This window comes from Salvelinus namaycush, chromosome 3 (genome assembly GCF_016432855.1).
Source record: "Salvelinus namaycush isolate Seneca chromosome 3, SaNama_1.0, whole genome shotgun sequence".
NCBI lineage: Eukaryota > Metazoa > Chordata > Actinopteri > Salmoniformes > Salmonidae > Salvelinus > Salvelinus namaycush.
In genome coordinates this window covers 61,590,061-61,732,921 of record NC_052309.1, presented here as the reverse complement: position 1 = coordinate 61,732,921, position 142,861 = coordinate 61,590,061, and the positions used below count along the sequence as shown (strand labels likewise).

The window sequence follows — 142,861 nt, the reverse complement described above, 5'->3', positions numbered from 1 at the left end:
CTGTATTCGTTGACAGTCTCTCTGTGGTCATGGTTTTAAAAGTTATTAAATCTTACGTAGGCTGGTAGCTTATTAAACTTGGCTGTGGCCAGGGTCATGGAGGCTCTGTAGCCACGGTGATTTGAGCTATCCGATTGGGCAGCACAGTAGGTGCACTTGATTTAGTCACAGATTTGCCGGTCCGACGGGTAGGCAGTTTGTCTCATGAGAACACTTTGCCTACCCGGTGCGCAGGACTTTCTGAATCAAGTGCACCTACAGACAACAGCTCAACACGATTTTAAAAAAGGAGCGCAAGCCTTTATCGTTCGTTGGCTTTTCTACAGAAATATTTGGTGATCGACTAGGAATGCCTTGAAGATCGACCAGTTGATCGATTGGTTGGCGACCACTGTGGTAGGCTAAACAGTCAAACAAGTAGACCTACATGTTTGTTGCAGAGGTGGGACCAAGTCATTGTTTTACAAGTCACAAGTAAGTCTCAAGTCTTAGCACTCAAGTCCCAAGTCAAGACAGGCAAGTCCGAGTCAAGTCAAGACCGTCAAGTCTCAAGTCCTAAACAAGTCATAATGTGCTCTTCATCAAATGTAATACCATTTCATATTTTTAACAAGAGTAAAAGTATATTACATTTATGCAAATCATGAATGCTTTCAAAAATATCTATATGTATTACTTTCCAAATAAACGTTATATTTCCATTGAAATACAGTTGAAGTCAGAAGTTTACATACACCTTAGCCAAATACATTTAAACTCAGTTTTTCACAGTAAAAATTCCCTGTCTGAAGTCAGTTAGGATCACGACTTTTATTTTAAGAATGTGAAATGTCAGAATAATAGTAGAGAAAATTATTTCAGCTTTTATTTCTTTCATCACATTCCCAGTGGGTCAGAAGTTTACATACACTCAATTAGTATTTGGTAGCATTGCCTTTAAATTGTTTAACTTGTGTCAAACGTTTCGGGTGGCCTTCCACAAGCTTCCCACAATAAGTTGGGTGAATTTTGGCCCATTCCTCCAGACAGAGCTGGTGTAACGGAGTCAGGTTAGTAAGGCCTCCTTGCTCGCACACGCTTTTTCAGTTCTGCCCACAAATGTTCTATAGGATTGAGGTCAGGGCCTTGTGATAGCCACTCCAATACCTTGACTTTGTTGTCCTTAAGCCATTTTGCCACAACTTTGGAAGTATGCTTCGGGTCATTGTTCATTTGGAAGACCCATTTGCGACCAAGCTTTAACTTCCTGACTGATGTCTTGACATGTTGCTTCAATATATCCACATAATTCTCCTCCCTCATGATTCCATCTATTTTGTGAAGTGCACCAGTCCCTCCTGTAGCAAAGCACCCCCACATCATGCTGCTGCCACCCCCGTGCTTCACAGTTGGGATGGTGTTCTTCGGCTTGAAAGCGTCCCCCTTTTCCCTCCAAACATAACGATGGTCATTAAGGCCAAACAGTTCTATTTTTGTTTCATCAGACCAGAGGACATTTCTCCAAAATGTACGATCTTTGTCCCCATGTGCAGTTGCAAACCGTAGTCTGGCTTTTTTGGAACAGTGGCTTCTTCCTTGCTGAGCGGTCTTTCAGGTTATGTCGATATAGGACTCGTTTTACTGTGAATATAGATACTTTTATACCTGTTTCCTCCAGCATCTTCACAAGGTCCTTTGCTGTTGTTTTGGGATTGATTTGCACTTTTCGCACCAAAGTACGTTAATCTCTAGGAGACAGAACGCGTCTCCTTCCTGAGCGGTATGACGGCTGGGTGGTCCCATGGTGTTTATACTTGCGATTATTGTTTGTACAGATGAACGTGGTACCTTCAGGCATTTGGAAATTGCTCCCAAGGATGAACCAGACTTGTGGAGGTCTATAATTTTTTTTCTGCGGTCTTGGCTGATTTCTTTTGATTTTCCCATGATGTCAAGCAAAGAGGCACTGAGTTTGAAGGTAGGCCTTGAAATACATCCACAGGTACACCTCCAATTGACTCAAATTATGTCATTTAGCCTATCAGAATTTTCCCAAGCTGTTTAAAGGCAGTCAACTTAGTGTATGTAAACTTCTGACCCACTAGAGTTGTGATACAGTGAATTATAAGTGAAATAATCTGTCTGTAAACAATTGTTGGAAAAATGACTTGTGTCATGCACAAAGTAGATGTCCTCACCGACTTGCCAAAACTATAGTTTGTTAACAAGAAATTTGTGGAGTGGTTGAAAAACGAGTTTTAATGACTCCAACCTAAGTGTATTTAAACTTCCGACTTCAACTGTACATGGGTAACCATGAGAAAGACACACCCCCCCAATAGTGATGACTATCGAGGATCGCTATGGGGCGCAATCGGGCGACGTAGGCTTGTACACAATCGCCCAACCTTAACACACACACACACACACACACTCTCTCTGTGTGGTTACAGTAGGGTAACGTATGTCAATGGTTTTAAGAACAGCAGTAACATCAGGCAGGATTTAGGCTACCAACTGCCTAGCCAGTTGTAGCTCAATCTTGGGTGCAATGTTCACTTTCCCGCACTGACTGACTGTGTGGAGGCTCATTGATTTAACGTTACGTTAGCCTACATGATACACCAGTAAAGTAATAAAATATATATCTGTCGGCGATCTTAGCCACGACTTACTGTTCTTTGTGGAGCTTCAAATGTCGAACAAAGTTGGAAATTGTTGCAATCCGTTTTTTCTTGATACAGCGTCGTTTTTATATCCAAAAATAATCATTTGGGGTGTCATCTTTCCAAGGGCTCCATCTGAATTCACCCGCCGACGTTCCTCTGCACTGCCACGCACTACTTTTTCTCAGCTGGTACAATTTGATTGGCTGCTGTCCGATTCAAACTGTAATCCGTTAAATGAAGAGTTGATGCGCTGCACACTTTAATAGCATCATTTTTAATATTTGGGCTTGGGGACGGTATCAAGGCAGGTCGAGTCATAATTCTCAAGTCCAAGTCAAGTCACGAGTCATTGGTGTTAAAGTCAAAGTCGAGTTGCAAGTCATCATAATTGTGACTCGAGTCCAAGTCATGTGACTCGAGTCAACACCTCTGGTATGTTGTACATTGTTTTAGAAATTCATGAGTTTATTTTCGACAGAATCCCTGGACATAAATGCATGTAAGGCCTAACCAGAAGTAGAAGCCTGGAAGGTAAGGACTTCTAAGGCTCTTGCATGAGAAGTTAGATAAGCAACATTTACTGTGTGAAATGCAATGTTATCACCATCATTCTATTTCAATTATTATCACACACCCATTTTGACTGCTAGAACAAATGAAAGAAATTCATGAAAGGACTGTATACAAAGACCAGGGCATGGTGAATATTCCCTGTTGTCTCATAGTGAGATAACAGTACAGACTTGATGAAGGCTGTAACGGCTGTCGTAGTCGTTCTCCTCCTCAGACGAGGAGGAGCATGGATCGGACCAAGATGCGGATTGGTAAGTATTCATTATTTAATGGAAAAACAACAAACACTACAAAATACAAAAACCAACAAACGTGACTAACCCGAAACAGTCCTGTGTGGCCCAAACACTGACACAGGAACAAACACCCACAAAACACAAGTGAAACCCTGGCTGCCTTAGTATGATTCTCAATCAGGGACAACGATTGACAGCTGTCTCTGATTGAGAATCATACCAGGCCGAACACAAAATCCCAACATAGAAAATCAAACCTAGACCAACCCACCCAACTCACGCCCTGACCAACTAAAACAAATACATGACAAAGGAAAACAGGTCAGGAACGTGACAGAACCCCCCCCCTTAAGGTGCGAACTCCGGGCGCACCAGCACAAAGTCTAGGGGAGGGTCTGGGTGGGCGTCTGTCCACGGTGGCGGCTCTGGCGCTGGTCGTGGTCCCCACCCCACCATAGTCAACCCCCGCTTCTGTGGCCTCCTCCCAATATTCACCCTCCATGTCAATCCCACTATTCCAAAGGGCAGTAACAGACTGAGGGGTAGCACCTGACTGAGGGGTAGCACCTGACTGAGGGGTAGCACCTGACTGAGGGGTAGCACCTGACTGAGGGGTAGCACCTGACTGAGGGGTAGCACCTGACTGAGGGGTAGCACCTGACTGAGGGGTAGCACCTGACTGAGGGGCGGATCCTGGCTGGCTGGCTCTGGCGGATCCTGGCTGGCGGAAGGCTCTGGCGGATCCTGGCTGGCGGAAGGCTCTGGCGGATCCTGGCTGGCGGAAGGCTCTGGCGGATCCTGGCTGGCGGAAGGCTCTGGCGGATCCTGGCTGGCGGAAGGCTCTGGCGGATCCTGGCTGGCGGAAGGCTCTGGCGGATCCTGGCTGGCGGAAGGCTCTGACGGATCCTGGCTGGCGGAAGGCTCTGGCGGATCCTGGCTGGCGGAAGGCTCTGGCGGATCCTGGCTGGCGGAAGGCTCTGGCGGATCCTGGCTGGCGGAAGGCTCTGGCGGATCCTGGCTGGCGGAAGGCTCTGGCTGGTCCTGGCTGGACGGCTCTGGCTGGTCCTGGCTGGACGGCTCTGGCTGGTCCTGGCTGGACGGCTCTGAAGGCTCGGGACAGACGGGCAGCTCTGAACAGACGGGCAGCTCTGACGGCTCGGGACAGACGGGCAGCGCTGGGCAGGCAGACAGTTCAGACCACGCTGGGCAGGCAGACAGTTCAGGCAGCGCTGAGCAGGCAAGCAGCGCAGGCGGCGTTGGGCAGACGGCCGACTCTGACCTGCTGAGGCGCACAGTAGGCCTGGTGCGTGGTGCCGGAACTGGAGGCACTGGGCTGGAGACACGCACCACAGGGAGAGTGCGTGGAGGAGGAACAGGGCTCTGGAAACGCACTGGAAGCCTGGTGCGTGGTGTTGGCACTGATGGTACTGGGCTGGGGTGGGAAGGTGGCGCCGGATATACCGGACCGTGAAGGAGGACACGCGCTCTTGAGCACCGAGCCTCCCCAACCCTACCAGGTTGAATGGTCCCCGTAGCCCTGCCAGTGCGGCGAGGTGGAATAGCCCGCACTGGGCTATGCAGGCGAACCGGGGACACCACCTGTAAGGCTGGTGCCATGTACGCCGGCCCGAGGAGACGTACTGGAGGCCAGATATGTTGGGCCGGCTTCATGGCACCCGGCTCGATGCCCAACCTAGCCCTCCCAGTGCGGCAAGGTGGAATAGCCCGCACTGGGCTAAGCACGCGTACTGGGGACACCGTGCGCTCCACCGCATAACACTGTGTCTGACCAGTACGACGCCCTCTCACTCCACGGTAAGCCCGGGGAGTTGGCTCGGGTATCCAACCCGGCTTCGCCACACTCCCCTTTAGCCCCCCCCCAAGAAATTTTTGGGTGAGCCTCTCGGGCTTCCAGCCGCTCTGCCTTGCTTTCGCCTCATAAAACCTCCTCTCCGCTTTCGCTGCCTCCAGCTCCGCTTTGGGGCGGCGACACTCCTCTGGCTCTGCCCAGGGTCCTTTCCCGTCTAGGATTTCCTCCCAAGTCCATTCCTCTTTTCCCCATTGCTGTTGTTCTTGCCTTCCTTCTCCACTCCGCTTGGTCCTGTTTTGGTGGGTGTTTCCGTAACGGCTGTCGTAGTCGTTCTCCTCCTCAGACGAGGAGGAGCATGGATCGGACCAAGATGCGGATTGGTAAGTATTCATTATTTAATGGAAAAACAACAAACACTACAAAATACAAAAACCAACAAACGTGACTAACCCGAAACAGTCCTGTGTGGCCCAAACACTGACACAGGAACAAACACCCATAAAACACAAGTGAAACCCTGGCTGCCTTAGTATGATTCTCAATCAGGGACAACGATTGACAGCTGTCTCTGATTGAGAATCATACCAGGCCGAACACAAAATCCCAACATAGAAAATCAAACCTAGACCAACCCACCCAACTCACGCCCTGACCAACTAAAACAAATACATGACAAAGGAAAACAGGTCAGGAACGTGACAAAGGCTCTACTGGCAGTTGGATGCAGTTGGATGCTGAAGTTGGATGCTGAATGTACTCTTGAACTCTCTCTCAAATAGATCCTTCAATCTTTCGCCCATCCCACGCAACTCTGCATTATCCTTCATTAAAAAAAGACACACACATTTGTATAGAAAACATAATAAACTAGTAATGCATAAAACACAACTCATTTAGCCTAATTCATATTTGTTATTGATTAAACAAAGACACATTGTTAAAGTGTTATTCATGCATTAGCACAATTCCAAGATTTGTTTTCAAAAACGTTGCCCCGAGTCTTCACATTGGATACTACAGTAGTGCAGTCTCACCCTGTTAAATGTGGCACAGTTGGTGAAGATAAGCAACACATCAGACACAAAGTGTTGCATTGACTGGTAGAGATTCTGCTGCAGCTTCTCCACAACCCTGTCCAGCCATATAGGGGTCTTTATCACACTGGTGTAGTTTCTCACCTGGCAATGAAACATACAGACGGAGATAAACTCAGCAAAAAAAAGAAACGTCCCTTTTTCAGGACCCTGTCTTTCAAAGATCATTCGTAAAAATCCAAATAACTTCACAGATCTTCATTGTAAAGGGTTTAAAACACTGTTTACCATGCTTGTTCAATGAACCATAAACAATTAATGAACATGCACCTGTGGAACAGTCGTTAAGCCACTAACAGCTTACAGATGGAAGACAATTAAGGTCACAGTTATGGAAACTTAGGACACTAAAGAGGCCTTTCTACTGACTCTGAAAAACACCAAAAGAAAGATGACCATGGTCCCTGCTCATCTGCGTGAATGTGCCTTAGGCATGCTGCAAGGAGGCATGAGGACTGCAGATGTGGCCAGGGCAATAAATTGCAATGTCCAAACTGTGAGACGCCTAAGACAGCGCTACAGGGAGACAAGACGGACAGCTGATCGTCCTCGCAGTGGCAGACCACGTGTAACAACACCTGCACAGGATCGGTACATCCGAACATCACACCTGCGGGACAGGTACAGGATGGCAACTGATGGGTCAAATTGGGGTCATGATAGGGGCTGCACCAAATGTTTGATGTATTATAATAATTGATTATGCTTATGTTGTATTAATAGAAGGGAAGGGGCTATGGGACCCCTCTACATTTATAGGGTCCTAGACTACAGATTAACAATATATATATCCATTGTACGGTTTTAGAATTGTTCCACAGTATTTTCTAAGTCTCTGCCTCTTATTTTTTTTAAATGGTCTGTGAGAAAGCATTTCAAAGATAAACAAAGAGCCCTGCAGGGGAGTAGAAGAGATAAGAGGATAGTCAGACATACCTCTATAAATCAACTTGGGGGAGTGGACATTTACTGCTGAGGCCTAAGAAAACACTGGAGCTATTGTATCTCTTGCAAGTTTGTATAGCTGTGTATACATGGGCTTGGTCAAGCATGATAAAAGCAACTTGGACTTTTCCTATGGGGCAGAACTCATGAGAGACATCAGTTATATGTGTGATGTTTGATCTTTGACTTCTGTCTACAGCTATATTTTGATTCAAATTGTTATTATTTCTAAGTGCACATTTTGAGTGTTCCTTATTTGTTAAGTAAATAAAACGGAGCACAGAAAAACGGAAGCAACACAACAACTGCCCGAGTTACACCAGTAACGCACAATCCCTCCATCAGTGCTCAGACTGTCCTCAATAGGCTGAGAGAAGCTGGACTGAGGGCTGGTAGGCCTGTTGTAAGGCAGGTCCTCACCAGACATCACCGGCAACAACATCGCCTATGGGCACAAACCCACCGTCGCTGGACCAGACAGGACTGGCAAAAAGTGCTCTTCACTGACCAGTCGCGTTTTTGTCTCACCAGGGGTGATGGTTGGATTCGCGTTTATCTTCGAAGGAATGAACGTTACACTGAGGCCTGTACTCTGGAGCGGGATCCATTTGGTGGTGGATGGTCCGTCATGGTCTGTGGCGGTGTGTCACAGCATCACCGGACTGAGCTTGTTGTCATTGCAGGCAATCTCAATGCTGTGCGTTACAGGGAAGACATCCTCCTCCCTCATGTGGTACCCTTCCTGCAGGCTCATCCTGACATGATCCTCCAGCATGACAATGCCACCAGCCATACTGCTCGTTCTGTGCGTGATTTCCTGCAAGACAGGAATGTCAGTGTTCTGCCATGGCCAGCGATGAGCCCGGATCTCAATCCCATTGAGCACGTCTGGGACCTGTTGGATCGGAGGGTGAGGGCTAGGGCCATTCCCCCCAGAAATGCCCAGGAACTTGCAGGTGCCTTGGTGGAGTGGGGTAACATCTCACAGCAAGAACGGGCAAATATGGTGCAGTCCTTGAGGATGAGATGCACTGCAGTACTTAACGCAGCTGGTGGCCACACCAGATACTGACTGTTACTTTTGATTTTGCCCCCCCCCCCCCCCCCTTTGTTCAGGGACACATTATTCAATAACTGTGGAACTTGTTTAGTTTATGTCTCAGTTGTTGAATCTTGTTATGTTCATACAAATATTTACACATGTTAAGTTTGCTGAAAATAAATGCAGTTGACAGTGAGAGGACGTTTCTTTTTTTGCTGAGTTTATATGTGAACTTTGACACACACACACACACAAGAGAGAGAACCAAGCAAACTTACGTTGATGCAAGGATCTGCCGCAATGATGTGGTCCTTGTCCGCTTGGTATAGACACAGCAGGAGATACTGGCATTCCTGTCAGAGTAAACACACCTTTATGTGACTGGTCAAATATTGTTTACATTTAAGTCTGAATAATTATTTCATGTCAAGTATATATTGATGGTTATAATGGACAGACTGAAAGATAGATATATAGATAGATTGGTCCAATTGCCTGTCAATCAATGAAACAATGGTAGCAGTCATTTGTTCAGGCTCCTTACCAGTAGGTGGTCAGAGATTCGGCAGGTCAAGGCTTCCTGGTAAGTCTTTTGACTGGGGTAACGCCACGACTGACTGGTCCTCAGTACACAGAATGTACACACCCACGGAAGATTATCCCTGTGATTACACACACACACACACACACACAGCTGACAGCTAAGTTTACCTACACAGAACAAACAGACCTCTCTTGTATCAATCTCACTCTCTCATCAACTGTTCTCACCCCAGCATAGCATCATCCACATTAGGAAGATGACATCTCTGATGGAAGGAGCGAGGACACTCATCACAGCATATCAAGCTGCCCTGGCTTCTACAGATGAAGCAGTCGTCATCGTTATCGTGATCATGCTGCCAAGACAGAGAAGAGAGGAAGGTGAGAAGGAATTGGTTAACAATCAAGCACCAACTGTCTGTTTGTGTGTTAACGAATATCGACAGATTGATTTCCCACACCCTCGGGTGTAAAACAAGGAGTCTCCTTATCACCAATTCTGTTTGCTATGTTTATTAATGATTTGACAAAATACATTTAAAAGTTAAATACCAGAGAAAGATATATACTGATGAAATGCTGATTATATTATTTTGATGGCAGAAACTGAACAAGACCTGTGGAAAATGATATTAAGTACTGTCAATTGTTGTTAAAGATGGAGACACGTGATCAATAAAAACATTTAAAAAACTTTAAATGCATTTTAGAAAACCAAGTACTAAGAGAAGTGTTTTTCAGTTTTAGTTTTGGTGGAGAAATTCTTGAGTTTACTAGCAATGACAAATATTTGGGTATTTATTTTGGTGAACATATGACCTTTCTATATGGCACATCTGACCTGGCTGACTCAGCAAGTAGAGCTCTTGGGGGAGTCATAGGAAGAACAAAACCACTCAAAGATATTGGTTATGCCACTTATTCCAAACTGTATCAGACATGTGTATGTCTCCTGTTCTATTCAGGAGGAGTGTGGGTTGCTAAGAGGTACCTCAAAGCAGTACATGATTTTTTGCTTTCGTGATTTTTCCCCCCACAAGTTTGCGCAATAACTGGGGACATGGTGAGATGGAAGGCGTGCATGGTGAGACTTTGGAATAGACTGTGGGATATGCCATTTGCCAGAATACCCATCAAAGTTTTTCAATGGCATCTCTTCATATGGGGAGCATGGGCAACTGAAATGTCTGAACTTTGCCAACAGTCTGACATTGAACATTTGTTTGAAAACAAATTAAGGGAGACATAGATGCTCTTTTAATATATTTTTTTAGGGGGTAGATCAGCTTTAATATTGCAGATACATTGATAGAAGCCACAATCTAATTGTCTGCATCATTTCCAATCCCCCATATATTTTGGGGTAAATATACAGTATCAGTCAAAGGTTTGGACACACCTACTCATTCAAGGGTTTTTCTTTATTTTTTGTATTTTCTACATTGTAGAATAATAGTGAAGACATCAAAACTATGAAATAAGACATATGGAATCATGTTATAACGACACAGGGCGAGACCCAGATACAGACACCGGAGGCAGATGGTTCGAGTCTCTGATATTTATTGAAAAACAAGAGGCAGGCAAGAGACAGGTCGAGGACAGGCAGAAGTTCATAAACCAGGTCAGAGTCCAAAAGGTATGGTGCGGCAGGCAGGCTCGAGGTCAGGGCAGACTGAATGTTCAGGCAGGCGGGTTCAGTGTCAGAGCAGAGAAAGGGTCAGAAACGGGAGGACTAGAAAAACAGGAGCACGGAAAAACACGGTAGTTGACAAGACAAGATGAACTGGCAACAGACAGAAGACACCAGTATAAAGACACAGGGAATAACGGGAACAAATGGGAGACACCTGGTGCAGGGTGGAGACAAGCACAAGACAGATGAAGCAGACCAGTGTGTGACACATATAGTAACCAAGTGTTAAACAAATCAAAATGTATTTTAGATTCTTCAAAGTAGCCACCCTTTGCCTTGATGACAGCTTTGCACATTGTTGGCATTCTCTCAACCAGCTTTATGAGGAATGCTATTCAAACAGTCTTGAAGGAGTTCCCACATATGCTGAGCACTTATTGGCTACTTTTCCTTCACTCTGCGGTCCAACTCATCCCAAACTATCTCAATTGGGTTGAGGTCGGGTGATTGTGGAGGCCAGGTCATCTGATGCCGCACTCCATCCCTCTTACTTGTTCAAAGAGTTCTTACATAGCTTGAATGTGTGTTTTGGGTCATTGTCCTGTTGAAAAATAAATTATAGTCCCACTAAGCGCAAACCAGATGGGATGGTGTATCGCTGCAGTATGCTGTGGTAGCCATGCTGGTTAAGTGTGCCATGAATTCTAAATAAATCACTGAGTGTCACCAGCAAAGCACCCCCACATTATCAAACCTCCTCCTCCATGCTTCACGGTTGGAACCACACATGCAGAGATCATCCGTTCACCTACTCTGCATCTCACAAAGACACGGCAGTTGGAACCAAAAATCGCGAATTTTGACTCATCAGACCAAAGGACAGATTTCCAACGGTCTAATGTCCATTGCTCGTGTTTCTTGGTCCCAGCAAGTTTTTCTTCTGATTGAAGTACTTTAGTAGTGGTTTCTTTGTAGCAATTCGACCATGAAGGCCTGATTCACGCAGTCTCCTCTGAACATTTGATGTTGAGATGTGTCTGTTACTTGAAGCATTTATTTGGGCTGCCATTTCTGAGGCTGGTAACTCTAATGAACTTATCCTCTTTAGCAGAGGTAACTCTGGGTTTACCTTTCCTGTGCCGGTCCTCATGAGAGACAGTTTCATCATAATGCTTAATGGTTTTTGCAACTGCACTTGAAGAAACTTTCAAAGTTCTTGAAATTTTCCGGATTGACAGACCATGTCTTAAAGAAATGATAGACTGTCGTTTCTCTTTGCTTATTTCCGCTGATATTACCATAATATGGACTTGGTCTTTTACCAAATAGGGCTATATTCTGTATACCTCACCTACCATGTCACAACACAACTGATTGGCTCAAACGCATTAAGGAAAAAAATTCCACAAAATAACTTTTAACAAGGCACACCTGTTATTTGAAATGCATTCCAAGTGACTACCTCAAAGCTGGTTGAGAGAATGCCAAGAGTGTGCAAAGCTGTCATCAAGGCAAAGGGTGGCTACTTTGAAGAGTCTCAAATATAAAATATATTTGTTTAACACTTTTTTGGTTGCTACATGATTCCATGTGTTTTTTTATATAATTTTGACGTCTTCACAATTATTCTACAAGGTAGAAAATAGTACGAAAAAAGAAAAACCCTGAAATGAGTAGGTGTCCAAACTTTTGACTGGTACTGTATATTTGTCATATACTGTATTTTCCTTTATTATTTTCCCCTAACTCTATCATCCCGCCCCTAATTGGACAAAATGAATAGACAACAATACATTCGCTTCTAATTCCAGCTTATACATACTCTATACATTTTACAGACACAGTATATTTTACATTAGTTATCTTAATTTTTATCCCACCCTTTAGCGCCCCTCAACCCCTCCAATCTATCTCTGAACACCCTCCAGTTTTGTGGTGATATCTCACAAAAGTCCTGAACCCTTCTATTCTCGTAGTTTCTACAGATTGTAAATTGAAGATAACACAAAAATGTTAAGAGTATTATTATATTATTGATCGATTTGAGTAGGACTTTTCAAATCACCCAGCAGTGCTATTTGCAGAGGTAAATTAAATTCTTCAGCAATTCCTGAACCTGCAACCAAAAACAAACTACATATCGGCAGTACCAACAAAAAAAAGGTGATCTAATGATTCTGTCTCTTCGCAGCAAAATCTGCAGAACTGGCATGGTTGTATCCAACCTATAATAATTATATAACATTCTATTGGATGTAAGAATTGTATATAATAATTTAAATTGAAAAGGTTTTGAATCCGGTTGTCATTTTGTGAATTAGTTTGACAAACCATTGGTCCTTAAATGAAACTGGTATACTTTTTATTTATCACAATTTTCTTTCAACCAATTTTGACAGACAAGTTCCTTACCTTCTCCCCCTTCCATTTTTGCTGACTTAGACACTATTAAAAAAAACAAGTGACGACGCAATATGAAAATAAATGGGTGGAGGAGATTAATCATGAACCCAAATTGAGAACCTTCTGTTAGATTAGGGGTGAATTCGTGTGTGAGAGATATATTGTGTACAACCTACCTAAAAGCAAGAGATCCCTATGTGCACAGGTAAGATCAGGGATATGGCCTCTGCGTATTTAAACTATTGTGACCTCGAAGAGATAGAGAATAATATTTATTTGATCCTTTATTGCCCTTTCTACCACGATACGCTTGCCCTTACTCCAGAAAGTCCACCAAATATACCCTGGCATTACTGTATGTGGCTGAACGATGAGGAGAAACTGAAACAGTTTTTTGTCCATTGTGTACTTCCGTTTGCTGAATGTTTTTGATAAAGCCTAAAAGAAAAAGGGTGACCTATTATTAAATGTAAAAAATATTCAGCCCCAGACAACTAGCAAAGTGCATATATGTATATACAGTGCATTCGGAAAGTATTCAGACCCCTTCACTTTTTCACATATAGCCTTATTCTAAAATTGATTAAATTGTTTTTATCCCTCCTCAATCTACACACATTACCCCATAATGATGAAGCAAAATCAGGTTTTTAGAAATGTTTGCAAATGTATTCAAAATAGAAAACGGAAATATCACATTTATATAAGTATTCAGACCCTTTACTCAGTACTTTGTTTTAGCACCTTTGACAGCGATTACAGCCTCGTGCCTTCATGGGTTTGACACTACAAGCTTGGCACACCTGTATTTGTGGAGTTTCTCCCATTCTTCTCTGCAGATCCTCTCAAGCTCTGTCAGGTTGGATGGGGAGCGTCACTGAACAGCCATTTTCAGGTCTCTTCAGAGATGTTCGATCTGGTTCAAGTCCGGGCTCTGGCTGGGGTACTCAAGGACATTCAGAGACTTTTCCTGAAACCACTCCTTCGTTGTCTTGGCTGTATGCTTAGGGTTGTTGTCCTGTTGGACTGGGGCGAAGGTTCACCTTCCAAGGTCCTAAGCGCTCTGGAGCAGGTTTTCATCAAGGATCTCTCTGTATTTTGATCCGTTCTCTCGACCCTGACTAGTCTCCCAGTTCCTGATGCTGAAAAACATCCCCACAGCATGATGCTGCTACCACCATGCTTCACAGTAGGGATGGTATAGGCCAGGTGATGAGCGGTGCCTGGTTTCCTCCTGGCGTGACGCTTGACATTCAGGCCAAAGAGTTCAATCTTGGTTTCATCAGACCAAAGAATCTTGTTTTTCATGGTCTGAGTCCTTTAGGTGCCTTTTGGCAAACTAGTACACTGTCAACTGTGGGACCTTACCTGGACAGGTGTGTGCCTTTCCAAATCATGTCCAATCAATTGAATTTACCACAGGCGGACTCCAATCAATTTGTAGAAACATCAAGAATGATCAATGTAACCAGGATGCACCTGAGCTCAATTTCGAGTCTCATAGCAAAGGGTCTGAATACTTAGTCGGAAGTTAACATATACTTAGGTTGGAGTCATTAAAACTCGTTTTTCAACCACTCCAAAAATTTCTTGTGAACAAACAAAAGTTTTGGCAATTCGGTTAGGACATCTACTTTGTGCATGACACAAGTCATTTTTCCAACAATTGTTTACAGACAGATTATTTCACTGTATCACAACTCTAGTGGGTCAGAAGTTTACATACACTAAGTTGACTGTGCCTTTAAACAGCTTGGAAAATTCCAGAAAATGATGTCATGGTTTAGAAGCTTCTGATAGGCTAATTGACATAATTTGAGTCAATTGGAGGTGTACCTGTGGATGTATTTCAAGGCCTACCTTCAAACTTAGTGCCTCTTTGCTTGATATCATGGGAAAATCAAAATAAATCAGCTAAAACAATTGTAGACCTCCACAAGTCTTGTTCATCCTTAGGAGCAATTTCCAAACGCCTGAAGGTACCACGTTCATCTGTACAAACAATAGTATGCAAGTATAAACACCATGGGACCACGCAGCCGTCATACTGCTCAGGAGGAGACGCGTTCTGCCTCCTAAAGATGAACATACTTTGGTGCAAAAAGTGCAAATCAATCCCGGAACAGCAAAGGACCTTGTGAAGATGCTGGAGGAAACAGGTACAAAAGTATCTCTCTCCACAGTAAAACGAGTTCTATATCGACATAACCTGAAAGGCCTCTCAGCAAGGAAGAAGCCACTGCTCCAAAACCGCCATAAAAAAGCCAGACTACGGTTTGCAACTGCACATGGGGACAAAGATTGTACTTTTTGGAGAAATATCCTCTGGTCTGATGAAACAAAAATATAACTGTTTGGCCATAATGGCATTTGTTATGTTTGGAGGAAAAAGGGGGATGCTTGCACGCCGAATAACACCATCCCAACCGTGAAGCACGGGGGTGGCAGCATCATGTTGTGGGGGGTGCTTTGCTGCAGGAGGGACTGGTGCACTTCACAAAATAGATGGCATCATGAGGGAGGAGAATTATGTGGATATATTGAAGCAACATGTCAAGACATCAGTCAGGAAGTTAAAGCTTGGTCGCAAATGGGTCTTCCAAATGGGCAATGACCCCAAGCATACTTCCAAAGTTGTGGCAAAATGGCTTAAGGATAACAAAGTCAAGGTATTGGAGTGGCCATCACAAAGCCCTGACCTCAATCCTATAGAAAACTTGTGGGCAGAACTGAAAAAGTGTGTGCAAGCAAGGAGGCCTACAAACCTGACTCCAAAATTCACCCAAATTATTGTGGGAAGCTTGTGGAAGGCCACCCAAAACGTTAGACCCACGTTAAACAATTTAAAGGCAATGCTACCAAATACTAATTGAATGTATGTACACTTCTGACCCACTGGGAATGTGATGAAAGAAATAAAAGCTGAAATAAATCATTCTCTCTACTATTATTCTGACATTTCACATTCTTAAAATAAAGTGGTGATCCTAACTGACCTAAGACAAGGATTTTTTACTAGGATTAAATGTCAGGAATTGTGAAAAACGGAGTTTAAATGTATTTGGCTAAGGTGTATGTAACTTCCGACTTCAACTGTATTTAAATAAGGTATTTCTGTTTTTTTTATTTTTAATACATATACAAAAATTTCACTTCGTCATGATGGGTGGGGTATTGTGTGTAGATTGATGAGGATTTTTTTTATTCAATCCATTTTAGAATAAGGCTGTAAGGTAACAAAATGTGGAAAAAGTGAAGGGGTCTGAATACTTTCCAAATGCACTGTAGATTGTGTACAGGCCTGTCTCACACTTGAATCTTCTCTTTGTTCGAGACCAGGTTTAAACACCTTCTGTTCCATTTTTCTGTATTTATTTTTATAATTTTTACTGATCTAGGGTTATTATTATTATTGCTTGTATAACCTTATCTACTATTATGTACTGATTTATTTATTCTGCGCAGAACACGAGAAGAATTATCACTGAGTTATCACTGTCAAATCATTCTAATGTTTGTTTTCAGTCAATTAACACGAAAATGTACTTAATGAATTACTTAATTCATTCATCATCCCCTATTCAGTGATGTTGAGAAACATCTTGGAATTTCATTATTAAAACTGAAGCATTTATTTAAACTATGTGATTGGCTGATTGGTAAGTGGGTGCCACCGTGTTCGTGACGGTCGAGGGGGAAACTTACCCTGTCTTTGGCCGTAGGGCTGCACAGCTTGCACTTACACAGGAGTTTGTGAATGACCAAGATCTTACTCTGAAAATGAGAAACAAACAAAGACCTTTTTGAAGAAGGGAAATGTTTTCATCACAGGTCCTTAATGACCTTGCAGACTATCTTAAGCCATTCCTTGTACAGTAGGTTGGTAAGTGCCAAACACACATTATTTTCCCCTCATCGTTCTTCCTCTCTCTCGCTCTGTTATTTTTCCCTGTGTACCTCGATGAGGACGCTGAGTGGTTTCCCGTCCCACTGGATGTCGTTCCTCCAGGAGGGATCTTCCAGAGCTGACTCCCCCGTCACAAACTCCACCGGGGTCATCCAGCGCTGGTCCGTACGGATGCTCTTTCCACACAACCCTGGGCCACAGAGAAAATAGGGACAGAAGGACAAACTCAAATGAATCCAATATGGGTCACTACAGCTGACCAGAGTGACATAGGGCTATGGTAAAATAACCTGTAGTGTATTATCGATAATATTACGTTTATTTTTGTGGGTACATTTTCAGTACAAGTCCCGGTTTTAGCCAGTCAGCACATTTTTGACCATAGTCCCTGTACAGACAGACAATGAGCACATACAAAGCAGAGAGCAACATATGACAACTAACACTTAGTAGGCAGACAGAAAGAGCAACCAAACAAAAGACAAAAAATTAACAAACAATATCTACACACCTAACAAACTACAGACAGGTTGATTGTTGCACAGTTACGTGTGGCTGAAAGCAGTGAGTTCCAGACATGGGAAGCTCTCACAGTGAAAGCCGTCTGACTGAAGGTGCTTTTCCTGAAGGGAACTATAGTCACCTCTCATGGCAGACCTTCTGGATCTGCTGAAATGGGTTTTCTGCTTGATAAAAGCACTAAGTGGGGGCAGTATTTGAGGTACAGCCATAGAAAGAGGGTTGCCAACATGTAAAAATGTCTCCAGTACCTTCAATAGTTTCAAAGACATGGCGATAGCTATAGAATGTTGTTTACTAAACCTTGAGAGAATAAAATTTGTACCTGATGCAAACCGATCCTTATGTAGCATTCCATTGATGGCTCCACAGGTGACTTTGAAGACTTCCTCTTTTTCCTGCTCAGCTTCTTCCTCCTCATCATCATCGTCATCCTCCTTAGATTCTGAAGTAAAGATAAACAAAGAGGTTTAGGGAAAGATGGTTTATTATACACTGCTCAAAAAAATAAAGGCAACACTTAAACAACACAATGTAACTCCAAGTCAATCACACTTCTGTGAAATCAAACTGTCCACTTAGGAAGCAACACTGATTGACAATAAATTTCACATGCTGTTGTGCAAATGGAATAGACAAAAGGTGGAAATTATAGGCAATTAGCAAGACACCCCCAATAAAGGAGTGATTCTGCAGGTGGTGACCACAGACCACTTCTCAGTTCCTATGCTTCCTGGCTGATGTTTTGGTCACTTTTGAATGCTGGCAGTGCTCTCACTCTAGTGGTAGCATGAGACTGAGTCTACAACCCACACAAGTGGCTCAGGTAGTGCAGCTCATCCAGGATGGCACATCAATGCGAGCTGTGGCAAGAAGGTTTGCTGTGTCTGTCAGCGTAGTGTCCAGAGCATGGAGGCGCTACCAGGAGACAGGCCAGTACATCAGGAGAAGTGGAGGAGGCCGTAGGAGGGCAACAACCCAGCAGCAGGACCGCTACCTCCGCCTTTGTGCAAGGAGGAGCACTACCAGAGCCCTGCAAAATGACCTCCAGCAGGCCACAAATGTGCATGTGTCAGCATATGGTCTCACAAGGGCTCTGAGGATCTCATCTCGGTACCTAATGGCAGTCAGGCTACCTCTGGCGAGCACATGGAGGGCTGTGCGGCCCCACAAAGAAATGCCACCCCACACCATGACTGACCCACCGCCAAACCGGTCATGCTGGAGGATGGTGCAGGCAGCAGAACGTTCTCCACGGCGTCTCCAGACTCTGTCACGTCTGTCACATGTGCTCATGTGCTCAGTGTGAACCTGCTCTCATCTGTGAAGAGCACAGGGCGCCAAAGGCGAATTTGCCAATATTGGTGTTCTCTGGCAAATGCCAAACGTCCTGCACGGTGTTGGGCTGTAAGCACAACCCCCACCTGTGGACGTCGGGCCCTCATACCACCCTCATGGAGTCTGTTTCTGACCGTTTGAGCAGACACATGCACATTTGTGGCCTGCTGGAGGTCATTTTGCAGGGCTCTGGTAGTGCTCCTCCTTGCACAAAGGCGGAGGTAGCGGTCCTGCTGCTGGGTTGTTGCCCTCCTACGGCCTCCTCCACGTCTCCTGATGTACTGGCCTGTCTCCTGGTAGCGCCTCCATGCTCTGGACACTACGCTGACAGACACAGCAAACCTTCTTGCCACAGCTCGCATTGATGTGCCATCCTGGATGAGCTGCACTACCTGAGCCACTTGTGTGGGTTGTAGACTCCGTCTCATGCTACCACTAGAGTGAGAGCACCGCCAGCATTCAAAAGTGACCAAAACATCAGCCAGGAAGCATAGGAACTGAGAAGTGGTCTGTGGTCACCACCTGCAGAATCACTCCTTTATTGGGGGTGTCTTGCTAATTGCCTATAATTTCCACCTTTTGTCTATTCCATTTGCACAACAGCATGTGAAATTTATTGTCAATCAGTGTTGCTTCCTAAGTGGACAGTTTGATTTCACAGAAGTGTGATTGACTTGGAGTTACATTGTGTTGTTTAAGTGTTCCCTTTATTTTTTTGAGCAGTGTATAAGTGTGAAGGGTCAGGCCTGTGTTATTCACAAAACCCTATAACAACAAAAACAGAGTTAGAGAGACAACACCATCCCCTTTACCAGATAGTCATGTCTAAAGGATTCAGAAAGATTCCATTGAGTTGTGATTAGTGCACATACCTGTGATTGAGCCCGTTGATTGGTTGGAGGGAAACAGTGCTTTCTTGGCCTAGATAGGAGAAAAGGGACAGACCAGTTTTACATATATCAGTCACATACCAGACTCTTCTTTATCTAATATGGTAAGAACATGGACAAATACAAATATCAATGGTCAAAGTATGATCACGCACAAGAAATATAAATTCATGCCCGCATATATGTCACAATATCAACGGCTAAGGCTAAGCTATTGTCAAGTTAGATGTTGCAATAAAACAAATTTATGACTAACGTTCATAAACAACATGTACTCAGATGCTATGACGATGCAGCACTTAACCTATAGTCAAATTAAGTTTGGCTGTTAATCCAGAGGATATGGTATATCGAAAGATTGGTCTCCTACCTGTGCACTCTTTCTTCTTTTAAAGTCTGGTGAAGTTAAATGACCTTCCTGAGGTGGGTGGGATGGTGAAATGAAGGGGGAGAGAAGGGGGAACAGACATACCATTCAGTCACTCAACACTAAAAAGAAATATCAGTGAAATACCTGTACAGTTAGTTTCTTTACAGAAAAACAAAAAGGGTATAATGTGTAGCTATAGTTTGTTGCTCTGTCTGTCCCAATTTTCTGCTATATGTAATGATACACCGATATGCTGCCCCGGAGACCGGGGTTGGTTGTTTTACGGTTTGGTTGTCACAGTGCTAATTAATTCCCAATCTAAATGGCGCTGTGTAATATTTTTTAGGTTAAAATGTGTGAATTCTTTGAAAGAACTCATCCACCTGGTAAAAATTCATGTCAGCATGACAAAATATTGAGGTGTTTTACGTTTTTCATAATTTTTGTATTATTTAGTAAATGTTTGAATTATGGGAATATCAATCAACACGTACGTTTGTTGAAAAGGGGTGAAGCGAGAGAAATATTTTAAACCTATTTATCTCGCTCTGCTGTGTGCATCTCGATAGCTGTCACTCAAATGGCAAGGGGCTGAAGCTCATTGGATAGAACTCTAATTGCTAGGGGGTTGGCCCACATGGGGGTAAATGTAGGGAAAATTTCACCACACAGATCCCAGTAAACAATCACTTTTAAACTAGGGATTTCATGACTAATTAAGGTGAGAGTCATTTCGCTCATAGGTTATGCATGTGTGAACTACACATTGACACATCCAGCCCAAGGCGGGAGGTTGGAAAAAAATGCTTACTAGTCGCAAAAGTTCCGGAGCATGTCTTTAATTCGATCAAAGAAAGGCTTGGCTGGCCTCCCGAGTGGCGCAGCAGACTAAGGTACTGCATCGCAGTGATATAGGCGTCACTACAGACCCGGGTTTGATCCCGGGCTGTATCACAACCAGCCGTGACCGGGTGTTCCATAGGGCGGCGCACAATTGGCCCAACGTCGTCCGGGTTAGGGGAGGGTTTGGCTGGGGGGGCTTTACTTGGCTCATCGCGCTCTAGCGACTCCTTGTGGCGGGCCGGGCGCCTGCAGGCTGGTATACAGTGTTTCCTCTGACACATTGGTGCGGTTTGCTTCCGGGTTAAGCGGGCGGGTGTTAAGAAGTGCGATTAGGCGGGTCATGTTTCGGAGGGCGCATGACTCGAGCTTCGCCTCCCAAGCCGGTTGGGGAGTTGCAGCGATGAGACAAGATCGAAAAGGGAGAGAAAAAGGGGGTAAAAAAAAAAGAAAAAGAAAGAAAGGCTTGGCTATTTCTAAGAATGTGTTTGCTATATTGTTTCACTTCTTGTTTCAAAAGGAATAACTACTAGCAAACATTGTAACAACCAACCCCATACTGTGTGACATCCAACCCCACGATGGGGCTGGTTGTCACAAGTGGGAAGAGTGTGTTTGATGGCGTATAAAATCAAATCAAATTACATTTTATTTGTCACGCTTCTGAAACAACAGGTGTAGACTAACTAATGGATCCATTTCCAACAATGTAGAATTAAAGATAATTAGTTAATTGAGGTAGGGGTAAAGTGACTAGGCAACAGGATAAATAGACAGTAGCAGCAGCGTATGTGTGAAAGTGGCTGTGTGTATGTTAAGGATTAACATGGGAAACCGGGATCCGGAATACTGTTCACATTTCCCCCCAAAATAAAATGACATTTTCCCACAACATGAGCAGCATCAGATTAGCAAAAAATAAAATAGCACATTATCCTAACAGGTTGTTGCATGGAAAACTTTAGCCTAGCACATTTACTTCACACAAAGTTGGTACTAATTCAAAGCATACCATAATTGACACTGCCGGACTGCACATGCGACCCGAATGCAGTTAATAAAACCTACAGGGAGCCCCTACAGTATAGCCGATAAAACAGGGTTCCCCAACTGGCGGCCTGCGGGCTGAATTTGGCCCGCTGGTGGTTTCATTTCACCCACCAAGTTTCCGTTTTTTTTTGGTTGAATTTTAATTGTTGGACTTAAAAAATAACTCTAAAAACACCAGGAAATTAGCTCCAAGTGATTTTATTTCGTGAAATCTGTTCAAGTATTTCCACACACCTGTAATCATATCATATACAAATTCAAGCAAGGTTCGAATTATTATGTTTTAGTCAAATATTATATCTGTTTGGGCTTCTTGCGGTCAATTTGCAGTCTACAAATGATTTGTAATTATGTTCTGGCCCCCCGACCATCCGCTCAAGAAAAAAAACGTCTAACGGCTGAATCTAGTTGATGATCCCTGCTATAAAAGAACATGTGCCTCTTTGAGCTGTCATTGTGACTCTTCAGACAGTCACAAAGTTGATAGGTCTATGCACAATTCACTGCATTTGCATCTCTGTCACAGACATGAAGTCTGTTAACAATTCAGAGAGGCATGATGGAAAAGGCTACAGTTGAAGTCGGAAGTCGTTAACACTCGTTTCTCAACCACTCCACAAATATCTTGTTAACAAACAAAAGTTTTGGCAAGTCGGTTAGGACATCTACTTTGTGCATGACACAAGTAATTCTTCCAACAATTGTTTACAGACAGATTATTTCACTTATAATTCACTGTATCACAATTCCAGTGGGTCAGAAGTTTACATACACTAAGTTGACTGTGCCTTTAAACAACTTGGAAAATTCCAGAAAATGATTTCATGGCTTCAGAAGCTTCTGATAGGCTAATTGACATAATTTGAGTCAATTGGAGGTGTACCTGTGGATGTATTTCAAGGCCTACCTTCAAACTCAGTGCCTCTTTGCTTGACATCATGGGAAAATCTAAATAAATAGACCTCAGCAAAACAATTGTAGACCTCCACAAGTCTGGTTCATCCTTGGGAGCAATTTCCAAACGCCTGAAGGTACCACGTTCATCTGTACAAACAATAGTATGCAAGTATAAACACCATGGGACCACGCAGCCGTCATACCGCTCAGGAAGCAGACGCGTTCTGTCTCCTAGAGATGAACGTACTTTGGTGCGAAAAGTGCAAATCAATCCCAAAACAACAGCAAAGGACCTTGTGAAGATGCTGGAGGAAACAGGTACAAAAGTACCTATATCCACAGTAAAACGAGTTCTATATCGACATAACCTGAAAGGCCGCTCAGCAAGGAAGAAGCCACTGCTCCAAAACCGCCATAAAAAAAAGCCAGACTACAGTTTGCAACTGCACATGGGGACAAAAATTGTACTTTTTGGAGAAATATCCTCTGGTCTGGTGAAACAAAAATAGAACTGTTTGGCCATAATGACCCTCATTATGTTTGGAGGAAAAAGGGGGAGGCTTGCAAGCCGAAGAACACCATCCCAACCAAGAAGCACGGGGGTGGCGGCATCATGTTGTGTGGGTGCTTTGCTGCAGGAGGGACTGGTGAATTTCACAAAATAGATGGCATCATGAGGGAGAAAAATTATGTGGATATATTGAAGCAACATGTCAAGACATCAAGAAGGCATTCACCTAGCTAAACAACATTAACTGATATGGACTAGTTGATCTGATGAGGAAAACTGATGATGCACTACCCAATGTCTAAGTTTCACCTTTCAAAAGTAAGTTGACAGCGAGACTGAGTTCCAAAAAAATATGTATGTGAACACACTTTCCAGCTGGTTAGTGCATTTTCTGAGTATGCGTCCTGGTAAACTGTCCGGCCCTGCGACCTTGTGAATATTAACCTGTTTAAAGGTCTTACAGTGACTCCGTGTTGGAATAAGATGAGGCTAAAAAGAGCCCCCATTTCAACCCAAGACCTTGGTGTTTCTCCTAATATTGAAAAGTCTTGTAAAATATGCTGGTGCTGAGAAATACACACGAGTAAAAAGTATGACAACCAACCCCAGTCTCCCCTATATGATATTGTATATGATACAGACCTATATATATATCCCAGTGTAGTAGTGTATGGCAACATTGTCCAAATGACATAGGCCTGATTAGAGTATGAAAAGTGACCAAGCTGTTCAACTTTTCTGTGTTTTATTTTATGATTTTAAATCAATTGTATCCACGTCTGGTTGAATTGTGTTTTTAAATGGTCAAATAAATCCAATCAAAATATATGCTGTACCTGGATCAGTTTTCCCAGAGTGGTGTTTCTACAGCGGATACTGTACTTCCAGTTCTTACTGCTCTTCTTCCCCCCAAACTCCTCAAAGCCACTTGGGGTGAACCAGCGACCCTGGACCACAATGCACCTCTCCCCTGAAACAAACCAATGAGGAAGTCAGACATCATACATACCACCACAAATTAAAACAATGCAAAGTCAAATAGACCGTAGTACACATTTGCCTGACTGTGATTGAAACCTGGGTCTCCTGCACATCACAATACAGTGTTAACCCACTAAAGACTATACATTAGATCTGGGCCCGTATCCACAAATGGTCTCATAGTAGAACATTTATTGGGTAAACATAAAAGCTATGCATGATGCCTTTAGTCATAAAAGTCACACCTACTCGACAGATATTTAGGACACTTCATGAGCTGTCCTAACCAGTTAAGAATTATCAGCAGGTGTCTTGGTAATGGAAAAATGCAGTAAGTCAGTGGTTCCTGCACCACATGCAATTACTTTGGAGTTGTTAAAATAATGTTTAGATATTTCTATATGATCAATCCATTAATAATCTAGACCTACTGTACATGTAACAGTATGTCTTGAGCTTTTGACAACGATTTCAAGAGGCCTATTCTACAAGTATATATACTTATAAACACTAGGCTAATAAATACACCAGTTTTTCTGTTATTTCAAGTTATCCATTTGGAGAGCAACATCACTTTGTTACAAAAAATATGTCTAAATTGGGCATGCCTGTAAATTCGGCAATTGAAGGCATCTAGGGCTTATGTTGACTTGTGTTCGATGAACATGATAGACCTTTCAAACGTTGTATGCAACATTATCGGCAAGTGACTTGATGTCTCCTGTGGCAAAGCAATTCAGAGTTGTTAAATGGGAGTGACGAGTGTGTTGATATAAAGGTAATCTAGTGAAAATAATCCACTTTTAGAAACCATCAGAATAATAAAAAAGGTTATATTTGCCAACATATTAGAGTAGGAAAAGTGATTGTTCCAGGCTAAAATTATATCAAACTTTTTACTTTTGCAACATTTGGCTACAGTCAGATTCGCCGTGGTTGTCTGAAGCGCTTTACCTATAGAGTTCACAACTGGCAATGTCTCATCACGATTGGTTATTCTCCATCATTTGCAACATTGTCAATGAGCATCATCACTATCTTTCCTTTGCGGAAGCTCAAAATGTTGTGATTCCCCGCTGAGATAAACTTGATTTTAATCCTGACTCAGAATTTGTCTGGGAAGTATCTTACGATATCCTAAAACCTACTGTGAGTTGTCTTTTTGTTGTCTTAAAACTTGTTTTAACAGGATCCCTATGACCTTTTCTGAGATGCTTTGTGGATATGGGCTCTGGTCTCAGGGCTGGAGAAATATAACCACTCTCAAATTCATAAAATGGGCTATGGATGCAAAGACTGACCATCCATGCTATTAACATTCTAGTTTTAACCATGCTTTGAGGGTTTGTTTACATTTACTTTGTTAACAAACATTGGAGTTAAACAAGCTTATATTTTGTTCTGATGGGGTAAGTCAGTTAAACTAAGCTCACGAGATATTTATAAGTTATATTCTTCAAGAATCAATGGATACATATCATAAATGTCCAAAAACCAATGTAGCAACTGCAGATTGCCCCTTTAAGGTCTCAGGCACGGTTATTGGGACCGAACCACATCCACCGTTACACAGAAACACAGAGAATCACATCACATTAAGTCCATTGTTACGACCTACCTTTGGCCAGCTTGTTCCTGATGAGAATGCCTTCTTTGTCCCCACAGGTGACTGGGAGCTGGGTCTTGTAGATGGGCCTGGTCCAGATGTCATCTTTCTCCCCCTTCCTGGAAGGAAAACCTGCATGGGGACACGTTCCAGACAAACATTTAGATGTGACTTGAAATTAAAAAGAAACATATTTCACCCCCCAAAAAAGGTTACAGATGGACTTTAGACTTTCTGACTCAAGTCCTCCTCTTTCCCAGAAGGCAGCATGAATCCTGGGACTCACAGTTGGTCGGCCTCTGGACTTTCCTCTTCTGACTGGGGTTGGACTGGGTGGATGTGCTGGGCTGCTCCTCCTCAGCACTCTCACTTCTCTCTTTCTGTTTACTATTTTTCCTTCTTGTCTTCTCCTCTTCTTTCTCCTCCTCTTCCCCTTCCTCTGAAGCCTTCTTCTTATCCTCCTCTTCCTCCTCCTCCTCTTCTCCTTCTGCTGAAGCCTTCTTTTTATCATCCTCCTCCTCTTCCTTCTCCACCTTCTTTGGCAGTTTCTCATAGAATGTGAACGACCCTGCATGGGATTGGAGGCAAAATTTAGCAAACCATGCAACCTAAATAATTTACAACTAATTAAAACAATTAGAATATACATTTGACAGGGCATTGAACTTCAACTTCTAAGAATCCACCATTGTGACTACATTTATACTCTACTAGGAGTTAGAATTATATATAGATATTAACCTATCCATTCGAATGTCATAATAATAAGAGTGAAGACCTCAGAACTGACCGTCCAGCAGGCGGTTTCGTAACAGGCATAACGTGGGGTACTGCTGCAGGAGGTGGTCCCTGAACACACAGTTCCAGAACACCTTGATGCTGCCGGGCCTCTCTGCCTCCACCCAGTCCAACATCTGGTACACACCCTTCTCCCTCAGCTCCTTACTCCTCATCCGAATCAGCTTCTGCAGGAGGGGTCAAATACAAAACTATAGTCCAATTTGTGAGGGTTGTCAAATTAAGGCTGGAGTGGAGTGATAGACTTGATTCTCTAGCAACCACCATCTCAATAAGTTCCTGTGACAGACAGGGATTTATGGACACACATCAGGCCTTATGAATCAATGATCATCAACTCCAATTTCCACTCGTACAATAACATTCAGAGACCTGTTACCAGCTAGCAATAGGACAGTAACTGGTGTTAGTGTACACAGTACACTCAAGAGCATACAAAATAGGATAAATCATTTTACCAAATCAATTCTGTAGACTACAATTTGTTTTGTTACACGGTTTAATCAGGGTTTTTTCAGTAGAGTATAGTAGAGCACAGTACGATACAGTACAGTATAGTTTACTTCAGTAGAGTACAGTACAGTACAGTATAATACATTAGAGTACAGTACAGTTTAATTCAGTAGAGTAGAGTTTAGTTCAGTAGAGTAAAGTAGGGTACAATACAGTACTATATTCTGTGCTCTACTGTTTTGAACTATACTTTACTTTTATTTACTGTACTGTACTCTGCTGTGCTCTACATTACTGCACGGTGCTGTCCAAACCTGTGAAACATTGATGTCTATGATTGGTTCAGATTTCTCAACCAATCATAGACATCTGTCAATGTTTGGGCCAAATCCGGACTGACCAAATCTTGACCAAATATACACGTCTATGTTTAGGCCAAATAAAGGCCTGTCCCGACTAGATGTCTGTGGACGTTGAAATCAAGGCCAGTACAGACCGGACCAAATCTGAACCAAACATTGACGTCTGTGATTGGTTCCGATTTGGTCAAGTCCAATCCGTACCTCCCAATAAGAGTCAGGTCGGGACAAAAAAAATAACACATCTAAAAGACGTCGGCGTGGGTCCGTGGTTGGTAGGATGTAATTTAGCGCTGCTTGCTTAAACTTTGAGTGGGAGGGTGTGTGTATAGAAACTTGGTAGTCCAGTCTACTGCTCTCACCTTGTACATTTCTTCCGGAATGAGGTGGTGGTCTCGGAGCTGGTTAAGAAAGGTGTGTGGTTGCTCCATGCACGACATCTCTGTCCTACTACAGCGGAAAAACCGCAGTAACTCCTCATCTGTCAGAAAATCCAACTGGTCCATTGGCGCAGACGCAACTGCAAGTCTTCAATACACTTTTCTTTGTCGAAAAAAATCCAATATTTACCAGGTCACTGAATATTATTAATAGTTTAATAATGAACGATCCGGTTCATATTGGGTGGCATATATATACACTTATAAATTAAAGTTTGACGTGATGTAGACTATTTACATTTCAATACAGGCCCCGGGCGGATTGATTCATTCAGACGAGTGCACATACCGATAGACGCGCGTTTGGACGAAGGACGGAGAGGACGTAATGAAAACGTTTTCAACTGTAGGCCAACAAGTTGTTATTAAAGTTATTTTCGAAGATAAAATAGATATCCCGCAAGCACGGAAGTACACTTCAAGTGATGTTCGGAAAGTGAAAGTGTTCATGTGATTTCATATGAGCCACAAGGGGAGAGGCTATGGATTTTTTGGAAAGTGAGTATTCATGTGATTTCATGAGCTACAAGGGGAGAGGCTATAGATTTTTTTTAACTCATTGTTCTATATTTGAGGAGCTCCGTGGACCCTTCTTGTTCGGAAGTAATTTAGCCATTTTAGCCATTGGCGCAAGGGTTGACAGGTCTCGCTGAAATGTCTAGCCCAAATACCACTCAACATTGAACCACAAGGCATGGAAATGAGCCCATTTTCTTCTGCAGTAAGCGAGGAGTTGCCACCTTTCCCCATAACGTTATCGAGCGAATAAAGAAGGAATATCAACATAACTTGTAAAGACATAAGAAGCAAAATTCGGTTTTACATCAAAATAATCATTATTGAGAGCTAACTTGACTAACAAAGGAATTTAAGGAATTTAAACGATAATCCTTTCTCATTAAACTCCCTAGATCATTTTCCATCAATGGATGTCGATTTAACTGCTGTGATTGTAAATAGAATATGCACATGTGCATAATATAGATACATTTGACAGGAGTTTGTTTGAGGGATGAAAGTTGGACAGAGGATCTCGAAATCTGTGAAAGAAATACGTGGACGAAGTTTATGAATCGAATTGCACATTTCAGGCAATTGTGACTTTATTATGTGCCAGATTTTAAGACTACAAACCGTTATAAATGGCCAACTTTCGAGATTGACTTGTTATTTCAATAGGAATAGGCTCGGCCTACTGGCTAAAATCTGGGTTTATATTGTAATTAAACTTTGCCATAGTTTGGTTAGCTAGATGCAGGTAGCCTACAGCCCCTGATCGGCATACATCTAATTTCAGATAGCCAACAGTAACCTAGACAAGATGCAGGCAAGATGTAAAATGAACGATTTATCAGCTTGCTTGGTTCAAATTCACAGACTAATTTATTCAACATGAATAGCGAGGCGATTTCGAGGTATGAAGTCTATGTAGAAATTTCCGTGCCAACAGAATTGTATTTTACTTTTATAATTTGTGTTAGGATATTACATTTTAATTTTATAATTTGAGTTGGGATATTTAATTTGAATTCAATATTTTTGAATTCGTAATTCACAAATTTAATAATTAAATTCTTAAATTGAACTTGTATTTCATGATTTGAAACTGAATTGAACAAATATTTTTTTAAATTCAATTTAAATTTAATTCAATATTCAAATTCAATATTTTATATATTCAGTTTCAATATGGTAGATATTGCATAAATTTGATGTGTATCAAGTTTACAAACTATAATTTCAACTTGACCAAATGTAACAGTATAACTTTAGTACGTCCCCTCGCCTCGACCCGGGCGCGAACCAGGGACCCTCTGCACACATCAACAACTGACACCCACGAAGCATCATTACCCATCGCTCCACAAAGGCCACGGCCCTTGCAGAGCAAGGTGCAACCCTACTTCTAGGTTTCAGAGCAAGTGACGTAACTGATTGAAACGCTACTAGCGCGTACCCGCTAACTAGCTAGCCATTTCACATCCGTTACACTCACCCCCCTTTCAACCTCCTCCTTTTCCGCAGCAACCAGTGATCCGGGTCAACAGCATCAATGTAACAGTATAACTTTAGTACGTCCCCTCGCCCCGACCCGGGCGCGAACCAGGGACCCTCTGCACACATCAACAACTGACACCCACGAAGCATCGTTACCCATCGCTCCACAAAGGCCACGGCCCTTGCAGAGCAAGGTGCAACCCTACTTCTAGGTTTAGGAGCAAGTGACGTAACTGATTGAAACGCTACTAGCGCGTACCCGCTAACTAGCTAGCCATTTCACATCCGTTACACAAAGTTTCATTTACTCAATTTCTCAGATGGATTCAGTTTCCAAACTGCTCTCAACAACATCCTGGTACTTTGCCAGCCAGGAAAAGTAGAAGAACAATGATACATCTTACTCCCTTCTAGCCAATCACAAAGTAAAACCACAGATAAATTAGAAAACCTGAATTCATTAATGGCGGTTGCGTTGACTGTCTTTGCTGGTAGAAGAAGCAAGAGACAGGAGTGATCACTGAGCAGTCATATTAACTAACTATTCTAAGAAAGGAGTCGTCTTTGATATAACACCTTATCAAGCACAATGGCGCGATGCCACTGTACCACCACTGTCAACGGGAAGTTTGAACTGTCACTCGTGCAGCTAATTAGTGGAATGCAGGATAGGGGGTAACGTTAGCTAGGTAGAAAAGGTCAAAATATATATATTGCGATCGCGTTGCTAAATTAGCTGCTTGTCAACTGTAATGTAAACTCTTGGGATAACTAAAACTAAGAGAAACTGTAATACATTAGTTGATGTTGAATTCTATTAAATCAGAGCAATCAAAACGGCACAAATCAGGCTTCTTATGAAGGTAGCTAGCAATGCTAGCAACGGTTTACTCCATACCATGGCCTGGTTAGCCAGATCCAGATGTTGAGACGTGTTAACCTGCGGCCATGGTTTCCCCCCCAGTCTTATACAGTTATTTGTTTGCAACCAGGCTGTGCCCTGCCTCCTAGAGTTTGTTTAGCAGATGAAGAAAGAAGCCAGACACACTCCAACTCAGTTTAAAGTGGGCAAAAGTAGTGACATTTGACATCCTCCAACATCTACATAAGTTGGTCAGATGTAAAGACTAATAACCGTATCTTGCTGAAGCTTGTTAAATAATAGGCAGATTTATCTAACTAAGCCGATCCCATAAGTATGTTCATTTGGATGCTGATCCAGCCTCTCCAACTAATGTGTGTGTGGGTGTATATACATTTCTGTCTTGTCTGCATAAAAGTATTATAAATAAAAAATATATATCCTTCTTCGCAACAGCTTCAGCTATAAAGGACAAATTCTGCATCATATGATTCATCTACAGCAGGCAGGTCAAGATCAGGGGACCATGTTAAAGCTAGGACAATAGCCACACCTTCAATTCCTCTAGGAATTTATTGAGAAACATTGATTTAAATCATGTGAATAAACTACTGTTCATAGATGCCTTTGGACATTTTTTTCCCTCACACAAACATGATTTGTTTTGCTTTTCAGGAAGATGATAAAATACACAATGAGCCTAGAAGACCCCTCTGCAGTGCAAGCACCAGTCCAAGCCCCAGTGGACCAAGCACAAATTGAGAGACACCCAAGACCTCCAGAAGGAGAGTCCATCCCAGTGTGAATGATCAGACAAAGGAGGTCTACAACAAAATTATTTCTTGCCTACGAAAACCAGCACCCACAGCCACAAAGTCTGATCCTCTGTTTGGACCACCACCCAGGACAATGGATCGGATCCCAGTAGGCGACCCAAAACAACGGCGCCGCAGAAGGGGCAGACGGAGCAGTCTTCTGGTCAGGCTCCGTAGACGGGCACATCGCTTACCTCTCCTGAGTATACTACTCGCCAATGTCCAGTCTCTTGACAAGGTAGACGAAATTCGAGCAAGGGTTGCCTTCCAGAGAGACATCAGAGATTGTAACATTCTTTGTTTCACGGAAACATGGCTCACTCGGGATACGTTATCAGAGTCGGTACAGCCACCCGGTTTCTTCACGCGTCGCACCGACAGAAACAAACATCTCTCTGGTAAGAAGAAGGGCGGGGGTGTATGCCTTATGATTAACGAGTCGTGGTGTGATCATAACAACATACAGGAACTCAAGTCCTTTTGTTCACCTGACCTAGAATTCCTTACAATCAAATGCCGACACATTATCAACCAAGAGAGTTCTCTTCGATTATAATCACAGCCGTGTATACCCCCCCCCCCCCCCAAGCAGACACCTCGACGGCCCTGAAAGACTTTATATAAACTGGAAACCACATATCCTGAGGCTGCATTTATTGTAGCTGGGGATTTTAACAAGGCTAAATCTGAAAACAAGGCTCCCTAAATTGTATCAGCATATCGAATGCCAAAACTCTGTACCATTGCTACTCTAATTTCCGCGACACATACAAAGCCCTCCCTCGCCCTCCTTTCGGCAAATCTGACCACGACTCCATTTTGTTGCTCCCAGCCTATAGACAGAAACTAAAACAGGAAACGCCCGTGCTCAGGTCTGTTCAACACTGGTCCGACCAATCTGATTCCATGCTTCAAGATTGCTTCGATCACATGGACTGGGATATGTTCCGGATAGCATCGGACAACAACATTGATGTATACGCTGATTCGGTGAGCGAGTTTATTAGCAAGTGCATCGGTGATGTGGTACCCACGGTGACTGTTAAAACCTTCCCCAACCAGAAACCGTAATACACTACATGCTGTTTTACCATAGCCCCATGTCACTCTGGTCAGCTGTAATGCGCCATATGAAATGTATATTAAGGTTATAATAGGGTTTCATTTGAGTTTGTCCCTATCTTCTCTGTTGTAAGAAGAATGCTGTTCATCGATTACAGCTCAACATTTAACACCATAGTACCCTCCAAACGCGTCATTAAGCTCGAGGCCATCGCTCATCCATATATTTATATGTAAATATTCTTAATCTTTCCTTTACACTTGTGTGTATAAGGTAGTTATTGTGAAATTGTTAGATTACTTGTTATATATTACTGCACAGTCGGAACTAGAAGCACAAGCATTTCGCTACACTCGCATTAACATCTGCTAACCATGTGTATGTGACCAATAAAATTTGATTTGATTTGATCTGCTATTTTTGGTCTTCGACCAAGGGGATGTTACTAACACTTCGATAGATGGCCAAAAGAAATTGCTGCTAAAGTATCTTTTTCAAGATTTAAGTAATGAGTTAGAATTGAGAGAGCAGAGATATTGAAATGTTTAATGATATGTTTATTAGTGTTTATACGTATTTGTTGTGCATACGGTGTATTTGGAAAGTATTCAGACCCCTTGACTTTTTCCACATTTTGTTACGTTACAGCCTTATTCTAAAATGGATTAAATCGTTTTTCCCCCACATCAATCTACAAACAATACCCTATAATGACAAAGCAAAAACAGGTTTTTAGACATTTTTGCAAATTTATATACAGTGGGGAGAAGAAGTATTTGATACACTGACGATTTTGCAGGTTTTCCTACTTACAAAGCATGTAGAGGTCTGTAATTTTTATCATAGGTACACTTCAACTGTGAGAGACGGAATCTAAAACAAAAATCCAGAAAATCACATTGTATGATTTTTAAGTAATTCATTTGCATTTTATTGCATGACATAAGTATTTGATACATCAGAAAAGCAGAACTTAATATTTGGTACAGAAACCTTTGTTTGCAATTACAGAGATCATACGTTTCCTGTAGTTCTTGACCAGGTTTGCACACACTGCAGCAGGGATTTTGGCCCACTCCTCCATACAGACCTTCTCCAGATCCTTCAGGTTTCGGGGCTGTCGCTGGGCAATACGGACTTTCAGCTCCCTCCAAAGATTTTCTATTGGGTTCAGGTCTGGAGACTGGCTAGGCCACTCCAGGACCTTGAGATGCTTCTTACGGAGCCACTCCTTAGTTGCCCTGGCTGTGTGTTTCGGGTCGTTATCATGCTAAGACGGGATATACTGTGTTCAATACCGGAGGAAAACAAAGTGTAGCGAGCTTTCAGTTCACGCGCCTCTAACAAAGATTACACTTCCCTCTACCCTCGTTCTGAACAGTGCTACTTCTTCATTTCTCAAAGGAAAAACCTCAACCAATTTCTAAAGACTGTTGACATCCAGTGGAAGCGATAGGAACTGCAAGAAAGTCGCTTAGAAAACTGGATTCCCAATGAAATCCCATTGAAAAGAGAGTGACCTCAAAAAAAGAAAATTCTGAATGGTTTGTCCTCGGGGTTTCGCCTGCCAAATAAGTTCTGTTATACTCACAGACATGATTCAAACAGTTTTAGAAACGTCAGAGTGTTTTCTATCCAAATCTACTAATAATATGCATATCTTAGTTTCTGGGCCTGAGTAGCAGGCAGTTTACTTTGGACACGCTTTTCATCCGGATGTCAAAATACCGCCCCCTATCCCAAATTAGTTTTTAAAGAACAAGTTAACTACTGCCGTTCAGCATGCATATAGCAGCTCCTGTTTCATTTGCGACTTGTGGTAACTCTGTGGTTCTAAATCAATAGTTGTTTAGTAGTCCGAAAATGTCAGAAACATTTTGTTTGTTGCATGCAATATGTTTTGTGAACTTCACTGAACAGATTGTGCTCTCCGATTTTGTAATGAAACAAATGTGTGGTTGAGTTTATTCTGTCTTCTTATTGTCCTGGCCTTAGGCCTTTATATCACTGTGTCAAGGCACATGAACTAGTTTATATTTTACCCAAGCAATACTGGTATGCCTACTTTCAAAGATGGCGCCAACAGAGATGATAGCCTCGCTTCGAGTCCTTAGGAAACTATGCAGTATTTTGTTTTTTTATGTATTATTTCTTACGTTGTTACCCCAGGAAATCTTAAGTTTTTATTACATACAGCCAGGAAGAACTATTGGATATAAGAGCCACGTCAACTTACCAACATTATGACCAGGAATACGACTTTCCCGAAGCGTATCCTTTGTTTGGAGCACCACCCAGGACAATGGATCTAATCCCAGAAGCCGACCCAAAACAACGGTACCGCAGAAGGGGCAGACGGAGCGGCCTCCTGGTCAGGCTCCGTAGATGTGCACATCGCCCACCACTCCCAAGTATACAACTCGCCAATGTCCAGTCTCTTGACAACAAGGTAGACGAAATTCGAGCAAAGGTTGCCTTCCAGAGAGACATCAGAGATTGTAACATTCTCTGTTTCACGGAAACATTGCTCTCTCGGGATATGTTGTCGGAATCGGTTCAGCCACCGGGCTTCTCCATGCATCGCGCCGACAGAGATAAACACCTCTCTGGGAAGAGTAAGGGCTGGGGTGTATGCTTCATGATTAATGACTCATGGTGTAATCATGATCGTGGACTTCAGGAAACAGCAGAGGGAGCACCCCCCTATCCACATCGACGGGACGGTAGTGGAGAAGGTGGAAAGTTAAGTTCCACGGCGTACACATCACAGACAAACTGAAATGGTCCACCCACACAGACTGTGGACACACAGATCATCAGGCATTTGTAGTTCTTTATGATAGCCACAGGCAAATATATTGATAGAAGACACCCTGTCCTAGATTTAGGAGGTTATCAAAACGCCAGGGAAGCCTACGTGAAACACAGCCCTTATTTTAAATGTTTCTAAAATCCCATATGGGAAAAATGTATGGTGGAAAAACAATTTGGAGACATTTTCCTGTTTGAACGCTAGGTTTTATGTTTTATGGGTATTATGACTCATACTGTGGTAATCTATACCACTTGATTTCAGGTCCATTCACCATTTTTCATGCCTCTGACATATGGTAATGATAAATAACAGTGTAATAGCCTACAGTTTTCTTGACATTTTGTTTTCATTATTGTGATAGTCTCTTGTTTTACCGGTACAGCATACCCCTACTATTTATTTTTCAGCGATGCTGTACTGGACCATACCACCATACTTTCTCCTCTGGTCAAAACACCTCAATACAATACATGTATTAAGAACAAGATCAAACTAGCTGAAACGAGTGACTTACGATTCCCAACATAGCAGCTTCTTGTCATTGTTGGCAGTGTTGCCCACAGCGAGTATTCAGACCCCTCTAGCGACACATTTTCAAAAAAGCGACTAGCAACAAATCTAGCGGCTTTTCCTGTGTTATTGGAGACTTTTGGAGACTCTGACAGGAAAGCACGTATCGTTCTTACTCTTCTCAACGAGCAGCGGGTGCTGCCGTGGGCCCCACCCCCGTCCCAAAGCACTCACAGGCGGCCCAGTCCTCCCAGCTGCAGTCAGAGCAGGAGATGTTCACCCCTCCGCGTCCAGACTGCAAATGAATCGCGCATGCGGGAAGCCGCCGGTGGCTGATCCCGCCCTGGCTTACATTCAGGGCGGGATGTAAATGTAAAAAACTAAACAAAAAAACAAAAAAATGTAATTAAATAAAAAACTAAGTAACTCTGCCAGTTTGTCTCTTTTGGGTCACTTTTGCCGGTCCCAAGCCCGGATAAAGGAGGAGGGTTGGAATTGTGACATTAAAAAAAATCAAGAATCGACAGAAGAAAGTTCATTTGTAGTTCTAAACATATTTAGGGTGTTTTTAACTCACTTTTTGTCTCTCCCAAGACGTTATTCCTCTCTCCTACAACGTCCATCACAATTACATGCACATGGCCAATTATGCAAATCATGTGATGACGTCATTTAGCGACTTTTAGGACAGCCAATAGCTACTTTCCTTACTGAGGAGTTGGCAACACTAATAGCTATCTGGCCATCCAGAATCACAACAACTCATGGACTTCTGCCGCATTTGAAACGTGCGCATCGTTTTCAGCGAACCCATCTATAGCAATTCTACAGAGAGCCAAACATGGTTGCAATGTCCGGATTTTTTTTTTAGCTAAATTGTGTGTTGAGACTTTTCACGTTAGTGAGAAGAGCGAGCGCACGTTATGACAACTTTTTACCAGTTGTAGGTAGGCTATTTAGATTGTCATTATGGAGACCTATTTCCATAATACATTAACTCGCTACAACTGATGCTCATTAAGAAATAACGGTGACAAAGCACAGTAAAACAAATAGGCGCTCTAGAGTGCATTAGATCAATTCGCTAGGAGGTGGTATAAACTGCATTCGGATGTCGACTTTCCTTATGGAGAACCATAGCAAGCGAAGGGTTTTACGCATGCTCACTGGACATTTGAAATGGAAGTTATGGAACTCCCTCATGTGCATTAAATGTGGAGAATGATAGCCTACATTTGCATCTGTTGGGTATCAAGTAGCCTATATGTAACAGGGTTGGTTATGTTTCCACTTACCTCTAAAGAAATGTGTATTTAATTCCAATGACAATAAGGCGCGTTGTTATTGGCCCTGCTTGCAGATAGTGGGAAATCACGAACGTCAGGTCTCCCCAGTATGAAAATGTGATGCAAGGCGTAGGTCACGTTCTGAATACTATATTATATTTTTATATTTTACAATGTGTACAAGTTTGCTGTACATTGCTGATTTATACATATGTGGGTATATGGTACCTGTTAGGGATTGAGGGGCTTTTTGGGATGTGCTTTGGTATATGATTGATGTACATAAATGTGTTAGCTAGCATGCACTAATGTAATGGTCACATAAGCCCACTGCTAACACAGTTGTTTTCATGCTACAGCCTCTGTTTACATGTTGCTTATGATTGCATTTCACACTAATTTTGGATTATAATGACATTTTAAGGCTCGTATGAATGTTCTGCTTAATATGTTTGTGTCATCGTCGCAAATCAACTGAATTATACTTTTTAAAAAACACTACAACTTCAACCAGTAAAATGTCTCTTTGGCTAGCTTCTGCTACAGCCTATATCAATGAGCGTTAGCATTCTAGTTAACAACTGCTGCATCCAAAATAGTCGAGCACTTATGAATGGGACCCTGGACAAGCCGGATCTAATCCCCTTGCCTAAGAAAAAAGCCAGTGCCATATGTTGTCGTGGCCAATAAGGCATTCAGACTGAAATCCAACTCTGAAGCCCAACCAAGAACCTAGCTGGTAGACGAGAGCAGGATCTTCAATTACAAATAAGCACTATCCTTGGTTATTTTCCTATAATTGTCAAAAAAGACAACACCAAATAGCAAAGAACTGAAATAATCATGCCACGGTTTTCTTATTTTTTCCAGCAAGGCTTTCAAGAGCAAGGCGCTGTGTGGAAAATGCCTTTGGCATCAAGACCACCAGTGGCGAGTGTTCAGATCATTCCTGACCTCGTCCTAGCTGCAACAGCTCTTCACAACTTCACAAGGTCGCAGAAGAGCACACAACAGGTGTACTCAACCCCAGAATTGGACAGGGAGGAAGTGGGGAGTGGAGTGGTGGTGCCTGGCCAGTGGCGCTCCGAGGCTCCTACAGTCCATGCTGCATATCAGGGTAAATTCCATCAATAACTACGCCAGGGAAGGCAAGAATGTCAGAGACGAGAACAATGACTACTTCAACTCGCCGGAGGGTGGATTCAACTTGCAGTGGAACCATTTCCAATAATCAGTCACATTTTAACACCATCTTGCTGTAGCCCTAATTATTTCAGACACTAGTATGTCAACTTTGTTTCCTATATCGATTAAAATATTGAATTCCATCTCATGCATTATTATTATTATTTCTTTGTACTTATCATAAAAATAAAAAGTATAGAGTAATGAGTCAGCACTGTAGGTTAATTGATTTAATAATTAATGTATGCACAAACAACACAAACATCAAACATGGCTAGCTGGGGACATGCTGTCGGAGTCTGTACAGCCAACGTGATTTTCAGTGCATCACCCCGACAGGAATAAACATCTCTCCGGTAAGATGAAGGGCGGGGGTGTATGTTTCATTATTAACGACTCATGGTGTAATTGAAACAACATACAATAACTCAAGTCCTTTTGTTCACCTAACCTAGAATTCCTCACAATCAAATGCCGACCGTATTATCTCCCAAGAGAACTCTCCCTTCGGTTATCATCACAGCCGTGTATATCCCCCTGCAAGCGAATATCAAAACGGCCATCAGGAACTTCACTGGACTTTATGCAAACTGGAAACCATATATCCTGAGGCTGCATTTATTGTAGCAGGGGATTTTAACAGAGCTAATTTGAGAACAAGGCTACCTACATTCTATCAGCATATCGATTGCAGTACACGAGCGAGTAACATGCTCGACCATTGATACTCTAACTTCGGCGATGCATACAAGGTCCTCCCCCGCCGTCCTTTTGGCCAATCCGATCACGACTTCATCTTTTTGCTCCCCTCCTATAGGCAGAAACTAAAACAGGAAGCACCCGTGCTTAGGACTATCCAACGCTGGTCTGACCAATTAGATTACACGCTTCAAGATTGCGTCGATCACGTGGACTGGGATATGTTCCGGGTAGCCTCAGAGAATAACATTGAGATATACGCTGACTCGGTGAGCGAGTTTATAAGGAAGTGTATAGGATATGTTGTACCCACTGTGACTATTAAAACCTTCCCTAACCAGAAACCGTGGATTGATGGCAACATTCGCGCAAAACTGAAAGCACGTACCACCGCAAATAATCATGGCAAGGCGAATATGTTGTAAAACTTTGAGGCTTAAAAAATTGGGCTTGTCACCGAAAACCCTCACTAACTTTTACAGGTTCACAATTGAGAGCATCCTGTCAGGCTGTATCTCCGCCTGGTACGGCAACTGCACCGCCCACAACCACAGGGCTCTCCAGAGGGTGGTGCGGTCTGCACAACGCATCACCGGAGGCAAACTACCTGATTGTTAAACAGCCACCACTAGCACAGAGAGGTGGCTGCCTACCTACAGACTTGATATCATTGGCCACTTTAATAAATGGAACACTAGTCACTTTAATAATGCAACTTTAATGTTTACACATGTCGCATTACTCATCTCATATATATATATACTGTATACTGTATCCTTCACTATCTATTCTTTACTATCTATTGCTTCTTAGCTGCTCTGTCACTGCTCATCCATATATTTTATACTTATACATTCTTATCCCATTCCTTACTATATTGTGTGTATTAGGTTTTGTTGTGGAATTGTTTGAGTTTATTTTTATTTTTACAGGGACAGTGCACATTAATCAACGTTTCAGTAAAAGTGCCAGTTTTAGCCAGCCGTCTTATTTTCAACCGCAGTCCCGAAGCAGGTTATTAAAAACAATTACAATAACAATACAGACAATCATTGAGCAGTGAGCACATGCAGAGCAACATAGGACAAGCAAGACGTAGCATGCAGACAGACCAACATAGCACAAAATGCAACAAGACAAAATCCATAAAAGCAACTAAGTGTTTCCACACCTCACAAGCTACAGACAACATGGAAAGCGGCAATACACAACTAGGGATTATGTTCACAAATCTGATTGGCCTTTAGCCATGTCTTCATGTTTTTTGTGAAAGTGTGATCGGTGGTGCAGTTATGTGTGTCTGATGGCAGTGTATTCCAAACATGGGAAGCTCTCACAGAGAAAGCAGATTGACTAAAGGTGCTTTTCCTTAAGGGAACTACACAGTCACCTCTCATGGCAGACCTTGTGGATCTGCTGACATATGTTTGGGTTTTCTGTTTAACAAAAGTACTGAGTGGAGGGTATTACCTGTTAGATACTGCTGCAATGTCGGATCTAGAAACATAAGCATTTCTCTACACTCGCAATAACATCTGCATGTGATCAATGCAATTTGATTTGATTTGATCAGACAAACTCTAACCCAGGAGTAAAATCAACTCATAAGAGTTTATCTCAGCGGGTAATCACGACAGTTTGAGGTACCGCAAAAGAAAGATAGTGATGAGGCTCAATGGAATCAAATACATCAAACACATGGTTTCCATCTGATGCCATTCCATTCGCGCCGTTCAGCCATTATTATGAGCCGTCCACCCCTCAGCAGCCTCCACTGTTGCCTACTCTAATATGTTGGCATGCATATTTTTTATTGTTTAAAGCAGATTTTTTTACAAGATGACCTTTATATCAACACACTTGTCACTCCCATTTAACAACTCTGAATATCTTTGCCACAGGAGGCATCAAGTCACTTGCAGATAATGTTGCATACACTTTTACATACAACGTTTGAAAGGTCTATCATTTTCATTGAACACAAAGTCAACGTAAGCCCAAGATGCCGTCAATTGCCCAATTTATAGGCATGCCCCATTATAATTTTTTGGGGGTGACTTGAAATAACATGATGTAGGGAAATAAAGAATCAAAAGAATAACTTAGGCATATAGTTGTGAAATAGGCCTCTTGAAATCATTGCCAAATGCTCAAGAGATACTGTTACATGTACAGTAGGTCTAGATTATTTATGGATTGATCATATAGAAATATAAAAAAAATATTTTAACAACTCCAAAGTAGTTGCATGTGGCGCAGGAACCACTGACTCACTGCATTTTTCTATTACCAAGACACCTGCTGATAATTCTTAACTGGTTAGGACAGCTCATGAAGTGTCCTAAATATCTGTCGAGTAGGTGTGACTTTTATGACTAAAGGCATCATACATAGCTTTTTACCCATCAACCAGATAAATGTTCCTACTATGAGACCCTTTGTGGATACGGGCCCAGATCTAATGTATAGTCTTTAGTGGGTTAACACAGTATTGTGATGTGCAGGAAACAGAGGTTTCAATCACAGTCAGGCACATGTGTACTACTACAGTCTATTTGACTTTGCATGGTTTTAATTTGTGGTGGTATGTATGATGTCTGACTTCCTCATTGGTTTGTCTCAGGGGAGAGGAGAATTGTGGTCCATGGTTGCTGGTTGACGTCTGACTTCCTGATTGGTTTGTTTCAGGGGAGAGGTGCATTGTGGTCCAGGGTCGATAGTTCATCCCAAGTGGCTTTGAGGAGTTTGGGGGGAAGAAGAGCAGTAAGAACTGGAAGTACAGTATCCGCTGTAGAAACACCACGCTGGGAAAACTGATCCAGGTACAGCATATATTTTGATTTAATTTATTTGACCATTTAAAAACACAATTCAACCAGACGTGATAACACAGAAAAGTTGAACAGCTTGGTCACTTTTCATACTCATATCAGGCCTATGTCATTTGAACAATGTTACCATACACTACACTCTGGGATATATATATGTAACGACCTGGGAGTCGGGGGGGTGCGAAGTCAGACGCAGGAACAGCAGAGCTTCAATATGTTGAGTCTTTAATACCCAACTGGCAAACAAAATGTCCAACACGGACGTACTGGGTGTCATACACAACGGTCCAACGACACGAGAAACAAACCCAGTCCACAATAACCATATCCACTCCCGAAATCCAAAAGCTACAATGTAACAATCCCGCACAAAGAAGCGTCCGGGCTGGCTGACTAATAAAGCCACACTAATTAACGACTAACTGAACACAGGTGATACAAATAAACACATAAGGAGGGGGAGGAAAAAGAGTCAGTGGCAGCTAGTAGGCCGGTGACGACGACCGCCGAGCGCCACCCGAACGGGAAGGAGAGCCTGCCTCGGTTGAAGTCGTGACAGTACCCCCCCTCTGACGCGCGGCTCCCGCAGCGCGCCGACACCGGCCTCGAGGTCGACCCGGAGGACGAGGCGCGGGGCGATCCGGATGGAGGCGATGGAAATCCCTTAACATAGATGGATCCAACATGTCCTCCACCGGTACCCAGCACCTCTCCTCCGGACCGTACCCCTCCCAGTCCACGAGGTACTGCAGGCCCCTCACCCGGCGTCTCGAGTCCAGAATGGCCCGTATCGTGTACGCCGGGGACCCCTCGATGTCCAGAGGGGGGGGAGGGACCTCCGGCACCTCACCGTCCTGCAGGGGACCAGCTACCACCGGCCTGAGGAGAGACACATGAAACGAGGGGTTAATACGATAATAGGAAGGGAGTTTTAATCGATAACACACCTCGTTTATTCTCCTCAGGACTTTGAAGGGCCCTACACACTGCGTTGGCCCACTCCAGAGCACGACCCGTTAGGCAGGAGACGAGGACACTCACCCTCTCCGCTCCCGAGGGAGTGGGGCGAACAGTGGCCAGGTATAGCTCCAGCTGGAGTAAGAACCCCTGACACCCTGCCGCCGCTCCATCATAATCCCTCGGGAGCGTAAGACGGAGCGCGCTGGAGCCGGGGGATGGAGAGTCCTGAGGGAGGAGAGCCGAAGGTGGAGAGAGGAGCCCACTCCTCTCCCATCGCTCCATTCTCTCCATCATCTGGTCCATGGCTGATCCGATCCGATGGAGGACGGTGGTGTGGTGGAGAACCCGTTCCTCCATCGATGGGAGAGGGTTGGCTGCTGCTCCTGCTGACTCCATTTATTTGGTGCGGGATTCTGTACCGACCTGGGTGTCGGGGGGGTGCGAAGTCAGACGCAGGAACAGCAGAGCTTCAATATGTTGAGTCTTTAATACCCAACTGGCAAACAAAATGTCCAACACGGACGTACTGGGTGTCATACACAACGGTCCAACGACACGAGAAACAAACCCAGTCCACAATAACCATATCCACTCCCGAAATCCAAAAGCTACAATGTAACAATCCCGCACAAAGAAGCGTCCGGGCTGGCTGACTAATAAAGCCACACTAATTAACGACTAACTGAACACAGGTGATACAAATAAACACATAAGGAGGGGGAGGAAAAAGAGTCAGTGGCAGCTAGTAGGCCGGTGACGACGACCGCCGAGCGCCACCCGAACGGGAAGGAGAGCCTGCCTCGGTTGAAGTCGTGACAATATATAGTTCTGTATCATATAGTCTGTATAATATAGGGCAGACTGCGTTGGTTGTCACACTTTTTACTGTTGTGTACCTACTGGTGCTGAGAAATACACACAAGAGTAAAAAGTGTGACAACCAACGCAGTCTCCCCTATATGATACAAAACTCTTTTCAATATTAGGAAGAACACCAAGGTCTTGGGTTGAAATGGGGACCGACCCTTTTAATCTTCATATCTAATTCCAAAATGGAGTCACTGTAAGACCTTTAAACAGGTTAACATTCACAAGGCCACAGGGCCAGATGGATTACCAGGATGCGTACTCAGTGCATGCACTGACCAGCTGGCAAGTGTCTTCACTGACATTTTCAACCTCTCCCTGACCCAGTCTGTAATACCTACGTAGCTTCAATCAGACCACCATAGTCTCTGTGCCCAAGAATGCTAAGGTAACCTGTCTAAATGACTATCGCCCCGTAGCACTCACATCTGTAGCCATGAAATGCTTTGAAAGGCTGGTCATGGCTCACATCAACACCATCATCCCAGACATCGTGGACCAACTCCAGTTTGCATACCGGCCCAACAGATCTACAAATGACGCACTCTCTATTGCACTCCACACTGCCCTTTCCCACTTGGACAAAAGGAACACCTACTTGAGAATGCTGTTCATTGACTACAGCTCAATGTTCAATACCATAGTACCCTCGAAGCTCATCACTAAGCTAAGTACCCTGGGACTGAACACCTCCCTCTGCAACTAGATGTTGGACTTCCTGACGGACGCACCCAGGTGGTGAGGGTAGGCAACAACACATCAGCCACGCTGACCCTCAAGACCAGGGCACGTCAGGGGTGCGTGCTTATTCCCCTCCTGTACTCCCTGTTCACCCACGACTGCGTGGCCACGCACGACTCCAACACCATCATTAAGTTTGCAGATGACGTTGAGATAACCTATAGGGAGGAGGTCAGAGACCTGGCAGTGTAGTGCAGTGTAGTGCTAGGACAACAACCTCTCCTTCAACGTCAGCAAGACAAAGGAACTGATCATGGACTACAGGAAACGGTGGTCCAAGCACGCCCCATTCACATCGACAGGGCTGTAGTGGAGCCGGTCCTGAGCTTCAAGTTCCTCGGTGTCCACATCGCTAAGGATCTATCATGGTCCAAACTCACCAAAACAGTCATGAAGAGGGCACGACAATGCCTATTCCCCCTGAGGAGGCTGAAAAGATTTGGCATGGGCCCTCAGATACTCAAAAAGTTATACAGCTGCACCACTGAGAGCATCTTGACTGGCTGCATCATCGCTTGGTATGGCAACTGCTTGGCATCCAACAGCAAAGCGCTACAGGGGGTAGTGCGTATGGCCCAGTACATCACCGGGGCCAAGCTCCCTGCCATCCAGTACCTCTATACCATGCGGTGTCAGAGGAAGGCCCAAAAAATGTCAAAGACTCCAGGCACCGAAGCCATAGAATGTTAATTCTGCTACTACACGGTAAGCGGTACCAATGCACCAAGTCTGGAACCAACAGGACCCAGAACAGCTTCTACACCCAAGCCATAAGACTTCTAAACAAGACTGCTAGATAGCTAATCAAATGGCTACCCAGACTACCTGCATTGACCCTTTTTTGCAATAACTCTCTTGCACTGACTTTATGCACACAACCTGGACTCTACCCACACATTCACACATACTTACACTGACTCTCAAACACACACATACAAACACACACTGCATACACCCACTTGGGATTAATTATTTTCCAGAGAATCTACCAAGTCTAAATACTAGGAATAATTCATAATTATCCAGAGTCCCGGGAAATGTCCATAACAACCGAAAGTGCCCATTTAAAGCATTTTAAAAGATATGGTCAATATGCCAGGGTTCTCTCCAAATAAGAGTGGCGCTGCGCCACCTTGTCTTCTTGGCTGCACAACTGTAAAGATTTCAGAGCAAATTAAACTGATATTTAGTAATGTTAGAATTAACTTATAATAATTTTTTCATTATATATTTTTTTCTTGTGACATCCAATTAGTAGTTACAGTCTTGTCCCATCGCTGCAACTCCCGTACTGACTCGGGAGAGGCGAAGGTCGAGAGCCATGCGTCCTGCAAAACACGACCCGCCAATCCGCACTGCTTCTTGACACACTGCTCGCTAAACCCGGACGCCAGCCGCACCAATGTGTCGGAGAAAACACCATACAGCTGGTGACCTGAAGTAAGCGTGCATGTGCCCGGCCGCCACAAGGAGTCGCTAGAGGGCGATGGGACAAGGACATCCCAGCTGGCCAAACCCTCCCCTATCCCAGATGACGCTGGGCCAATTGTGCGCCGTCTCATGGGTCTCCCGTTCACGGCCGGCTGCGACACAGCCCAGGATCGAACCAGGATCTGTAGTGACGCCTTGATAGAATGATCTTTGATCGCCAATGACGTTGTGAATTGCAAAACAGACCGTTCATAAATTTTGAGCGTTATCATGTTCCTCAAATAATTCAGCGCATTTCAGCAGTAGGCTACAGTTGAAGTCGGAAGTTTACATACACTCTCTCTGGTGCGGGCACCCTCGCTACGGGACCCGGACCGGGCACCCTCGCTGCGGAACCCGGACCGGGCACCCTCGCTGCGGGACCCGGACCGGGCACCCTCGCTGCGGGACCCGGACCGGGCACCCTCGCTGCGGGCCCCGGACCGGGCACCCTCGTTGCGGGCCCCGGACCGGGGACCGTCGCTGGAGGCTCCGGACAGGAGACCGACGTTGGAGGCTCCGGACTGGGGACCGTCGCTGGAGGCTCCGGACTGGAGGCCGTCGTTGGAGGCTTCGTGCCATGACTCCTCGCTGGAGGCTTCGTGCCATGGATCATCACTGGAGGCTTCTTGCCATGGATCATCACTGGAGGCTTCGTGCCATGGATCATCACTGGAGGCTTCTTGCCATGGATCATCACTGAAGGCTTTGTGCCATGGATCATCACTGGAGGCTTCTTGGCATGGATCATCACTGGAGGTTTCGTGCCATGGATCATCACTGGAAGCTTCGTGCCATGGATCATCACTGGAGGCTTCGTGCCATGGATCATCACTGGAGGCTTCTTGCCATGGATCATCACTGGAGGCTTCGTGCCATGGATCATCACTGGAGGCTTCTTGCCATGAATCATCACTGGAGGCTTCTTGCCATGGATCATCACTGGAGTGAAGAGACGTATGGGCAGTCTGGTACGTGGAGCTGCCACAGGGCTCACCAGGCTGGGGAGACATACAGGAGGCCTGGTTCTGGCAGCAGGCACAGGACTCACCAGGCTGGGGAGACATACTGGAGGCTTGGTTCTTGGCGCTGGCACCGGATACACTGGGCTGTGGAGGCGCACTGGAGGTCTCGAGCACAGAGCTGGCACAACCCGTTCTGGCTGGATGCCCACTTCCACCCGGCAAATGCGGGACGCTGGCACAGAGCACACCGGCCTGTGAATGCTCACTCGAGACACCGTGCGCATCACCCCATAACACGGTGCCTGACCAGTCACATGCTCCCCACGGTAAGCACGGGGAGTTGGCTCAGGTCTAAACTCCGACTCCGCCAATATCCCCGTGTGCCACCCCCCAAAAAAATTGGGAGCTGCCTCTCGGGCTTCCGTGACCGGGTCTTGTCCCCTGCCATTCTCTCCTCCCCGGTCCAGCTCGTCCTCCAGGATGGCGCACGCTGCTTGGTCCCTTGGTGGTGGGTAGTTCTGTCACGGCTGTCGTTGAAAGAAGACCAAGGTGCAGCGTGGTAAGCGTACATTTTCCTTTTTATTACAAACTGTCGCCAACAAAACAATAAACGAAAAACAACCGTGAAGCTTACAGGGCATTAGTGCCACAAACAAAGTTAACTACCCACAACGAAAGGAGGGGAAAAGGGCTACCTAATTATGGTTCCCAATCAGAGACAACGATAGACAGCTGTCCCTGATTGAGAACCATACCCGGCCAAAACATAGAAACACAAAATCATAGAAAACAAAACATAGAATGCCCACCCCAAATCACACCCTGACCAAACCAAATAGAGACATAAAAAGGCTCTCTAAGGTCAGGGCGTGACAGATGTCTTGGCTGATTTCTTTTGATTTTCCCATGATGCCAAGCAAAGAGGCACTGAGTTTGAAGGTAGGCCATGAAATACATCCACAGGTACACCTCCAATTGACTCAAATTGTGTCAATTAGCCTATCAGAAGATTCTAAAGCCATGACATCATTTTCTGGAATTTTCCAAGCTGTTTAAAGGCAGTCAACTTAGTGTATGTAAACTTCTGGCCCACTGGAATTGTGATACAGTGAATTATAACTGAAATAATCTGTCTGTAAACAGTTGTTGGAAAACTTACTTGTGTCATGCACAAAGTAGATGTCCTAACCGACTTGCCAAAACTATAGTTTGTTAACAAGAAATTTGTGGAGTGGTTGAAAAACTAGTTTTAATGACTCCAACCATATGTTGCTTCTGCTCCGGCGCCATTTTACAATCATTACAAGAATAAATCAGTCTGTGAATTTGAACCAAGCAAGCTGATAAATCCTTCATTTTACATCTTGCCTGCATCTTGTCTAGGTTACTGTAGGCTATCTGAAATTAGATGTATGCCGATCAGGGGCTGTAGGCTACCTGCATCTAGCTAACCAAACTATGGCAAAATTTAATTACAATATAAACCCAGATTTTTGTCAGTAGGCCTAGCCTATTCCTATTGAAATGACAAGTCAATCTCGCAAATTGGCCATTTATAACGGTTTGTAGCCTTAAAATCTGGCACATAATAAAGTCACAATTGCCAGAAATTTGCCTAACATTCGTTTTAAAATTTTGTCCAACTATTTCTTTCAGAGACTTCGAGATCCTCTGTCCAACTTTCATCACTCAAACAAACTCCTGTCGGATGTATCTATAGCTATGCACATGTCATACGGTTTTATTTACAATCACAGCAGTTAAATCGACATTAATTGATGGAAAATTATCTGGGGTGTTTAATGAGGAAGAATTATAATTTAAATTCCTTTGTTAGTCAAGTTAGCTCTCAAGAATGATTGTTTTGATGGGAAACCGAATTTTGCTTCTTATGTCGTTACAAGTTATGTTGATATTCCTTCTTTATTCGCTCGATAACGTTATGGGGAAAGGGTTTATTGGCTAAATGAGGCAACTCCTCGCTTACAGGCCTTGTGGTCCAGTGTTGAGTGGTCATTGGGCTAGACATTTCAGCAAGACCTGTCAACCCTTTCCCCCAGGCTACAATGGCTAAATTACTTCCGAACAAGAAGGGTCCACGGGGCTCCTCACATATAGCTCATATGAAATCACATGAACACTTTCACTTTCCAAAAAAGCTATAGCCTCTCCCCTTGTGGCTCATATGAAATCACATGAACACTTTCACTTTCCAAACATCACTTGAAGTGTACTTCCGTGCTTGCGCGATATCTATTTTATCTTCGAAAATAACTTTAATAACAACTTGTTGGCCTACAGTTGAAAACGTTTTCATTACGTCCTCTCCGTCCTTCGTCCAAACGCGCGTCTATCGGTATGTGCACTCGTCTGAATGAATCAATCAATGTATTGAAATGTAAATAGTCTACATCACGTCAAACTTTAATTTATCAGTGTATATATATGCCACCCAATATGAACCGGATCGTTCATTATTAAACTATTAATAATATTCAGTGACCTGGTAAATATTGGATTTTTTTCGACAAAGAAAAGTGTATTGAAGACTTGCAGTTGCGTCTGCGCCAATGGACCAGTTGGATTTTCTGACAGATGAGGAGTTACTGCGGTTTTTCCGCTGTAGTAGGACAGAGATGTCGTGCATGGAGCAACCACACACCTTTCTTAACCAGCTCCGAGACCACCACCTCATTCCGGAAGAAATGTACAAGGTGAGAGCAGTAGACTGGACTACCAAGTTTCTATACACACACCCGCCCACTCAAAGTTTAAGCAAGCAGAGCTAAATTACATCCTACCAATCACGGACCGACGCCGACGTCTTTGGGATGTATTTTCTTTTGTCCTGACCGGGGGGTGTACTGGACCAAATCGGAACCAATCAAGGAGGTCAATGTTTGGTTGGTCCGGTCTATACTGGCCTTGATTTTAACATCCACAGACATCTAGTCGAATTTGTTCTCAACTGACTTGCCTAGTTATATAAAGGTAAAATAAAATTGGCTATAATTGGTTCAGATTTGGTCCGGTTGGGATTTGGCCCAAACATTGACAGATGTTTTTGGTTGAGAAATCATAGACATCTATGTTTCACAGGTTTGGACAGCACAGTAAATAAAAGTAAAGTATAGTTCAATACAGCAGAGCACAGTCTAGTGTCCTAATCTACTCTACTGAATTAAACAACTGTACTCTAATGTATTAAACTCTACTATATGTTACTGTACTCTACTGAAGTAAACTATACTGTATTGTACTATACTTTACTCTACTGAATAAAACCCAGATTAAACCGTGTAACAAAACAAATTGTAGTCTACATAATTTATTTGGTAAAACTAACACCAGTTACTGTCCTATTGCTAGTTGGTAACAGGTCTCTGAATGTTATTCTATGATTGGAAATTGGAGTTGATGATCATTGATTCATAATGCCTGATGTGTGTCCATAAATTCCTGTCTGTCACATGAATTGATTTGAGATGGTGGTTGCTAGAGAATCAAGTCTATCACTCCACTACAGCCTTAATTTGACAACCCCCACAAATTGGACCATAGTTTTGTATTTGACCCCTCCTGCAGAAGCTGATTCGGTGTAGGAGTAAGGAGGTGAGGGAGAAGGGTGTGTACCAGGTGTTGGACTGGGTGGAGGCAGAGAGGCCCGACAGCATCAAGGTGTTCTGGAATTGTGTGTTCAGGGACCACCTCCTGCAGCAGTACCCCACGTTACGCCTGCTACGAAACCGCCTGCTGGACGGTCAGTTCTGGAGTCTTCACTCTTATTATTGTATTATTATGGCATTATTATGGCATTTGTATGGATAGGTTAATATCTATATATAATTCTAACTCCTAGTAGAGTATAAATGTAGTCACAATGGTGGATTCTTTAAAGTTGAGGTTCAATGCCCTGTCAAATTGATATTATAATTGTTTTAATTAGTTGTAAATTATTTAGGTTGCATGGTTTGCTAAATTTTGCCTCCAATCCCATGCAGGGTCGTTCACATTCTATGAGAAACTGCCAAAGAAGGTGGAGAAGGAAGAGGAGGAGGATAAGAAGAAGGCTTCAGAGAAAGGAGAAGAGGAGGAGGAGGAGGAGAAAGAAGAGGAGGAGGAGGAGAAAACATGGAAAAAGAGTAAACAGAAAGAGAGAAGTGAGAGTGCTGAGGACGAGCAGCCCAGCACATCCACCCAGTCCAACCCCAGTCAGAAGAGGAACATCCAGAGGCCGACCAACTGTGAGTCCCATGATTCATGCTGCCTTCTGGGAAAGAGGAGGACTTGAGTCAGAAAGTCTAAAGTCCCTCTGTAACCTTTTTTGGGGGGTAAAATATATTTATTTTTAATTTCAAGTCACATCTTAATGTTTGTCCGGAACCTGTCCCCATGCAGATTTTCCTTTCAGGAAGGGAGAGAAAGATGACATCTGGACCTGGCCCATCTACAAGACCCAGCTCCCAGTCACCTGTGGGGACAAAGAAGGCATGCTCAAGAGGGACAAACTGGCCAAAGGTAGGTCGTAACAATGTGATGTGATTCTCTGTGTTTCTGTGTAACAGTGGATGTGGTTCGGTCCCAATAACCGTGCCTGAGACCTTAAAGGGGCAATCTGCAGTTGCTACATTGGTTTTTGGACATTTATGATATGTATCCATTGATTCTTGAAGAATATAACTTATAAATATCTCGTGAGCTTAGTTTAACTGACTTAACCCATCAGAACAAAATATAAGCTTTTTTTACTCCAATGTTTGTAATCAAAGTAAATGTAAACACACACTCTATACCACAGGTGTCAAACTCATTCCACGGAGGGCCGAGTGTCTGCGGGTTTTCGCTCCTCCCTTGTACTTGATTGATGAATTAACATCACTAATTAGTTAGGAACTCCCCACACCTGGTTGTCTAGGGCTTTATTGAAAGGAAAAACCAAAAACCTGCAGACACTCGGCCCTCCGTGGAATGAGTTTGACACCCCTGCTCTATACCCTCAAAACATGGTTAAAACTAGAATGTTAATAGCATGGATGGTCAGTCTTCACATCCATAGTCCATTTTATGAATTTGAGATTGGTTACATTTTTCCAACCCAGAGACCAGAGCCCATATCCACAAAGCATCTCAGAAAAGGTCCTAGGGATCCTGTTAAAACAAGTTTTAAGACAACAAAAAGACAACTCACAGTAGGTTTTAGAATGTCGTAAGATACTTCCCAGACAAATTCTGAGTCAGGATTAAAATCAACTCATAAAAGTTTATCTCAGCGGGTAATCACGACAGTTTGAGGTACCGCAAAGGAAAGATAGTGCTGACTCTCATTGACATTGTTGCAAATGATGGGGAATAACCAATCGCGATGAAGCATTGCCAGTTGTGAACTCCATACTGTAGGTAACACGCTTCAGGCAACCACGGCGAATCTGACTGTAGCCTACATCAGAAATGTTGCAATGGTAAAAAGTTTGATATAATTTTTGCCTGGCACGATCACTTTTCCTACTGTAATATGTTGGCATGCATAACCTTTTTTATTTTATTATGATGGTTTCTAAAGGTGGATTTTTTTTACAAGATTACCTTTATATCAACACTTGTCACTCACATTTAACAACTCTGAATTCCTTTGCCACAGGAGGCATCAAGTCACTTGCTGATAATGTTGCATACAACATTGCATACGTTTGAAAGGTCTATCATTTCAGCATAAATCCTAGATGCCTTCAATTACTCAATTTATAGGCATGCCCAATTTAGACATTTTTTTTTTAACAAAGTAATATTGCGCTCCAAATTGATAACTTGAAATAACATGATGTAGGTCATTAAATAATCTAAAAGAAAAACGTGTTTATTTATTAGCCTAGTGGTTATAAGTATTTAGGCATATAAGTTGTGAAATAGGTCTCATGTGACATCATTGTCAAAAGCTCAAGACATACTGTTACATGTACAGTAGGTCTAGATTATTTATGGATTGGTCATTAAATGATCTAAAAGAAAAATGTGTTTATTTATTAGCCTAGTGGTTATAAGTATTTAGGCATATAGTTGTGAAATAGGTCTCATGTGACATCATTGTCAAAAGCTCAAGAGATACTGTTACATGTACAGTAGGTCTAGATTATTTATGGATTGATCATATAGAAATATCAAAACGTTATTTTAACAACTCCAAAGTAATTGCGTGCGGGGCAGGAACCACTGACTTACTGCATTTTTCTATTATCAAGACACCTGCTGATAACCCTTAACTGGTTAGGACAGTTTATGAGGTGTACAAAATATCTGTTGACAAGGTGTGACTTTTATGACTAAAGGCATCATGCATAGCTTTTATGTTTACCCATCAGCACTTACTATAAATGTTATACTCTGAGACCCTTTGTGGATACGGGCCTAGATCTAATGTATAGTCTTTAGTGGGTTAACACAGTAGTGTGATGTGCAGGAGACACAGTCAGGCACGTGTACTACGGTCAATTTGACTTTGCATGGTTTTAATTTGTAGTGGTGTATGATGTCTGACTTCCTCAATGGTCTGTCTCAGGGGAGAGGTGCATTGTGGTCCAGGGTCGCTGGTTCACCCCAAGTGGCTTTGAGGAGTTTGGGGGGAAGAAGAGCAGTAAGAAGTGGAAGTACAGTATCCGCTGTAGCGGCACCACTCTGGGAGAACTGATCCAGGTACAGCATATATTTTGATTTAATTTATTTGACCATTTAAAAACACAATTCAACCAGACATGGATACATTGCATTTAAATATATATAACATATTCATCAAATATAACACAGAAAAGTGGGAGGGGTGGCCACGTGTGTCGCTATTATGCGTGGAAATACTTAGGAACAGATTTCCCAAATGTAAAATCACTTGGAGCTGAATTCCTGGTGTTTTTACTGTTTTTTATGTCCAAAAATAAAAATTCAACAACTGGTGCTCAGAAAACTTGGTGGGCCAAATAAAACCACCTGCGGGCCAAATTCAGACCGCAGGCCACCAGTTGGGGAGCCCTGTTTTATAGGCTATACTGTAGGGGTTTCCTGTAGGTTTTATTAACTGCATTCGGGACGAATGTGCAGTCCGGCAATATCAATTATGCGTGTGCTTTGAATTAATACCGACTTTGTGTGAAGTAAATACGCTAGGCTGAAGGCTTCCATACGACAACCTGTTAGGACAATGTAATATTTTATTTTTTGCTAATCTGATGCTGCTCCTGTTGTCTATTTTGTGGAATTGCATTAGTGCTGACATTGGGGGAAAATGTCACTTAATTTTTTCGGGGAAATATGAAGAGTGTTGCTGGGTCAGTCAGGGATCCCAGTTACCCATGTAAATCCCTAACACCCACACACACTTAACATGTACACACATGCATACTGATGCAACTCACACACACACACACACACACACACACACACACACACACACACACACACACACACACACACACACACACACACACACACACACACACACACACACACACACACACACACACAACATATGCTGCTGCTACTGTTTATTATATATCCTGTTGCCTAGTCACTTTACCCCCATTTACAGTACATAGCTACCTCAATTACCTCGTTATCTTTAACTCTGCATTGTTGGAAAAGGACCTGTAAGTAAGCATTTCACTGTTAGTTTACACCTGTTGTTTACAAAGCGTGTAAATAAAATATAATTTGATTAGATTTTATAAACCATCAAACACATTCTGCCCACTTCTTACAACTAGCCCAATCGCGGCGTTGGATGTCACAATGTTTGCTAGTAGTTATTCCTTTTGTAACAAGAAGTGAAGCAATATAGCAAGCACATTCTTAGAAATAGCCTTTCTTTGATCAAACAATATTCCTAACAAAATTCAGCATTTTATGCCTTAAGAATAACATATGACATTTTGAGTAAATGGTGTGTGACAGGAAAAATATGTGTTTGAGAGAGAGGCAACAAAGGGATCTCTTTATAACACAAGCACAAAAGATCTTGGGATTTATTGTGCACTGGCAGTGGCAATGTTGATAGTGACAACCAACCCCACATTCCATGTGACAACCATCCCCAGCTATCCCCTTAATGACAATTAAAGACATGCTCCGGAACTTTGGCAACTAGTAAGTATTTTTTTAAACCTCCCGCTTTGGGCTGGATGTGTCAATGTGTAGTTCATACATGCATAATCTATGAGCAGAATGACTGTCTTATTTAATTAGCCATGAAATCCCTAGTTTAAAAGTGATTGTTTACTTTGAGCTGTGCGGCGCCATTTTCTTACATTTACCCCCATGTGGGCCACCCCCTTAGCAATTAGAGTTCCACCCTATCAGCTTCAGCCTCTTGCCATTTGATTGACAGCTATCAAGGTGCACATACAGCAGAGCAAGAGAGCAATGACATGGTGCACATATCTGCACATATGTGATGTAGGACGCAATTTTCGGTGACCACTTTTCAGAAAGACTAGATAACAAGTATGCAAAATACCGGATAATCTTTTTAAGATACCACCTAGGGACTCATAAATAGGTTTCAAATATATCTCTCCCTTTCTTCTTTTCAACAAACGTACGTGTTTATGGATACTCCCATAAATCAAACACATATGAAAATACCACTTTAAAAAAAAAATCCAAATTCAATTCACCTCAATATTTTGTCATGCTGACATGAATTGACCAGGTGGATGAGTTCTTTCGAAGAATTCACACATTTTAACTTTAAAAATATTACACAGCTCCATTTAGGTTGCTAGTTATTAGTACTGTGACAACCAACCCGTGAGGCAACCAACCCCGGTCTCCCCTACTCTTACCACAGCATATCGGTTTATCATTACATATACCAGAAAATTGGGCCAGACAGAGCAACGAACTATAGCTACACATTATACCCTTTTGGTTTTTCTGTAAAGAAACTAACTGTACAGGTATTTCACTGATATATGCCATTCAGTCACTCAACACTCAAAAGCAATGTCTGTCCCCTTTTCTCTAACCCCTCCCATCACCATCCCACCAACCTCAGGAAGGTCATTTAACTTCACCAGACTTTAAAAGAAGAAAGAGTGCACAGGTAGGAGACCAAACTTTCAATATACCACATCCTCTGGATTAACAGATTAACTTCATTTGACCATTTAGCTGTACAAATGCCCTCAAATGCTTAGTTATTTGCTAATGTATTACAAATAAAAACAGTAATACCTTATTTACATAAGTATTCAGACCCTTTCCTATGAGACTCAATATTGAGTTAAGGTGCATCCTGTTTCCATTGATCATCTTGAGATGTTTCTACAACTTGATTGGAGTCCACCTGTGGAAAATTCAATTGATTGGACATGATTTGGAAAGGCACACACCTGTCTCTATAAGGTCCCACAGTTGACAGTGCAAGCCATGAGGTCGAAGGAATAGCAGGCACTCTATGGACAGCATAGAAGGTTCCCAAAAACACAGTGGCCTCCATCATTCTAAAAATGGAAGAAGTTTGGAATCACCAAGACTCTTCCTAGAGCTGGCCGCCTGGCCAAACTGAGCAATCGGGGGAGAAGGGCCTTGGTCAGGGAGGTGACCAAGAACCCGATGGTCACTCTGACAGAGCTCCAGAGTTCCTCTGTGGAGGATGGGAGAACCTTCGAAAAGGACAACCATCTCTGAAGTACTCCACCAATCAGGCACTCCACCAATCAGATGGAAGCCCCTCCTCTGTAAAAGGCACATGACAGCCCGATTGGAGTTTGCCAAAAGGCACTTAAAGAACGCAGACCATGAGAAACAAGATTCTCTGGTCCGATGAAACCAATATTGAACTCTTTGGCCTGAATGCCAAGCGTCACGTCTGGAGGAAACCAGACAGTTTTAAAATAAGGCTGTAACGTAACAAAATCTGGAAAAAGTCAAGGGGTCTGAATACTTTCAGAATGCATTGTATCTTACTCCAATATTTAACTGTTTTAATTTATTTCACCAAATCATTAATAAAACATAGCAAACAGAGTCTTTGATCAGGAGTCTCCTTGTTTTACACCCGAGTGTGAGAAACCAATCTGTACGATATTCGTTAACACACAAACAGGCAGTTGGTGCTTGATTGTTAACCATTTCCTTCTCACCTTCTTCTCTTCTCTGTCTTGGCAGCATGATCAAGATAACGATGACGACTGCTTCATCTGTAGAAGCCAGGGCAGCTTGATATGCTGTGATGAGTGTCCTCGCTTCTTCCATCAGAGATGTCATCTTCCTAATGTGGATGATGCTATCCTGGGGTGAGAAGAGTTGAGGGTTGATGAGAGACAGAGTGAGAGAAAGAGATTGATACAAGAGAGGTCTGTTTGTTCTGTGTAGGTAAATTTAGCTGTCAGATTATTTGTGCACTATTGAAATGTTTGTGTGTGTGTGTGTAATCACAGGGATGATCGTCCGTGGATGTGTACATTCTGTGTACTGAGGGCCAGTCATTCGTGGTATCACCCCACACAAATGACCTACCAAGAAGCCTTGACCTGCCGAATCTCTGACCACCTACTGGTGAGGAGCCTGAATTAATTTGGGCCAATTGCCTTCAATCAATCAACTGTCTGTCTGTCCATTATAAGCATCACTATATACTTGACATGAAATAATTATTCAGACTTAAATGTAAACTATCTTTGATCAGTCACATAATGGTGTGTTTACTCTGACAGGAATGCCAGTACCTCCTGCTGTGTCTCTACCATGCGGACGAGGAACACATCTTTGTGAAAGATCCTTGCATCAATGTAAGTTTGCTTGGTTCTCTCTCTGTGTGTGTGTGTGTGTGTGTGTGTGTGTGTGTGTGTGTGTGTGTGTGTGTGTGTGTGTGTGTGTGTGTGTGTGTGTGTGTGTGTGTGTGTGTGTGTGTGTGTGTCAAAGTTCACATATATCTCCATCTGTGTGTTTCATTGCCAGGTGAGAAACTACACCAGTGTGATAAAGACCCCTATATGGCTGGACAGGGTTGTGGAGAAGCTGCAGCAGAATCTCTACCAGTCAATGCAACACTTTGTGTCTGATGTGTTGCTTATCTTCACCAACTGTGCCACATTTAACAGGGTGAGACTGCACTACTGCAGTATCCAATGTGAAGACTCCAAGAAAATGTTGGAATTATGCTAGTCAACTTTACTTGTGCTAATGCATGAATAACAATGTGTCTTTGCTAAATGAGTTGTGTTTATTGCATTTCTAGTTTGTTTATTATGTTTTCTATACAAATGTGTCTGTCTTTTTTAATGAAGGATAATGCAGAGTTGCGTGTGACGGGCGAAAGATTGAAGGATCTATTTGAGAGAGAGTTCAAGAGTACATTCAGCATCCAACTTCAGCATCCAACTGCATCCAACAGCCAGTAGAGCCTTCATCAAGTCTGTACTGTTATCTCACTATTTTTTATTTTATTTATTTTATTTCACCTTTATTTAACCAGGTAGGCTAGTTGAGAACAAGTTCTCATTTGCAACTGCGACCTGGCCAAGATAAAGCAAAGCAGTTCGACACATACAACACAGAGTTACACATGGAATAAACAAACATACAATCAATAATACAGTAGAAAAATCTATATACAGCATGTGCAAATGAGGTAGGATAAGAGAGGTAAGGCAATAAATAGGACATAGTGGCGAAGTAATTACAATATAGCAATTAATGGTATAATGTGCAGAAGATGAATGTGCAAGTAGAGATACTGGGGTGCAAAGGAGCAAGATAAATAAATAAATACAGTTTGGGGATGAGGTAGATTGGATGGGCTATTTACAGATGAGCTATGTACAGGTGCAGTGATCTGTGAGCTATGAGACAACAGGGAATATTCACCATGCCCTGGTCTTTCTATACAGCCTTCATACAGACTTGCATGTACATTGTTATCCATCTAGTCATTTTATGAATTTATGTAATTCATTCTACCAGTCAAAATGGGTGTGTGATAATAATTTAAATAGAATGGTGATAAAATTGCATTTCACCTCTCATGCAAGAGCCTTAGAATTTCTTACCTTCCAGGTTCTTACTTCTGGTTAGGCCTCACTAGATTTATGTTCAGGGATTCTGTTGAAAATAAACTCATGAATTTCTGAAACATTGTAGAACATACTGTAGGTTTACTTGTTTGACTGTGTGTAGCCTTCCAGAATGTGGTTCTGTTGAGGAGAATATCATCAGACAGAGCAGAAGCGCCCTCTTCAGGGCAGTTTGGGCAGCGTCTGCTTTGCGTCTCTGCCCCACGCTGATAACGTCACCACAATTGTCAGCAGCGAATCCATGCCCAGAAGCGTTGCGCAGACCTGCTTGGTGAAATACGCAGCCATTTGGCTTCAGCTTGTTGTAAAGCCACAGGTCTGAGAATGCAAATACTGCAATAGTCGCTTATGTTGGTTTGTAGGCACATTTCTTTATATCTAATTGAAAGACAAATTTCCAGGCAAGAGCAGTCCATTTAAAATGAATTAATTCTTCCCTCGCCCTGCAAGTGTCAACTCGTCAGATGTCATGATACCTCATCAGAAGTGTCCACTTAGGGCTGAGGGGAGAGGGTGTGTCTTTTAAGTGTTTGGAATGCGACCTCAGAGTCCTTTGACAAAGAAGACGAATCATCTTCGCTGCTTTCGAGTAAAGAGTCTGCAGCTTCATGATATTTTCCGGGAGAATGCGGTCCAAAGGATGACCATGCAGGGTATAAAATACAGCATGGGCGGATGGCAACTAAAACAACTACCAAACCCAAAGTACTTTGTAAGTTGTTGTTGGTACTGTATAATGAGAGAGATATATATTTCATATTTCAGTCTTGTTTCACAGGAACTTTAACTTTAGAAATACTAGTAGATAATAGCAGAATCTACCGCACACCCAGAGCTGATTAGCTAGCGAAGGTGCTGGAGGCAAAAACTGGAGAAAAAGGAAAATGCTATTACAATCTATAATGAAAGATCAGAATTGTATTGAAATTATGAGTTAACGCAAAATAAAATGTTTGCGGATCTTCCAGGCAAAGCAAACAATTGGCTTAGAATCATAGGAGAGAGCCTCAAATATCACATTCATGTCTTTGGTCTCGTTTGCATGGTCAAACAAAAACAACTTAATGATTGGTTGAAAATAAATCCTCCCACAATGCAGGCGTCGGCTGCAGGGTGAAGTTGATAAAAAGCAACTGCAGAAACTTGCAGTCAAAGCCTCATGACCTTAGATCACATGAGTTTTGTAAAGTTCATGCAGTCAACATGTAGGTGCAAGTCTGGTTATTTTTAACCCCGTAATGCAACGCACTTTGAAAGGTGGTGACCAACAATGCTCACCGATTTGACAAAGAATCCTCTTGAACGTGCGCATTGACTACAGTTTAGACGATTCAATAAAAAGCAATTGTTAATGAAGAATAAACAATGGGAGAGGATATGGAGAGACAGATCGTTCTCCATCCAGAGGAAAAGAAAACACAAGTAGGACATAGAGGGTAAAGAAGGAAGCCTCCTCCTTCTATCAGTTAGGTTAGTATTGTGGAGTAACTACAATGTTGTTGATCCATCCTCAGTTTTCTCCTATCACAGCCATTAAACTCTGTAACTGTTTTAGTCACCATTGCACTCATGGTGAAATCACTGAGTTGCCCTCATGGTGAAATCACTGAGTGGGTTCCTTACTATCCAGCAACTGAGTTAGAAAGGACGCCTGTATATTTGTAGTGACTAGATGTATTGATACACCATCCACGGTGTAATTAACTTCCTCATGTTTATCTACCAATAGGTGCACTTCTTTGCGAGGCATTGGAAAACCTCCCTGGTCTTTGTGGTTGAATCTGTGTTTGAAATCCACTGCTTGACTGAGGGACCTTGCAGATAATTGTATGGGGTACAGAGATGAGGTAGTCATTTGAAAATCATGTTAAACACATATGTGACTTGTTAAGTAAATTTGTACTCCTGAACTTATTTTGGCTTGCCATAACAAAGGGATTGAATACTTGTTGAATCAAGACATTTCATCTTTTCATTTTTTATTAATTTGTGAACATTTCTAAAAACATAATTCCACTTTGACATTATGGGCTATTGTGTGTAGACCAGTAACACACAATCTCAATTGAATCAATTTAAAATTCAGCCTATAACACAACAAAATGTGGAAAATGTCAAGGGGTGTGAATACTTTCTGAAGGCACTGTAGCTATACCCAGGCGAGTCATTTGGGTTTTTGCATTGGAATTATATTGAAATGTGCTTATATCATGCTATACCACAATAAACATAGTTCAAATGCCAACACCATTGAGTGCTTTTGACCAAAAGTGACAGGTTGGCACAGAATCTCTGCTGTGCTCTATCAGCACCATTGACAGTCCCTTGCACACTAAAGCAAGGCCATTGAAAACCTAGGCTAGCTACGGAAGTCATTTTGCCATTCCATGCCCTCGATTTTTGCTGAAATGACACCACTGACAAGATTTTGATAAAAACCAACCAGCTAGATTGTTTCTTACCTTGGCAGCATCATGCTGTGAGGATGTTTTTGAGCGCCAGGGACTGGGGGAGAGATCCTTGATGAAAACCTGCTCCAGAGCGCTCAGGACCTAAGACTGGGGCGAAGGTTCACCTTCCAACAGGACATGACCTTAACCACACTGCCAAGACAACGCAGGAGTAGCTTCGGGACAGGTCTCTGAATGTCCTTGAGTGGCCCAGCCATAGCCCGGACTTGAACCCGATCGAACATCTCTGGAGAGACCTGAAAATTGCGTGACCCAGTCGTTCAGTCTTTTTGTTCTGTATCTATAGACGTGACCCATTTGTTCGTTCTAAATGTTCCATTGCCATACTTGCTTGCTAGCATGCCAACTATGGATAAATTAGTCACATTAAAAAGTGCAGCCAGAATAACAGCAAAGTGTCAAAGTTCACATATATCTCCGTCTGTATGTTTCATTGCCGGGTGAGAAACTACTCCAGTGTGAGAAAGACCCCTATATGGATGGACAGGGTTGTGGAGAAGCTGCAGCAGAATCTCTACCAAAAAGTGCAAAACTTTGTGTCTGATGTGTTGCTTATCTTCACCAACTGTGCCACATTTAACAGGGTGAGACTGCACTACTTCAGAATCCAATGTGAAGACTCAGGGCTAACATTTTGATTATAGTAGTCAACTTGTGCTAATGAATGAATGACACTTTAACAATGTGCCCTTGTTAAATCCATAACAAATATGATTTAGGCTAAATGTGTTATTTATTGCATTTCTAGCTTGTTTACTATGTTTTCTATACACATGTGTCTGTCTTTTTTTCTGAGGGATAATGCAGAGTTCCGTGGAATGGGCGAAAGATTGAAGGATCTATTTGAGAGAGCGTTCAAGAGTACATTCAGCATCCAACTTCAGGGGGCGGGCGGGCAGACAGGCAGAGCCAAGCACGAGCTAGCGAAATCCTATTGGCGCGTTCTTTCGTCATCTGCATATTTCCGTTAGGGAACGCCTACTACGTGGGGTGCGCGTGTACAATAACTCGATTCGCCTTTGCACTCCTAAACAACGCCATTTTTAAAAAACGTTTGCAACGGGTAAAGTCTACTAACTTTAGTCCACTCTGTTCATAACATATTCTAGTTTTGGGAACAGAAAACTTTATTGAGATCAAATGTTTCATCGATGAGAACATTTGCAGAATGTCGGCCAAAATCCATCTCGTTCCATCTTCTCCCACTGTCCGCCAGTGGTCTTCCTCTCAGTACCATATTTGGTAGCGAGTGGAAACGTCAAGCGGATGCTTCACATTTAAACATCCAGTGAAATATCTGTCTCATTGTTCTATCTGTGATGTCACCTTCATAGTTTATCTGCTTTGTACGTGCGTTTTTTTAAAGATTTGCTGTCGAAAATAAACCAACATTTTCTAAAACATTGTACAACATACAATAAGTCTACTTGTTTGACTGTGTGTAGCCTACCAGAATGTGGTTCTGTTGAGGAGAATGTCAAACAGAGCAGCAGCGCCCTCTTCAGGGCAGTTTGGGCAGCGTCTGCGTTGCGTCTCTGCACTCGTGCAGGGCCTGCGCACGCTAGTACACGTCACCACAATTGCCAGCAGAGAATCCCTGCCCAGAGCTGCGAAGCAGCGTTGCGCAGACATGCTTGGTAAAGTACGCAGCCATTTCTCTTCAGCTTGTTGTAAAGTCACAGGTCCGAGAATGCAAATACTGCAATAGTGGCTGATGTTGGGGTTTGTAGGCGAATTTATTTATCTAAATGAAAGACTAAAACTTTTTCCTTCTCATAAGCATTGAGAGAAACAGCCACATAGGCAGCCTATTTAGACGTGATCGAGCGATTCCATAACCAAGACAGTGCGCTTGGTAGACGCGGTAATGTCGTTGAATATCACTGTGAAAAGTGAAGACTCCGAGTCCTTTGACGAAGAAGACGAATCATCTTCGCTGCTTTCGGGCAAAAGAGCCTCGGAGTCTGCAGCTCGTCATGATATTTCTCCGGGAGAAGGCAGTCCAATAGAAGACCATGCAGGATATTCAACACAGCATGGGCGGCTAGCAACTAAAACGACCAGCAAACCCATCGTACTGTGTAAGTTGTTGGTACTGTATAATCAGACAGAGAGAGCATATTTTTCAGTCTTGTCTCACAGGAACTTTCACTTTTACTTTAAAAACACTATTAGATAATAGGCCGAATCTACCGCACACCCAGAACTGAATAGTGAATGTATTTGACGTAAAAGGCAAACTGGAGAAACAGGAAAAAGACTGCACACTTTAGAAATATTTGTATAATCTATAATGAATGATCAGAATATTATTGACATTATGAACTATCGCAAAATACTAAACTGTTTTTGACGGTTTTGCATGTGACACCTGCCTCTTTCTGTCCACTAGATCCTGTGAGTGCTGACCGTTTCTTTTCCTCTACTTCTGCAGATGGCAAAACCATCTTAAAGATAGCTCCAGGTGAGTCCTATTTTTCCCGTTAAAGAGTGAGGGAGATAGAGGGGAGTAAAATAAAGAGGGAACATCAAATAAATATAACTCCTTCCTGTATTTCTTGGTCTAAGCACCAACTGTAGATGTACCATTTATCTGCAGCACTCGGAACCAAATCTCACATGCATGCTGGCTAGCTGATCGAGCGACTTACAGTACTTATATACTTATTAAACATCCCTCTTCTCCAACCTCCTTCCTCTCCTCCTCAGCCGCAGTCATGACCCTCCCGACTCCTCGGCCTCCTCCCCAGGTTTCCCCAGAGTTCTCCTACCAGGCCATCGTGTACTTGATCGAAGCAGTGGGGCGCCGCTGGAGCCTGTATGGGACGCGGGAGCGTTCTCAGCTCTTCCAGAGCGTGCAGAAGGAGTTGGAGGAGCAGGGTCATTGTCTTCCCGTTGAGAAGATCCGCCGCAAGTGGAACAACTTGATCGTCACCTACAAGAGGGTCAAATACAGAGGCAGGGAGACCGGCCAGGCCAGAACCTCCTGGGAGTACTTTGAGGTACTTGTTTGTTTTATTATAATAGACGTGTGTTGTTTAGCAAGAAAACCGATGGGTGTGCATCTTCTGGGAAAAACAGACAGGGTTGGCTTAGAATCATAGGATTATTGAAACTATATTTAGTCTCCAAATATTTATTGAAAACACAATAAGCACTTTTTGTCTCTCAAATACATTGTGACAGTTGTTAGCTATCTAGCGAATTTGAGCCATATTATCATAGACGTGGTATAAGTCAAAACACCTTAAAACATTACATCACAAACAAGATACAAGCCACCTACGATGCCCCACATGGCAGTTTCTTGTCATTGTTGCTAGCTATCTGGCTGTTCAGGATCACAGCAACGCATAGCCTTCTACTCATGCATAGCTCACGCATAATTTTCGTGACGTTTTCAGGTAACCGTCTATTCGTTTTGTTGAAAATGTTCTAGTGGTCTTGTAGTGAATGCTCATCAATTCTAGTGAAATATTATGAAAGTAAGAAACAAGATAGTTATAAGCTGCCCAAGGGTGCTAACAAGACCCTCTTATCTCAACCTTCCGTCTCTGTCTCTTTCTGTCTGTCTCTCACTCGCTCATAAGATGATGGATGCCATGCTTGGTGACACCATCGGCGCCGAGACCACTAGCAGCCCTACCCTAGTAACCAGCATCCCTAAGGTGAACGTCGCCACGGAAACCGCCAAAACAGAGCAGAAGCCCCTCCTTCCCCATGGCAACCTCATCACTGCATGCACTCGGACACTCACCCTTGTCCCCTCCTCCCTCCCACTCCACACGCCAGTTCCCTCCACCCTCCCTCTCTACACCTTTGTCAGATCCCTCCCTCCCCCTGTCCGCTCCTCCCTCCCTCTTCCCACCCCCTTGGACACGCCCTCCCCCAGGATAGCCAATAACACAGACCCTCTACAGCCGAACCCCTCCCCTGCTCCGGTCGCACAGCACCCTGCCTCCCGTCACATCCCCTCCAACCTCAGCCACGTACACCTCCGCAGAAAGAAGAGACGTCGCTTCTCCTCCAAGGGCTTCTCCATTGCCTCCCTTCTGGCCCAGCAGCAGAAGCGAGCGGAAGAAGGCACCTCCTTGCTGCAGGAGTTCTTGAGGAGGCAGGAGGGGCAGGCCAAGGAGGAGCAGGGGCATCGCAGCAGGACAGAGGCCCGGGGGAGGAGGCGCGAGAGGAGGGAGGCGCGCATGGCAGAGTCCCTGGGTAGGATGGCCACGGCTCTGGAGCTGCTCTCCTCCAAACAGGACACAGTCATTGCCCTGCTGCAGAGACTGGCTGAGAGAGACAGGAAGTGACCGTCATCGCCCCGGGTTGTCACTAGCTTCTATAGCCACAGCCATAATTATGGCTAAACCCCGCCTATTTTTACTATTCATCTTTTTAAAATTTTATTTTTAAACCTAACATTAACCACACTGCTAACCTTATGCCTAATCTTAAAATAAGTACAAAAAGCTCATGTTTGTTTTCATGAATTTTGAGTTTATGGCTATATAATCTAGTGGAAACGCTGCTGCAGAGACTAGCTGAAGTGACACTGTAATCGCCCTACTGCAGAGCCTGGCCGAGAGAGACGGGGAGGCTGACTCAGCATGCGACCGAAGGGGTACTCTTTTTCCCTATATTGTGCACTATCTGAGCTAAAACCCAGTAAAAACCCACCTTGTGTCCCAGGTCTAAATTGGTCCCTGATTAGAGGGGAAGAATTCAAATTAGCAGTGGAACTGGGTTCGAGGTTCATATTCGAATTTGCCTAATGTAAGGAATAGGGTGCCATTTTGGACGAAGACTCAGATAATGTTAATTGATTGTGTTGTAGAATTTACAATGGAATAACAATTTTGATTGATTCAAATTGTTTATTAATTAATGATTGATCATGATAATCAAAGTGATATACAATAGCAGCATTTGGTTTCAGCATTTATGGTTGGAGAAACCGGTATGGTGAGTGGAAACCACAATTTAGGCCTACACAGATGGATAAGGATTGTGAAATAGTAGGTGAGACTTGTTCTCACTAGTCTGGCATCTGGTCCAACCAGTAACTCCCGAAACACACACGGCCTTCTCAACTGTTTGATTGTCAGGCAGCATGCATGAGGCCGATTCAGACCGAGGCAGATGCAGACACAGGCTAACAACCTTAGAGAACAGCACCTGTCGCTACAGTAAGTGAATTGTTTGACAAAGAGTATCTTAAATGATAGCAATGTTTTATAAATGGGTGTTTTCATAGTGTTGCCGGCTTGTTGGAAGAAAAAAAAAAAACACATACTGTATAGTCAAGGTGCGTAAATCAAATCATTGAGGATGACACAAAAGTCTCGACTTATTTCCATCGTGGTTCTCTAACCTATAGATGCAACCAGTACCTCAGTGATGGAGAGGGATCTCCTTAGAAGAGGCACCTTCAGTGGTCAACATGAGACAGACTGAAGGAACTGATCCACTCTGAGGGGGTGGGGATATCAGATAACCAAATTCTGGTTTCACCTTTCGCCTCAACTCATCCAATGGAGACAGAAACAATGGGAGGGTGATTGACTGTACAGTTTAGGTGATTCAATAAAAAATAAATAAAAAATCATCAAAAACAAAACGATGGGAGAGGGAACAGAGAGAGACAGATCGTTCTCCACCCAGGGGAGAAGAAAAGACGAGAAGGACTTAGGAGGAGGGGGTAGATGCTGGAGCATCATGGGACGTCAGTGGGCGTTTGTAAGGACCATACTGGTAGTGGTGAGTCTGGGAGCACTCTTTCTCTCTCTTGGAGCATGGTCAGTACTGGGACTGGAAGACATAGAGGAGGAGAGTCCAGGGGAAGCAGGGTCACTGCCACCAGCAAGACTGCTGGACTACCACCTCTATATGGAGCTGGTGTTGAGAGCCACAGCCAGAGGGGGTGCCATCGGGCTTCTGAGAGGACTAGCAGCCATCTCAGTGGTTTGGATAGCAGAGGTCCTGTCTGGGTCTAATGGCCTGGTTGCATCGGTGCTCCGCGCCCCCTTCTTGGGGCTTCTGATCGGGCTGGGGCTGGGTGCTGCAGATGGGATGGGCCGGGCGGAGGAGTTCCTAGACCCTGGGGTGTGGTGGGAGGTTGTGGGTAACGGGGTGAGCGGGGCTGGGGTGGGGGCCAGGGTGGCTGCAGTGAGTGGGGTGGTCATCGTTGGTTTGATGAGCATCATGACGGTCAGGGCAGTGAAGAATGTGGCAAAGAGCGGCGAGATCAGGATGGCACAGTTCATTACCGTGTCAGTGGCTGTGGGGGCTGCTAGGATGGTGCTGTGTTTGGTTCCCGGGTGCATGGCCACAGGAGCCTTGGTAGTATCCATCCTAGGGACCGGGAGGGACCTCCACAACTTGGTGGCTCTAGTCGTGCTGGGGTTGGGGTGGTGTGCAGGGCAAAGGTGGCTTGGTGGTGGTGTGTCAGTTTTCTTGATGTGGGATAAATTGGGGCAACTCTCACCCAGACATCTAATAGGAAGGTTAGTGGGCTTGACTGTAGCTGTGGTTGGATCCATGTGCCTGGGGTTCTCTCTGCAGATGTACTCAGCCCTGGTCAGTGTGTTACTGGGTGCTTCTATAGCCTTTCTGTCCTGGAGGGGTGGGGAGGCTGTTTGTCAAGTTTTTGCTGAGGTGGTAGAGAGATTATTTTTAGCTATAAGCATCAATACATATCATGGACAAGAAGAGAGACTTTTGAATACCTTTGGATGGGGAAAGAGGCCTCTCAATGCTTGATATATTTGTCTTCTAATTTTGTTGTGATTAATTACTGTGATTAGTAGTCTCAAATGCATTTATTTCCCAATATGATTTACTGTTACAAATGTTAAAAGTTTAGAATTTGTTGAATAGGGCTGCAGAAAGTACATTTTGTAGTGAACTTTAATATTTGCAACCACAAAACACAATAAAACTACATACCCTTTTCCAGAAAGGAGCACATTTTAGAAGTTTAGAATTCAGAATACAGACAGGTGTAGTAGGTAGCCTGTAGAATGAACAAGACTATGAAAACAACATGATTTCCACTAGATGGCACAGCCACAAGGTCAAAATTGTCTATCCTAAAAATGTATGAAAATAAAAATGTGCTTTTTGGTCTTGAATTAAGGTTAGGGTTAGGCACAAAGTTAAGTGTTGTTAGGCTCCCAAGTGGCACAGAGGCCTAAGGCACCGCATCGCAGTGCTAGAGGTGTCACTACAGACCCTGGTTCGATCCCGGGCTGTATCACAACCAGCTGTGATCGGGAGTCCTGTAGGGTGGCACAGAATTGGCCCAGCGTCGTCCAGGTTAGTGGAAGGTTTGGCCGGGATAGGCCGTCATTGTAAATAATAATTTGTTCTTAACTGACTTGCCTAGTTAAATAAAGGGGTTAGGTTTAAGAATCTTTATTTTAGAAATAGGCAGGGTTTATGACTTTGTGGTTGTGGTAAATGTGACGACCGGAAAACATTGTGGGACAAGCGCCAAGCCAGAGATATTAGAGATAAGTAACTCCAAACCACAGGAGATTGGTGGCACCCTAATTGGGGAGGACGGGCTTGTGGTAATGGCTGGAGCGGAATTGAAACCGCTTAAGAATCTGCCCCTTTTTTTCAATTTTTGCCTAAAATGACATACCCAAAACGAACTGCCTGTAGTTCAGGCCCTGAAGCAAGGATATGCATATACAGTTGAAGTCGGAAGTTTACATACACTTAGGTTGGAGTCATTAAAACTCGTTTTTCAACCACTCCACACATTTCTTGTTAACAAACTATAGTTTTGGCAAGTCGGTTAGGACATCTACTTTGTGCATGACAGAAGTAAGTTTTCCAACAATTGTTTACAGACAGATTATTTAATTTATAATTCACTGCGTCAGAAGTTTACATACACAGTTGACTGCCTTTAAACAGCTTGGAAAATTCCAGAAAATGTTGTCATGGCTTTAGGAGCTTCTGATAGGCCAATTGACATAATTTGGGTCAATTGGAGGTGTACCCATGGATGTATTTCAAGGTCTACCTTCAAACAGTGCCTCTGCTTGACATGGGAAAATCTAAAGAAATCAGCCAAGACCTCAGAAAAAAAATTGTAGACCTCCACAGTCTGGCTAATCCTTGAGAGCAATTTCCAAATGCCTGAAGGCACCATGTTCATCTGTACAAACAATAGTACGCAAGTATAAACAACATGGGACCACGCAGCCATCATAACGGCGAGGAAGAAGACGCACTCTGTCTCCTAGAGATGAACGTACTTTGGTGCAAAAAGTGCAATTCAATCCCAGAACAACAGCAAAGAACCTTGTGACGATGCTGGAGAAAACCGGTATGAAAGTATCTATATCCACAGTAAAACGAGTCCTATATCGACATAACCTGAAAGGCCGCTCAGCAAGGAAGAAGCCACTGCTCCAAAACCGCCATAAAAAGGCCAGACTATGGTTTGCAACTGCACATGGGGACAAAGATCGTACTTTTTGGAGAAATGTACTCTGGTCTGATGAAACAAAAATAGAACTGTTTGGCCATAATGACCATTGTTATGTTTGGAGGAAAAAGGGGGATGCTTGCAAGCCGAAGAACACCATCCCAACCATGAAGCACAGGGGTGGCAGCATCATGTTGTGGGGGTGCTTTGCTGCAGGAGGGACTGAAGCAACATCTCAATACATCAGTCAGGAAGTTAAAGCTTGGTCGCAAATGGGTCTTCCAAATGGACAATGACCCCAAGCATACTTACAAAGTTGTGGCAAAATGGCTTAAGAACAACAAAGTCAAGGTATTGGAGTGGCCGTCACAAAGCCCTGACCTCAATCCTATAGAAAATGTGTTGGCAGAACTGAAAAAGCGTGTGTGAGCAAGGAGGCCTACAAACCTGACTCAATTACACCAGCTCTGTCAGGAGGAATGGGACAAAATTCACCCAAGCTTGTGGATGGCTACCTGAAATGTTTGACCCACGTTAAACAATTTAAAGGCAATGCTACCAAGTACTAATTGAGTGTATGTAAACTTCTGACCCACTGCGAATGTGATGAAAGAAATAAAAGCTGAAATAAATCATTCTACTATTATTCTGACATTTCACATTCTTAAAATAAAGTGGTGATCCCAACTGACCTAAGAGGGGGAATTTTTACTAGGATTAAATGTCAGGAATTGTGAAACTGAGTTTAAATGTATTTGGCTAAGGTGTATGTAAACTTCCGACTTTAACTGTATATGCATACGGTACCATTTGAAAGGAAACATTTTGAAGTTTGTGGAAATGTGAAATGAATGTAGGAGAATATAGCACAATAGATCTAGTAAAAGATAATACAAAGAAAAAAACCTTTTTTTTGTACAATCTTTGAAATGCAAGAGAAAGGCCATAATGTATTATTCCAGCACAGGTGCAATTTAGATTTTGGCCACTAGATGGCAGAAGTGCATGTGCAAAGTTTTAGACTGATCCAATGAACCATAGCATTTCTGTTCATTTTTTAAAATCAAGACTGCCCAAATGTGCCTAATTTATTTATGAATAACTTTTCATGTTCAAAATTGTGCATTCTCCTGAAACAATAGTATGGTATTATTTCACTGTAGTAGCTACTGTAAATTGTACAGTGCAGTTAGATTAACAAGAATTTAAGCTTTCTGCCAATATCAGATATGTCTATGTCCTGGGAAATGTTCGTGTTACTTACAACCTAATATTAATCGCGTTAGCTCAACCTTCCCGTGGAAGGGACACTGATCCTGAAGAAGTTTTAATGGAATGGTACCAAATAAATCAAACACATGAAACCATGCCATTTCATTTGCTCCATTACAGATATTATTATGAGCAGTCCTCCCCTCAGCAGCCTAGTCCACATTTTGTTTTATAACTAAACCATTGTTCTGTCTGTGGTACTGTATCTGGACAAGCCTGAGATCCGTTTAGTTCACTTGAACGTTTGCTATGTTGCGGAACGGTTTGTCCTGAACGACACGTTTACCCAAAACGTTATTGAACCGACTGAGGTACGTTTGCTCCGGTTTGGTGGGTGTGGCTTAAAGTAATGAGTGTATTTAAAGGGCAGTGGTACTGTTGACAGCGTTCCACCAACCAAATACAGTACAGTATGACAACCCGTCCCCGTTCTTCAATTGGTCATTTAGTACAGCACCGTTTCCGTTCAATTGAGAGTTCCAGAACGTAAATGCCTACTGAAGGCAGCCCTGCTGTTTAATTTGTTTGAGTGACAACTGGAAAAGCCAATAAAATGAACACGCGGCATCGCCTATTGTCCAATCACCTTATTGGGAAAGGGAATATATGTATCATTGGCTATACGAACGACCTGGATGTAAAATAAGTAAGAAGCGCATTCGGGGAAAATGGTTTTAATGTCTATGAGAAAAACCCATAAGAGCATTCAGCCGCGTTGATGTTTTCTGGAAGGAACGGGGGGATAAAACTCTCTATTCACTAACTGTTTTGCATAGTGGAATGTAAACAAAACTGTCAAGTTTACATTTGTATCTACCGCAATTAAAATGAGCACTCGAGAATTTCGATTTGCTGAAGTTTTCTCGTACGAAAGCTTGGTGCATGCAATGGCAGGAGCAGTGGTAAGTAAACTTTGTTTATGTGCATTGCCTTTTTTTTTTTAAATAATATGTTATTGCAGATTCTCAGCATTACATGAAAACAAGGGGCAGTATTTCTTTAAATTGCTATCTGACAGGCCAATACTGCCAAACCTGTATCCCTTAAAAATAAGGTTAGCCTAATATCAGCAAAAGTTCACATTTTGAAGACCCTACATTTGACAGTAGGCCTATATGTTTTTAGGGGAGTGTGACAGCAATGACCGTTTTCTTCCCACTTGACACTGCAAGACTACGGCTGCAAGGTAAGGCTAGCTATATCTTTACGCCTTTGTGCCAAACTGAATAGAGGACATAAGATATCTCGGTGCAAGTCTCATGTCTATTCTCTCTGTTCTTCTTTTTCTATAGTGGATGAGAAGAGGAAAGCCAGGTCCACTCCTGCCATTCTGTCAGAGATTGTCAAGGAAGAGGGGTTGTGAGTAAACAAGAGCTCTGTCTCTGTCTTTCTCTCGCTCTGCTTTCTCTCTGCTCTTTTAGCCTTTTTGTATTTGAACAGAATCAGCTGAGGTTGTGTCTGTCCCCCTGCCTGTCCTCTCTGCAGGCTGGCGCCCTACAGGGGCTGGCTCCCAGTGATCTGCAGTCTCTGCTGCTCCAACTTCGTCTACTTCTACTGCTTCCACAGCCTGAGAGCCAGCTGGCTCCGGGGACACAAGTCAACTCCAAGCAGAGACCTGCTAATGGGCACCGCTGCAGGTAGGCCTACATATGACCCTAAAGACCCATACGCTGATACTAACTTACCAAGTTATTAAGATGTAATAACACTTAAACAGTGTCATGGAATGATTCTGAGCTTTCTCACTCCCCATCTCTCTCTCTCTCTCTCTCTCTCTCTGCAGGTGTAGTGAACGTGCTTATGACCACTCCACTGTGGGTGGTCAACACACGACTCAAGCTTCAGGGGGCAAAGTTCCGCAATGCAGACATCCGTCCCACTAACTACTCAGGCATCATGGGTAAAGGCAGCTGCAGTATGAGCGTTGGAAACAGATAAAGTTGTAGATGTGTGCCAGTATAATGTCTCTCTCTCTCTCTCTCTCTCTCTCTCTCTCTCTCTCTCTCTCTCTCTCTCTCTCTCTCTCTCTCTCTCTCTCTCTCTCTCTCTCTCTCTCTCTCTCTCTCTCTCTCTCTCTCGAGCATCGTACAGACACATACACACTCTCCCTCTGTCTTTCTCTTTTTCTTTCAAACACGCAGGCAAACACACATTGTACTACTGTTGTCCTAGTCTGGTTTCTTTGTCACTATGTCAGATTGTCTCTAGGGTAAACAGTGTCCCTCTCTCCTCCCCTCAGATGCCTTTGTGCAGATCATTGAGGACGAAGGGGTGGGGGCCCTGTGGAACGGGACATTCCCCTCTCTCCTGCTGGTGCTCAACCCGGCTGTCCAGTTCATGATCTATGAGGGCTTGAAGAGGCAGATGAGAAGCTTGGTTCACAGAGAGGTAATGGGAGGGGGCGGAGGGATTACTTGCAAAGACGGGGGGAAATTATTGATGGGAATTGAATTCTCATTGATGGGGAAAAGCCCTTCAGTCCTCCCTCACTAACAAAAAAATGGTATAACAGAAAAGCAAAGCGGAATCATTAGCTTTATCTGTCAACCAGTACTTTTATTTTTTGTATTTAACCTTTATTTAACTAGGCAAGCCAGTTAAGTACAAATTCTTATTTACAATGATGGCCTACCAGAAGGCAAAAGGCCTCCTGCGGGGACAGCGGCTGGGATATAAAAATTAAATAAAAATTTAGGACAAAACACATCACGACAAGAGAGACATAAGACAACAACACAGCATGGCAGCAACACATGAAAACACAGCATGGTAGCAACACAAAACATGGTACAAACATTATTGGGCACAGACAACAGCACAAAGGGCAAGAAGGTAGAGACAACAATACATCACGCGAAGCAGCCACAACTGTCAGTAAGAGTGTCCATGATTGAGTCTTTGAATGAAGAGATGGAGATAAAACTGTCCAGTTTGAGTTTTTTTGCTGCTCGTTCCAGTCGCTAGCTTCAGTGAACTGAAAAGAGGAGCGACCCAGGGATGTATGTGCTTTGGGGACCTTTAACAGAATGTGACTGGCAGAAAGCGTGTTGTATGTGGAGGATGAGGGCTGCAGTAGGTATCTCAGATAGGGGGGAGTTGAGGCCTAAGAGGGATTTATAAATATGCATCAGTACACATCTTGATTGAAAATATTGATTTAAAAAGTACAAATATTGACATTAACAAACACTTCCATTGTATTGGAAGTCATACCTCCAATATATAAAAATACCCTGGTATGCTGTATTATCATATACCTGCCCAACCCTATTTAAACTGGAACTAGCTGATCCTGATACTGTTTCTGTCCATTTCTCTAGCTGTTGTCTCTTGAGGTCTTTCTGATTGGTGCCATAGCCAAAGCAGTGGCCACCACAGTCACATACCCACTACAGACTGTACAGTCCATCCTGAGGGTAAGAACAGTGTGTGTATGTGATCATGCGTGTGTTTGTGTGAATGTTCCTCATGAAAAAGTACTACTGAATCACTTCTACCCAATATCTACACACAACCTGGTTTTGCTATTTGTTTGAGATGTGTAGTAAACCAATAGTGATGTATGTAGTTATTTAAGTAGTAATGAGTGATAAATTGGGGCGTTTCAAGACTTGTGAACACTATGTATTTCCTAGTTACTGTGTAACTACTGAGCTTTTGGGTATCTATTACTTAAAACCTACACATTCTACCACAATTCCTACATGTTCACTATTGAATTACTACTTAATGCCTACACATTCAGTGTGTAGTGTTGTGTCAGTACTGATTTGCTCCTGATACCTTTTCATTTCCTACATAAACCCTTTTGAATTACAAATGAAGACTGACACATTTACAACCGTTTGCCTATTCAAAATCCCTATTGACATCTTCTTGTGTCACTACTGTGTCTCTACTAGACTAGTGCACATGTAGTTATAGCATCAAACAAGAAATGTTTATACAAATGTAATAGCAAAAAATATTACATGAATTGCATATTAAATTAGATATTTACACTTTTTGTTAATCCTTATCTATATTTAAAATATAAAGACAAGTACAAGAAACAAACAATTATAAGCCATTGTCAATCCTCTGCTAACAGAAGTCACATAAGACAAACAAATACATATTTGATAAACAATATTAATCTTACCAACAATGGCCTCCAGTCTTCTTATGTCGAGGGCCTCCTTGGTAACAGGTCAAAAGAGGTAAGTAGACTGGGTAAGTATACCAGTATGAACATACTGTACATCTGCATACAAACACACCTTCTTATTATCTAGCATGCCGAAAACAGGGGCTACATAGCTACATTTCAATGGTGCTAGCAAACAGCTCGGCTACCAACATCAAATAGGTAAACACTCTACCTGATTACTACTGGAAACACTACTGTTTTCCTACTGAACACTACAAAACTCTACTTGTGTATCTTGAGTAGTGTGTAAACTACACATTCAATACACAATCCCTACAAGGCTCTACATTGCCGCTAATGCACAAATAGGTTCTGTGTAGTAATTCTGTAGTACTCTTTCATGAGGGCTGTCTGTCTGTCCTGTGACTGTGTATGAGTGTGTCTGCCAGTTTGGATGTTGCGTTTTAGTGCTCTGCTGTGAACATTGGGCTGTCCCAATGTTTAGTGTTATTCCAGTGGAATAAGCTCTCCGTGTGTTAATTTCACTGCTCGTTATCTGCATCTCGTTCTCAGTTCGGTCAACACGCGCAGCACACAGACGGATCACCATTGCTGAACAGCCTGAGAAGTGTGATGCATCTGCTGATCAATAGAGTGAGGTTGGTCCACACACACACCTGCCTACCTTATTTCAACATTTTATTTACCAAGCACCATGACTGCTACCACACCCAGACTTAGTCAGTGGTTGCGTTCCAGGTTGTCTTAATGCCGTCGTGCTGTGCATCTCAGAGGATTCTTATACCATATTAATGTGTTTCCTGAGATGTCAAACACTTCTCCAGGCGTTGTGAGATCTGATCATATGTGCAGCACCATTGCAATTAAGACTACATGGAACGCAGCCAATGCCTTCATCTCCTACATATTCTGTTTTACGACGCTCTCTCCCACCATTAGGAAGAATGGCATGCTGGGCCTGTTCAAAGGCCTGGAAGCTAAACTCCTACAGACTGTCCTGACCGCTGCCCTCATGTTCCTGCTCTACGAGAAGATTGCCAGCAGCACTTTCAGGGTCATGGGAGTGAAGAGGCCTGCGTCCAGCCACTAGCCTGTCTGTTACATCAGACATCCGATCCCATATTGCTCCCTATCTGTAGCTCTAACCCCTCAATGTTGGCATGTCTAAAGGGTCTGGATAGGTATAAGCAGTGTAGCTAGGGGTAAATCTTCCACCGTATTGCTTCTATCTTACATATCTTACATGCAAGTGTCAAAGGGTTAGGGCCAAAGGGAGGGGAAGGGATCGAACTGAGACCAGCTGAGACTGTACCAGAGATATTAGAGAAAGGATGAGATAGCAGTCCCATTGGGCAATGAATGAAGTAATGTATAACGCTTCATCCAGAAGACTGTCGACCAATCACTTGGTCCACGCGGTGCATTCTGGGCAACTCTGGGACAAGAAGAGCTCTCCTTCAAACAGTGAATGGGAGTCAATTGGGCGCAAGCTCAAAATCCCCAAATTAGCATGAATAACCCAAACCCTTTTCCTAACCTTAATTCTCCTAATCTGCTGTGTAAATTCTCCTAACCTGCTACGAAAACCCAAATCTGACATTCATTTGACAAAAGCTGTATCCCTTCTAGCCATGACCGAGCTCTCCTTGTCCCAGGTTTTTTGTCTATTGATTTTTCTGTAACTGCCATTTTTTGTGGAAGTAGACACCACTTGTTCCTCAGACTCCTGTGGATTTCACCATTTTGTACTTTCTATGTTCTTCTAAGATTAGCTGCTTAACTAAATCCACAAATTATTTAGTGATGCATTGTTGCTCTTGTCAAATCACTGAGAATTTTTTTCATTGTGTCATTAACTGTCTCTCTGACAAAGTATAGAATAATTAAGGGATGTAATTAAATGCATTTTTGTACAGTGCCATGTCATGGATGGATAATTCACCAACATTTCAGATTCTCAGAAAGGTATAAATAAATGTTGCTTCTCAAATAAGTACATTTTAGTTTTTTTTACCATATGCATTCACTGTCATTTTCAGATTGTCATTTAAAAATTCTGTTTATCCTCTGATTTGCGTACTTCCTTTTACTGATGTGGAGCGTTTTTTTTTTTTTCAGTAATATAATTTTGGACCAGTAGATGGGGTCACAGCCCCACAAAATAATAAAGGTTTAAAATGTAGCGTTTACTACGGTGCTATATGTTTAATCAAATTATTGGTATGTATTCCGTTTAACTATAAAATGTTCGAGTTAACAAAGCATATTTTTATCCACATGTATGCTATTTTAATCTGTTTCACGTCATACGTATGCGTCGGCCGGAAATTGAATTTCCATCGCCTCTTGTTTTTGTTCCCAGTTAGATTCTGCTCAGCAGCTGGGTTAGGTAGGCTTTTTGTGTTCGATATTTACGAAATATTTGGTTAGTTTGAACAACTTTAATATCAATTCAAACGGTGTTTGGACAATAACGCAGAGTCATGTCTAAACGCGCTTCTTTTCACACACAACTGTCCTCCATCATGGAAATATTGTCTAGAACCGCAATGGCTCATGTGTGCAAACTGGTTGACGACGAATACGCGGGAATTTCTTTAGAAAATGAGGCTCTCACTGATAAATTGCATAATCTGGAAAGTGAACTGACAATTGTGAAAAGCACAGCTCCCAAGCTGGCTGGAAACTATCGCTCTGTTGGTGTTCAAACTGGTGAAACTATCACCAGAATAGACAGAGGTATGTTGTGGTCCTTTGATAATGCATACATGACAAGGAGGAGGATGCATGTTGTTGACAAGAATGCATGCACAATGGGGATTTTATAGTCTTCATTCCTTTCCCTTTTAGTCTATTCGTCCTATAGGGGCCACTGTTTTCAATGTGTTTGACACAATATTCCCAAGTGCCAATTCAGTTCTGCATTCTCTTCCAGGGCTAAACGGGTCCCCCACCATCGAAGGAATATTTGGGAAGGAATGGTGCCTTGATCTATGGAACCATGGGGATCCCTACAACACAGAGAACAGTCCGCAACACATTGCAAAAGTGAGTGAGTAGACTGAGGACAGTTTCCCTTGCCTCATCCGCACTGATATGAGAAAACACTAGGCAGGATTGTGGAAACCAACAGAGGACTCAGACTTACCAGAGGACATGCTGTCAGATGCCCAGCTCTTTGAAATGAGTGAATCAGAGGCTCCCCTACATTATTGACACTTACCCCTTCTGTCATGTTTAGAAGTCTTATTCCTTCAATGCATTTTGTTATTTAGTGTCTGCATTTTTCAAGTGGCTCTAAAAATATTTGTCTTATTCTCATAGTCAACAGGGGCGCCTTCAGGCCAAGCTGACGTTAAAGAGGAGGATTGTGAGGTGGAAATCATAAACAGCAGAGACCAACAGGAAAGACCAACAATAATTTTAGATGGTAAGTTGTTAGAGGTTTTAACCTGAGATGTTTGAATTGCCTGGCTGGTGTAGTGCTAAATCGCATAGGTTTAACTGTATGCGTTTGATGACATGCACAGTTATAAGACACTGTGACCCTCTCTTATTTGGTCATCGTGGAGGTTGGACATTGTTTTTCATGAATAGGTGGACAGGCAATCGAAGCCACAACTCGTATGTGTATTCTTCTTTTTGTCTTTTCTCTGTTGCTTCAGGAGATGACGACTTATTGGACAATGGAAGAGAAGGGCCCTCCAATGAGTATCCATCCTTTGATTCCTTCCGCCAGGACAGGCCAGGGAGACGGGATAAACAGGTACTGGAGATGTCAACTACGGATGTCTCCACAGGACACACTTTACGTTTCATATCCATCGACGGAGTGGAGGAGGAATATGGCGAACATGTCTTTCCCATTGAGGACGATGAGACAAATGAGTTCCTACCAGACGATACCGAGCTGTTGCCCAACGAAGCACAAGATGAACACATCACAAAGCCAACGTATGCAAAGAAGTCTTTAGCCAAGTCAAAAAGCAAAGCTGGAAAGACTGCTGGGAAGACTTTCAGTTACTTTAACAGGTTTAACTTGCACTCCCATAGTAAATCCGACACAAACAAGTTAAGTTGCGTGATTTGTAAGAAGACTTTCTTGCGGCAGAACCATCTGACAATGCATATGAAATCTCACAAATCGCTGTACTGCAGTGTGTGTAAGAACTGTTATCCTGGGAAAACTCAGCTCAAAAAACACAAATGTGTTGCTCCCGATTATCTGGCCTCGAACAGCTCGAAGTACTTTTGCCATTACTGCGGCAAGTCTTTCAGCTGTCCGTCAAGCCTGAGGATACACCACCTGGTGCACACTGGAGAGAGACCCCACACGTGCACTGTCTGCGGGAGAGGATTCACACAGAAGGGCAATCTGAAATGTCACATGCGCCTTCACACTGGTGAGAAACCGTTCAAATGCCTCACATGCGAAATTGGTTTCACCCAGAAAGTATACCTCACTCAGCACTTGGCCAAAGCTCACGGTCAAAAGGAAGATAATAAGAAAAAGAAGGCGCAAGTGCACAAATGTTCTAAGTGTCAGTTGTCTTTCGTCAATCAGCAACTGCTCCAAACACACATGACTGTTCATAAAAATAAATGAAGTATTTTTGGTTGATTGCAATACTCTTGACTTAAAGGGGCAAGCTGCAGTTGCTACATCTATTTTGGGACTTAGAAATTATGTACTCATTTATTGTTGAATATAACTTATTAATGCCTCATGAGCTTAGTTGAACTGTTGTACCCCATCAGAACTCAAAATAAACACTTAACATTTGTCATTTAGCAGACGTTCTTATCCAGAGCAACTTACAGGAGCAATTAGGGTTAAGTGCCTTGATCAAGGGCACATCGACAGATTTTTCACCTTGTCAGCTCTGGCATTCGATCCAGTGACCTTTTGGTTACTAGGCCAACACTCTTAACCACTAGGCTGCCACCCTAAATAGCCTCAAAACATGGATAAAACCATTTTGATGGTCAGTCCTTGCATCGATAGCTCTATGAATGAGTTGTTAGACTACATTTCTCCAGGCCCAGCAGTCTGCTTTTTACCCAAACGCGTGGGGATGCCTCTATCTGAACCGCTGATTGCGTGCCTGCTCTGCTCAAACTGGAGAACCAAATACTGTCTAATGTATGTCATACTTCACAATATTCTAGTGACCTTGTCAAGGGGTTTGGACGCTGGACATGGGAGTCCCAGTCGGGAGACCCCCCCCCTCCCCCAAATACACTACAGTATGTTGTAGGCTTTATTTGTCTGAATTCGCTACAACACTAACAGGGTGTATTAGGTATGATTTACCTACAATAAAAGTAAATTGAAGTTTTATTTTGCAAAGAACGTGGCGCATGAGTATTGCACAGTTCATAAGTACTGTAATGTTTACCTACCACTAGCCTGTTCTATATTTTAGGCTCAAGGAATTAACCTGCCAATGTTTGATGCAAGATGGTACTGTATCTGCATTGTCCTCTATACATTGGTACAAATGACATAAGATATCATTAAATGGATGTTTTCAAGTTCTGTTCCCAGCAGTGCATTTTATACTTGTTTTGTACATAATGCTTCCATGAGTGTCGTTGTTTTTCTGGAATATATTCATTTGCTTTCATAATTAAAACAGCATTAAGGGTATAACATTTCAATCATTTAATCATTGCCATGTTTACATTTTTATAACATATGGAATACAAATGTAATGTGAGTACAAATAAGTAAATGTATTACTGTACCCATTTAATTCATTACAGAAAATTATTTGGCACACATGTTTACGTGACCGGTCTACTACACTGGCATTCTTCACAGTAGCACAAACAACTGGTATCAGGACCACCACTGTTTAGCACAAACAGTACATGTCTTTAGAGATACTTCAAAAATGTCTAGTCTCTTGCCAATTGTGTGACAAGGCAGTGTGTGTGCAATCCTACAATCAGAGCAGAGGGAAAACTTGAATGGAACAGTTATCTGCCATGTAGTGAAGAGTAACAGCTTGGTCATTAGGGCACACAGTAGCGCAAAACAGTTAACTTTTAAAAAATCTACCTACTGAAAACCATGATTACAATACGGCTAAAGATGTTTCAGGTGCCAGTTTTCAAAACAAGGTTGAAATGTAAATAAAATACAATTAATTGAAACATTGGTGTGTGTTAAAACCGTGTTTATAGGTGTAGCTCTTCCCACAGTCGACACAGCTATAAGGCTTCTCCCCGGTGTGACTCCGGAGATGGACATTCAACGAGCTCTTCTGAGAGAAACTCTTCCCACACTCTGTGCAACTGTAAGGTTTCTCCCCAGAGTGTGTACGCTGATGCAGCTTCAGGTACGTCTTCTGAGCAAAGCGCTTCCCGCAAACGGTGCAGCCAAACGGTTTCTCTCCGGAGTGGCGTCTGATGTGGACTTTCAAGTAGCTCAAATAACCAAAGCTCTTCCCACAAAACAAACAGTCAAACTGCTGCTTCAGGTCTTTTCCAGTTCCCTGCTGGTGGCTTGGACGGTTTCTTGGTGCGTATGTGTTGCGGGGAGGATAGTCCATGTACATCCCATCGGCTGTGTCAGGGCCAGGCTCTGCTGTGTGGTCAACCAGACCAGCCAGAGTGGGGTCTTCCATGAGACTCTCAATGGATGTGGGCTGCTCTGTGTCAGGCTGTACCTGATGGCTGCCTGTAGGGTATGTGTTCAAGTCCCCCTTGTATAGGTGAAGTTGACTGGCAGCTGCTCTCTCTACTGCTGGAGCATCCTCCACAGCTACGCTCCCTGTACAGTACAAATGAAAACAAATCAATACCGGCATCACAGCTGTGAAACAATTCAATAACCAGTCCCATATAGGGCTATTGCAGTGACCGTATTACTGCCACACCGGCAGTCATGAGTCACAACTGCAGTAAAATTAGTAGTACCCAACTCGCTAACTCATCAGGTCCTAATGGTCTGGTACTCAGGGCACTACTTTGTCTCTAACCACTCTGACACCAATGCAATGCAGTTGAAAATCACATCAAGTCAGAAGTTTACATACACTTAGGTTGGAGTCATTAAAACTCATTTTTCAACCACTCCACAAATGTCTTGTTATCAAACTATAGTTTTGGCAAGTCGGTTAGGACATCTACTTTGTGCATGACAAGTAATTTTCCCAACAGATTTCACTATCACAATTCAAGTGGGTCAGAAGTTTACATACACTAAGTTGACTGTGCCTTTAAACAGCTTGGAAAATTCCAGAAAATGTTGTCATGGCTTTAGAAGCTTCTGATAGGCTAATTGACATAATTCGAGTCAATTGGAGGTGTACCTGTGAAGTATCTAAAGTATCTATATCCACAGTAAAACGAGTCCTATATCAACATAACCTGAAAGACCGCTCAGCAAGGAAGAAGCCACTGCTCCAAAACCACCATAAAAAAGGCCAGACTACGGTTTGCAACTGCACATGGGGACAAAGATCGTACTTTTTGGAGAAATGTACTCTGGTCTGATGACACAAAAATAGAACTGTTTGGCCATAATGACCATCGTTATGTTTGGAGGAAAAAGGGGGACGCTTGCAAGCCGAAGAACACCATCCCAACCGTGAAGCACGGGGAGTGGCAGCATCATGTTGTGGGGGTGCTTTGCTGCCGGAGGGACTGGTGCACTTCACAAAATAGCTGGCATCATGAGGTAGGAAAATTATGTGGATATATTGAAGCAACATCTCAAGACATCAGTCAGGAAGTTAAAGCTTGGTCGCAAATGGGTCTTCCAAATGGAGAATGACCCCAAGCATACTTCCAAAGTTGTGGCAAAATGGCTGAAGGACAACAAAGTCAAGGTATTGGAGTGGCCATCACAAATCCCGGACCTCAATCCTACTGAAAATTTGTGGGCAGAACTGAAAAAGCGTGTGTGAGCAAGGAGGCCTACAAACCTGATTTAGTTACACCAGCTCTGTCAGGAGGAATGGGCCAAAATTCACCCAACTTATTGTGGGAAGCTTGTGGAAACATTTGACACAAGTTAAACAATTTAAAGGCAACGCTACCAAATACTAATTGAGTGTATGTAAACTTCTGACCCACTGGGAAGGTGATGAAAGAAATAAAAGCTGAAATAATTCATTCTCTCTACTATTATTCTTACATTTCACATTCTTAAAATAAAGTGGTGATCCTAATTGACCTAAAACAAGAAATGTTTACTTGGATTAAAATGTCAGGATTGTGAAAAACTGAGTTTAAATGTATTTGGCTAAGGTGTATGTAAACTTCAGACTTCAACTGTATATCTTTGGACTTCTAAGGCTTGTATCATTCACAACGAAAGTTGCCAAATAACTCTAAATCTGTTTCAAATGATCCATTTTACGCTCAACATAGCCACTTCATATGTGCACATCCATTCTATTTTATTCAGGTAACTTCAATTATATTCTTCTTACTATAAAATCATAATATAAAGTAATGGCACAGATCTTATAAGCATATATTGTCTGCTAAATGAACAAGCCTATGGCATGGTGCATAGCCAGATAACATACAGTTGGCCAACTCATTCTGTTCTTCTGAAATACATTTGTCATAATGTTTCTTTAGACCTGTCACAAATTCATTATTTTAGGTTGTGGTGTGTAGTCAATTGATGTATTCAACTTTTTTTAAATGCAGACATTCCAAAGGCGCGCATCAGAGGCTTGTACGAGTGGAGCCTGGAGATGCTAAACGTATTTATGTTATTTAACAGTCAATTACCGTGAGACGAGCTGTCTTTCGCATGACAATAACAGGCTGACATAATGTAATCACCGCCACAGCCCTAGTTCCTTAACAGGTCATAGTAGCATACAACTCTTATCCAGAGACTTACAATTGCAACTTGCATCCTTCCTTCATGAAAGGATGTCATTTATTTTACATATGAATGAGCTGTCCGAATTTCAATGATCACGACACACATACTTTTTCTGTTGCTTGCATGTCCCCTCTGCTGGTCCACTGGCTGATCCTCAAACAGCTCTTCTTTGATAAACACCAAGTCAGGCTCATTGTCCACCAAGTCTACTGCCTACACATGACAGGTGAGTGACCGTTACTAGACAACACATGGTTATTTTTTATTCTGAATGTAACAGAAGCACCTTTGTAACCTTCATTGTGATCCGAGAGTATAACCCTTCCCAGTCCCAATTCACTCCTTAACCCTTTCCCTAGGCCCTAACCCTTTGATCTGAATGGTCTGGATAGGTATAAACACTCAGCTTCCACCACATTGCTTGGTCTTTAATCTTACAGATCTGCAAACATCAAATCGGTAGGACTATTGTCAGGGGAAGGGAGCAAATTGAGACAGCCTGGCTAGCAGATGCACTATTCAAGAATATTAATAAATCTGACCTGAGTGACCTCATCATCGCCCAAGATTGCCGATCCAATTGTTGTCTCTTTATCCTGAGGGATTGACTCCCCATCTCTCCATAGATCCATGCACCAGTCCTTACCAAAGACACTCTCTATCGCGGGGGCAGACTGCCTCTCTGAAAATGGAAGCGTCTATCATGAATATACTGACCGTGGCTGAACCAGCCTCCATTCATCTTCTCATTAAACAGCTCTGCAAGCGTTATAACGTTAAAATATGTTACTCACCAAATATGCCTGCAACTATCGCCATTTACTGCCGTTACGCCCGGTATGTACTTCCAAAAAAGGTCTAAATAAAAATCGATAAGCAACCGGAAGAAAATAATTAAGTATTGTTTTTTGACCCGAAGAGGTGCCTATTGGTAGCTCTTCCAGGTCAAAAACAATACATAGAAAAAATGTCCGGTTGCTTATACATTTTTATATAGACCGTTTTTGGAAGTACATACATGCTTGCAGAGTTGTCTACTGAGAAGATGAATAGAAGCTTTGTGGGCAAAGAGGAGATTGATTTGATATGACAAACTGTATTTGTCATGTGTTCGTAAACACGTGTAGACTAATTGTTAAATGCTTGCGTACATGTTGTCGCCTGCAACTGTGTTAAAACCGGTTAAAACAGTGCAGTAACTGTATAATTTGTATTTTTGAAATGTTATTTGATGTAATATGAAAGTAGAGAGCTTTATGTTTCTAGAACTGTACCGCAATTGAGAAGTTGCTGACCTTTTCCAAAATAATGATACAAGGAATAAATACACAGTGAATAACTAAAATAACATGGCTATATACAGTGAATACCAGTACTGATTCGATGTGCAGGGGTACGACGTAATTAAGGTAGCTATGTACATATAGGTAGCGGTAAAGTGACTAGGCAACGGGATAGATAATAAACCGTGGCAGCAGCGTGTGTGGTGAGTGTGAAAGTGTGTGTGGGCTTATGTAGTGTGTATGTTGGGGTGTAAGTATGTGTGTGGGTAGAGTCCAATGTGTGTATAGAGTCGGTGCAAGAGAGTTAGTGCAAAAAAGGTTCAATGCAGGTAGTCCGGGTAGCCATTTGATTAGCTATTTAGAAGTCTTGTTGGTTTCAGACTTGGTGCACTGGTACCACTTTCCATGCGGTCGCAGAAAACGGTTTATATCGCTCGGGTGGCTGGCATCAGACACATTTTGGGTTCTTCCTCTGACACTGCCTGGTGTAGAGGTCCTCGATGGCAGGGAGCTCGGCCTCATCCATCGATGTGGATGGGGGCATGCTCACCCCTCTGTTCCTGTAGTCCACGATCTGCTCCTTTCTCTTGCTGACGTTGAGGGGGAGGTTGTTGTGCTGGCACCTCATTGCCAGGTCTCTGACCTCCTCCCTATAGGCTGCCGCATAGTCATCAGTCCTACCACCATCATGTTGTCGGCAAACGTGATGGTGTTGGAGTTGTGCGCAGCCACGCAGTTGTGGGTGAACAGGAGGGGACTAAGCACACAACCCTGAGGGGCCACGGTGTTGATGGTCAGTGTGGCAGATGTGTTGTTGCCTACCCTCACCGCCTGGGGGCGGCCAGTCAAGAAGTCCAGGAACCAGTTGCTGACCTCCCAGGGTCCTGAGCTTGGAGGGAACTATGATGTTGAATGCTGAGCTGTAGTTTAACAAACGGTTAAATTACCATACACCTTTACAGGGTTAGGGTTCCGACAAGGACCAATGTCCATGTCACAGCGCTCGTTTACGGAAAACAGCTGGAAGACAGAGGCGTACCTGTGCTAATTAACGTTCGCCATCTGTGTCTCCGAACACCTTCGTGTAAACGGAAGATGGACGCCACAAACATGTTGTCGCCTGCAACTGTGTTAAAACCGGTTAAAACAGTGCAGTAACTGTATAATTTGCATTTGTGAAATGTTTTTTGATGTAATATGAAAGTAGAGAGCTTTATGTTTCTAGAACTGTACCGCAATTGAGAATTGAGTCACGTTTAGATGGAGTAACGTTATTTGGCTGTTTGGCCGACGTCACATAAAAAGTTATCAAAACTAACAATGTACTGATTACATCACCCAAAGAATAGCCCGCAATTACACAGAATGTGTGCAGCTAATTGCGGGCTATTCTTTGGGTGCTGAAATCACTAGTTGTATCTAAATTCTACCCACACTAGTCTTAACTCGTTAATCGTGGAATGTATTTATCGGCTACAGTAGCAAGCTAGCTAACGTTACCGTCTAAAAATGCTCACCTCGGTTCTCTGTTGCTCGATGCGTAAATATTTGTCCCGAGACCTGAACTCCATTCTGACAACGGCTGGCAATGACCCTTTTACGCTCGTGCAGTTTTACAGTCTTTAATTCAATCTCTAGCAGATAACATTTCTTCTTTAATGCCTCGTTCTCATTCATGTGTTGGGATATTTCAGAACGGAGAACGGCCGAGCACTCGTCGACAAGTTTACCGATTTCAACCACAGCAGCTTTGCTTAGCATTTCCATAATGCAAGATAACTGGTTCTGAAAACTTCCCCGATTTATCATCGTATTCATGGTTTTGTTTTAAAAAGAAACTAAGTCCAACGTGTATGATAGGCTGGCGATATTAATAAAATGGAATAATAATAGACATTGATTGGGTGGCTAGCTAGCTGAAATAGACCAGGGATAAGAGAAATTACGAGATAGGAATCCCATTGGCCTGTATAAAGCCTCACCCATCAGACTTCCGACCAATCGCGTTTAAGTTGTCATGCTGTGTCACGCGGTTGCTAAACTGATCGTCACGCAATCCCTTCTCAAAGTCGGGGTATGCCTATTTTCCTCGAAAGTACGATGCAAAAGCTATACGATATTACAGATAAGTTAATTATCTCACATCTCCGAAAATATTTTTAATGTTGTACTTCTTGTCTAAATTCATGCTAATGTTGGGTGTTTAGAGCTAGCCCAATTGACTCCCATTCACTCCTTGAAGGAGAGCTCTCCTTGTCCCAGAATCGCCCAGAATGCACCGCGCGGCTCATTGACGCCGCATGGGCATCGTAGACAATGGGCTGTAATATGAATGCAATGGAGTTTCCCATCTTCTCAAAAATATCTCTGAATAGACCTCTCGCTCATGAATCTAAACATTACCGCTTTGAATTGTGGGATACTTTACCGTAAATCCCATAATACTTTACCGTAAATCCCATAAGTAAAGGTCACGCCCACATTTTTGTTGTGCTTTAATTCATGGTTTACGTCAAATATCCCACAATCCAATGCGGTAATGTTTAGATCCAATTAAAAACTACACCCTTGGCAATCGGCTGTTACTTTCACGGCTATATTTCACCTCCAAAACCGATTTCAAATGAGGAAAACGATATCCAGGCTGTATCACATCCGGCCGTGATTTGGAGTCCCATAGGGCGGCGCACAATTGGCCCAGCGTCGTCCGGGTTTGGCCGTCATTGTAAATAAGAATGTGTTCTTAACTGGCTTGCCTAGTTAAATAAAGGTTACATTTGAATAAAATAAAAATGTCAGACAGCAAAATAGAGACCTGGCAAATGTTGAAAAATAGGACAGCTTAATTTTTCTGAAAAGCAAAGACTAATATTCTATGAGGAAAACTTTGAATGACTGAAGTCCAGCAAATCCACTGCAGAGGCTGTAGGCCTATGGTTGGTACTAGTACGGATGAGGTCTATTTGTCCATCTGTCCTCTTGTAAACTGGACTCACTGTAAACATGCATGCTAAACTCTGTATGTACACCCATGTGTTTCTTAAGGTTACAGTTTTTAGTAAATCCCTTCCCACATTTCACACAAACATAAGGTTTTTCTCCGGTGTGGGTGCGCTGGTGCATATCGAGAGTGCATTTTTGAATGAAGCTCTTGCCACAGTCGAGGCAGCGATATGGCTTTTCTCCGGTGTGTGTGCGTTGGTGGGTATAAAGATGCCCTTTCTGTGCGTATCTCTTTCCACACAGCGTGCATCGGTACGGTTTCTCTCCAGTGTGACTTCGCTGGTGTATTTCCAGCTGACTAGAACACCTGAAGTTCTTGCCACATTGCATACAGCCAAATCGTTTAGCTCCTGATGTTCTCAGGCTGTGGATCTTCATGTTCGACTTTGCCACACTGAAGCTCTGAGAGGGCACATTTGTTATACCACCACAGCTGTTTCCAGTTATGGAGTTTCTCTGTGCAGCAGGTGTGATCTGCTGCGCATCCTGGCTCTGTGAACATGCAGGTGGCGTCCAATGCGTGTCCAGGTCCTCCAATTGCACTCCGGATGAGGGCTGAGTGCTGTGGTTCACCTGTCTCTCAGTAAATATAGGGTGGTTGTCTGAGCTGTCTGGACAATGCTGAAGCACATCGAGACACCCAACATCTGTATCAAGTGATGTTGCTGCTCCTGTTTGTGACACAGGAAGGAATGTATAAGTATATCTTTTAGAACATAATTAAACAGTTCAACCTTTATATTCAGTTACACAAGACAAGCCGATGCTTCTGCATTTTGCCTATTGCACTATATTACCCAACCTTCTGGGTTACCCAACTGTTCAGCAATGCCAATACAAGTCACTGTCCTCCCTGACAGTGTACTATTTGGCACCCAGGCCCTCATGTGATTTTTAACCCATCAACACTCACCATTTTCATTTATGAGTTCGGTCTTTGGCCCACTACCCCATACGTCCACCTCTGAAGGTTCCTCCTTGATCACAATCAACTCAGGCTGGTCTCTCACCACTGTGGTAGGCTTTAGGGTAAATAACAACAGCTTAGCAAAAAAATGGTAACTAGAAGGACATTACAGTAAGGCTACTTGACAGAAGGAATGACAGTTAACTTACCACTGTTTCCAAAACAAGAGCACCATCTTCAATCTGATGGATGACGTGCATCTCTCGAGGAGGACAAATATTTTCCCAGGAACTCTCACTAAGCATACAAGAAAACAAATAGATTAAATTCTGCCAGATGAAAAGGGTTGGGTTCAATAAATCAACTATTTAATAAAATCATTTTTACATCAGCATTTATCAAGAACTGCTTTACAGTTACCCAGCCTAACCCCAAAGAGCAAGCAGAAGCCACAGGATTCAAGCAGCACAGGGTTTCATGCAGAATCATTCTAATATCTGTGATTTGTGGCCAATATAATCCAGACCTGGGTCAAAAACTATAGCAAATTAGACATGTGCACTTTTGGGACTCAAATACAGCACACGTCTTTGACCCAGATCTATTCACACACACAAGTACATTACCTGCCCATAGAATATTCAATAAGGGTCAACTTTACAAACCTTTTTTTGATTGCAGGTATTTTGGGCTCAGACTGAGGTCTTTCACAATAATCGTTCATTGAACCATCTCTCGCTCTTGTTGGCGTTTTCGTGCGTGTATCTGCCGTTGCGTCCTGCCTGTGCCCTCCGTCGATCCAAAGCAAATTCTCCATCAGCTGCAGTTTCTCTGTAAGTGTTGCTATTTCATTCCGACCACGCGTTATTTCTAATTTTAAAACCTTTGATTCTATGTCGACTAGTTTGCTTATTTCTGAAACTGCTGTTTTTGATAACGCGTCCATGACAGAAACGAGCTGTGCTTGAAAACAAAAGGCTGTCGACATTTTGGCAAACGTATTTATATAAAACTCAAATCTGCCGATAACTGTATGTATTACTTTCAACGAGCTGTCAAATATTTAGTTTGTTGTATATAACAATGTGTGCCTCGAGTTCTTCGTACAAACATGTACACAACAAAGACGCATGGTTCCATCTACAGGATCGGAGGGGAAATCACAAAGGATCACAGCAAAGAGAACTGGCAATTTTGCATCTAAAAAGCATTTGGGAGAATAATTTTAGAACATTTTCATTTAATAACTACCATAACTATATCGAGTAAAGGGGGTTCAATTAGTATACGTAGGTCATAGTCTGTTACTATACTGTTAATTATCAGTTAGTTGATTTACTTCTAATATCGTATACAATCCAGATCATCAAAAACGATTAGAGTGTACTACAGACCGTTCTTAGGCTTAAATCCAAATACAGTGCACATAACACACACAGCATTTGAGGCAATCACAATCACTACAATTACCAGAATTCAACATAACAGGGCGGTCCTGGATATTTGATTGGCTAGTGGAGGAATAGTTTCAGGAAGTGCTGCGAGTTGCAAAATTGCGTTCGCTGACAAAAAAAGAGAAGGTAATTCTACAAGATTAATTTTGAGTAATATGTTGGTTTTTCACACGCTTTATTAGAGCTAATAGTATGAATTTGATACCTGTCTGGAACTGGTGAGCTTCACCTACTCTCCAGATTGAGATGCAAGCTATCAATGGCACTGCAAAACTCTCTTACATGCACCGTAGTGGACACTTAACGTGCATCAGTGAGATTATGCTGATAAATCCGACTGTTATACCAGTTTTCTGGTTACACCGCCTGAAACTAAGCACTGCAAAAACTTGGAAAGTTTCTTTACAAGCCAGAAAGTTAAATATAATTACATTTGAACTTAGTCTGATGTACAGGCAATGTAAAGCGTAGTCACATTCGGACTACAGTGAGGTGTGAATTTCCCCGAAGAGTACTCACTATCATCATCATCATTATTATTATAGACCAGTCCACTCTTGCCTTTTTTTGTTATATTTATTGGTAGCTGGCCCGCTTCTTTTGAATTGGGGGAATTCTGCAATATCATGGTGAATTGTATAACAATGTGGTGTATTGACAGTGACACTTCCTCCTTACTGGTATAAGAAGTGCATCACTGATTATAAAATAAACTGTTTTCTGTTACCTCATCCTTCTTTTTTCCCCTTCTTCTATTCCAGTCAGGATGTCAGGCAGAAGAGTAGTGGTGTTCCCCTCAGCAGCAGAGCTTGGTCCAGCTCTGGCTCACCTGGTAGCATCTCGGGCTGACAAGGCCCTGTTGGACCATGGCCGGTTCTCCCTGGGCCTCTCAGGGGGCAGCCTGGTGTCCATGCTCAGCAAGGAGCTGCCCGCCCTGCCAGACCTGGACTGCAGCCACTGGCTAGCAGGGTTCTGTGATGAGAGGCTGGTTCCCTTTGACGATGGAGAGAGTACCTATGGACTGTACAAGGTAACATAATCTCATCGTTTACTGGTCCTCGCCTCTGCAGCTGCATATATTAAAATCGGTTTACTGTAAACCTGCTATGCACAAAAGATGGCAATTAATATACAGTGAATGTACAAAATATTAAGCACACCTGTTATTTCCATGATAGACTGACCAGGTGAAGGATATGATCCCTTATTGATGTCAGTTGTTAAATCCACTTCAATCAGTTTAGATGAAGGGTAGGAGACCGCTTAAAAAGGGACAATTGAGACATGGATTGTGTGCAGTATGTGTGCCATTCAGGGGAATGGGCAAGACAAAAGATTTAAGTGCCTTTGAACAGGGTATGGTACCAGGTGCACCGGTTTAAATTTGTGTCAAGAACTGCAACACGGCATGGTTTTTCACGCTCAACAGTTTCCTGTGTGTATCAAAAATGGTCCACCACCCAAAGGACATCCAGCCAACTTGACACAACTATGGGAAGCATTGTAGTCAACATGGGCCAGAATCCCTGTGGAACGCTTTCGAAACCTTGTAGAGTCCATGCCCCGAAAAATGTAGGCTGTTCAGAGGGAAAAAAGGGGGTGCAACTCAATGTTAGGAAGGTGTTCCTAATGTTTTGTACAGTCAGTGTATGTGCATATTCTTATCCTACAGCCTGATGTCTGTATTTTTCTGCAAGCACACATATTTAATTCAGGGGCAGGGCATTTACCTTTTTCTAGTTTTCATTAAAACCTTTTAAGGCCAGTTCTATCAAGTGTTGATCCTATTAGGATCAACACTTATATTCACTTATATTCATCCTAACTCTTTATATTCAATCATGTTTTGTTTTTGTCAACAGAATCAGTTGTTCTCCAAAATCAACATCCCAGACAGTGGGGTCCTGGCGATTGACCCCTCCTTATCTGTACAGGAGTGTGCTGAGGATTATGCCCGCAAACTGAAGGAGGTACACACCCACACACACGCATATACACACACAGTGAATGTATCACTTCTATGGTTATGAAACAAAGAAAGGTTATGACATGAAATACTGAGATATTATAGTCTATTTTGGTTTTGAAAGGTAGACTCAGCGCTATGATGTAGATGCAAAAAGTAAACCGCATAGTTGGTCAATTTCCACAACAACTAAGAGTGTTGAAGCGCAAGACTTTACTTCTCTGCTGTTTTGGTGCCCTGTCTACCACGCTGTGAACAGTGTGAAGGGAACCCGTACAGATACTGTGAGTAACTGTGTGTGAGCGAAGTGTTGCATCTCGCTCACCTCAATATCTCCGGTGCTGCTCATGGCAACGTCATTTCGACTGAGTCTACTTTTTAATTATTTTGTCTCATGTACATATAGGCCTTCCCGAAGGAGGATATCCCTGTGTTTGATCTGTTGCTGCTGGGCATGGGGCCTGATGGACACACCTGTTCTCTCTTCCCAGACCATCCCCTGTTGGAGGTGAGCACAGTCTACACCCCAGTTCCAGGTCGTCTTTATTGCACTGTAGACTCATTCCATGTTGACTCCCAGGTTGTCTTTTGTTTTTGCAGTCGCGAAGTGTTTAACATTTTCTATGATAAAGCAATCTTCTCAGACGACCTGGATCCCCGCCTGTATCACTCACTGGGTTGTAATTCTGGTATCGAAGGAGCTAAAACGGATAACTGTTTACATCAATGTTACTGATACGTCGTCTTTTTTAACCATGTGGTCTTGTGATGATCAGATCATGACGTTCCATCTGGTTCTCCATGAGGGTTATAAAACGTTTAAAAAGGCGTTGCTTGGTCTGGGAGTGTAATTAAAGCTGTTAGATACTATTCTCATCAGATAGTCTTTCATAATGGAAGAACTGTCATCTGTTATGGGAGAACAGAAAATGCTCAGCATACATGTCGGAAGCAGCCCTCTCCCAGTTTCATGTTATTTGAACTGGAAATTAGCCATAACCCCTCTACGGTTAGTTGAATACAAATATTTATGTTTAACACATGTAAGGGAAGGCGTTCATGTTGACAGAAACATCATCTATTGTAGTGCAAATCCATGAATGCATGATCGCAAATTACTGTCAGACCGACATATGGGGCTTTTAACAATATTAGAAAATCTCACACCCATTCACACACCCATTTTATAAATCCCCCTGGGAACCCACCCTTTAGTCTATAATAATTAGAACGTCTTTTAACGACACTTATAGATACAGTTGAAGTCGAAAGTTTACATACACCTTAGCCAAATGCATTTAAACTCAGTTTTTTACAATTCCTGACATTTAATCCTAGTACAAATTCCCTTAGGTTAGTTAGGATCACCACTTTATTTTAATGTGAAATGTTAGAATAATAGTAGAGAGTGATTTATTTCAGCTTTTATTTTGTTCATCACATTCCCAGTGGGTCAGAAGTTTACATACACTCAATTAGTATTTGGTAGCATTGCCTTTAAATTGTTTAACTTGGGTCAAACGTTTCGGGTAGCCTTCCACAAGCTTCCCACAATAAGTTGGGTGAATTTTGGCCCATTCCTCCTGACAGAGCTGGTGTAACTGAGTCAGGTTTGTAGGCCTCCTTGCTCGCACACGCTTTTTCAATTCTGCCCACAAATTTTCTATAGGATTGAGGTCAGGGCTTTGTGATGGCCACTCCAATACCTTGACTTTGTTGTCCTTAAGCCATTTTGCCACAACTTTGGGAGTATACTTGGGGTCCATTTGGAAGACCCATTTGCGACCTTCACGGTTGGGATGGGGTTCTTCGGCTTGCAAGCCTCCCCTTTTTCCTCCAAACATAACGATGGTCATTATGACCAAACAGTTCTATTTTTGTTTAATCTGACCAGAGGACATTTCTCCAAAAAAGTACGAACTTTGTCCCCATGTGCAGTTGCAAACCGTAGTCTGGCTTTTTTATGGCAGTTTTGGAGCAGTGGCTTCTTCCTTGCTGAGCGGCCTTTTGGGTTATGTCGATATAGGACTTGTTTTACTGTGGATATAGATACTTTTGTACCTGTTTCCTCCAGCATCTTCACAAGGTCCCTTGCTGTTGTTCTGGGATTGATTTGTACTTTTCGCACCAAAGTACGTTCATCTCTAGGAAACAGAACGCGTCTTCTTCCTGAGTGGTATGATGGCTGTGTGGTCCCATGGTGTTTATACTTGCATACTATTGTTTGTTCAGATGAACGTGGTACCTTCAGGCGTGTGGAAATTGCTCCCAATGATGAGCCAGACTTGTGGAGGTCTACAATATATTTTCTGAGGTCTTGGCTGATTTCTTTAGATTTTCCCACGATGTCTAGCAAAGAGGCACAGAGTTGGAAGGTAGGCCTTGAAATACATCCACAGGTACACCTCCAATTGAATCAAATTATGTCAATTAGCCTATCAGAAGCTTCTAAAGCCATGACAACATTTTCTGGAATTTTCCTATCTTTTTAAAGGCGTAGTCAACTTAGTGTATGTAAACTTCTGACCCACTGGAATTGTGATACAGTGAATTGTAAGTGAAATAATCTGTCTGTACACAATTGTTGGAAAACTTACTTGTGTCATGCACAAAGTAGATGTCCTAACCGACTTGCCAAACTATAGTTTGTTAACAAGAAATGTGTGGATTGGTTGAAAAACTAGTTTTAATTACTCCAACCTAAGTGAATGTAAACTTCCGACTTCAACTGTAATATGCAGTAGGTTTGAATACGGATTCAAAGGTATGGGGCTATACATGAATGTACAGACAGTATTTTGTGAAGTCTCAGTGTAAGGTATAAAAGAATTATCTTTAGATTCTTCCTTTCAGTTAATTTAGGTCTGGTTCTGTCCAGTACTGTGTTTATTTAATGTGTTCCTTTACACACACACGAATACACCTGTCCTGTCATGCATGTGTTGTTTTAGTCACTCCACTGGCTATGTATGGACCGTTCTTGTGTTTTGGGTTTACCACTCTTTTAGGAAACCCAGAAAATTGTGGCCCCAATCGGTGACTCGCCCAAGCCCCCACCACAACGTGTGACCATGACATTTCCCATGGTGAATTTAGCCCGCTGTGTGGTCTTTGTGTCAACAGGGGGCAGCAAAGCACCAGTGCTAAAGGTACTGTATCCTGTCCTCCAAACTGGCATCCTCTCTGATGCAATAATATCTCACTCTGATCCTAACCTATTAAGAATCAAGAAATGTCACTATGAAGACTTGATTCAGTTTATTTGTATTTATTTTTACCTGTCATTCACTGTTATAAATTTTTTAATAATCACTAAAATAAATGTCGCTGTACAACAGTAATGGATTGAGAGCATTTCTGTGGTTGTTGATAACACTATGACAAGTGAGCGTTTCCTTTCACCTTGTGAGTTTCTGTTTTGGTCTCCCACAGCAAGTGCTGGAGGGTGGGGAAGGCCCGGCCCTACCTGCAGCCAGAGTGGTCCCCAGCCAAGGTGAGCTGTTCTGGCTCATAGATGAACCAGCTGCTGCCTCCTTGACACTCCAGGTGGAGAGACCAGGCTCTGCAGCAAAACTCTAAAGACCAAAGAGAAGGACAAAAAGGAATTGAAGAACTCAACATCCACAGAGAGAAATGTACAGGATATCACTGAACATTCCTGTTTCTATTTAACGGTGTTATGTTTTAGACATGAGATTAAAACCTACATATCATGAAAATGGGATGTAAGTGAATGAATGAATAGGAAAAACATTGGATTGTTAACACATCAGTTGTAGAACTGTGCTGAGTGTATGTATCGTGATGGGGAAACCATTTGAAGTAGTTGCTGGATGATTCATTCCAGAGGAAACGGTGTAACGTCATAATAATACAAATAGATTTACTATTAAAGTTTCAGGGTTCTGATGCAATGAAAAGTTTAGTGTGTACAATCTCGTGAAACTGTATGGGATTCCAACTAGCTGCTTGTATGGTAGCTAGCCTCAGCCAGAAAGTCCCCATATGGGACCAGTGTTTACTTTGTTACTAATCTGTTGACCTCTGTACTTTAAAGTTCGACTTTGCATTTGACTATCAAAGTGGGCGATATAATTTAGGACATGCACTTCTGTCTAACCAAAAAATGTTGGATTTTGATGATAAACTTAAATGGCACATGCCCTTCTTGGCTAAAGGGTACAATGATGAAAAGAAAGATGTGTACAGAATTATCAATATTAACATTAAGAATTGATGAATAAAGGTAAAACAAATAAATTGCTAAATTCGTAGTAGTTTCCACATGCAAAAATTATTATTCAATATGTCATAAACTTGCTGTTACGTTGTAACAACCACTGTGTAATTTAGGCCCATCCCCTTTAAACATTGAAGGACATCTCCTTTAATCCTCTGGTTGAATATCGCTGAGACTGTTTGCAGCGTTGTAATTGAGGTGTTGCGTTTTTGTCGGTGGTGACATATTTTCATATGAAAGGGCTTCAAGTCAGTGAAATATTTGCTCCTTCTGCATAGTGTGTTTCTTTGTTAGTTTATAACTTGCTTTTCTCCACTTGCTGTGCTTTGCGATGCACGGGTACAACTTCCTTCTGTCCACCGCCCTGACGATACTGTTCTCCGGACCAGCTCGAGGATACTTCCCCGAAGAGCGCTGGAGCCCCGAATCTCCACTTCTTGCCCCGCGGGTCTTCATTGCCCTCGTCTGCCGCAACTCTGAACATTCTCTGCCTTATTTCCTTGGAAATATCGAACGTCTGAATTATCCCAAGGACCGCGTGGCAATTTGGTAAGTGTGTTTAAATGTGAGGTATGGTCTCTGTTTTATGATGGTATTGATGTGGCTAGCATATTAGTTAGCTAACGTTACTGTAATTTACAAGGGCAGGGTGTCATTCCTCGTTACTGGTCAATTTTTATGTATGTTTAGATGACAGTCAAACGCAACTTTCCTAGCACCAACCATAATGTAAGTTACATATGTAAGATCAGAATTACAGCTATCATTACAAATGTTCTGAAAATATGAATCCGGGCGAGGGGGCGCAACTTTCCTTGCAGCGAGTCTGTGAAAGTTTTTAGGGGGAAAGGGGGGTAGTCATTTTCCTGCAACGTCACCAGAGTGCACTGTATGGTGCATAGTGTTCAATTGAATTGGTCAGATGTTTGGCATTTCTGTTGAAATAGAGGCCACTACTACTAGCCAGTGCCTACGTGGTATTTATTCACCCATTGGAAACACAGAAAGGATAGAGCCCCCCTGCCTGTAACCTGTCAATCCGTCTTCTACTGTATTTCTCCTCACCTTCGCCAAGGAGAGAATATCCCCTCTGTCTAAAAACTATCCACTGTTCTGATTTCTGAATGTGTCGCCCTAAGGGCTAGGCTAAATACTGATCTGTTAGTTCAGCTATTAAACTGAGATGATGACGACAGGAAATATAGCCACAGGAAATCTCTTGACTGTCCCCCATGATGAAAGCGGGGAGGGGGCTGTGGATCTTCATATTTTACCAGTCTAAATGAGTGGGTGGTGGGATGGAGGTCAATTCGATTTTTTCTTGGTATTGACCAGGTCAGATAAGATACTGTGTAGCCTATTGCTAAACAGTGTATTGATGTTGTTTTGAGGTAAAAAAAATAAAAAAATAAACAATGACTTGGAACCTCTATGTTTAGGCTACTACTGATGAATCAAATCAAATTTTATTGGTCACATACACATGGTTAGCAGATGTTATTGCAAGTCTAGCGAAGTGCTTATAATTCTAACCATGCAGCAATATCTAACAAGTAATCTAACAATTCCACAACAACTACCTAATACACACAATCTAAGTAAAGGAATGGAATAAGAATATATATAGTTGAAGTCGGAAGTTTACATACACATTTAAACTCAGTTTTTCACAATTCCTGACATTTAATCCTAGTAAAAATTCCCTGTCTTAGGTCAGTTAGGAGCACCACTTTATTTGAATGTGAAATGTCCGAATAATAGTAGTGAGAAGTATTTATTTCAGCTTTTATTTCTTTCATCACATTCCCAGTGGGTCAGAAGTTTACATACACTCAATTAGTATTTGGCAGAGTTACCTTTAAATTGTTTAACTTGGGTCAAACGTTTCAGGTAGCCTTCCACAAGCTTCCCACAATAAGTTGGGTGAATTTTGCCCGTTCCTCCTGACAGAGCTGGTGTCACTGAGTCAGGTTTGTAGGCCTCCTTGCTCACACACGCTTTTTCAGTGCTGCCCACAAATTTTCTATAGGATTGAGGTCAGGGCTTTGTGATTGCCACTCCAATACCTTGACTTTGTTGTCCTTAAGCCATTTTGCCACAACTTTGGAAGTATGCTTGGGGTCATTGTCCATTTGGAAGGCCCATTTGCAACCAAGCTTTAACTTCCTGACTGATGTCTTGAGATGTTGCTTCAATATATCCACATAATTTTCCTCCCTCATTATGCCATCTATTTTGTGAAGTGCACCAGTCCTTCCTGCAGCAAAGCACACCCACAACATGCTGCTGCCACCCCCGTGCTTCACGGTTGGGATGGTGTTCTTCGGCGTGCAAGCCTCCCCCTTTTTCCTCCAAACATAACAATGGTAATTATGGCCAAACAGTTCTATTTTTGTTTCATCAGACCAGAGGACATTTCTCCAAAAGTACCATCTTTGTCCCCATGTGCAGTTGCAAACCGTAGTCTGGCTTTTTTTATGGTGGTTTTGGAGTAGTGGCTTCTTCCTTGCTGAGCGTCCTTTCAGGTTATGCCGATATAGGACTCGCTTTACTGTGGATATAGATACTTTTGTACCTGTTTCCTCCAGCATCTTCACAAGGTCCTTTGCTGTTGTTCTGGGATTGATTTGCACTTTTCGCACCAAAGTACGTTCATCTCTAGGAGACAGAACGCGTCTCCTTCCTGAGCAGTATGATGGCTGCATGGTCCCATGGTGTTTATACTTGCGTACTATTGTTTGTACAGATGAACGTGGTACCTTCAGGCGTTTGGAAATTGCTCCCAAGGATGAACCAGACTTGTGGAGGTCTACAATTTATTTTCTGAGGTCTTGGCTGATTTCTTTAGATTTTCCCATGATGTCAAGCAAAGAGGCACAGAGTTGGAAGGTAGGCCTTGAAATACATCCACAGGTACACCTCCAATTGACTCAAATTATGTCAATTAGCATATCAGAAGCTTCTGAAGCCATGAAATCGTTTTCTGGAATTTTCCAAGCTGTTTAAAGGCACAGTCAACATAGTGTATGTAAACTTCTGACACACTGGAATTGTGATACAGTGAATTGTAAGTGAAATAATCTGTCTGTAAACAATTGTTGGAAAACTTACTTGTGTCATGCACAAAGTAGATGTCCTAACCGACTTGCCAAAACTATAGTTTGTTTAAACTTCTTACGCTACCGACGCTACCGTCCCACTTGCCCAACATCCGGTGAAATTACAGAGCGCGAAATTCAAACGACAGAATTCTAAATATTTAACTTTCATAAAATCACAAGTGTAATACATCAAAATGAAGCTTAACTTCTTGTTAATCCAGCCGCTGTGTCAGATTTCAAAAAGGCTTTACGGCGAAAGCACACCATGCGATTATCCTCATACAAAACCATGAAAAACATATTTCAACCAGGCAGGTGCGACACGAAAGTCAGAAATAGAGATATAATAACTGCCTTACCTTTGATGATCTTCTTCTGTTGGCACTCCAAAAGGTCCCAGTTACATCACAAATGGTCCTTTTGTTCGATAATGTCCTTCTTCATATCCATAAAAACTCAGTTTAGCTGGTGCGCTTCAGTCAATAATCCACCCAGTTTCCCTCCATGAAAATGCATACAAAATGAATCCTAAACTTTACTAATAAACTTTTCCAAACAAACCTTAGGTACCCTAATACGTAAATTAACGATAAAATTTAAGACGGAGAATCCTTATTGTCTTTACCGGAGAAAAATACCAAAGAACAAGCTCTCATTGACGCGCTTGGAAACACTACAGCCAAAATGGGAGCTACCTAGAAAAACTACAATTTCTGGCTCATTTTTCCAAAAACCAGCCTGAAACTCTTTCTAAAGACTGTTGACAGTGGAAGCCCTAGTAACTGCAATCTGGGAGGACTTCGCCTTATAATAAAAGTGACAGTCATTGAAAATAGTGGTATTTATTTATTTAGTTTTGGGGGGATGGTTTGTCCTCCGGGTTTTGCTTGCCTTATCAGTTCTGCTATACTCACAGACATTATTTTAACAGTTTTAGAAACTTTAGAGTGTTTTCTATCCAAATCTACCAATTATATGCATATCCTAGCTTCTGGGCCTGAGTAACAGGCACGCTTTCATCCGGTTGTGAAAATACTGCCCCCTACCCAAGAGAGGTTAACAAGAAATTTGTGGAGTGGTTGAAAAATGAGTTTTAATGACTCCAACCTAAGTGTATGTAAACTTCCGACTTCAACTGTACATGTAAATATATATGGATGAGCAAGAAGCGGCATAGGCAAGATGCAATAAATGGTATAAAATACAGTATATACATATGAGATGAGTAATGCAAGATATATAAACATTATTAAAGTGGCATTATTAAAGTGATTAGTGATCCATTTATTAAAGTGGCCAAAGAGTTCAAGTCTGTATGTAGGCAGCAGCCTCACTGTGTTAGTGATGGCTGTTTAACGTTTCTAGGACACACGTTCCGTTAGCGGAACCTCTCGACAACATTCCGCTGAAAAGGCACCGCGGGAAATTCAAAAATATTTTTTTGAAATATGTAACTTTCACACATTAACAAGTCCAATACAGCAAATGAAAGATAAACATCTTGTTAATCTACCCATCGTGTCCGATTTAAAAAATGCTTTACAGCAAAAACACAACATATGATTATGTTAGATCACCGCCAAGTCCAAAAAACACACAGCCATTTTCCCAGCCAAAGATAGGAGTCACAAAAAGCAGAAATAGAGATAAAATGAATCACTAACCTTTGATGATCTTCATCAGATGACACTCATAGGACATCTTGTTACACAATACATGTATGTTTTGTTTGATAATGTGCATATTTATATCCAAAAATCTCAGTTTACATTGGCGCCATGTTCAGAAATGCCTCCAAAATATCCAGAGAAATTGCAGAGAGCCACATCAAATAACAGAAATACTCATCATAAACTTTGATGAAAGATACATGTTTTACATAGAATGAAAGACACACTTGTTCTTAATGCAACCGCTGTGTCAGATTTCAAAAAAACTTTACAGAAAAAGCAAATCATGCAATAATCTGAGACGGAGCTCAGAACAATAGCCAAATTAGCCGCCATGTTGGGGTCAACAGAAACCAGAAAATACATGATAAATGTTTCCTTACCTTTGATGAACTTCATCAGAATGCAGTCCTAGGAATCCCAGGTCCACAATAAATGCTTGATTTGTTCGATAATGTCCGTTATTTATGTCCAATTAGCTACTTTGGTTAGCGCGTTTGGTAAACAATTCCAAAGTCACAAAGCGCGTCCACTATAACGTGACGAAATGTCCAAAAGTTCCATAACAGTCAGTAGAAACATGTGAAACGATGTACTGAATCAATCTTTAGAATGTTGTTAACATACATCTTGAATAACGTTCCAACCGGAGAATTAGATAGACTTCAGTTGAGCAATGGAATGGATGCCTATCACGTGAACGCGCGTGGTCAGCTCGTGGCAGTGGTGACTAATTCCTGTCTCCTTCAGCCCCCCTTCACATTAGAGTCATCAGACAAAGTTCTATTGACTGTTGACATCTAGTGAAAGCCGTAGGAAGTGAAAACTCATCAATATCTCGCTGTAATTTCAATGAGAGCTTGGTTGAAAATCTAGCACCCTCAGAAAAAATCCAAACAGGAAGTGGAACTTCTCAGGTTTTTGCCTATCATTTGAGTTCTGTTATACTCACAGACATAATTCAAACAGTTTTAGAAACTTCAGAGTGTTTTCTATCCAATACTACTAATAATATGCAAATATTAGCAACTATGACTGAGGAGCAGGCCGTTTCCTCTGGGCACCTCTGTGCACCTTTCATCCAAGCTACTCAATACTGCCCCTGCAGCCATAAGAAGGTAATGATGAGCTTGGAGGGTACTATGGTGTTGAATGCTGAGCTGGAGTCAATGAACAGCATTCTTACATAGGTATTCCTCTTGTCCAGGTGGGATAGGGCAGTGTGTAGTGTGATGGCGATTGTATCGTCTGTGGATCTATTGGGGCAGTACGCAAATTGAAGTGGGTCTAGGGTGACAGTTAAGGTGGAGGTGATATGATCTATGACTAGTCTCTCAAAGCACTTCATGATGACAGAAGTGAGTGCTACAGGGCGGTAGTCATTTAGTTCAGTTACCGTTGACTTCTTGGGTACAGGAACAATGGTGGCCATCTTGAAGCATGTGGGGACAGCAGACTGGGATAGAGAGAGATTGAATATTTTCGTAAACACACAAGCCAGCTGGTCTGCGCATGCTCTGAGGATGCGGCTAGGGATGCCGCCTGGGCCGGCAGCCTTTTGCAGGGTTAACACGTTTAAATGTCTTACTCACGTCGGCCATGGGGAATAACTAAACTGTTTGTATTCGGCCATATTCCCAGTCAACTTTCCGTGGTTAAATCAGGTGGTTCGCGCTTTCAGTTTTGAGCGAATGCCGCCATCTATCCACGGTTTCTGGTTAGGGTAGGTTTTAATAGTCACAGTGGGTACAACATCTCTTATGCACTTCGTTATAAACTCACTCACCGAATCAGCGTAGAAATCAATATTATTCTCTGAGGCTACCCGAAACGTGTCCCAGTACGCGTGATCAAAACAATCTTGAAGCGTGGATTCCGATTGGTCAGACCAGCGTTGAGTAGTCCTTGTCACGGGTACATCCTGTTTGAGTTTCTGTCTATATGAAGGGAGGAGCAAAATGTAGTTGTGGTCAGTTTTCCCAAAGGGTGGGCGGGGATGGGCCTTGTATGCATCTCGGAAGTTAGAGTAGCAGTGGTCCAGTGTATTGCCAGCACGAGTTCTACAATCAATATGCTGATAGAATTTAGGTAGCTTTGTTCTCAAATTTTCTTTGTTAAAATCCTCAGCTACAGAAAATGCAGCCTCAGGATATATGGTTTCCAGTTTGCATAAAGTCCAGTGAAGTTCCTTGAGGGCCGTTGTAGTATCGGCTTGAGGGGGGATATACACGGCTGTGACAATAATCGACGAGAATTCTCTTGGGACTTATTGTTAGTGAATGAGTTGTGTACAGGCCAATGAGGCCAATGCGCTTGGACTGAGTGGAACATTGCCATAATTACAATGGACTTTCCAGAGCAACTGGAAATCCTCTCAAACTAGAGTAGCTGACAACATTAGTTTAGATTTAACACTTTGTGACAAACAAACCATGACAAACAAGATTCTCTGGTCTGATGAAACCAAGATTGAACTCTTTGGACTGAATGCCAAGCGTCAGGTCTGGAGGAAACCTGGCATCATCCCTACCATAAAGCATGTTGGTGGCAGCCTCATGCTGCGGGGATGTTTTTCAGCGGCAGGGACTCGGAAAACTAGTCAGGATCGTTGGAAAGATGAACAGAGAAAAGTACAGCGAGATCATTGATGAAAACCTGCTCCAGAGCACCCAGGGCCTCAGACGGGGCGAAGGTTCACCTTCCAAGAGGAGATCGACCCTAAGCACACAGCCAAGACAACGCGAGAGTGGTTTCGGGACAAGTCTCAATGTCCTTGAGTGGCCTAGCCAGACTCCAGACTTGAACCCTATCGAACATCTCTGGAGAGACCTGAAAATAGCTGTGCAGCGACGCTCCCAATCCAACCTGATGGAGCTTGAGAGGATCTGCAGAGAAGAATGGGAGAAACTCCCCAATACAGGTGTTTAAAACTTGTAGCGTCACACCCAAGTAGACAACGCTGTAATCGCTGTCAAAGGTGCTTCAACAAAGTACTGAGTAAAGGGTCTGAATACTTATGTAAATGTGATAGTTACATTTTTAAATTGTATATATTTGCAAACATTTCTAAAAACCTGTTTTTGCTTTGTCATTATGGGGTATTGTGTGTAGATTGAGGGGGGAAAAAATAAGTTAATATATTTTAGAATAAGGCTGTAACGTAACAAAGTGGAAACAGTCAAGCGGTCTGAATACTTTCCGAATGCACTGTAAATAGAAATAATGAAGTGTCTTACTCGTCTCCATGGCTGGTCCTCTTTCCTATTCTTTGAAGGTTGAAGGAGCCACAGTTATACACCTGAGCCTGCTTACTTGCACTACACAATCCATCAATCAGGTTTATACACAAGTGTGTAGTTGTGAGTTATAGGGTGTCTAATTGTTCTACATTTTTTTTCAATATGGATGACTCTTAAAAGAGACCTTTTTTTCCATACAGACATCACCTTTACCCAAACAGCACCCTCAAGTGAGAAGCAGAAATCAAAGGGAGAGAAACTGGGAATTGAATAACTGCAGCTAACATAGCTAAGTAATAAATAAGAATAAAATAAGAATACTCTTATTTCAATATGAATGGCTGTTAAAATAGCCTTTGGTTGTGCATAGTTGAGTCTATGGTGTTGCCAGGGAACAGCACCCTCTTCGAAGAAGTAGGAGGTGAAGATCTCCTCCACATTGATTGCCTCCCGTGCTGCATTGTTGGTCCCCATCCTGGCAACATCCTGCAGAGCAGCAGACCTCTCCGTTGGCACACGGCAGAGAGCTGCAGGTCCCCTCCTGATCCTCGTGTCCATCCTCCTGACATTATGCAGGACACAGGTAGCCTTCACACACGCCTAAATTCCCCCACCGGGCAGTTCCAGATGGCCCTGGTCAACCAACCATGCAATGCCCTACACGGTAACTGTAGCCAATCGTTTTGATGGAATCTCCAGTTGTGAGGTATCTGTAGGAATATGGAAGATAATGTCATTTATTAGACTTTTACATCACCAGGTCATTGTGGATTACTAAAGTATAATATCTCTTATAACAAATCATGATAACATTGGATAGATGGATGCATGTGCACACATGTGTGCATGTGTAGCACGTGACAACAGCAGGATCATATCAAGGATAGCATCACAAATCAATACATAAATACCACTTGAAGCTTGCTGATGAGTTGATCAGCAAGCTTCAAGCTTGTTTCTGGGGAAGGAGGAGGGGGGTGGGGTTCACCATGTACACCCAAACAACATGCTCAAACAGGGTATGAGGCTCTGAGGCCCAAGCTGTCTGCTTGGCTGTGCTGGAGAGGATTGGAATGCCCTAAAATGATCTTCACTCACCTACTTTAGGCCTACCTCCATGAATGGGCCACAGTGTAGTGAGGTCACAGTATACCACGGCGTTACGGCTAGACTCTAGTCCTTGAATATACTAGCCTAACTGTGGTGGATGTGTGGGCTTAGGCTATACTCCAATTGACAGTAAATGTGTTACTGCTTGTGTAAAAAAAAAAAATGTTTTATTCAATGTTATACCAAAACGAAGCATTTTATTTAGATGTGTTTGTAAGCCCATTAAGTCACATCTGTGCTTTTTCCAAACAGTTTCCTATGTTAAAAACATGGTTCATGTACTGTCGTAAACATAGAGCTATGTTATAAACACGGCCTTACAGTAACAAACAGTTTTGCACTTGGATTTCCATAATAGGCTAAAGGATATCTTACTGTTGCATCAATGTTTTGTCAGCTCATGTTGAGATAAGTCCAGGTCCCAGCTCCAGACCATTTTTGTATACATCCAGCTATATGCCTCAGACCCAAAATGAATGTAAAATGTCATGATTGGAGTTGAAACATAGGCCTATCTGGACCTACACAACCAATCGCTTGGGCAGAATGACAGTGTAGGCTACCCCTGCATACGGTTTCTGGAGAGCACAGGAGGAGCGGATTTCGACTGTACACAAGGCTCGGAGAGTCCTGGATGTGAAATCGGTTTGATGAGTATGTAGGTACGTCTTGGACGGCTAGAGTGAGGAGGCAGGAGAGAACAAACTTAGCAAGGAGCTGCCGTGTTCTCACAGACCAGTGTGACATCAGCACTCCAGCACTCCACACTGAGAAGATAGAATCTGCTTTAGCTGCCTGCCGTCAGGGCTGGAGAATTACAAGCTGTGCTGTCAGTGGCACAGTTGTGCTTAGAGGTTTAGGCCAGACCAGCACTCTGACTCTGTTGCCTGCCTAGAAACAACCCCTAGGAAACTGTTCTGCATGATTTGGATAGGTTAAGGCTAAGCAATATGCGGAGTAGCTCCTCCCTTGGGCCCCATCCAGAAACGGCCCCTAGTCCCTAACCCCTAGGCACTGATCTGGATGAATTTGACAGGAAGGCCAGCAGAATAAACATGAAGATAGTTAGCTCCTCCTTGCCCTCTGTTTACAGAATAGCCTACCTAGCCCATCCTCTCAGATCTACATGCCTAGAGGAGATATGGGATAGGGGTTGTCTCTTGACGGGGCCTAGGGCTCAGGAGGAGTGATAGGTGTTGTAACTAGAGAACGACCGATATGGATTTTTTAGGGCCAATACCGATTTTTGGGGATCAAAGATGGACGATATTTTAAGCCGATATGCAATATCATTAATATAATTTTGCAGCGACAGCTGTGTATATTCATCAATATACATATATATATATATATATATCAATTTTAAAATCACACATTGTTTTTACCAAAGTTAAATGTAATTAACTACGTAACAACATAATGTTATTTGAATGGTAAATCTCTTGATAAACTGGGTAAATGAAGATGGCGTAAGGCCTCACAATACAGGTGAATGCATATTCAATAAGGGTGTGCATGCATTGATTGAGTTATTGAGGGGGGCGGCAGGTAGGTGAACAAGGCAGTTAACCCAAATCAAATCAAATTTTATTTGTCACATACACATGGTTAGCAGATGTTAATGCGAGTGCAGCGAAATGCTTGTGCTTCTAGTTCCGACAATGCAGTAATAACCAACGAGTAATCTAACCTAACAATTCCACAACTACTACCTTATACACACAAGTGTAAAGGGATAAAGAATATGTACATAAAGATATATGAATGAGTGATGGTACAGAACGGCATAGGCAAGATGCAGTAGATGGTATAGAGTACAGTATATACATATGAGATGAGTAATGTAGGGTATGTAAACATAAAAGTGCATAGTTTAAAGTGGCTAGTGATACATGTATTACATAAAGATGGCAAGATGCAGTAGATGATATAGAGTACAGTATATACATATACATTATATTAAGTGGCATTGTTTAAAGTGGCTAGTGATACATTTTTGATCAATTTCCATTATTAAAGTGAGCTGGAGTTGAGTCAGTATGTTGGCAGCAGCAGCCACTCGATGTGGTGGTGGTGGCTGTTTAACAGTCTGATGGCCTTGAGATAGAAGCTGTTTTTCAGTCTATCGGTCCCTGCTTTGATGCACCTGTACTGACCTCGCCTGCTGGATGATAGCGGAGTGAACAGGCAGTGGCTTGGGTGGTTGTTGTCCAAGATGATCTTTATGGCCTTCCTGTGACATCGGGTGGTGTAGGTGTCCTGGAGGGCAGGTAGTTTGCCCCCAGTGATGCGTTGTGCAGACCTCACTACCCTCTGGAGAGCCTTACGGTTGTGGGCGGAGCAGTTGCCGTACCAGGCGGTGATACAGCCCGACAGGATGCTCTCGATTGTGCATCTGTAGAAGTTTGTGAGTGCTTTTGGTGACAAGCCGAATTTCTTCAGCCTCCTGAGGTTGAAGAGGCGCTACTGCGCCTTCTTCACAACGCTGTCTGTGTGGGTGGACCAATTCAGTTTGTCCGTGATGTGTTCCCCGGTAGGCCGTCATTGTAAATAAGAATTTGTTCTTAACTGACTTGCCTAGTTAAATAAAGGTTACAAAAATGTAGCTTGTTTTGGCTAGTCAGTGGAGTGTATCTATGGTGCTACAGATAACAAAATATGTTTGTCTTCTTCTGAGTATTTTGTAATTGGAATAACACTGGGCTGAACTACACTCCAATGTATTTTAAAAATACAAAATACTTTTCTATAAAAATGTTTTATAGCGGCTCACATCTTGTGGCCCCCCTTTCACCCTTCATTGGTATCAGAAGTCTGATACAGTATGGTGTGATAAGAGCGTCTGATAAATGAACTAAATGTATATGTATAAATGTTTGTTAAAGGAAAAAGTACTTGATACAATTGTGATATGTAGTTGTCTCACCTGCATTCGGAAAGTATTTAGACCCCTTGACTTTTTCAACGTTTTGTTACATTACAGCCCAATTCTAAAATGGATTCTATTAATTTTTTCCCTAATCAATCTACACACAATACCCCATAATGACAAAACAAAAACAGAAATTGTTGCTAATTTATTGAAAATAAGTAAAATTTACATTAGTATTGAGACGCTTTGCTAAGACAGCGCAAAAGGGGCTTCGGGACAAGTCTCTGAATGTCCTTGAGTGGCCCAGCCAGAGGCCGGACTTGATGCCGATCGAACATCTCTGGAGAGACCTGAAAATAGCTGTGCAGCGATGCTCCCCATCCAACCTGACATAGCTTGAGAGGATCTGCAGCGAACAATGGGGGAAATTCCCCAAATACAGGTGTGCCAAGCTTGTAGCATCATACCCAAGAAGACTCAAGCCTGTAATTGCTGCCAAATGTGCTTCAACAAAGTACTGAGTAAAGTGTCTGAATACTTATGTAGATGTCATATTTCAGTTTTTTTAGTTTTATACATTTGCTAACATTTCTAAAAACCTGTTTTTGTTTTGTCATTATGGGATATTGTGTATAGATAGATGAGGGGGGAAAACGATTTCATCCATTTTAGAATAAGACGTAACAAAATGTGGAAAAAGTTAAGGGGTCTGAATACTTTCCAAATGCACTGTATCTTAAGATGAATGCACTATTTGTAATTCGCTCTGGATAAGAGCGTCTACTAAATGACTAAAATGTAAATGTAAAAATGAACAATTGCAAAGCATGCTGAGTATTATTCTAATGAGCTCCGCCCTGAAACAAGGCCAATAATAAACCTAGTGTGCTTTGCAGTTCAGTTCGGTTGACATATACATTTTGGTCATTTAGCAGACACTCTTATCCAGAGTGACTTGCCCAACTAAGGTATATAAACAACAATATATTACAGTCATAGCAAGAAACGTTTTTGTAACTGTTACTGAGAATGTTGTTGCTGTTCGTGCCAGCTACTTGCAAATTTATTTTGTTATTTTAAAATACAAAAAACATGTATTTTAATTAAATACATTACAAAATATAAATATTTTTTTAGTTTATTTTGATACATTGATCTTTATGGTATTTTGTATCTGTATGTTGTAATTGTATTTAGTAATTTTTGTCCATCCTTGCTACTGATCAACGTTTGCATAGGAGCGTCACTCCAGCATGTCACGCCTGTATGGAAGGACGTCATTATAGGCACTGCTCTTAGTTTGAGAATATAAAATAACATCTATTCAATGCAAATGGGTCTACATTTAAGTCATGATTTGTGATCACGGATACTTATGAAACTAGTATTTTTTTGTCATTTTCCATGATCGGGAATAAGTCTTTATTTCAGCTGTCAGGAGCATCTCTAAACAACTCAGCTGCCAAGACGAAATTCCAAACAACTCAATTGGCTATTTCAGCTATGTGTTAAGAAATGGGCGGGTTGTAACTTGATCCTACTGCTACGATTCGATAGAGCGAGGTTGTAACTCCGCTCCCTTTCACATCTCATCATATCTCTCTCCATCGCTCATACACTACATTGACAAAAGTATGGGGACACCATTTCACATTTGTGGATTCAGCTATTTCAGCTACACCCGATCACACAGCCATGTAATCTCAATAGACAAACATTGGCAGTAGAATGGCCCGTACTGAGGAGCTCACTGACTTTCAACGTGGAACCGTCATAGGATGCCACCTTTCCAACAAGTCAGTACGTCAAATTTCTGCCCTGCTAGAGCTGCCCCGGTCAACTGTAAGTGCTGTTATTGTGAAGTGGAAACGTCTAGGAGCAACAATGGCTCAGCCGCAAAGTGGTTAGCCACACAATCTCACTACCGAGTTCCAAACTGCCTCTGGAAGCAACATCAGCACAATAACTTTTCGTATGGGAGTTTCATGAAATGGGTTCAATGGCCGAGCAGCCGCACGCACACAAGCCTAAGCCTGTCCACATACTTTTGGTCATGTACTTGGTCCACATACTTTTTGTCCCTGTACCTAAGAAAGCAAAGGTTATTGAACTAAATGACTATCGCCCTGTAGCACTCACCTCTGTCATGATGAAGTGCTTTGAGAGGTAGGAAACAACATCTCCTCTTCGCTGATCCTCAACACTGGGGCGCCACAAGGGTGCGTGCTCAGCCCCCTCCTGTACTCCCAATTCACCCATGACTGTGTGGCCAAGCACGCCTCCAACTCAATCATCAAGTTTGCAGATGACACAACAGTAGTAGGCTTGATTACCAACAATGATGAGACTGCATACAGGGAGGAGGTGAGGGCTCTGGGAGTGTGGTGTCAGGAAAATAACCTCTCACTCAACGTCAACAAAACTAAAGAGATGATCGTGGACTTCAGGAAACAGCAGAGGAAGCACCCCCCCTATCCACATCGATAGGACCGCAGTGGAGAAGGTGGAAAACTTCAAGTTCCTTGGTGTATACATCACTGACAGACTGAAACGGTCCACCCACACAGACAGTGTGGTGAAGAAGGCGCAACAGCGCCTCTAACCTCAGGAGGCTAAATAAATAACAGCTTCTATCTCAAGGCCATCAGACTGCTAAACAGCCATCACTAGCACATCAGAGGTGGCTGCCTATAGACATAGATTAGGAATCACTGGCCACTTTTAGAAATGGATCACTAGCCACTTTAATAATGTTTCTGTATCTAGCAATACTCATCTCATATGTATAAACTGCATTCCACACAATTCTACGGTATCTTAGTCACTTTTAAATTGTGTTTACATATTGCATCTCCCATTTCATATGTGTGTATATACTGTATTGTATTCTATACTACACTACTGACTGTTAAACAGCCATCTCCAGCACATCAGAGGCTGCTGCCTATAGACATAGATTAGGAATCACTGGCCACTTTAAGGAAATGAAACACTAGCCACTTTAATAATGTCTCCGTATCTTGCATTACTCATCTCATATGTATAAACTGTACTCTATACTATTCTACAGTGTCTTAGTCACTTTAATTATGTGTAAATATTGCATCACCCATCTCATATGTATATACTATGCCACTGTATCTGTCAGAGTCGTTTGTATAGGTGGCAGGGAAGTCAGGCGCAAGAGAGTCAAACGTAGTGTAAAATGGAGTCTTTTAATGAAAGTCCAAATACCTGCTCCATAACACTAAATAAGAAACGAACAAAACAAATATGGGTACGAAGACCCGTCGCGCACCTATACACATAAAAACAATCCTAACAAGAAACAATCTCTGACAAAGACATGAGGGGAAACAGAGGGTTAAATACACAAGAGGATAATGGATGGGATTGAAAACAGGTGTGTGGGAAGACAAGACAAAACCAATGGAAAATGAAAAATGGATCGATGATGGCTAGAAGACCGGTGACGTCGACCGCCGAACACCGCCCGAACAAGGAGAGGCAACGACTTCGGCAGAAGTCGTGACAGTACCCCCCCCCCCCCCCCCCCCCCCCCCCCCCCCCTGACGCGCGGCTCCAGCAGCGCGTCGACACCGGCCTCGGGGACGACCCGGAGGGCGAGGTGCAGGGCGATCCGGATGGAGGCGGTGGAATTCTTTTAACATGGAAGGATCTAAAACGTCCTCCACCGGAACCCAGCATCTCTCCTCCGGCCCGTACCCCTCCCAGTCCACAAAGTACTGAAGGCCCCTCGCCCGACGTCTCGAATCCAAAATGGATCGAATAGAGTACGCCTGGACCCCCTCGATGTCAAGAGGAGGTGGAGGAACTTCACGCACTTCAGCCTCCTGGAGCGGGCCAGCCACCACCGGCCTGAGGAGAGACACATGGAACGAGGGGTTAATACGGTAATTAGTGGGCAGTTGTAACCTATAACATACCTCGTTCACTCTCCTCAGGACTTTAAACGGCCCCACAAACCGCGGACCCAGCTTCCGGCAGAGCAGGCGGAGGGGCAGGTTTCGGGTCGAGAGCCAGACCCTGTCCCCTGGTGCGAACACCGGGGCCTCACTGCGGCGACGATCTGCGCCAATTTTCTGGCGCCTTATGGCGCGCTGAAGGTGGACGTGGGCTGCCTCCCAGGTTTCCTCAGCGCGCCGAAACCAATTGTCCACCGCAGGAGCCTCGGTCTGGCTCTGATGCCAAGGAGCCAGAACCGGCTGATACCCTAATACACATTGAAAAGGAGTGAGGTTAGTGGAGGAGTGACGTAGCGAGTTCTGGGCCATCTCTGCCCAGGGCACGAACTTCGCCCACTCCCCCGGCCGGTCCTGGCAATAGGACCGCAAAAACCTGCCCACATCCTGGTTAACTCTCTCCACCTGCCCATTACTCTCGGGGTGAAAACCTGAGGTAAGACTAACCGAGATCCCCAGACGTTCCATGAACGCCTTCCAGACCCTTGATGTGAACTGGGGACCTCGATCAGACACTATATCCTCAGGCACCCCATAGTGCCGGAAAACGTGTGTAAACAGGGCCTCTGCAGTTTGTAAGGCCGTAGGGAGACCGGGCAAAGGGAGGAGACGACAGGACTTCGAAAACCGATCCACAACGACCAGGATCGTGGTGTAACCCTGTGAAGGTGGAAGATCAGTCAAAAAATCCACCGACAGGTGCGACCACGGCCGTTGAGGAACGGGTAAAGGTTGAAGCTTACCTCTGGGCAGGTGTCTAGGAGCCTTGCACTGGGCGCACACCGAGCAGGAGGAAACATAAATCCTCACGTCCTTGGCTAAAGTGGGCCACCAGTACCTCCCATCAAGACAGCGCATCGTCCGACCTATCCCTGGATGACCAGAGGAGGGTGACGTGTGAGCCCAATAGATCAATCGGTCGCGGACAGCAGACGGAACGTACAGACGACCAGCTGGACACTCAGGAGGAGAGGGCTCTGCACGTGACGCCCGCTCAATGTCCGCGTCCAGCTCCCACACTACTGGCGCCACCAAACACGAAGCTGGGAGTATGGGAGTGGGATCCATGGACCGCTCCTCTGTGTCATACAGCCGAGACAATGCGTCTGCCTTGACGTTCTGGGAGCCCGGTCTGTAAGTAAGGGTAAACACAAAACGAGTGAAAAACATGGCCCACCTTGCCTGGCGAGGATTCATTCTCTTCGCCTGCCGGATGTACTCCAGATTGCGGTGGTCAGTCCAGATGAGAAAAGGGTGTTTAGCCCCCTCAAGCCAATGCCTCCACGCCTTCAAGGTCTGTACGACAGCTAACAGCTCCCGGTCCCCCACATCATAGTTTCGCTCCGCCGAGCTGAGCTTCTACGAAAAGAAAGCACAGGGGCGAAGCTTCAGTGGCACACCCGAACGCTGAGAGAGCACTGCTCCTATCCCAGCTTCGGATGCGTCCACCTCCATACATAAGGGACATCTGAGACGGGAGCCGTATGGTTAGTGAAGAAAGTCCCATTGCAAATGTACGGTCCCTTACCTGACGTCTTGCGACGTCGCAGAAAATCGCGGACGGCGTCGGGCCGTGGGCGGCGGAGAGCTCTTTCAGGAAGTCACCCAAAAAAACGTCTCGGACTTTCGGTTTCCGTTTTATAAAAATGACAAATTTTTGACTTTTTTCCGCATTCTCGAAAATTCCCACAAGGGGGAAAATAAATCATATTGCAAGCGCACGAGTACGTGACAAACGAGCGCGGCCTTTTCTCCTAAACTGAAAATATTTCGAGGACGAAACTCGGCGAGCGTAGGTTTGGAGTAATGGGCAGTTGGCCCCGAACGAGATGGCGTCGAGACCTCGGCGCTTTTTGAGTTATGGCCATTTTTCTGGGATTAAAGGGTTAAAACGCAAGTAGGGTGCTAATTTGACCGCTTCATGTCAAAGTACATAAGCATACGGTGTCAGGAAAAAAAGAACCAGCCATTTATCTATCGTAATTTAAGAGAAAATGTACATTGACCGTTTGGTGATGTTCACAAAGAGGATTTTTTTTTTTCAAAAAATCACAGATCCAGTTGCAGTGTGTTCAGACGTACATTTTTAAAGTGGGTCTCGATGCTCTGCGAGAATCCTGTGATTTTATATGATTTTATGAAATAACACACACTCATTTAACCCTCTTTAAATAAGTCAGTTTTTAACATAAAGACTTAAAACTCAATATTATATAAGAGCCTACCCCAAGGAGGGTATGTGTTCACTTTCAGCTTCCTATGTCAACTGGAAGTACCTTAAAATGGTGCCATAGGGTCAGGTTTGAAGGGTAATAAGGTCAGATCTTTTCAAAACTTCACTTGTGTGATTAGACAACCCTCATGAACTGTAATCAGTCATTTCTCCAAACAGATGTCAAAGAAAAGCTCTCTCACACAAACACACACACACACAAAAAGCTATGATAGAGTGAAAAAGTACGGTGCTTAAAGACACACAAAGCCTGCAATGGCATTACTATTATCTCCAGGCCGTGCCGAGTTCAACGAGATGCCCCGCTTGACCGTAGCTCGCTCGGTCTGAGCGCAGCGACCGTTACAAGAAGACGGACACGAATGACCCTTTGACCTCAATGTCAATTTTATTTGCTTTTGGGAGACAGAGAGAGAACCGTTAAGGTTAGAAGCACAATTTCACCTCAGGAACAATCCCAAGGTCCTCCCGATCTGTGCAAGCCTAACCTTGACCTTGTGGCATTAACCCTTAACAGTTAAAAGAAGGTGTTTACATCAAATAGTTTACAATGAAATGTCTCCCCATTGGAATACATTGACTGCACCTCTAAATTCAACCTAAAGCCTATGTGGGTTATGAATGTCTTATGAACCTGTCTTTGATGTCAGTCCATCAGGCCACCATGAGGTCTACCTGTGTCGATTCTAAGCTTCCTGGAGCAACCGGAAGTGGTTAAATCACCCTAAAAAGTGTCCAGATATACATGACTTGCAATTTTGAAAATCACTGCATTCAACCCTATGTAGATCAGTCAATTCTTAACGTATAGACTTAAAACTCAGGATTCTGTAACAGCATACCCCAGTCAAGACATGTGTTTACCTATGGCTTCCTGTGCCAACCGGAAGTGCCTTAAAATGGTGTCATGGTGCTGTTTCGAAGGGTTAAAAAGGTCAGAACTTTTCAAAACTTCATTTGTGTGATTAGACAACCCTCATGAACTGTAAATCAGTCATTTCTCTAAGCAGATGTCAAAGGAAAGCTCTCTCTCACACACAAACACACACACAAAGCAATGATGGAGTGAAAAAGTACGGTGCTTAACGACACACAAAGCCTGCAATGGCATTACTATTATCTCCAGGCCGTGCCGAGTTCAACGAGATGCCCCGCTTGACCGTAGCTCACTCGGTCTGAGCGCAGCGACCGTTACAAGAAGACGGACACGAATGACCTTTTGACCTCAATGTCAATTTTATTTGCTTTTGGGAGACAGAGAGAGAACCGTTAAGGTTAGAAACACAATTTCACCTCAGGAATGTTCATAAGGTCCTCCCGATCTGTGCAAGCCTAACCTTGACCTTGTCGCATTAACCCTTCACAGTTAAAAGAAGGTGTTTACATCAAACAGTTTACAATGACATTTCGCCCCATAGGAATACATTGACTGCTCCCCTAAATTCAACCTGAAGCCTATGTGGGTTATGAATGTCTTATGAACCTGTCTTTGATGACAGTCCATCAGGCCACCATGAGGTCTACCTGTGTCGATTCTAAGCTTCCTGGAGCAACCGGAAGTGGTTAAAATCACCCTAAAAGTGTTTGCAATATCCAACCTGCAGTTTGAGAGAAATAGTGCATTCAGCCCTATGTAAATCAGTCAATTTTTAACATATAGACTTAAAACTCAGGATTCTCTAACAGCATACTCCAGTGAGTATATGTGTTTACTTACAGCTTCCTGTGCCAACCGGAAGTGCCATAATTGGTGTCAAATGGGCTGTTTTGAAGAGTTAAAAATGTCAAATCTTTCCAAAACTTCATATTTGTGATTAGGCAACCCTCCTGAACTGTAAATCAGTCATTAGTCCCATCAGATTTCAAAGAAAAATTTACACACCCAAACAGAAATGATGGAGGGACACACTGAGGGGCTAAGAGGCAGACAGTGCCTGTGGTAGTTACTTTTGTTCCAACTTTTAAAGAACCGTCAGACCTAGAGTTTCTAGACCTCAGGTTGATTGTGCATGGTGAGTTATGTGGCTCTAGAAGGTTCTCAGACCGATAAACAGCCTTGTGTATTTGCTATGTTTTCAATTCATTTTCAGCTCAACGAAACTGACAACATTTAGAAAAGTCCCAGAGTCTCAAGACTAGGTGCATTGAAACCGGCTCGGCCCATAGAGTCAGACCCCAACGAGCCTGTTTGATTGCTCATTCAAGGACCCCGTAGCAAGGCAATGAAAAAAGTGGATTTTCAGCACCAATTAAGGTATTGCTCGGGCACCGAATGACCTATCGAGCCGAAACTTGGGATTCGAGGTCGCCTCACATAGGGCTAAACATAATGTGAGAACTGGACCCGCAGCTAGAACATAACTACGTATTATTTGTTTTATTATGGTTTAAATGGAAGGCGCTGTGAATTTTGGGCCTGCTCTGAAATATGTTATAGTTGGCTTCTAAAGGAGTTGGAAAAAGTGAGTTTAGTGTCAGATGGTATCAGTTTGGTGTCTGACAATATCCAATTGACTGATGGACACTGACTTGCTAGTTGACTTTTGTGCATTTGCAATATGTTTCAACGGGGGGGTACCATCACCAAAATCGACATGATGAAATTTCCACGCAACGAGCGATGGAGAGGAACCACTAACACTGCCCGGCCATCCTGAGGTCATCAGGACGTTCAATTTTGTATTTCTAAAGTATTTAAAGAATGCACGTTACATTTGCAATATGATTCAACACATCATATTGCAAATGTAACACTGTGTGTTATGTTTGCAATATGATTCAACACATCATATTGCAAATGTAACACTGTGTGTTATGTTTGCAATATGATTCAACACATCATATTGCAAATGTAACACTGTGTGTTATGTTTGCAATATGATTCAACACATCATATTGCAAATGTAACACTGTGTGTTATGTTTGCAATATGATTCAACACATCATATTGCAAATATAACAGTGTGTGTTTGCAATATGATTCAACAGTGTGTTATGTTTGCAATATGATGTGATGTTTTTCACTGTTGAATCATATGCAAATGTAACGTGCATTCTTTAAATAAACCCTATGTGGGTTATGAATGTCTTATGAACCTGTCTTCAATGACAATCCATCAAGCCACTATGAGGTCTACCTGTGTTGATTCTAAGCTTCCTGGAGCAACCGGAAGTGATAAAATCACCCTAAAAGTGTTTTGCCATACCCAACCAGCAGTTTGTGATATATAGTGCATTCAACCCTGTGTAAATCAGTCAGTTCTTAACGTATAGACTTAAAACTCAGGATTCTGTAAAAGCATACCCCGATCAGGATAGGTGTTTACTTATAGCTTCCTGTGCCAACCGGAAGTGCCTTAAAATGGGGTCATAGGTGCTGTTTCAAAGGGTTAAAAAAGTCAGATCTTTCCAAAACTTTAAGTGTGTGATTAGGCAACCCTCATGAAGTGTAAATCAGTCATTTCTCTAAACAGATGTCAAAGAAAAGCTCACACACACACACACAGACACACACAGCAAGGATGGAATGAAAAAGTATGGTGCTTAAAGACACACAGAGCCTTAAATGCTTTTAGGGGGGATCCAGACTTCCATACCCGCTCTGGGAGCACTATACTACGGGCAAAAATCAATGGGTGCTGGCCTGAGTGATTTATGGAGGTTTTCAAAAAAAGTCAAAAAATTTGGTTTTTTTTCTGGAAAATATTTTATGTTTTTTCTTCTCGAGTCAATTTATGGAGTTTTTCCAAAAAACTCAAAAAATATTCTAAGTCCAAACTTTTCGTGCACCTGGTATTTTTTTGGGGTTACCAGGTGCCATGGTTGAAATTGCTTTTAGGGGGCATCCAGACTTCCATACCCGCTCTGGGAGCACTATTCTACAGCCAAAAATCAATGTGTGCTGGCCTGAGTGATTTATGGAGGTTTTCAAAAAAAGTCAGAAAATATTCTGTTTTTTCTTCTGGAATTTTTGTTTTGTTTTTTATTCTCGAGTCAATGGGTGTCCGGCCTGAGTGATTTAAGGAGGTTTCCAAAAAAAGTCAAAAAATATTGTTTTTTTTTCTGGAAAATATTTTATGTTTTTTCTTCTCGAGTCAATGGCCTGAGTGATTTATGGAGTTTTTCCAAAAAACTCAAAAAATATTCTAAGTCCAAACTTTTCGTGCACCTGGTATTTTTTTGGGGTTACCAGGTGCCATGGTTGAAATTGCTTTTAGGGGGCATCCAGACTTCCATACCCGCTCTGGGAGCACTATACTACGGGCAAAAATCAATGGGTGCTGGCCTGAGTGATTTATGGAGGTTTTCAAAAAAAGTCAAAAAATATTCTGTTTCATGTTTTGGGTTACCACGCACGATTTTCAATACAGTTTTAACTGCTTCATTTTGGCCTTTAAAAAAAAAATGTTATTTTCGACTATGAAGGGGGTGATATGTTTTTTCCAAATTTTTGACATTTTTGACTTTTGACTTCCTATGAAATCACATTCCAAATGCACAAAACATATTCCTTAAGTACAAGTAAACATTTATAAAAAATTATGATAATAAATGTGACTAAAGTATTTTCATACAGTTCTTACACATGTGTAATTGACATAAAACTCGAAAGAATTTCGAAAAAAGGGTCCAGAAAGCACTTTTTTAAAGGGGGTGATACGTTTTTTCCAAATTTTTGACATTTTTGACTTTTGACTTTTGACTTCCTATGAAATCACATTCCAAATGCACAAAACAAATTCCTTAAGTCCAAATAAAAATTTCAAAAAAATTATGTTATTAAAATTTGACAAAAGTATTTTCATACAGTTCTTACACATGGGTAATTGACATAAAACTCGAAAGAATTTCAAAAAACGGTCCAGAAAGCACTTTTTTAAGTGGGTGATAAGTTTTTGCCAAAACTTTCAAAATCTCAAAATTTTACTCTTGGGTCTTGACTTGCGTTACAAAAGGCCTATGAAAAATTTAGATAGAACAAACTCGCCCACTATAGGAATTTTGGAGTGTTACACAGCTCATTTGCAATATGGCATTTGCCATCAACTTTGGACGAAACAGCGCCGGATGTAATGTGAAATCCCACACAATCCCATTGTGTATATGGTCCGCTCGGTGCCAATAAGTTGCCATGTTATTTTGTACAATTGAGGGGGGAGTTCCCTTACACTATGAATGGCAAAGAGGGATCCGGATGAGCCAGCACAGGCGCCGAGGTAAACAGAGTCTTCAGGTGTCCAAAAGCCCTGTTCGCCTCAGCCGACCACTGCAAGCGCACCGGGCCCCCCTTTAGCAGTGAGGTAATGGGAGCAGCCACCTGACCAAAACCCCGGATAAACCTCCGGTAGTAATTGGCAAACCCTAAAAAACGCTGCACCTCCTTTACCGTGGTTGGAGTCGGCCAATTACGCACGGCAGTAATGCGGTCGCTCTCCATCTCCACTCCTGAAGTGGAAATCCGATGCCCTAGGAAGGAGATGGATTGTTGGAAGAACAAGCATTTCTCAGCCTTGACATATAGATCATGCTCCAACAGGCGACCAAGCACCCTGCGCACCAGGGACACATGCTCGGCGCGTGTAGCGGAGTATATCAGAATATCATCGATATACACCACTACACCCTGCCCATGCAGGTCCCTGAAGATCTCATCTACAAATGATTGGAAAACTGATGGAGCATTCATCAACCCATATGGCATAACAAGGTACTCATAATGACCTGAGGTGGTGCTAAATGCCGTCTTCCACTCATCACCCTTCCGAATACGCACCAGATTGTACGCACTCCTGAGATCCAATTTTGTGAAGAAGCGTGCCCCGTTCATTGACTCAATAACTGTATTTATCAGAGGTAACGGGTAACTATATTTCACCGTGATTTTATTGAGACCTCGATAATCAATGCACGGGCGTAAACCGCCATCCTTCTTCTTCACAAAAAAGAAACTCGAAGAGGCTGGTGAAATGGATGGCTGAATGAACCCCTGACGCAGGGATTCAGAGATATATGTATCCATAGCCACCGTCTCCGCTTGCGACAGGGGATACACGTGACTCCTGGGATATGCAGCGTCTACCAGGAGATCTATCGCACAATCCCCCTGTCGATGGGGTGGTAATTGAGTCGCCTTCTTTTTACAGAAGGCGAGAGCCAAATCGGCATATTCGGGGGGAATGCGCACGGTGGAGACCTGGTCTGGACTTTCCACCGTAGTAGCACCAACGGAAACCCCTAAACACCTACCTGAGCACTCTCGCGACCACCCTGTGAGAGCCCTCTGTGGCCAAGAAACAGTGGGGTTATGATAAGTTAACCAGGGTAGGCCTAGCACCACAGAATACGCAGGAGAATCAATAAGGAAAAGACTAATCTTCTCCTTGTGACCCTCCTGCGTTATCATACACAAAGGTGCGGTGACCTCCCTGATAAACCCTGAACCTAATGGTCGACTATCTAAGGCATGAATAGGGAAAGGCATATCCACAGAAACAATAGGGATCCCTAAACTATGAGCTAGATCTTTATTAATGAAATTCCCAGCTGCGCCTGAATCTACTAGCGCCTTATACTGGGAATGCAGGGAAAAGTCCGGAAAAGTGACAGAGACAAACATAAGTGCGACAGAGGGCTCTGGATGAGAATGGTGCCTACTCACCTGGGGTGATGCCAGAGTGCCCTGCCTGCCTTCTCTATTCCCAGAGGAACCAACCCGGCACCGACCAGCAGTGTGATCTCTGCGACCATAAATGGTGCTCGAGCAGGAACCCCCTCCAGTCTCCCTGCGCACCATCCCTCCCAATTCCATAGGTTCGGGAGAGAGGGTGCGAGAGGATGGAACAACCAGACCCCGATCTAGACGTCCACGAGTAGCCAGCATGTTGTCCAGCCTGATGGACATGTCCACCAGCTGGTCGAAGTTGAGGGTGGTGTCTCTACAGGCCAGCTCCCGACGGACGTCCTCGCGTAGACTACAGCGGTACTGGTCGATCAGGGCCCTGTCGCTCCATCCAGCGCCGGCAGCCAAGGTTCTAAACTCCAAAGCAAACTCCTGTGCACTCCTCGTCTCCTGCCTCAGATGATAGAGGCGCTCACCCGCCGCTTTGCCTTCGGATGGGTGGTCGAATACTCTCCGGAAATGGCGGATGAACTCCTCAAAATCGTCCAACGCCGCATCCTCCTCTCTACACACAGCGCTGGCCCACTCCCGGGCTTTCCCGGTGAGGCATGAGACGAGGGCGCAACTCTTCTCACGGTCTGATGGTACTGGGGAGACCGTGGCCAGATACAACGTAAGTTTAAGGAGGAAACCCTGGCAGCCGGCAGTATCTCCGTTGTATCCAATGGGTAGGGGTAAATGGATTTTGTTCGGTTCAGGAGGGGAAAAAGTGTTCAAGGAATACCCTGGTTGTGGGAGTGGAGGCGCTGGAGAAACTCCCTGTCTCTCCCAGCGGTCCATTTTCTGGACAATGCGATCCATGACTGCGCTCAAACATTCAATCTCCTCCGTTTGTTCCCGGACGCGTTCCTCCACCTCCATGAGCGTAGTGTCCTCTCCTGCTGACTTCATATTGGTCAGAGATTCTGTCAGAGTCGTTTGTATAGGTGGCAGGGAAGTCAGGCGCAGGAGAGTCAAACGTAGTGTAAAATGGAGTCTTTTAATGAAAGTCCAAATACCTGCTCCATAACACTAAATAAGAAACGAACAAAACAAATATGGGTACGAAGACCCGTCGCGCACCTATACACATAAAAACAATCCTAACAAGAAACAATCTCTGACAAAGACATGAGGGGAAACAGAGGGTTAAATACACAAGAGGATAATGGATGGGATTGAAAACAGGTGTGTGGGAAGACAAGACAAAACCAATGGAAAATGAAAAAATGGATCGATGATGGCTAGAAGACCGGTGACGTCGACCGCCGAACACCGCCCGAACAAGGAGAGGCAACGACTTCGGCAGAAGTCGTGACAGTATCTTAGTCCAATGCCGCTCTAACATATATGTATATATATATATATATTTAATCCATTCCTTACTTAGATTTACGTGTTTTTGAGCATTTGTTGTGACACTTAAATATTACTTGTTAGATATACTGTACTGTCGGAGCTAGAAGCACGATGTAGTGTATCACTTGGTGCTGTTTATTGCGATGACATTTGCTACGAAGCCATAAATGTGCATAATATCTAGCAAGGAGAGCGAAGGTAGGAAAAACTATGCAAGTCAATATACGGATACGATTGCAGCTGGTCAGATCAGCAAACCAGTAAATAGCAAACATTACTCAGCAAGTCAGATGGCTCGTTGCCGAAAATAGTGCATGTAGCTAGCTAGCCACATTTGCTATTAGCTCCTATCTGATATCTTAGCACCATGTTTATCTAGCCAGCTAGAGAGCAATAGTAAAGATCATTAGACAAAGGGTATGAGAAAATGAATGTTTTTGTCACTTTTTGGGGATGGGCCTCTGGTAAACACATGCATAGGAGATCTGATACGTTTTGCTCTATGATACCATTTTCATCAGCTAATGTCACTTTTTGTGAATTTTGTAATAAAAAAGCACACAAGGCTTTATAATTCATAAACGGTCATGTTAACTGACTGATTTTATTTCATAGAACAAAACGTATATTATCTCCTAAGCCTGTGTTAACTTCAGGGTTCTGATCTAGAAGCACGGTTTTGACTGCTCCTACAGTTTTGCATCGGTACTACAGTTTAACTGATGCCCCGGCCCAAAAAGACGATTTCCATACATAGATTTCCACATAGAGAAGTCAGATTAGAAAATTCCTAATAAGACACTTTAGTCATCGCCTTTGTGCACTAAACATCCTTTGACTTATTCAAATAATTGTCTCTGAGGCCAATTGTTTTTCATCACTCACAGGCAAAGATATTACAATTTTATATTTATCCAATGTCTGACATGTTTTTGGATGACTTGATGACGTCGTCCCTTCTCGCGCTGCTCTCTGTGCGCGCTGAGTGCTAGTGCGCATGTAATATTGGTCCGTCTAAAGCGGACGCTGGGTTGGCCCAGTGTCGCCCGGGTTAGGGGAGGGTTTGGCCGGCTGGGATGTCCTTGTCGCATCGCGCTCTAGTGACTCCTTGTGGCGGCCGGGCGCATCCAGCTGTACGGTGTACACATTGGTGTACACATTGGTGTACACACTGTACACATTGGTGCGGCTGGCTTCCGGGTTAAGCGAGCAGTGTGTCAAGAAGCAGTGCGGCTTGGCAGTGTCGTGTTTCGGAGGACGCACCTTCGACTCTCCCGAGTCCGTACGGGAGTTGCAGCGATGGAACAAGACTAGAAAAGGCCAATATCGGCGGATATATCGGCCCGACTGATTATCAGTCGTTCTCTAGTTGTAACAGGATCCCCCGTTCCTATTCACATAGACGGAAAGATGTGGTTTGAGTTGGAACCGCCGCAGAATGGAATCAGGCACGCAAACTGTCAGTCTGGCACAATAACTCTCTCAAACACACACACACAGTCCTTTTCAGTAGCTAATAACCATCAAGTTTCACTTCCCCAGCATTCTTGCTTATTTAGTCTATTTTCTGCTTTTTAGTAACCCGGCAAGGATGGGTAATGGATATTAGAGCTGCTTTGGTATGGGCGTACGACATGCTTGTATGCAATTCAATGCTGGAGTCGGTATCCCACGGCTCCTGACAATAGGCCACAATGAAGTGAACACTGAAGTACTGTCATCTGAGCCCTGATATGCTCTTTCACATTCACTGTCTCTACTTTACTCAGGTCTACTTCCAATGCCACGTCTCCTATAAACGTCTGTGTGTGTGTCTATGTGCTTATTACCCCTTGCACTGTTGACCAGGAAAGGAAAAAATAGTAATGTGCCTCTGTCGCTGCGTTGTACAGGGTAGCGACGGACCACAATGTGGACAACACTACAGCCATCCTGCGTGACTGGCTCGTCAAGGTCCAAAAACTGTACCACTATGTGGAGTGGAGGCCGCAGGAGGAGCCCACGTGAGTTCCTCTCATGTTCACTTTATAAACTGTGTGTGTTTCTGTATCTATCTGTCTCATTTATACAGGAGAGGTAACACTTTATATTACATTTATAAGTCATTTATAGATGGTTAATATGTGAGTTATAAACTACATATGAACTATGTATAAACCCTTAACATCCTCCTTAAAGACACCTTAATGTACAGTGTCACCGGAGAGGCACCTTAATGTAAAGTGTTACGGAGAGGCACCTTAATGTAAAGTGTCACCGGAGAGGCGCCTGAATGTAAAGTGTTACGGAGAGGCACCTTAATGTAAAGTGTTACGGAGAGGCACATTAATGTAAAGTGTTACGGAGAGGCACCTTAATGTAAAGTGTTACGGAGAGGCACCTTAATGTAAAGTGTTACGGAGAGGCACATTAATGTAAAGTGTTACGGAGAGGCACATTAATGTAAAGTGTTACGGGAGAGGCACATTAATGTAAAGTGTTACGGGAGAGGCACATTAATGTAAAGTGTTACGGAGAGGCACATTCATGTAAAGTGTTACGGAGAGGCACATTAATGTAAAGTGTTACGGGAGAGGCACATTAATGTAAAGTGTTACGGGAGAGGCACATTAATGTAAAGTGTTACGGAGAGGCACATTAATGTAAAGTGTTACGGAGAGGCACCTTAATGTAAAGTGTTACAGGAGAGGCACATTAATGTAAAGTGTTACGGCGAGGCACATTAATGTAAAGTGTTACGGAGAGGCACCTTAATGTAAAGTGTTACGGAGAGGCACATTAATGTTAAGTGTTACGGAGAGGCACCTTAATGTAAAGTGTTACGGAGAGGCACCTTAATGTAAAGTGTTACGGAGAGGCACATCAATGTACAGTGTTACGGAGAGGCACATTAATGTAAAGTGTTACAGGAGAGGCACATTAATGTAAAGTGTTACGGCGAGGCACATTAATGTAAAGTGTTACTGAGAGGCACCTTAATGTAAAGTGTTACGGAGAGGCACAATAATGTTAAGTGTTACGGAGAGGCCCCTTAATGAAAAGTGTTACGGAGAGGCACCTTAATATAAAGTGTTACCGAGAGGCACATTAATGTAAAGTGTTACGGAGAGGCACATTAATGTAAAGTGTTACGGAGAGGCACATTAATGTAAAGTGTTACGGAGAGGCACCTTGCTGTAAATTGTTCCCAGAGAGGATGTACTGAATGTCCTGTTTGTTTATGTTTGTCACTCAGAGAGTACCAGGATGCAGACAGCCCGAAGCAGTGGACCAACCTCCGCTATGCACACGTGATGAAGCTACGGCAGGCAGCACTGGACTCCGCAAGAGACATGTGGGCAGACTACTTCATGGTACTTCTTTCTCCAGTCTCCATGACGGCCCCACCCTCTTTTACAGATAAACCGGGTGCGTCCCGAACGGCACCCTATTCCCTACATAGTGTGTAGGGAATAGGGTGCCATTTGAGGCGCTGTCAAGTCTTTCTCCACAACGACCCGCCCTATTTTACGGAGGCGCAGAGTTCTCCTTATAAGAACAATAACGCAGTAAGAGAGCAGCAGGAGTCATGTTTTGCTGTCTCACTTCTGGTTTAGAGGAAACCAATTCATCTGGCTTGGTGTTACTATGTACCATTCTGTAACAAACCTGGCTGAATCTTAAATATGACAGCTTTGAGTTCTATTCTTGCACCCCAAAGCATGAACACGTTGTCCAGGACTCGCAGGGGTATAATTTTGGGACGGAGTGAAAACACAGATGAGGAAGTTTTGTTCTTGAAATGTGCCTTTTGTCGTCAGTAATGTTGTGCAATTAAAGCTGGGTTAAAATAGAGCAGCTAAAGTTTATGAATGAAAACAAATACTATTTGAACCCAGGTCTGTGGCCAATACTGCCTCTTCATTCTAACACTGATTCTGGTGGCTGGACTTAGGCTACAATGACATCCATTGTTCAAAGTGTCACTAGAGAGGATTGGCATTGCAGAGTGATGTTTAAAGCGTGAAGTGGATTAAGTGTCTCACTGTTCCCTCTCCCCGTTCTATCACACTCTCACACACACACACTCACACCCTCTTCCACTCTCCCCTGTCGAGGTGGCGGACTGTGATAACCTATTGACCAATCCTAATGTACTGTGGAAGCTCATCAAGGAGAAGAAGACCATCGTAGCTCCCATGTTAGAGTCCCGTGCAGCCTACTCCAACTTCTGGTGTGGCATGACCTCCCAGGTATGCTACTATGTGTGTGGGTGTGTGTGTGTGTGTGTGTGCTTGTGTGCAGGCGTGCGGCCGTGTCCTCCCCAGATACTTTGCATGTGATCATGCATTAAAGTGAGAGCACAATAACCTTGATTGAAGCGCCTAGAAGTGCTCATCGTATTCTGAACAGTTCTCCCTCGTCCTCCTCCAGGGTTACTATAAGCGCACCCCGGCCTACATCCCTATGAGAAAGCAGGTGCGTAAAGGATGCTTTGCGGTTCCCATGGTGCACTCCACATTCCTGATTGACTTGAGGAAGGAGGCGTCACGCCAGCTGGCCTTCCACCCCCCTCACCCAGACTACAGCTGGGCCTTCGATGACATCATTGTCTTCGCCTTCTCCGCTCACATGGCAGGTACTGTTAACGTGTTCTCTCTCTTCTCTCCTGTTTAGTAGCTTTCACATACAATACTGCATGATAATGATTTGGTGCACTTCATTGTGTTTGCCCTCTACGCTCGCATGGCAGGTAGGCCTACTGCTGTTATTCTGTTCACATGGCAGGTAGGCCTACTGCTGTTATTCTGTTCACATGGCAGGTAGGCCTGCTGTGGCTATTCTGTTTTACATGGCAGGTAGGCCTACTGCTGTTATTCTGTTCACATGGCAGGTAGGCCTGCTGTGGCTATTCTGTTTTACATGGCAGGTAGGCCTGCTGTGGTTATTCTGTTCACATGGCAGGTAGGCCTGCTGTGTTTATTCTGTTCACATGGCAGGTAGGCCTGCTGTGGTTATTCTGTTATACATGGCAGGTAGGCCTGCTGTGGTTATTGTGATCACATGGCAGGTAGGCCTGCTGTGGTTATTCTGTTTTACATGGCAGGTAGGCCTGCTGTGGTTATTGTGAACACATGGCAGGTAGGACTGCTGTGGTTTTTCTGTTTTACATGGCAGGTAGGCCTGCTGTGGTTATCCTGTTTTACAGGCAAGTAGGCCTGCTGTGGTTATTCTGTTCACATGGTAAGTAGGCCTGCTGTGGTTATTCTGTTCACATGGCAGGTAGGCCTGCTGTGGTTATTCTGTTCATGTGGCAGGTAGGCCTGCTGTGGTTATTCTGTTCACATGGCAGGTAGGCCTGCTGTGGATATTCTGTTTTACATGGCAGGTAGTCCTACTGCTGTTATTCTGTTCACATGGCAGGTAGGCTTACTGTGGTTATTCTGTTTTACATGGCAGGTAGGCTTACTGTGGATATTCTGTTTTACATGGCAGGTAGGCCTACTGCTGTTATTCTGTTCACATGGCAGGTAGGCTTACTGTGGTTATTCTGTTTTACATGGCAGGTAGGCTTACTGTGGTTATTCTGTTTTACATGGCAGGTAGGCCTGCTACTGTTATTCTGTTCACATGGCAGGTAGGCCTACTGGTGTTATTCTGTTCACATGGCAGGTAGGCTTACTGCTGTTATTCTCTTCACATGGCAGGTAGGCTTACTGTGGTTTTTCTGTTTTACATGGCAGGTAGGCCTACTGCTGTTATTCTGGTCACATGGCAGGTAGGCTTACTGTGGTTATTCTGTTTTACATGGCAGGTAGGCTTACTGTGGTTATTCTGTTTTACATGGCAGGTAGGCCTGCTACTGTTATTCTGTTCACATGGCAGGTAGGCCTACTGGTGTTATTCTGTACACATGGCAGGTAGGCTTACTGCTGTTATTCTCTTCACATGGCAGGTAGGCTTACTGTGGTTTTTCTGTTTTACATGGCAGGTAGGCCTACTGCTGTTATTTTGTTCACAGGGCAGGTAGACCTACTGCTGTTATTCTGTTCACAGGGCAGGTAGACCTACTGCTGTTATTCTGTTCACAGGGCAGGTAGACCTACTGCTGTTATTCTGTTCACAGGGCAGGTAGACCTACTGCTGTTATTCTGTTCACAGGGCAGGTAGACCTACTGCTGTTATTCTGTTCACAGGGCAGGTAGACCTACTGCTGTTATTCTGTTCACAGGGCAGGTAGATCTACTGCTGTTATTCTGTTCACAGGGCAGGTAGACCTACTGCTGTAATTCAGGATTGCTACCTTTTAGATCCGAGTTTTCCACAACAGTAATGAATAAGATTATATGGACAGGGAGGACCTGATTCTAGATCAGCTCTCTGCCTCCCGCAGGCGCTTTGTGAATAGGCTGAGGCTACGACTATGTAGATTTCACCCCTGCCCCACCCCCGTCCCGCCCCTCAGGGGACTTCTTTCTCAAATCTAAGGATCAGAAATCACGTTCTGCACGTGTTTTTTTTTTTTTTGTCTTTTTTTGTGCAAAATTCCTGGGGGTTTAACAGACAGTGGTGAGTTTCCAGAGTCAGTTTTTTCTAATTCTATCCATAGACATAGTGTATGCTTTGTGTAAGATATCTTAATTATACTTTTGCATAAATACATAAGTGTCATCTTTTTAAGGATTATATTTTTAGGCGTGACACAAAGAACCTCATCTACAGTGAGACTTGTAGTGTGAATAGCCATAGCAAAGCAACGTGTAAATGTTTGTAGTAACCTTGTTGTTAATAACAAACGTCTCTTCTCCCGCTACACTACTCTTCCTCCGTCTTCCACAGATGTGCAGATGTTCCTATGTAACAGAGAGACTTATGGGTATTTCCCCGTGCCACTGCGAGCCCACAACTCCCTGACAGACGAAGCAGAGAGCTTCCTACATTCCTTGTTGGAGGTCAATGGTGAGTGTTATGTCATATTGTCACAGGTCAAAAGGTAGTCGGCTCTAATGTCCATACTAGCATCCGAATGGGCAAAACTGGTCGAAATGACGTCTTTTTGACGTCTCACTGGGTTACCACTTAGGATGGATGCTCAATACATTGCCTCATTCTAAGTGGTAGGCCAGTGTGGATATCGGAACACAGCTGGAAGTTGGAGCTTTTCGTTCTTCTCTAACTTATGTTACTGGTCAGCGTGTGAGTTGTTTCTCATTCCTATCATTTTTCTCCTTTCTCACGTTAGTGCGGAACCCTCATGTGCTGCCCTCGGAGTACATCCCGGCCCCCATAAAGATACAAGATAAACTGGGCTTTGATGAGGTGGGATATGAGCCAGCTCAGAATGTGGTTGCTGAGTTTATTGACCCCTAGCCCCTATGCCCACATTGTCAAACTCTTTCAATGGAGGTTGAGTGTCTGCGGGTTTTCAAGGTCACTGATTAGTTAAGAACGCCCCTTGCGTGGTTGTCTAGCTCTTAATTGGACACAATCGAAAGTAAATGACAAAAACCAGCAGACACTTGACCCTCCATGGAATGAGTTTGACACCTCTGCCCTAGGCACTCCTGAAGATGTGTAAGGATCTAATGGCATTAAGCAGTAAGGCAATTGCTTCACCATGTCTTCTGGTAGGCTCGGAAAGAATTGTCAACACATTTCATACACCTATCCAATTGTTTCCGAGTGTCTAAGGGTAACTGTCGTTTTGGAATTTATCACTAGAATTCAGAATGTCTCTTTTGCACCCTTCAGCTCAAAATGACTCCCTCTGTGGGTGTCATTTGGTATTGCATGTATTGACTCACTACCGTACAGTAAGGCCCATGTATTGCGTGTGTGCAGGTGTTCATGATCAACCTAAAGAAACGGACCGACCGGCGGGATCGCATGCTGAGGACTCTGTACGAGCAAGAGATTGCCTGCAAGGTCATTCAAGCGGTGGACGGCAAGTAAGTTGACCCCTTTTTGAAGGTACTCCTCTCTCTGCACGTCATACACTTCATGTACCATTAAAGGTAGACTCAGTGATGGGACATCATCACACACAGCAGAAGTTGCCTCACTGTTTATAATGTCATGTCGCTAAGTCTTCAAGCGCTCAAAATGACCCTGTTTTTTCTCTCTCCATCTCTATTTGTGTCTCTCTTTATCTCTGTCTCTTTATCTCTCCCCCCCCCCCCCCCCCCCCTCTCCTGACCCTCCCTCTCTCCCCCTCAGAGCGATGAACATCAGTGAGATCAATGCCCTGGGGATCCACATGCTACCAGGCTACAGTGATCCGTATCACGGCAGGCCCCTCACTAAGGGAGAGCTGGGCTGCTTCCTCTCACACTACAACATCTGGAAAGAGGTGAGCCCTGCAGCTGCAGACCAGGGTAGTGTTCAGTAGGGACAACATTTTTAGAAACGGTGTGAAACAGGGGAGGTAGTACCTGAACTTGTCCAATAAGAACACATATTTTCATTATTTGTTAAAAAAAGTTTTGCTTCAGTGTGCTCTCCTAATGAATACATTAGGGTTGGGCTCAATTCATCATATTATTGAGAATGCCTCAAATTCTTGAATTGAATTTCAATTGAAGTAGTAAACCGGATACAGAATTGCAATTCAAATTTGAATGAAAGAAAATAGAATTTAATTCAATGAAATTCAAATGCCTCTTCTATTCTACAGTACATCTTGCACATAAAACATCAAACATGTTGTGATATCCATGCAGGATAAATTCTTAAAATGAATGGCCAAGGAAAACAAAACCTGCATGCGAATAACACTGAAAAAGGACATTGGCCTGTATGCGAATAAGTTATATTTCATTAATCACTGAAACTGTTCAATTTGGGGGAAATACAATATTTCCCAGAATGTATTAGTTTAACCCTCAAGTTGACCCCGAGGCCTTCAAAAAGAAGCCAAAGAAATGAAATGGTTGGTGGAAATATCATTGGCTATTCTAGTGATATAGTCTTTGGTATCTGGAAGTGTGACCTGTCAGATTCAATGAAACTCTCATGTTCTATGATTTCTTTTAATTAAATTAGACTTCACTCAAATTCAACATCCTGTAGGGTGTGGCCTATTCAATTCGAAATTCAACGCATGCTGGGATGTGTTTTTCAATGATGTTAAAGGTAATTATGATGCAACTATGATGGTGATACGATATGGATTACAATTATCATCCTGAATATTAAGGCTATACACACTACATGTTACACACATAGACACTCAACCATGCAAATTGGCAGGGTTATTATTTATTTGGACAACACACATTATAGTCTTACTCTTATACAGACATCGTACACACTCTCACTAAATCACATCCAATATCATACACATCAACCTACGTAGATTTACTACACACATAATATCTTGTCTCAATTTTCTAACATCTGTGGCATTGGCTCACAGGCAACAGAATAAAACAAATATTGCTAGAACTTATTTCTTGAATTCTAAATATCAGACATTTGAAAGCTCTAGTTTTGACCTCTGATAGCAGTAACTTTACAAGCACTAATTATGGTCAATTTAGACTGAGAATAGTATCTAGTTATGGTAAGGGGTGAAATAAATATAGCCAGTTATAATTGTTAAGTACCTCAATGGACCGTAAAGGAAATCACTCTACAAACTATCATCACCGTATAAATATTATGGACACATTAGAAATAGTGGATATTTAGAGACTAAAAAACCCAGACCTAGTGAGATATACATGGAAGAGACTTAATCAAGCTAGTCGTCTTCATTATTTTCATGTCTCTTTCACTCTTGCAATAAAGGTTAAAAAAGTTTTAATAGGAGACAGAATGCGATAGGATCATCATCTAATTGGCTTTCACATAACTTAATAGAATTTCCACGTGGACGGGGATATTTAATCAAAGTTTACTGGAGAACTACATATTTTTAACTAAGACAAAATCATTTATAACTGAATGTTTCCAGTATAATATAGGTTCAACAAATCACATTATTGTTTGGGATACCTTTTAAATGTACCTTCCGAGGTCATTCAAGTCAAAAATAAATAGGCCGTTTCTGGCTAAAGAGACAGGACTAACAAGGTAAATACATGAACTAATAGTACAGGTAGATAGCAATAAAAACAATACTACAGAAATACAAAATAAGTTAGAGGATAAACAAAAAGAAGTAGAGGGACTTATTCAAGAACGATCTAATGTAATCTATTACAAAAATAAAGCAAACTGGATGGAATATGGAGAAAAATGCACAAAATTCTTCCTGAATCTCCAACACAGGAACGCTAACAAAAATAATTTGCAGAAACTCGTTACTGAAGACGGAGTCATCAATGATTCTCCGAATTATATTTTAAAAGAGGAAGCTAAATATTTTAAGCAGATGTTCTCATTTCCGTCTCATCCTCTCCCACTGAATGAAGATTACGGGAAGGAATTCTTTCCAAATAATACAATAATGGAAAATTAACAAATGTACAGAAAGATCAGTGCGAAGGTCAAATTACAGACGAAGAACTTTGAGGCTATTAATTCCTTTCAGTCTGGAAAAACCCCAAGGCTTGTGTTTTGCGGGTTCTATTTAATGAAGCTGCCAGTTGAGGACTTGTGAGGCGTCTGTTTCTCAAACTAGACACTCTAATGTACTTGTCCTCTTGCTCAGTTGTGCACCAGGGCCTCCCACTCCTCTTTATATTCTGGTTAGAGCCAATTTGCGCTGTTCTGTGAAGGGAGTAGTACCAGATCTTCAGTTTCTTGGCAATTTCTCGCATGAAATAGCCTTAATTTCTGAGAACTAGAATAGACTGATGAGTTTCAGAAGAAAGTTCTTTGTTCCTGGCCATTTTGAGCCTGTAATCGAACCCCAAAATGCTGATGCTCCAGATACTCAACTAGTCTAAAGAAGGCCAGTTTTATTTCTTCTTTAGTCAGCACAACAGTTTTCAGCTCTGCTAACATAATTGCAAAAGGGTTTTCTAATGATCAATTCGCCTCTTAAAATTATAAACTTGGATTAGCTTACACAACGTGCCATTGGAACACAGGAGTGATGGTTGCTGATAATGGGCCTCTGTGCGCCTATGTAGATATTCCATAGAAAATCTGCTGTTTCCAGCTACAATAGTCATCTACACTGTATTTCTGATCAATTTGATGTTATTTTAATGGCCCAAAAAATTGCTTTTCTTTCAAGAACAAGTACATTTCTAAGTGACCTGGTAGTGTATGAACGGTAGTGTATGTTGCGTAGAAATCCTAAGAGGGTGGCCAGCAGAGATAGGTGGGATGGTCTGAGGGAAGCTGACGGTTGGGATGTGGAATTGGAGACAAGTGGGAGTGAAGTTGCTGGGCGGGAGATTGACCATCATTCTAAGATAAAATTATAAAAAATAAAGTCAAAATAAAACATAATAAAAAGTACGTTTGAATGACTCTGAGGGGCAATGTTTTTACAGATAATTCCGGTTTGCTTGAGGCTGATGCCTTGCAGGTGTTTGTACACATGTATATACACACACTCATTCAAATACACACGGACACACACACATGTAAATAGTGCCAGACATGCACTCAAACATATACAGTTGTCCTTGCTGTTGTGATTTTAGTTGTCCTTGATGTCCTTTGTTTTTTGTATTGTTGTTTTCTGTTTTCCTTTGTCTTTTTTCTCTTTAGTTAATTTTCTTGGTTGTTGGTGCATTAGGGGGTTTTTTTGAGGTGGGAAATGGAATTAATTACATTTTTTATTTATTATTTTTTTCTGGGGGGGGGGGGGGGGGGGCTGTGGGAGGGGTCTCGGATGGTTGAGGGGCAGCTATAGGGGAACTGTGGGGGGATCTTGGAGGGTTCGGGTCCCCGTTTTTGGCCTTGTGGGAGATCTGTCGACATGCCCGTGAGCAGGGCATTGACCCTGGATACTTCTGTGTGTCGCTCTGAATGGGAGTCTGTTGGATGACTGGTGTGATGTAGTTGTTGAGCAGCTTCACTGCAAGTATATTATATGTTTTAGATTCCATATTTATTTAATTTTTTTAAACTCATGAGTTGAATATGGAGTCAATTCCAAAATTCTGAATTGAGCCCAACCCTGGAACACACCTCTGACTGCCACTCTCAGGTATAGATAGAGTGTACATCCGTTTCTTTGCCTCCTCTGAATGTGACGGTCGCTGTTTTCTCTCTGTCTATCTCTGTGTGTGTTCAGATCGCAGAGCGGGGTCTAAAGAGTTCCCTGGTGATCGAGGACGATCTGCGTTTCGAGGTCTTCTTCAAGCGACGCCTGATGAACCTGATGAGTGAAGTGGAGAGCCAGGGTCTAGACTGGGACCTGATGTGAGTGTTCCATAGACTGTTCCACTCATAGATATACATTCAATTACTGTTGTGTTCTGATGACTGAAGTGGAGAGCCAGGGGCAAGACTGGCACCTGATGTAAGTGTTCCATAGACTGTACATCATCCACTATACACACTGGATATCCTCTATTATAGATCAGTGATTCTCAACCTCTGGTCTGGGGACCGGCATTGGTCCCTGGGATGTCGCTGGCCGATCTCTCAGACACATGATACAGTATTTGGTTAGTTCTTAAGTGTTAATTGTAATGTTAGAAGTCATTTTAAAAGAGTTAAGAACCCCCGTTCTAGCTTGCTGACTCAGCACTTACTGTCTACCCTTCCCATGTGGTGTAAACTTCAACTTCTTCAACTTCCTCTTTTCCCAACTGTTCTTCCTCCCAGTTATATCGGCAGGAAGAGGATGCAGGTGGACCGCCCTGAGAAGTCCGTGCCCAATATACACAACCTGGTGGAGGCCGACTACTCCTATTGGACGCTGGGCTATATGATGTCATTACAAGGAGCCCAGAAGCTGCTGAGGGCAGAGCCGTTGAAGAGGATATTACCCGTAGATGAGTTCCTCCCTGTCATGTTCAATAAGCACCCTGTGTAAGTTTACCCCTCTCTGTCGCACGCTTTCTCTCTTTGTCTTTCTGTCGCCTGTCTCTTCGGGTAAATCTCAAAAATATTTTCCTGGATTCCTTGAGTCCTCTCTTCTCGCCTCCTTTTCAAAGTGCAGCAAATGAAGGGAGCATTAGAGGAGAAAGATATTCTCTTCCGAAGCTCCCCTCACCCCCCTTCACGTTTTAAGGAGGTAGCGAGGAGAGAAGATACTTGAGAAAAGACTTGAGATTCACCCCTTTTCACCTATTTCTCTTTTCAATGTTTCCCTTGACATCTTTCTCCTTTATCTCTTCTCTCTCTTACCTCTCTCTCCAGCTCGGACTACATGGAGCAGTTTGAGGAGCGAGACCTGAAGGCCTTCTCGGCCGAGCCTCTGCTAGTGTTCCCCACTCACTACACAGGAGACGCGGGCTACATCAGCGACACAGAGACCTCCGTGGTGTGGGACAACGAGAAGGTGCGTACGGACTGGGACCGGGCCCGCTCGGGGAAGACACAGGAGCAGGCGGAGATCAGCAGCGAGGCCCAGAACTCTGACGTACTCCAGTCACCTCTGGACAGCACAGCCACACGGGACGAACTATGAGAGGGGAATGGGTGGAGAGGAAGGGGATGGGATTGGCGATTGAGGATAGATAGAGAGAAACGCTGAAGATTAAGAACCACCATGGGTTTATTATTTTTATGTTTTAGCACCCTTTCTTGGCATCATTGCAGCGACAGAATGTATAGTACATGGGCGCCTGTTTTTGTTTCATTTTTTAACCAAAGAGAACAAGTTAAAAAAAGGGATCGGTTGCGTTCTTTTCGGGAAAAAATTATTCCATTTACTTTTTCATTTCAGAAATATGTTGGACTCACATTTTTTTGCTGCATTTACTTGACCTAAATACAGGGTGGGATCTGTATGTCAACAGTGATCTGGTTGGACTGTCTATTACATTTCAGTGAAGTGATTGGCCTGTGAACTGGAACTTTGTTTCTGATTCGTCACTACCATGCCTCAAGTGCCTTATAGCCTAGTTCATCATGCCAAAGCTCACAACTGACCTGAGTAGACCTTGTGACCCCTAGAATTTATAAATCATTTATTAATTGTTACTTAATTAACATGTGTGCATGTACTATAACAGTGTACTGTACCAGTCTTTCTGAAAGGACTGGAAAAGACAAGCATCTGCATGCTTTTGGATACGGCTTTAAGATGACCTTTTTCATTTGTTCATTTTCAAACTATAGGTAGACCTGACATCTTTTGCATCAATTAGAGATGTATGCTTGAAAGTTGTGTGTGCTGCTTCGCAAACGAGTCCCATCGTTTTACGAAAACCTCACCAAGGAGCTCAAAGTCCTATCCTATGACATATGAGATTAATACCAAAACAGTAGTAATTAAAAAAGCAACAGCTCCCAAAGTGAATGACTTGGCTACCCGCCCTCCCTGTCAGACCCTAACCATTGAGTTACAGTAGTGCTCTTTATAGCAGTGGAGTACGTCTTTTTAGAAACCAACAGCTCTTAAAGTTAATAACTATGGGTAGAATCCTAACTTCCACTTAAATCAAATCTTCCTAATCTCTTAATTCAATCAATCAAATGTATTTATAAAGCCCTTTTTACATCAGCAGATGTCAGAAAGTGCTATACAGAAACCCAGCCTAAAACCTCAAACAACAAGCAATGCAGATGTAGAAGCACGGTGGCTAGGAAGAACTCCCTAGAAAGGCAGGAACCTAGGAAGAAACCTAGAGCGGAACCAGGCTCTGATGGGTGGCCAGTCCTCTTCTGGCTGTGCCGGGTGGAGATTATAAGAGTACATGGCCATTTTAAGGCCAGATTGTTCTTCAAGATGTTCAAACGTTCATAGATTACCAACAGGGTCAAATAATAATCATAGTGGTTGTAGAGGGTGCAACAGGTCAGTACCTCAGGAGTAAATGTCAGTTGGCTTTTCATAGCCGAGCATTGAGAGGTCGAGACAGCAGGTGCGGGAGAGAGAGAGAGAGAGAGTCGAAAACAGTAGGTCCGGGACAAGGTAGCACGTCCGGTGAACAGGTCAGGGTTCCATAGCCGCTGGCAGAACAGTTGAAACTGGAGCAGCAGCATGACCAGGTGGACTGGGGACAGCCAGGAGTCATCAGGCCAGGTAGTCTTAAGGCATGATCCTAGGCCTCAGGTTCTCCGGGAGGGGGAGAGAGAGAGAGAGAGAGAGAGAGAGAGTATTAGAGGGAGCATACTTAAATTCACACAGGATACCAGATAAGACAGGAGAATTACACCAGATATAACAGACTGACCCTAGCCCCCCAGCACATAGACTATTGCAGCATCAATGCATCACTACGAGTGAAAATTCAACTTAAGTAGATGTTAGGATTCACCCCTATCCGCCTCCCCTGTCAGTCCATGGCCATTGAGTTACAGTAGAGCTGTTCATAGCAGTGGAGTACTCCTTTCCCCCACCTGCCACCTCTGGTTTGTTTCCAGACTAACGCCTTGTTGCCTTCACACAGAGTTATACGAGGGTCACAGGCGGGAGCGGCCACAGAGACCGCAGTAGACGCCTCACACTTTTGTGGTTGAGGAGGAGCCATGTGAGATATTAAGATTCAGTTGAGATTCACTCATAGTAGTCTAAGAGATTACATTGTCTGTCATAACAGCGTTTTTGTAACCTCATACCAAATAATAAAATATTTTGTTAAAAAAAGAGTAACGATAATTGTGGTCTCTATTCCTCCACATGGTCAAATTAGAGATTTCTCTATTTGGCTAGATGTTGCACCACTGAAACCGTATCAAAGTTATTTGTCTGTCTGTCTGTGATTATAGGGTTGTTGGGTGACAAATTGCCATCCCCCCTCTTATTCTGTGCAACAATTGCAGAGTTCCTTTTTACATGTGCCATAACTCAGTGAACAAACTTTAACCAATATTTAAAAATAACTAACTATAGGATCTCCATGCATTCTACTTACCAGAAAGTTACTAAAAATGGAAGCCTAAAATCAGGGATTTCTAAATCATTTTTTAAAAAGCTTATTAAATATCAGTGATACTATCAAGAGCAGTGTGCGGTTTCCTTTTTCCTTCATCTTGTTCAATTGTTGCCATGCACCTGCAAATAAGATTGCTCAGATGTGCGAGTGCCTTTAGATGCCAAATGGGAATAAGACATATCTGGATTAGACCTAGGCTAGGCCTACTTTGCTTCACGTGTGCTCTATAAAACAGTTATTTTGCTCCCAGTGTGGTGGCCCGCGGAAATTTAACCTTGATAGGCATTGTGTCCCAAATGTGTTATTTTCAAGTGGTTTATAAATCAAACGTTTTTTTTTTTTTTATCAGAAAAACGATTCAAACCAGGGTCGAGATGACGCAAAGAATGTTGCGACATACAGTAGGAATGTGGTTGGACAAGATGCCTAGCGGAACAAGACTGTACGTAGGGAGGGAAAACCCTAGTTGATAGACCTGAAAACATTGTTCTATGACACGGTTTTACTTCTCAAAGAGATTGAGGATACCAGTCGGAGGATATGAGACAACCGATAACGGCTGAGTGGACTCTGGGCTAGGATGCGCCAAGGACACCGCCTATCCAAACTGACCATTACACACCTCTGAGGGAAATTGATTGATTTCCGAATGGATTTTGTTCTACATTGCATGAAATGGAAGGAATGTTTTTGATTTTAATCAATATAGCCTACCACATTTTCAGCTAGGCTATTTTAATGCGTGTTAGCCAAAGTTTGCCAAATTGTTTTGTGTTGCGTGCCTATATGGAATTTGACAGCTAGAAATGTCTTTGTTGGAGTTGAATATGCGCCAGCCGTGTGGTGTAAAACATACGCCTACTGAACAGGGAGAGAATGATTCTCATTTACCGGGAATGAACACCACACTGATCCCGTGTCAAAACGGTAGTGGTATTCGTAGGATGAAATACTACGATATAACATGGACAGTGTCAAGACTCCGCGCAGTGGCCGAATGTCTGAGACAACTTCGGCTGCTTTTTGAGGACTGTTGCGGTAAGTCAATGGAACATATTTACGACTTTAACAAAAATTGTTTTCTTTGTAGGTCTAATGATTTACAGACAAGACGAATATGACTATGCAGTTATCTCATGTTATCTGAAGATTTTCGCGTCTGCCAAGGCATGCCACACATAGCCAAGTTCATGCGAGGACAAACAAAAGGACTGTCTGGGAGACTTTCATGTGCGCTCTGAGTCTGACACGAAGATTCGTTCATGTCCTAGGTTGCAGTTATACACATCCCGCGTTCAATTAGTAAATCGGAAATGTCAGAGTTTCCTAGTTCCAACTAGCACCTGAACGCGGCATAATGCCCATAGGCTTCACATCGTGACGTGTTTCATTACGCCGTACGTCATCACGGAGTCTTGCCAAATGATCCGTGGATTGCTGATAGGCATAGCTTTCAAACCAATAAGTTTTTCCGCCAACTTTAGCATCTTGCCAACTATTTTGTATATAGGCCTATGTAGGCCAAAGTTTTTTTTTTTACCAGAGAAGTTGATTGGCCCTTGTCGATGTCACGAGCTTTGATGCATTGCTGTTTTCATTTATAAAGCCCTTTTACAAAAGTTCCACTGTACCTAACATCATACTAACTTAGACATACCAGTTACCACACCCAGTCTCAGGGATAGCTAACTCTGGAAATTCCTTTGGTCTCTTCTAGGTAGCCTAAATCAGCGTAGTTTTCTTGCACCTCATTTGTGGAACAAACTTCAAAATGTTCTTAAATTTGATGTTTTCGGTGCCTCCAGGACAGGGGCGGGCAAACTTTTTGGCTAGATTTTGAAATTCAACGGAGGGCCGCATTTTTGGGGGGACCAATTGTTTGTTAAAATCTATTTGCAGGGGCCTCTCGAGTGGCACAGCGTCACTACAGTCCCGGGTTCGATCCCAGGCTGTGTCACAGCTGGCTGTGACTGGGAGACCCATTAGGCGGCGCACAATTGGCACAGCGTTGTCCGGGTTAGGAGAGGGTTTGGCAGGCCAAGATTTCCTTGTCCCATCGTGCTCTAGCGACTCCTGTGGTGGGCCGGGAGCATGCACGCTGACACAGTTGCCAGGTGTACGGTGTTTCCTCCAACACATTGGTGCTTCTGGGTTAAGCGGGCATTGTGTCAAGAAGCAGTGCGGCTTGGCTGGGTCGTGTTTCGGAGGATGCACGGCTCTCGACCTTCGCCTCTCCTGAGTCTGTACGGGAGTTGCAGTGATGGGACAAGACTGTAACTACCAATTGGATACCATGAAATTTTTATTTACGCCAACCGACCTAGTCATGATTGCGGTAAAGTTCTGCCTATGGCTTCATTGTCTTACATCAGATAGGCGGATTCCGCCTGCAAAGGGTAATGGGATAGATCTAAAGTAGACTGGCTACTTTTGCCATCAGTGGAGGCTGTTGAGGGGAGGACGGCTCATAGCCTAATAATGACTAGAATGGAGTGTAGTGGCTGTAATTGAATTGTATCAAACAGACGTGTTTGATACCATTTCATTTACTCTATTCCAGCGATTATTATGAGCCGTCCTCCCCTCAGCAGCCTCCACTGGCTGCCCATAACATTCAGAAATATTACACTTAGGTGACATTGTCTGCTGAACCCCATTTTTGCCTCAAACCAGACTGAATTAATCTAAGCTAAAATAATAAATATGTCAATGAGGGAGTCTTGGTCACTCCATTTTACATCTATAGCGAAGGATTATTGTGCTTCAATGAGCAGCAGTGAGTACATAGGTGTTTTTGCAGCATATGACATATGCTCTGTTGTTTGCCATTATTTCATGCCCTTGTACCTTCCTCATTAATATTTGCGATTCTGCAACATGGAATGGTAACAGATATGATTTAAATGGAGTCCACAAAGGTTCTTACTGTGTGGTAGGCTAATAGTTTGCTTGTCAGCCTCAGTAAAGCCTGCAGTGTATTTCTCAACCTTTTAGATTGCTTTTGTCAGTAAGCATGTAAAGAACAGAATTTGATTCAATCACATGAAGGACAAAACACTCAAATGTACAGAAAATGGTTAATGCATTTGATTGAAACAATAGTCCACTCGTGTATTTCAGCACCAATCAATGACAGATTTTTCTTTTCACCAAATCTCAGTTTGGACATTGGTTGGGCTAGTGGTTCCCAAACTGTGGGGTCGGCAGGGGGGGCACGGGGGTCTGGCTTTAAGAACTCAGGTCTGCTTTCAACTTACTCTTGAAAGTTGTAATAGTAGAATATACAAGGTGCAATTTCAAAATTGGGTAGTGTGTGTGTGTGAACAGTTTGTGTCATGAACAGTGCTTGTGCCCATATAAATAGATGTGGGAGGGGGGCGCGGGATGTTCTCGAATGCTGGAATGGTTGCCCGAGCGAAGAAGTTTGGGAACCCCTGGGTTAGGCTACAATTAGGCTGTGGAAATGTTAGCTAAACGGAGGCGAGTGCTGCTCATGATCATCTGGTCCGGTTGGCTCATTTATTAGCAGTGATCAGAACTTTTTGCCAGCATGTTATGTAGGCTACCTTAACAAGTGAATTATTTATTTCTCTTCAGTCGCTTAGCCCAGGCCTATAGCCTACTGCCGACTAAAAGCCTGTAACTTGTCTTA

General features: G+C 43.0%; 8 protein-coding genes across 15 annotated transcripts; 6 read left to right on the top strand and 2 right to left on the bottom strand.

Annotated features, from left to right (window-relative positions):
* Nucleotides 1–5,876: 5,876 nt before the first annotated feature.
* On the bottom strand, nt 5,877–26,282 carry LOC120044456 (nuclear body protein SP140-like protein). Its single transcript, XM_038989107.1, has 13 exons — nt 26,126–26,282; nt 25,852–25,971; nt 24,089–24,222; nt 19,955–20,002; nt 19,567–19,615; nt 17,682–17,801; nt 16,888–17,027; nt 16,636–16,704; nt 9,120–9,247; nt 8,893–9,010; nt 8,627–8,701; nt 6,302–6,445; nt 5,877–6,088 (listed from the first exon to the last, which is right to left on the bottom strand). The coding sequence occupies exons 6-13, from the start codon at nt 17,707–17,709 to the stop codon at nt 5,975–5,977; spliced, it is 816 nt and encodes a 271-aa protein (XP_038845035.1). The 5' UTR covers nt 17,710–17,801; nt 19,567–19,615; nt 19,955–20,002; nt 24,089–24,222; nt 25,852–25,971; nt 26,126–26,282; the 3' UTR covers nt 5,877–5,974.
* A 22,924-nt stretch (nt 26,283–49,206) lies between these two features.
* Nucleotides 49,207–58,463, top strand: LOC120044455 (nuclear body protein SP140-like protein). 2 transcript variants are annotated; one of them, XM_038989105.1, is made up of 11 exons: nt 49,207–49,670; nt 50,542–50,716; nt 50,958–51,200; nt 51,355–51,474; nt 53,510–53,643; nt 55,994–56,041; nt 57,109–57,236; nt 57,381–57,498; nt 57,657–57,731; nt 57,901–58,044; nt 58,230–58,463. In XM_038989105.1, exons 1-11 carry the CDS (start codon nt 49,527–49,529, stop codon nt 58,341–58,343), a joined length of 1,443 nt encoding a protein of 480 aa, XP_038845033.1. In that variant the 5' UTR covers nt 49,207–49,526; the 3' UTR covers nt 58,344–58,463. The 2 variants fall into 2 exon arrangements, with proteins under 2 accessions (XP_038845033.1, XP_038845034.1); XM_038989106.1 differs by lacking the exon at nt 55,994–56,041.
* A 4,587-nt stretch (nt 58,464–63,050) lies between these two features.
* On the top strand, nt 63,051–66,771 carry LOC120034399. Of its 2 annotated transcripts, none has more exons than XM_038980946.1 (4): nt 63,051–63,567; nt 63,921–63,950; nt 64,196–64,488; nt 65,077–66,771. In XM_038980946.1, the coding sequence occupies exons 1-4, from the start codon at nt 63,354–63,356 to the stop codon at nt 65,791–65,793; spliced, it is 1,254 nt and encodes a 417-aa protein (XP_038836874.1). In that variant the 5' UTR covers nt 63,051–63,353; the 3' UTR covers nt 65,794–66,771. The 2 variants fall into 2 exon arrangements, with proteins under 2 accessions (XP_038836874.1, XP_038836866.1); XM_038980938.1 differs by having other exon boundaries at nt 63,052–63,567; nt 63,879–63,950.
* Nucleotides 66,772–71,802: 5,031 nt separating this feature from the next.
* LOC120034391 (peroxisomal membrane protein PMP34-like) lies at nt 71,803–77,413 on the top strand. Its single transcript, XM_038980927.1, has 9 exons — nt 71,803–72,097; nt 72,321–72,381; nt 72,488–72,554; nt 72,681–72,832; nt 72,979–73,095; nt 73,435–73,583; nt 74,516–74,611; nt 75,898–75,983; nt 76,285–77,413. The coding sequence occupies exons 1-9, from the start codon at nt 72,023–72,025 to the stop codon at nt 76,433–76,435; spliced, it is 954 nt and encodes a 317-aa protein (XP_038836855.1). The 5' UTR covers nt 71,803–72,022; the 3' UTR covers nt 76,436–77,413.
* Nucleotides 77,414–77,691: 278 nt separating this feature from the next.
* On the top strand, nt 77,692–80,148 carry LOC120044454 (oocyte zinc finger protein XlCOF29-like). Its single transcript, XM_038989104.1, has 4 exons — nt 77,692–78,084; nt 78,281–78,393; nt 78,670–78,775; nt 79,011–80,148. Exons 1-4 carry the CDS (start codon nt 77,829–77,831, stop codon nt 79,949–79,951), a joined length of 1,416 nt encoding a protein of 471 aa, XP_038845032.1. The 5' UTR covers nt 77,692–77,828; the 3' UTR covers nt 79,952–80,148.
* Nucleotides 80,149–80,995: 847 nt separating this feature from the next.
* LOC120034353 (zinc finger protein 350-like) lies at nt 80,996–90,486 on the bottom strand. 5 transcript variants are annotated; one of them, XR_005474030.1, is made up of 7 exons: nt 90,058–90,486; nt 89,602–89,689; nt 89,399–89,507; nt 87,000–89,156; nt 84,742–84,881; nt 84,307–84,412; nt 80,996–82,123 (listed from the first exon to the last, which is right to left on the bottom strand). XR_005474030.1 is itself a non-coding variant. In XM_038980889.1 (7 exons), the coding sequence occupies exons 4-7, from the start codon at nt 87,298–87,300 to the stop codon at nt 81,495–81,497; spliced, it is 1,176 nt and encodes a 391-aa protein (XP_038836817.1). In that variant the 5' UTR covers nt 87,301–89,156; nt 89,399–89,507; nt 89,602–89,689; nt 90,058–90,463; the 3' UTR covers nt 80,996–81,494. The 5 variants fall into 5 exon arrangements, 2 of the variants coding, with proteins under 2 accessions (XP_038836817.1, XP_038836825.1); XM_038980889.1 differs by having other exon boundaries at nt 90,058–90,463; XR_005474031.1 differs by lacking the exon at nt 84,307–84,412.
* On the top strand, nt 90,093–97,096 carry pgls (6-phosphogluconolactonase). 2 transcript variants are annotated; one of them, XM_038980909.1, is made up of 6 exons: nt 90,093–90,225; nt 91,608–91,876; nt 92,709–92,816; nt 93,219–93,320; nt 95,821–95,961; nt 96,245–97,096. In XM_038980909.1, the coding sequence occupies exons 2-6, from the start codon at nt 91,613–91,615 to the stop codon at nt 96,389–96,391; spliced, it is 762 nt and encodes a 253-aa protein (XP_038836837.1). In that variant the 5' UTR covers nt 90,093–90,225; nt 91,608–91,612; the 3' UTR covers nt 96,392–97,096. The 2 variants fall into 2 exon arrangements, with proteins under 2 accessions (XP_038836837.1, XP_038836846.1); XM_038980918.1 differs by lacking the exon at nt 90,093–90,225 and adding an exon at nt 90,913–90,972.
* Nucleotides 97,097–97,191: 95 nt separating this feature from the next.
* On the top strand, nt 97,192–137,893 carry LOC120034343 (procollagen galactosyltransferase 1-like). The gene is made up of 12 exons (XM_038980866.1): nt 97,192–97,601; nt 125,170–125,280; nt 126,513–126,630; nt 127,375–127,509; nt 127,691–127,895; nt 130,097–130,216; nt 130,500–130,576; nt 131,099–131,205; nt 131,474–131,606; nt 135,453–135,580; nt 135,989–136,195; nt 136,526–137,893. Exons 1-12 carry the CDS (start codon nt 97,384–97,386, stop codon nt 136,794–136,796), a joined length of 1,830 nt encoding a protein of 609 aa, XP_038836794.1. The 5' UTR covers nt 97,192–97,383; the 3' UTR covers nt 136,797–137,893.
* The last annotated feature ends 4,968 nt before the right edge of the window (nt 137,894–142,861 follow it).

What these genes read in the sequence shown, in the direction of transcription:
- LOC120044456 (XM_038989107.1), bottom strand. Translation starts at nt 17,709, where the DNA reads ATGCTACATAAGGATCGGTTTGCATCAG. An exon ending in CACTCAGCGTCCTCATCGAG is followed by an intron (nt 16,705 to 16,887) that starts GTACACAGGGAA and finishes TCTCATTTTCAG; the next exon opens with AGTAAGATCTTGGTCATTCA. An exon ending in GCCCTACGGCCAAAGACAGG is followed by an intron (nt 9,248 to 16,635) that starts GTAAGTTTCCCC and finishes CTGTCTTGGCAG; the next exon opens with CATGATCACGATAACGATGA.
- LOC120044455 (XM_038989105.1), top strand. Translation starts at nt 49,527, where the DNA reads ATGGACCAGTTGGATTTTCTGACAGATGAGGAGTTACTGCGGTTTTTC. An exon ending in GAGGGACAAACTGGCCAAAG is followed by an intron (nt 51,475 to 53,509) that starts GTAGGTCGTAAC and finishes GGTCTGTCTCAG; the next exon opens with GGGAGAGGTGCATTGTGGTC. An exon ending in ACTGTGCCACATTTAACAGG is followed by an intron (nt 58,045 to 58,229) that starts GTGAGACTGCAC and finishes TTTTTAATGAAG; the next exon opens with GATAATGCAGAGTTGCGTGT.
- LOC120034399 (XM_038980938.1), top strand. Translation starts at nt 63,354, where the DNA reads ATGTCGTTGAATATCACTGTGAAAAGTGAAGACTCCGAGTCCTTTGAC. An exon ending in CATCTTAAAGATAGCTCCAG is followed by an intron (nt 63,951 to 64,195) that starts GTGAGTCCTATT and finishes TCTCCTCCTCAG; the next exon opens with CCGCAGTCATGACCCTCCCG. An exon ending in CCTCCTGGGAGTACTTTGAG is followed by an intron (nt 64,489 to 65,076) that starts GTACTTGTTTGT and finishes CTCGCTCATAAG; the next exon opens with ATGATGGATGCCATGCTTGG.
- LOC120034391 (XM_038980927.1), top strand. Translation starts at nt 72,023, where the DNA reads ATGAGCACTCGAGAATTTCGATTTGCTGAAGTTTTCTCGTACGAAAGC. An exon ending in GCTAATGGGCACCGCTGCAG is followed by an intron (nt 72,833 to 72,978) that starts GTAGGCCTACAT and finishes CTCTCTCTGCAG; the next exon opens with GTGTAGTGAACGTGCTTATG. An exon ending in CTGTACAGTCCATCCTGAGG is followed by an intron (nt 74,612 to 75,897) that starts GTAAGAACAGTG and finishes TCTCGTTCTCAG; the next exon opens with TTCGGTCAACACGCGCAGCA.
- LOC120044454 (XM_038989104.1), top strand. Translation starts at nt 77,829, where the DNA reads ATGTCTAAACGCGCTTCTTTTCACACACAACTGTCCTCCATCATGGAA. An exon ending in TATCACCAGAATAGACAGAG is followed by an intron (nt 78,085 to 78,280) that starts GTATGTTGTGGT and finishes ATTCTCTTCCAG; the next exon opens with GGCTAAACGGGTCCCCCACC. An exon ending in ACCAACAATAATTTTAGATG is followed by an intron (nt 78,776 to 79,010) that starts GTAAGTTGTTAG and finishes CTGTTGCTTCAG; the next exon opens with GAGATGACGACTTATTGGAC.
- LOC120034353 (XM_038980889.1), bottom strand. Translation starts at nt 87,300, where the DNA reads ATGAATACGATGATAAATCGGGGAAGTTTTCAGAACCAGTTATCTTGC. An exon ending in GCGATGATGAGGTCACTCAG is followed by an intron (nt 84,413 to 84,741) that starts GTCAGATTTATT and finishes TGTCATGTGTAG; the next exon opens with GCAGTAGACTTGGTGGACAA. An exon ending in ACATGCAAGCAACAGAAAAA is followed by an intron (nt 82,124 to 84,306) that starts GTATGTGTGTCG and finishes TGTACTGTACAG; the next exon opens with GGAGCGTAGCTGTGGAGGAT.
- pgls (XM_038980909.1), top strand. Translation starts at nt 91,613, where the DNA reads ATGTCAGGCAGAAGAGTAGTGGTGTTCCCCTCAGCAGCAGAGCTTGGT. An exon ending in GTACCTATGGACTGTACAAG is followed by an intron (nt 91,877 to 92,708) that starts GTAACATAATCT and finishes TTTTGTCAACAG; the next exon opens with AATCAGTTGTTCTCCAAAAT. An exon ending in CAGACCATCCCCTGTTGGAG is followed by an intron (nt 93,321 to 95,820) that starts GTGAGCACAGTC and finishes CCACTCTTTTAG; the next exon opens with GAAACCCAGAAAATTGTGGC.
- LOC120034343 (XM_038980866.1), top strand. Translation starts at nt 97,384, where the DNA reads ATGCACGGGTACAACTTCCTTCTGTCCACCGCCCTGACGATACTGTTC. An exon ending in AGGCCGCAGGAGGAGCCCAC is followed by an intron (nt 125,281 to 126,512) that starts GTGAGTTCCTCT and finishes TTTGTCACTCAG; the next exon opens with AGAGTACCAGGATGCAGACA. An exon ending in ATTCAAGCGGTGGACGGCAA is followed by an intron (nt 131,206 to 131,473) that starts GTAAGTTGACCC and finishes TCTCCCCCTCAG; the next exon opens with AGCGATGAACATCAGTGAGA.